We start from the raw sequence: 140,908 nt of genomic DNA on the forward strand, positions 1-140,908 counted from the left end.
ACTATCACTAAATTAAAGGGAATGGGCTGCCTTTTCAATCAATCTTTGGGCGTTCAGTGTTGCTATTGGTGCTAGTTGTAAGGAGTCTTGGTCTCGAGCCGAGCTGGATCGTGATTTAATTCTCGTAACGGGAGTGAGAGCGTCGCAAGACCAGACAAGTGTGCAACCATTGCCTATGGGGATTGGGGCATCTTATTAAAGTCTATGGCACCAAGCTAGGCATTAGTGAAGCTTTTTTCTACGAATTGGTTTAGCGCGAATAGATAAGATGCTTGCTTCAAGTGGACCACTCCTCGCTATTAGCCCTTCTCAGCTAAGAATGATTGATTCATGCAACAAAATACTTGGAATCCTCGCGGATATAGCGTGTGTGCCAAGAGTTCTTTGTCTTCGAAAAGGCAGAATGCTGTTATAGAATCTATTGTTTCAGAATATGCTCATAGAATACGATTGATTATAGTTTGCCCATTTCATTTAAGACGCTAAATTTTTATCCTTTTCTTCTCTGCAATTATTGATAAGAAATAAAAAATAAGGTTTAATTCAAAGGGTCCGGACAAGGCTAGAGCCAAGCAGAGGGATGAAGTAGGGGACGATTGGTGAAAGTAGGCACGAGTGAAAAGGCAGGTAAGGAAGTGCAATGTAAAAGTCGAGTCTAGTATTTTTGTTTTTTTTCGTAGGCAAGTGAGAAGCAAGAGTGCATGCTTACCCTGAAAGCGAGCCGGGTTTGAAGGACCAATGAAGCGATAAGAAGACTAGCTTTCCGTTTTGCTAGTCCATTCTTTATGCTGAGAAAAGTTTGTTCACGAATCGGATGTTGTAGATGTGCCATTGAGAATACCAAATCCTCTCTTTGACACTTGACACTAGTAGTACTTTCTTTGTTGTCTTTCAAATTAAGCTTACAATTGAGGTCAATGAGAAGCTTGTAAGTTCCACCTTAAGCTATAGGGATGAGGTGGTTGTACCGCTTATGTGACCCCTACTCTAATCAAAAGACTAAAGGCCCCATAGGTCACCAAACTACTACGAGAGTTTCGCCTTTTGAAGCGCCAGTCGCATAAGGCGATCTGGCCATACCGAGTCATAAAAGCTTTGATGACTCAAGGTTCATATTAAGGAAAAGAGAGTGAGGGGAAGAAGGGGCAGCCCTCGACCCGATCGTCCAATTCGCTCCAACAAATAGGCATGGCTTTGTAGTCAAAGCAACTTCGTCACTCTCGTGTACCCATCAGACGGCAACCCTTTCGTGGGGTCCTTAGGGACCGATTCACTATGCGTAGATTGATTGAACACATATGCTCGAATGGTTACCATGAGTATTTCTTCTTTTTTTTTTTGGAAAAAAAAATAATGCCTGCAGTAGAATGACTAATCTGTTATTTCTTTCACCGTTCCAAACATACCAATATTAGTACTTATGGTACGTAAATGTAACTCGTTGTTCAAACAACTAGTCAGAGTTCCTAGAGCTCATTGTAAGGCTTGCTGAAAAACCCGTTGTCTAACTTGATTAATCGCCTTTTGTTGTTCAAAATGAATGGTTTCGTTTTTGTAATTTTCTAATTGTTCCAAAGTCTTATAAGTGGAATTAATCATATTCAATTTTTCTTGTTCTATTTTAGAATATCCAATAATTCGAAACTGATCCACTTTCGTTTCTACTTTCCGTAAGCGGGCCCAGGCTTTTTCCAGCTAGTCTATAGCCTCCTCGCGCAGCTCTTCTGAATTTCGAATAGTCTTCAAGATCCTTTGTTTTCGATTATCTAATAAATCACTTAATGAAAGTAGATTATCTTTCCATTCATTTCAAAACTTCCACGACCCCTTCCAGAACCAAACATGAACCTTTCGCTTCATTTGGCTCTCATGCTCAATTTATTGAATTCCTTTTGAGAATTCACATATTCCTTTTTTAATGTAAAATGTAATGAGCCTATCCTCTCTTCTATATTCATAGGCCAGGAGGGTCTCTTAACACCTTTTTTTTTTTTTCTCATTGGAGTTATTTTACAAAGACTAGCCATGGTAAGGAAGAAGGGATGAACAAGCACACTTGGAGAGTGCAGTACAATAGAGAGTTGGATGCTGCACATCTTTCCATTTCCACATTAGATTGATTCAATGGAGAAAGCTATTCCCTTCGGAGCGCATTTCCAGCTGTGAAGATATACGACTCACATATATTATAGTATTTCATAAAGGAATGTGATGATTCATCTGTACAAGTAATTTTGTGTAGGCTTTTTCTCGGAAGTGTCCTGGTGGAAGACTTGAAGGTGTTCACTGTCAACATGGATCGTCTTCATCTTTCGGCCCTTAGTGTGCCGACTTTAACAACTGCAATGATCGATTTCTCTTAACTTGCAAAAGTGTCAAAGATCAGTCGCACCTCTGCAACCTAATTAAACAGATTAATTAGCAGGAGACTTGGTCTTGTAAATTAAATTAATTGATGGCGTCGTTTATACTCTATACATTTAATAATGTTTTTTTGTACTTGTACTAAAAAAAAAAAATAATGATGTTTTTTGTATTAAGAAGTTTTCTAGTACTCGTTTCTTTTTTTTTTTTTTTTTTTTTGAAAGAAGTACTCGTTTCTTAGGAACAAGGATTGTCTGCCCTTTAATTTTCCATGCTCTTCCATGTTCTGCTGTTTGTGTGATCACGGTTAAAGTACGTCAACATTTTATATTACCATTCATTTTTATCTTATTATCTTTATAAAAAAAAATATAAAATGTTAACGTGGTTTAACCGTGACCACACAAAACAGGAGGGCATGGAAGGACATGAAAAATTAGAGGGCAGACAATCCTTGTTCGTTTCTTAGAGGGTAAGTCAAGAAAGTTAAGTTTGACCGTAAAATCAATGGATAATAGAGTAGTCCAACTCAGTACAAAGCCATTCGAAGGTTTGATTACAGTATCAACAAGGTTCTATAAAAGTGTTTTTAGTTATTTTAAAAATACTTCCAAACGAACAATTATTTGACATTGGCAAAAAAATGTGATAAACTATTACCAACACAATGTCAACTAAAAGTTACCTTGACTGAAGCTTTTTATTTGTGAATAAAGGTAGCATTTTTACCATATCTCGCCTTGAGAGGCATCTAGATTTTGCTGCTACCACCTCCAAATCACGCCACGAGTGAAATATTCCCCTACCATTAATTCTTAATTTTAATCGAATTGAAACAATGATCAACTCATCAAAACAGGTAGTTGTAGTCATTTTTATAAACTCTGTCAAAATTAGTTATATTGGAATGATCATTACTATAATTGAATTAAAGTTGAGAGATCATTGCTCTAATTAGGTTAAAGTTGAGAGACTATTTCTCTAGTTGGATTAAAGTTGAGGGACCATTGATACAATTTTTCTTATTTGATTTTCTATTTTTGCCCTTTAGTTCTGCCTTACATTAGCACATGACTCATTTTGACAAAAGTTTTAACGGAATTAACGAAGATGATCATAGTTGCACATTTTGATGAATTGAGAGATCATGATAACGAATTTTTAATTGAAACACCATTGTGTTAAGGTTGAGTCACCATTTACCTCTTCATATTTCATAAGGATGTGCTATCTACACATCATTTTTTTACTTCATACATATTCTCTTAATTTGTGGCTAGGGGTGGTTCGGTATGGGATCCCATACCGAAACCCTAATCCCGATTCCCAAACCAAAATTTTCGGGAATCCCAATTTCAATACCGATCCCAAACCAAATTTTCGGGAATCCCAATTTTCGGGAATCCCGAAATAGTTTCGGGATTTCGGGATAAATCGGGAATCCCGAAATGGTTTTGGGCTTTTGGACTAAATTTGACATATTATGCTTTTGGGCTAAAATTCAACATTTTATATTGAAATTTTGGGCTTTTGGATAGAATGCCAATATGCGGCCCAATCTATTGTTAGACTAAAATATGCAATCTGTGCAATTTGTGCAATTTGAAATCTGAATCTGTGCACAATAGTCAATAGCTGTGCACAGATAATGTTATGCAAATGCTTAAGGATCTAATCAGTTAGTCATTAGAAGTTTCAGAGAGAAAGAAAAGAGCAAAAACAAGTTCTCAATGCTTGCTAAATCGAAAAATAAGTTTAAGAGAATCTCCAATATGAAACCATTTTTCAAATATGTAATAGTTAACAATCTGTATATGGACAACAAAAGAAAATTGATATATCATGGTAACATTTTAGACTAACTTTTTAATCCACTTCCCTGCAATCAATATGTTTTTAATCCATATTCCGAGTCCAATACTAATCAACACCATTTACAACCCAGGGCCCTCATTCATCCCCTCACCCAAAACGAATATAAAACAAACAAAGAAAGAAGCAAAATGCCTCGGTCTATTCGAATGCATATGAACCAAATTTCATATATTTAATTTAACACAAACAAGGGAATAACAACAGCAGCTTGTAAGTTGTACCACACTCCATGAACTTCTCATATTCCCTCTGCAACCTCTCCGTCGATGCAAAATCCCTAATTCCAAAAGCCCTATTTCAGAAACCCTAATTTCAGAAATTCCTAATTCAGAAACCCAAATTCAAATTTTCTAATCGAATTTGGAATCAAACAATTTGTATGAACTTTGGTTGAGTTTATTGCAGGAATTTCTTACCTTTTGCAGTGAGGAGGAGGAGTGCGGAATGAGACCGAAAGCTCGATTTAGGAGCCGAATTCGGATGGTAAGGCCAGTGGGTAAAGGTGCGATTAAGGTGAGGAGTGATGACTGAGAGGAATGACGACTGGTGTGGGTAGATTCAGGATTCATGCGACGGATGTGGGAGGAGAGACAAATCGGCGAGGAGATACTGAGGTGAGGTGAGGTGAGGTTTTAGGTCTGAAGTTGAGAGACCGAGAGAGAGAGAGCGAGAGAGCGTCAGACACGGGTTGGGGGGTTGATAACTTTGATTTACATGCAACGGCTGAGATTAAATGTTAACATAATTCAACGGCTATTAAAATTCTAATTATATATTTAAAAATTAAATAATATATATGTATATTTTTCAGTTCGGTTTGGGAATACCGAAATCCCAAAAACGTGAGACCGATTCCCGTACCGAAATTTTGGGAATTTTTCGGTTTGGGAAATTTCGGTTCGGGAATTTTTCGGTTTGGGAATATTTCGGTTCGGTTTCGGGAAAATTTCGGTTCGGTTTGGTATTTTTGGGATTTTTTTCCAGCCCTATTTGTGGCTGTCGGATCGACTGAATTAAAGAAGATAAAATGATAAAAATTAACAAATGATGTGTGAGAAGTAAAAAGAGACCTGTGAATACCACATCCGATTTCATAATTCAGGAATCAGACTCCTACGCTTTCCCAAAAATCGCATCTTTCATCTTCCTCTCGCGGATACAGCAATGGCGGACAAACCCAGCCGAGCTCTGGTTCTGTACGGAGATGGGTCGGCCCGGTTCGTCGACCCGTCACATACCCATCTCCACTCTCTAGCTTCCAAAGCTTCCTGTGGATTCTTGAGCCTCCCCATTGCCCCTCCCTCAGGTTTTCACTCTCCATCTCTTTCTGTGCAAATTCTTATCTTTGAATAATAGATACAGTAATTGTCATTATTAAGAAATAATCCCAATTGATTTCTTATTAAACACTAATTAAAAACGTAGTTAATCATGGATTTTAGCTTTGCTTTTGTGGGTTTAATCAAGTTTGTTAATTTTTCAAGTGCTGAAGTTTTCTAGGCAGTTAGAACTTAGAACCCTATATGTATTTACCCAATTGGTAAAATTTGATTGGCCATGCGTTGCCGTGGAAGTTTGTTTTTACTGATTTTTTTGTTCAAGTTATTTTGGCATCCTTTTTTTACTGCTTTTTCAGCACTGTGATTTACTTGAGTTTAGATTGCAGAAAGCGAGGGTGAGAGAATAGTTAGAGAGTTTGCAGTGCTGGATGCGTATGAAGAAGAAAGAGGGAAGAAATCCGTGATTCCCATATCAGAAAGGTACTACAATTTTCGGTTTTTGCAATGTTTCGAAAACCTTGGCGCAACGGAAAGGTTGCTCCCTTGTGACCGAAATATCATGAGATCAAGTCGTGGAAATAGCCTCTTTGCAAATCAAGAATAAGGCCACGTACGACAGATATTTCCCCTGATCCTCGCAAAGCAGGGAGCCTTGTTGGCTTGGGGTCGCCCTTTTGGGTTGTTGCGAAAAGTTATTAACTTTCGATAACCCAATGTCAAATAGTTAATAAGTTGTGTCTTTTATAATGCTTCAGGTTCATGGGGATGAAAGCTGCTATATTTACAAACAATTCAAGTTTGAAATCTTTTGGTACCAAACTTGGTCTCAGTGTGTTCCAAATTGACGGTTTTCTTAAAAACAGTCCAACCGGTGCTGAACGGCCAGTTGATTTCGGGGCATCTGAATTACTTCAGCTGCTTGGATTTCAAGAAGGGAAGGCAGCAGAGTCGAGTCAGTATGAATTGGTTTTTGTTCATGTTGGGGCTGGTGAGGTGGAATATCTCAATGCTTTGGTTGGTGGTATATCACAAATAGACCAGACTGGATCTGAGGTCAGTTCCCGCTTGCACTTGTCTGTTGTGTTGAGCTATGGGAAGGTCTCAGAAAACGAAGATACCAACTTGTCAGTCTCGATTAGAAGAGATGATGAAAACTCTAATCTTTCGAAGCTCGTTCCTCGTCAAAGTTACACCGTGAAAGGAGAGAATCCTCGGGAGGATGTTAGGTGAGTGAAGACTTAGTGGTTTCTTGCTCCATTCGATATACCTTATAACTCCAGCATTCTTTGTGTGAACAGGGACCATTGCCCGATGTTAATTGCTCAGCGGCAATATGCCGTGACCCGCAAGGACATGGCCGAGACATTCTCGTTTAAAGACTTCAAGGAGGTACAGTTTAGCTTATCAGATGTTGAGTCTACTACATGACAATGCTGGATTTCGTAAGGGATTTTTACTGATAACTAGCTTTCGATTGTCCGGTTATATTCCCACGTCGAGTTCAAAGATTTCGGATTTCACTTAACTAGAATGGCTTAGTGCATTTTTACAAATGAATTCTGAAACTTGTTCTTTTCCGGCAGCGTGGTGGAAATCTTGTAATACCGGCAGATAGGTTTCTGCACGAAGTGGCCTTTAAGCTCTGGAAGGCCCCCAAGTACGGAGCATGAGATGAAGAGCAGAGAAGGCATACCAGACGGTGCATGAGTTCCTTCACATAAGCACGGAAGATAAACCGGAGGGTCAGAGCTTGCCGTTGCTCGTCTCAAATGCTGCCCCGGTGTTTTTCAAAGCAACTCTTAACTGCGCCTTGCCTTACCGGACTCTACGTGTAATAAGACCAGTCTGTATGTGACCTAAAACTGGATGATGTTTCGATCGCCCCACAGCCAAAAGGGGCACGATGATGTATGTGACGTAAAATTAGAGAATTTTATTGCTTTGAAGCAGGGGTTACACAATTTGATGAAAGCCGAGTTTATAGTTGTTCATCTGGCAAATAGACCAGTTATGAACGTCCACTCAAGTTCAACTTCCATCACCTAAAGAACTGCAACAAATACATTGTTTTCCATAACCTGAAGTCCATAAAAAGAACCTAACACTCCCCAAACACGGGTTTCCTGACTCGTTCGGAAATCACAACTCGAGCATGTCACACACTGCACAAAGTCGATAAGCTGTCTAAATCATTCATCTACAATTGTATAAATCGACCCAGTCGACGTCAGAAGCGTTATTCACAAAAAAACATTTAGCAAAATTGCATCAGGAACTAGAGACATGCAGAGGAAAATTACCCCAAAACATCCTGCTTACTCTCTTAAACTTTTCGACATTGTGACGGTAGGAACTAGCACTCCAGCAAGGTCTTGAAACAATAACTGCCCAGTATAAACCATACCAGAAGGAGGAGCGAGAAGGAGAAAAGCGCAACAACGAATAGCCATCCGACCATGGCAACACCCAGAGCGAGCACCAATACAAAAGGGAGGAATGACCTCAAGACGGATGTGGCACCAACCCAATGCCCCTTGAGCAGTACTAAGCCTGCCACGTTGATCATGTTCCAACTCATTGATCCGCCATAGCACAGCCGATTGAGACAGTTCGCTACAAATGAATGGCTGTTGCAAGTGAAGAGGTTGTAGGTTTTGTGTTCAAAGTACCGCGAACTTGACTGCAAGGCATCATCCCACGTTAATGCAGTCCCAAACTCTGAATGATTGTACCCATGCTTGCAAGTGTGGCTACCCAGATTTGCGGCAAAACAACACTGTAAGCAACAACCAAAAAGACGGTAAGAAAACAAGATTTGCCAACATCTCGTAACTGTTGGTTCATCTAGCTCGGAAAGGGCAAAAAAAATTGAAGTTTAGAGTGAAACAGATCATATAAAGCGTTCCTATAAATGCGTCTTGCGACCTCATAAGCATTGTTCTTCACGCATCGATTGACAGACAATGGGACAAAAGATGCACTAAAATACTTACTGCAAACAAGTTAAGACCAAACTAACGAATATACTTAAGAGTGCGACCGTGAGTTCACAGGAATTAAGGGAGCCAGGAGAACAACACGACACATTACCTGTTTTCGATCAATTTGGAGATATCTGGCAACGGCACCAAATGCAAAGTCATCAACATTCACAAAATTGGAACCAGAAAAATCTAAAATAGCTCCATCCTCCCTGCAAATGCCAACATGTCCGATGAATGGTGCCAACCAGGAGACTACCGGGAGAGGAGTCCAAACTATACAGCAGGGAAACTTTGCCTTCTTCGGATCAATTTCAGTGAGAGGCCACAGCTCATGCTCAATATTCTGCGTAGAGGTCAAATGCTCAATGTCATACGCTTCTTTCAGCTCCATCATAGGAAATCTAACGTGCCGCATAAACTTTGTTCAATCTTTTCTTTCAAAGCATCCCAAATGTCAAACTACACCTTCAGAATACTGATTCCATCTCCGAATACAATTAGCATATCAGTTCAATCTGCCAGTAAACGAAAACAAAGGCACCTTCAGGACAACATAAAGATTATCCAATCTAGGATGCACAAACTAAAAATTGGAAAGCACTAGGCACAAAAGATTAAAGATTATTTGGGATTATTAAGAACATTGTTAACTTCAATGGTTTGATCTTTTTTTTCTTTCATTTTTGACAATACGATATTCTATTCTAAACTACTCTAATTTACGACGAGAGGGGAATTCTAATTTGGATGCAAGGGGCGGGCGCCAACCGGCCTAACTCACACCTGCCAATAGTTTTGATCTTCTACTTCCTACAACATATATATTGCAGCCCAAAAAGCACCTAACTGCTTAAGTTTAGCTCAAAAAAATTGAAATATCAGCTTCCAAGAATGCAACTTTAAGCTGGGAATTTGCTAAACAGACAAATACCCAATTGGGGTTTCCATAAAATCTACTGAAACATTGAAAGAAAACAAGATCCAAACCACACAAAATGCATTTGGGTCGACAAAGGTTGGAGCTTTAAGCAAATATTTGTATGCCAACTGACCTGCAGAGGATTTCGATAGCTGGGCAGAAACTGAAGTCGGTGAGGGAACAAAGTAGAAGTTTTGAGAGGCAAGAACAACCTGAATAAATGGCTGAAATTTTTGATTTTTTAAATTAATTAATATTTGTTTTATGGACTTTTGATTTTCTTGTTTTGGGAAGGAAGGAAGGAGGATGATGAGGCAGAGGCAGGTGCATGAACCTCTCTGAGATTCATGCCCCCTGGGTGGGCTCCATCACCATCTCATTCATTTAATACTCTTCTTGCCTCTTTCCCATGTCTTTCTTTTTTTTAATATTTTACTACGATTTGATAGTATTATTTTTCACTTGAAAGTAAGAAGTTTTATATTTAAATTTCATGGATGACGAATTCGATATCAAATTAGGCTGCTTATTGTGTGGCTTTGCCGAACATCCCCTCCTCTTAGTGTAAAAATATCGATGTACTATGAAAAAATCTTTTTCTGTCATTGTCGCCGCATCGCTTGATAGAAACGGTGCCGTTGTTTTTGATGTTCAAGTCTGTTAACTGTAACCTACTTCTTCATACTAAACCCTGCCAAAGCTAGTTATAAAGGATTTTATTTCATAGTAATATTACTTGTTGTGTTCAGTGTTTAAAATATAGATATAGATAAAAATATCAATATGTAAATTTATGAAAAACGTGATATATTGATATCGGATGTCTTCAGCGGGAAATTATGAAAATTTACAATGGGTAGTTATATCAACTCATTGGTATTTAGTTGAAATTTCTCCAGATTTTTTTTTTAAAGTTTGGAATCTTCAATGAGTTCAGACAAATTATGTAGCGAATCAGGTAAATATCATTGATATTTATTTATTTTCCTGTATCTTACCAATATAAAGTGGAGTTTGCATTTCGCACCCTATTTTTTTATCGATTCTTAATTTTTCAGATATTTCAACAAAAATATCAGTAAGTTTGTGGATATTTTGAACACTGGTTACACTACACCCCTTTTATGTATGGGCCCTAGGGTTATGTTAATTATTCGTTTTTCAGTAAATAAGAAATTGTCGCGTCAATTTGGATCCAAAAGTTGATATCTTTAGTATTATTTTTTATTTTGTAAGTGGACAAATTGGCGATCACAAGAGGCAATTAAGGGTTAACATGTATGAGTTAGATTATCTAAACAACATGTTAATGAAAACCTTTTTTACGAATCAAAAGAAGATGAAAAGACATTTTTGTCTTTTATAACAACAACAAAGTTAAAGACAATAACGTAATTTTACAAAACAAAATTTTGCTATTATTTGTTTAAACCTCACCTATATGTGATTTTATCATCTTTAATTTTGAAAAAAAAAAAACAAAAACAAACCTCTCTCCCTATGGTCTAAAATATCCATAATATCCCGATATTTCCATCGAAATTTCCGTATTTTTGGTCTACCGATATTTCCGATATCATCGATATTTTAGACCTTGCTAAGTCACTCATGTATCTTACCATGCAATGTATAAAGTGTAAAATATTGTACTAATTCATTATATATAAATGATTATGGTGTGTTTAAACTTCTTTCATTAATTACTACATATTTTCTACACTCACAATATTTGCCAGCTTGCTATATAATCAACTTAAATCAGTTATATCTATCATGCAATGCATTTCCTTCCAATTTTTGTGATAAACTAATAGATAATTGACTAAATAAATATCCTGCAAAGTTTCAATAAAAATTTCCAAGTTTTTCTTATAATTTCTGTGGTTTTTATTCAATTTTTATTGATATCGATAATATCCCGATATTTCCATCGAAATTTTCGTGTTTTTGAACTATCGATATTTCCGATATCATCGATATTTTATACCCCTCCCTCCCCACTCTCTACCACTCTTATTCAATTTAAAAAAACAAAAATAAAAAATTTCACACATACTTTGTATGTAGGCAGATACTAATAAATAATAATCGAAACCCTTCATTTTGTTGTACTTTATCTTGAGGTCTCCCTCATCCATCTCTCCTCAGGACCAGCCCTGTTATCGACTCCATCCGAACCCTAACTTTATTTGAAGAATGTGATGGTCATATAGTCGATGTTGTATAACTTTTGGAAGACAATGTATGGCACTTCATGATTGCATGATGCAACAACTCGAGCACCACCACCATCATCGGCCGTACAATTTTGACTATTGTGTTTTGAGAGCATTGAAGCAGGCTGGCTGGGAGGGCAATGCTCTGGGATTGGTGATTTGTAACCATCGACATTGAGGTTGGCACCGACACTAGAAACTAGAAACTAGAGGAAGAGAAGAGAGAGACTCAGTTTCGTACCCAAACTTTGATTTGTCTGATACTTTGATTCTTTCATTAGACTTTTGGTCAAGTTTTTCGTTAAGTTATAACATGACATAGTTTTGGCTGATCATATTTGTCAAGAATTAGCACTAGACACGGTGTCTTGGATTTACAAGAGAATCTCTAATCCACATCTTTTAGAAATTCTTGAGTGCGAACGACTAGACAACGTAACAGTTTGACCACGCAAATACCATATTATGGGCCATATACAGGTATCCAGAGTCCAGAGTGATAAAGTCCTCCATGTAGACACCTTTGAGTGCCCATGGGGTTCAGCGAGATGGTCATGGACTCATCGAACTGCTCTCGTTGAAAATATTTTGTTACTTACAAGTAAGAAGTCTTTCGTTTTAGCAGACAAATCAGAATTTGAAATGTACATAAAAACTTCTCTTTGTGATTTTAACGAGACATTTTGATATGTGTCAAAGATTTACAATTTATATCATTACTATGTACAGCACGGGGATTAATTCTACATCATTGCGTAGACAGTATATATATATATACACATAGACATGTTGCGTATTTCGCAATGCAGTTTTTCAGTGAGAATTAGGGAAGACCAGGTTCACCGCAAAAGGCGTCAGGCTCGAACGATCTCGCAGAATCATCGTTGTAAACTCCGGGTATAACCCTATTCCCGGCTTCTTCAATTTGGCCTCCGTCAAGGGAAACGAGGAGAAGAACACATGAAAGTATCGACGCTGCAAGAAATACGAGTGTAGTCTTTAATCTGCTCAGCACTGGCTTGACCTGTCGAACAAAATCAAGGCAACTGAGTAAGTCACAATAATCGATCGCCCTGCAATCCAAAACAACTGCCCCAGTCATTTTACTTGCTGAAAAGAACCAGCCAGTCCATTTCTTTTCGAAAGGATGCGAAAAAAAATGATGACTCGACAAGCCATTTCGCGAGTTGAATGAGAACTACGGGCACATTTGGTACCATGTTCCACCCTCTCGAGAGACTTGTAAGTTCACCAAACAGCGATGACATTAGTCCAATTTTGATTGAAACAGTCCAGTCCAAGTCGAACGGCCAACGAGCCCTACAAGTTATGATCTTTATTTTCTTTTGAATATGATCACTTCAGAGTTCATGAGCCTTTCACTTGGACAGACACAGAAACATAAAAAAATCTCCCCTAATTTCATATAATTGACAAGGATCTTAGCATCCAACTGCAAAACAATGAAATTACACTATCTGTTCGATATCAATCACTCACAGAGAACGAACCGAGTAGCCGATCCCGGGCCAAAACTTCAGCAGTCTTCACCCACATCTGCTTAGAAAAAAAGTCTCTGTGAGGCCATAACTTTGCAATACCAAACTTCAAACTCCCAAAACAAATTCCTTGTCCAAGTCCAAGATGATACATAACATGGGCGACCCAAGTAAAAAGGCTCCCCGCGACAGTAGGGGAACGTGTATCGCAGGCCTTACCCTTGCTTTGCAAAGAGGCTGTTTCCACGACTCTTAACCTTTCGCTCACAAAGGAGCAACCTTTCCGTTGCTTTTAAACCGTTCAACTCGCTCATCTCCTCTGCTATCACAAATTAATTCTTACAATTAAATTAAACCTTAAATTAAAGTCATGTACCTGACCATCATACCATCCAGTCTCTTCATCTGCAACAATAATTAATTAAATTAAAATTTGAATTTCCGCAGCAATAAAATAATAAAAATTTAAAACCCAATTGAAACAGAGGAATTACATTCAACGGTGGCGCTGAGTAGTCTATTGCCGACGTAAGCCCAACCCAGGTACATCCTCACGACGGCGAGAGTGACCACCAAAAACCCACTTGAAACCGCGTACAGGGACTGCCTCAGTGGGTCCGATTGGGGCCCACCCAGGGCGCCGAAGGAGGCGACCGGGAGGCCGACGAGGAGAGCGAAAGAGGACCCGGTTGCGATCAGTCGAGAGCAGTACTCAACTAGGTCGCCGGCTGCCCAGGAGAAGGGGAAGGAGGCGGAGAGATTCTGGTACTCGTTTATCGGCTGCTGCTCCGGCGGAACAGGGCAGCCCGCCTCTGCTGGGCTGTTGCTTCCGCTTCTGAATGATGAAGATAGGGGTTTCTTGGGAATTCTATCGCGACGGCGGCTGCGGTGGAGTTCGGGTTTTTGGGCGGGAATTATTGGCCGGAGGAAGTTGGGGGTGGAGGGAAAGAAATGAGCCGTTGGGGGTGGAGGGAAAGAAATGTGAAGAACTGCAGAGGCCATGGTGGCGGCAACTGTGGCGATCTCTCTCTCTCTCTCTGTTGACTCTGTTCTGTTCCACTAGGACTCGTGCCCTCTATCTCAATCCAATTTACTCATATTTTCATAATATTTTATTTCTTGAAGTTTCCAAAATTAGAACTGTTATAGTGAAATATTCTTAAAAAAAAATTATCCAACACAACGGCAAAAATTGACGTTGATATTTGTAGCGTGAGCTTGTAAGCAAGTAAAGACAACCAAACGGAAGAAAAAAATAGATGAACGATTCATTATCACAAGACATTAGATCAAATTATGCGCATTCTAAATCTCAAGTTAATACGCGCTCCCAACATATGAATAGGATAGTACTTTGAAAAATAATAGCGAATCGATAATATCTACAACATATTTGTGTATCGAGGTGATACCAATATAATGAGAGTATCACTTTATATTTCAAGAACTATTTTAGAACCCTGCTATGATAATAAAACTCTTTTTCGAACAACAATAAAAGCGTTATTTTGAGAGCATTAACCCTCTCAATGAATTTTTTTTTATGTCTCTAATTGTATAATGACATGTGACATGCTGTTTTATGTTCCAATCATATTGAAAAATCTTTTCTGATTATTATCTCAAAAAATTTCCTTCTAAGAGTGAAAATGATCAACAACACTAGTGCCCAAGAAATTCTTTCTTCTTTCTTCTTCTTCCAAATGTATGTACTTTTTTCTTTCTTTTTTTGCACAATATCATATGCAGAGATCATATGTTTACAATTTTCCCAAATGAGATCTCCACACTAACACAATTAACAATTATTAGTTTCTTTCTTTCCCTTTTTTTTTGGTTCTTTTTTCTTTCCTACAACTGTTTACTAGAGACTGATCGAACATCTTCGACGGGGAACCTCCCCAACTGCCCCTTTTGCAGTATAAATTCACGGAGGATTTTCCCACTCTGTTCAGTATACTGGTTGTGCTGAGCTCCCACTTTGACTGAGCCAACACCTCCGAATCCGGCATCGAGAAAAAAATTACGCTGCTGCTGCCCTGGCTCTTCGAGACAAGGAGCAACTTCCGATTATTAACACGGTGGTCAGCTTTTTTTCTTTTGCTTTTGTGTTTTGGGTTATTCAGTCATTTGATTTGTAGAGTTTGTTCTTCCAACAAAACGTTGAAGGCGTCGCAGGCGGACCATGAGTTGCGAGAATGACGGCCGTAGATTTGGCTCTCTGCAAAACCAAGCAGTAATTAAAAGGAATTGAAGTTAGAGGAGTTGCCAAACCCAGTTACGGTACAAGTCAATGGAGTCCTAGAACTTACATTTGCCAACAGTCACGTATTATCTCGGCAACCACTGGATCAATGTCCTCTGGAATTTCAAGACGTCTGTTTTGGAATCCAACTGCTCCAACAACCTGCATCGGGTTCAAACCTTTCCATGGGATACAGCAAGTAGCCAGTTCCCATAAGATAACGCCAAAGCTGTACACATCACACCTGCAAGCAACACGCAAAGCTTATGAAAACCTCCAGAGAGAAAAAAAAATTCAAATTGCATCCACCTTCCGGCAAACTTACTTCTCATTAGCTGGTTCATTCCTCAAAACCTCCGGTGCCATCCATTCCGGCTGCAACCCAATAGTGTGATGAGTACATAAAACAAAAGGGTTCCATTTAAAAGATAACAGACTATAACTGGGTAGGATTGTATGAGAGGGCACGGATATTGTTTGAACATTCGCATTTAACAAATATTACCGTTCCAGCGGTAGACTTAGATGACAGATAAGTATGGTGCTTCGTACGCGACAACCCAAAGTCACAAACCTGCACCATAATATAACCAATATATTTGAGAAAAAGCAAATCAATTTTTCTCCCAACAATAGAGATATCAATCTAAGTTGGAAAAAATAATAATAAAACAAAAACGCATTATCATGGAATAACTTAAGAATGTAAGTTTTGGATTGAGTCGACCTTCACATTCCAATTCTTATCAACAAGGAGATTTGGAGACTTTAGGTCTCGATGCACAACAGTAGGATGGCTAGTATGCAGGTAATTCATTCCCTTGGCCTGCATAATTTTATGGAGCTCTGATTAAAAATCGAAAGGAAACCAGAAATAATGAAGAACTGCAAAATAAGAAATAAAAAAGTTTTTACCACATCAAGAGCCATTCGCATTCGCCTCCTTTCATCAAGTTGAGAATTGGGACGATGCAGCAATCTATATAAACTCCCCCTGTACACCAAGTGAATTGTGTGACAAGACGAGAATGAGATGAAAGAGATAATGGAACAGGGTTGTAATGTAGATGTCTAGTTTGTAAACGAATATGTTGCTCGAAAGGCCTATTAGTTGCTTAGTTATAGATTTACATCACGCATGCACATCCATGTATTTATTTTTTTGTATGATGCACATTACATCATGTTCATTCAACTTTCAGAATTATATAAAATCTGATAAATAAAAAAAAGGAAAGAAAACGAGTGATAAAGAAATTAACCTGGGAAGAAACTCTGTCAGGATAGAAAAATGTGGAGGGCGAGTAACTGCCCCCATAAAAAGGACAACATTGGGATGTCTAAGTCTCAACATAATTTCTACCTGCATGAACAAACGCCAAGAATCAATTAATACAAAACCAATGTATTTGAATTTTAGGCTCATAATACATTAATAAAATCATATATAAAAGTTAAGTATTGGCGCTTACTTCACATTTAAACTGAACTAATGCATCACCAGAAAAATCTTGATCTAAAAATTTTTTCACAGCTACTTCCTGTCATACAAAAAGTCAACACAGACCAATAAGCAATTTGTAATAATAGGACCCAATAGCAGACCATATTCCCGAATTATAATAACAAGTCTCATGCCGTGAACAACCAACATATGAAGCATTGATGTTCAGAAAAGTATCACACTTCAAAGTACAGACATCTCAACGAATTATTGACAAAATGTCGCTGTTTGAGAGAAATCATACAAGAAATTTGAGTGCTAGATATACAAAGAAAATCTGGGAAGATATAAGATAAATAATTGCTAGTGCTGGAAATAATACTTACAGTGCCATTCCAATCTGCATGGTATACCTCGCCATAGGAACCTACAATACCACAAATTATATTGAACCCGTTTTTACACAATATACCAAATTTAACCAACAGATGCGTGCTTACCAATGCCAATGCGTTCACCAATCTGAAGATCCTCCCATAGAATTTCCCACTCTGCCACTTCTCCCAGTGCTGGGTACCTCTCGTAGTGACTATCACAACTAGTACACAGGCCACTATTGCATGTGTCCATTGGTTTACTCACTGATTCTTTATCCTCGTTAAAAGCTTCTGAATTCATTTTTGGGGGATTAACAAGAACAGGATCCAAATTTTTAGCACTAATCTGGGTTGTTTCACTAGTTCCACCAGTATCTGAGGGAAGCAAAAACTTGTTTGTCGCTGATTCATTTCGTTGCTCAGCTAAATCCACAGAAGATTGTTTCAGCAGGTTATTAAAATTGGTGTTGCCCACTGCAGCAGAAGTTTGAGTCGATTGCTCGTTGCCTGATATTAATTGTACCAAATAATTATGAATCCCATCATCTACAAGTTTCCCATCTGCATTCATTTGACCAAGCAACTTGTCTTCATGCAGATATTGAGGATTCATATCTGAAAATAAATCTGCAGGAGGTGATGCACCACTTTCCAACAAGACAGCATGTAGTTTTTGTGCAAACTCTGGGTTCTTTGCTGCACTGATGACATACTTTGATACATTTTTCACCTTCCTTTTTTGCGCAGATGTGGCTTTTTCAGTTGTACCCGATGAACTTTCACATGATTTAGGAAGTGATATGAGGGGAATTCCCTTACCACTGCCAGAACTCTCCATTTGGTTTTCGTCAACAATGATTCTTCTATCATCATTTGTTTGAACTCCTGTATATGATGCTTCTTCTGACCGTGAGCTGCCAGCTCTAGAAACTCTGTCAAGATTGGGAGGAACTACTAACATTCCACTGCCCTCAGCTTGAGCCAAACACGCATCTTTGGGCATTTCGGTGGCATCTTGAAAGCTCCTTATTGCAAAGAAAGAATTTGGGAGCTGACTAGTGGGTACCTCGGCAGGAATCAGTGTCCCAGGTGCACCCATCAGATCAATAATATACTCACTGCACAGTGTAACAAACCCATTAATCATCATAAAATTCAGGACATCTTACGGACTGCACTAATTCACCTTAGCAAGATGAAAAATGTGCATGGAATTATAGGAGCAAAGCAACAAACAAGAGCATGCACCTTTAATTCTAACATCCATTACTTAAACATGATAGTAAATTCAAATCCAACAGCTTAAAATGAGAGGTGCATGCGAAATGAAAAGAACTGCAGAGAACATATCGCAAAGACATATCAATTTACCTTTTCCATGGGGACAAAAACAACATAATTCCTTTAAATCCAAGACTCCAAGAAACTTCATTAAGCAACATGTCTTGCAGAAATAACATCAGCAGTTTCAAGAAGAGAAAAATAGGTGTATGTTGAATTTTATTGTCCTACTTTAAATTGGTTCCTGTGTCTTATAGGAACAGCCAAGCACCCACAGTTTGTGGACAAAGACATTGGGTGTTCGGCAGCCCCAGAGTGGCCATTGAATGTTCAGACGCAAGGACACAGCTCTAACGTGTATGGATAGATTGTCATACTTCATTCTCATACCAAAGCAAGTCACATAAAAAACAACCTAGATAATAGTAAATATGTCTGGGTCTCTTGGTGTTAACAGATTTTGAACGATAATAGAGTGCCTCCTACGATATCGGAATCGGACACAGGTAATCTGTCTATTAAGCCTCTAGATTTTCCATTATAAGAAAAAGAGCTGTTCTAAAAAAAAGATAGTTGCTATAGATTGAGCTTGCAGGTCTCACCTATGGTGCTCTCCTTACCCATGGCACCCCCCACCACACCTGATAAACTGAAACCCTCATAAACACCGCCAGGGACTTCACCACTGTTATTTGAAATCCCAATTGACCAAGCATGACATTATGTAAAACTAACAATTCAGTGGCAAGCATAAGGCACAAAAATTGTCATCTAAAAGGGACTACATCACAAAATTTACATGCACCAAAGTTATCAGAAAACTATGCATAAAAAGAGAAATTTCGAGCTGGAGGCCACTACCTTGCACTATCAATTTTAATCAAATTTACAGCGCCATCATCAGTGCCAGTGTAGTAGCTACCTTTGACCAGCATACATGGAAGGTTTATCTTATCAGCCAGTACCTAGAACCAGAAATATGAAACATTAGCTACAGAAAAATTACCCACAAGGACAAGAAAACTTCACAAATCTTTTCCATAACATCAACTTTTTCCAATAGAAAAACAATAGGACGAGAGTCAGATTTTGAGAAAAATCAATTAATATGCTAGTAAGTTACATGGTGCACAATGTAGAAAGTAAGTTACGAAAACCACCACAACCTTAAAGAGCAGGGCCCTGTGGCGTGAAAGTCCAACATCAATAAGTCCGAGGGGAAGAATGATAGTTTTCATCGAACTCCGTAACTCATACCTTCTCACTTTCCACCTTCTCAAAATTTCATCAGCATCGGCAACTGGACCACCCATTCTATCAACAACAATGTCAGCAATTTTCTGAATTAAACCGCTTAAAAGGACACCATGTTGAGAAATCTGTGACTCTACAGATACAGCATATGCCCTTTTCTCAAGTTGTTGCAGATCAGGATCAACCAAACGGTTCACTAATATGACGTCATAATCAACATTGTCTGAAACAGATACAGCTCGAAGATCCACCAACAATGGCATCTTCCCTTGTCTAAGCAAATTTGAGGTCATTCCATACATGTCATAAAATCCATCGACAACCTTTTCATTATAATCTACAATATTGTGGCTCTGCAAGTTATAGATATGCAATTAGTTAAAAACCTAGAAGTAATTACAATTGACAATACTAAACAACAATATGCAACATAAAGTAATTTCAATATGAACCCAGCCGTTATCCTTGAACCGAATTTACCAATCTTACGACATTATTAGGTAACGAAACTAAGAAGCACCCACCTTACATAACTAACAGAATGATTCAACATGAAATTGTTACGAAAATGTCACTATAAGCAATACAAAACATTCCACAATTCAAGCTATCAATCACTAGTACCATCTCCCCCTAGCTAGAAAATGATCCCGAAAGAAAATGACAAACCATAGAAGCATAGAAATTGAGATCCTAAGTTCACAGAAAACCTAATTCATTCCAATTCGCACAGGCTAAGTCGTTAAATGCGAGAAAATTAAGAACCCTAGAAATATTTCTGTGAGAAAAACGTACCCAGTAGCGAAGCGAGAGCATGTCGCAGGGAGCTTGAGTGTCAGTGACAGTAGAAGCCGAGCAGCCGAGGCTAATCCGCTTAGCGGCGTCGATCTGAGCCGTCTCGGGGTCATCGCGCGAATCGGGATCCGAAGCGCTGATCGCCAGGGCCAACTGAACCTGAAACTCCTCCTCCAAGAAATTGAAATCCACGCCCCCGCCACTACCGCTGCCGCTACCGCTACGGCTAACACCACTCTCCCCCCCAGCCATCCGATCACTCACCGATTCGACGGCGGCGATTCTCCCCATTGTGGCGGAGCCCGTGGACGAGGCCGGAGAAGAAGCAAGCGGGTTGAGATCCGTGTTCGGACTCGTCACGGGTCGGGTCTCGGCGAGTCTCTGATGCTCATTGAGTCCGCCACCGATGTGAAGCTTTCGCAGTAGGTGCTTCATCTTCGACATCGATCATCAATGGAAATTCCGAAATCCTCCACTCTCTCTCTCTCTCTCTCTCTCCTTCCTGTCGACTCGACTGGATTAAACTACGCCCACTAGGAAACAAAGCAGATTCGCTTAACCTGCGCACCCTTCTTCGTCAAGCTACCACCACTTAGAGAGAGAGAGAGAGAAAGAGGAGAGAAAGAGGAGAGAGAGAGAGAGAGTTAAAAATTAACCGCCCACCCCTTCAAGCCATAAACAATTTTGCGACAATTTTTGTACTAATTTTTTTTTTATTCCCTAAGCCCCAAGTCAAGCGCAAGAACTCTCCCCTCTAGTGTGAGTCACACAATTTCTTACCATGGACTTCACTCGATCCTGACCGTTGATTGTGTGTGATGAGATTTGAATGTGGAGATGCTGGACATCCAACGGTTGGGATTGTGATGATTATGGCGGTGTTTTTATGGCTCTTGTGACCAAAAATGGCAATTGCTTTATGCAAGTGGACTTTATTCCATCTTATACGTTCATTCTTCAATTAGTGATAGAGACAGTAAGAAGATAAACATCTTTCCTTTTGTGTTGATCTTCTATTTATGAATAAGATATTATGCATTTAAGAAGTTGACAGACATAACACATACGTACTGAGAATGAGAATACGACAACTGTAAAGTATTTATTTTAATGGAGAGGTGAAACAAAACATAGAAAGAAGAAAAGTGGGACTCACCGCTATTTTTTTTATGTTGTGCGGTCTCGGTATTTTTATGATCAACATATCATATAATTCAAAACTTGACTGATGTAACACATGCATAATTGCATATTGAAAATACGACGAGTGTTTTTGTTTGGAAGGGAGGTGTAAGATAAAACATGTGTTGCGTTTATCGTGTATTTATTGAGTCAGTTATTATGCATTTAAGAAGCTGACATACGTAACACATGTGTACTAAAAATGAGAATACGACGACTGTAAAGTATTTGTTCAACTATTCTAAGATATTAGATGAGCTTTAGTGTTTACTTAAGTTTAATAATCTCTCTCACATTGTAGAGAAGATATTTAATATGGTAGCTCCCACTTTGCTTATGTGATTAGTGACCTCATTAAGAGACTCATTCTATAAATGGACTACTAAAAAAGCAAGGAGATGAAAAAGTTTTTGTTTGAAAGGGAGGTGTAAGATAAAACATGCGTTTATTGTGTATTTATTGAGTCAGATATTGTGCGTTTAAGAAGCTGACAGACGTAACACATGCCTACTAAAAATGAGAATACGATGACTGTAAAGTTTTTATCCAACTATTATAAGATTTTAGATGAGCTTTCATGTTTACTTAAGTTTAATAATCTCTCTCACATTGTAGAGAAGATATTTAATATGGTAGCTCCCACTCTACTTATGTGATTAGTATTGTCAAGGCTAAACCAAGTGTAAGACAACACGTAATTCAATCATATCTCATGATATCTAATATCAACAACATAAATTATATTTCAGGAATACAGCTCAACTTCATTATAGTGACAATTTATCTCAAATGCAGAAAAACTGCTCTTTTGCTTGGTAATCTCTCACAAATGAATAATATTGACAATACCTTCTTTAATGTTGCTCAAATTTCTTGTGGTGAACGGAAGCGATATCAAGTTCCTTCAATGTATATTCTCTTGGATCCAACTTTCCAACAACTCGTCAAGAAATCGCAACCGGATGCGTTCGATGCAAAGATTGACGGGCCAATTGAGCTTGCATGTACGACCAACACTTTTGACATCAGTTTCTCAAGATCTTCAAGGAGTGGCAGACTGCATGCACGCATACGTAGCACAGCCTTGCGTTTGTTGATTACCATTGATTGTTTGTTTATTCTTTACTACTTTCAGTTAATTATTGTCTTCGAGATTTGTTATATAAACATGTATTCGAGTTCTACGACACTCGTAACATTGTTGTAAATGTCGGCTTTTCCTTTCTCAGTCCGAGCTGAAGACTTAAGAGGTGGCTGCTGCCTGTTCCTCCACCGCCTAAGGGCGCAGATGAGGTTGCCGTCACCACACATTATCAACACTCACGTCTGTAACAATCCGTTCCGGGATTTACAAAACAAAAAACATATTTTTGTAATTTCACTAATTTTGGGGTATTTTTATTTTAAAGTTATTTTTGAGTCTTAATGGGCGTGCCAAGGGGCCACCCTTGAATTTTGTCCGCCGGGACCAATTGCTCTCTCTCCCTCACCTCTCCTGGTTTTTCCTTACCTTTCTCCCTATTTCCTCTCTCCTCTCCCCCAAATCACTCTCTCTCGTCTCTACTCTCTTCTGCTCTCTTTGACGAACTCACACGCACACATATACACACCCACACACACACTAACTCTCCCTCGGACCTCCCTTGTTCTTCTTCTCCCTCTATGAGTACAAGGACCGAGACCACCCACATCGTTTTTCCGGCGAGTTCCTCGTCCCTTCGGCCAAGGTATGCCTCGAGAATGCCCTAAATCTTGTACGTACGTCTTCGTGGTTCGATTTTGAGCTTGTGTGTGTGTTTTGGACTGGTTTAGTACAGAAGATAACTCGGGGGAATGCTTACCCAAATTTCCGACGATGACCGAAGGTTTGCAGGCATTTTTCGACCACCTTCCGGCCACAGTTGGCCCCGAGGAAAGTATAATTTGATTCCTTAGGTTATGGGCTTTAATTTGGTATATTTTGGTGACTTTTAATTAAGATTTGAGCTCCATCGGAGCTTAGGAGCTGTTCTGGCCAAAAACCGGCTTTCCCTTCGGTTGGACTTCGGCGACTTACAAAGGAGATTGGGTCGAGCCCAACCCAGTTGCTAGCCCTTTGGGCCGGGCCACCAAGCCCAAAACCCAAATGAGCCTAGCCCAGTCCTAAACCCAAACCCAATTGTACTCGGCCCAAAAATTGAGTTTGGAACCCAGCCCAAGTTCTCAACCTATTGCCCAGCCCAGAACCCCCAACTGGCCCAACCCAACTACCAAACCTAACCCTGCCTTTGGCCCAACCCATGCGACCTAGATGGAATATTCCGTTAAGGAATATTCTTTGTGTTGACTTTTTGTTGACCTTTATGAAATTTACCCGGGATCCCTTTTAGGGTAATTCAACATCCTGAATTCATTTTTTACGTCCGTTTTCCTAAATTCAATTGTCTTAATAGATGTTTATTAATTGGATCTTTTATGTGCTTATGGGCAATTATTTGTGCCTTTTCCGTCTTCGCTAGTTTCCGTGGCTCTTCGGTAGCCAAGTATCTATGAGTGGACTCATTTTAAAATACATGTTTTAATAATAGAAATGCATACATGAAAAACATGATTTAATGGTTACGTTTTGTGAAACGTTTTATGAGTAAATTACATTTACACTTTATGATTGTCATGCTTTATTGAGAATATTTTGGAATACCATACTTTATCGAAATTTATGTTCTTTATAGTATATATAATAGATGACTATATATTATTTATGAACTATGATGAATGACTATGTGCTATGAAGATGTTTTTGAGATATATGTATTTATGTTTGGAAATATTATATTCAATGTTTTTGTGCGTATCCAGTGATCACTGTTTTGCCTACGAGTAATGATACTTATATTGACCTTCGGGTTGAGTGCTGTAGAAGCCTGTGGGCAATGATACTTATATTGACCTTCGGGTTGGGTGCTGTAGGAGCTTGTGGGCGATGATACTTATATTAACCTTCGGGTTGGGTGCTGTAGCAGCCTGCGGGCGATGATACTTATATTGACCTATGGGTTGGGTATTGTAGGAGCCTACGGGCTATTGATACTTGTGAAGGAAATGTTCTGAAGGAAGAGTTTTATATGCCTTCGGGCAATATTGATATCACTAGTTAGCACACTATATACGATATATGTTTTATGAAAGTTTTACGGCATGCTAGGGTTTTCAGAAAACCTATTACATTTTATGTTATTAGTTTTCATAAAACTTTGGGGTTAGTATGTTGATTAACTGTTTCAGTATTATGTATATATCAACTTGGTCCACTTATGTTTGTTTTGCTTGGTCCACTTATGTTTGTTTTGCGCCCCCTCATAACTTAGAATCGAGGCGTACAATCCCAGCGTCAAGGCACTCCCAAAGCGGCATCTTTGAGTCCTCTCAATGTAAGACCCATTCTCTTTGTCTATTCAATTTTATATTATTTTCCTTTTTAGTGTTCTAGATTAGTTGTATGCTTTGAATACGCTCCTCAACTGCATATTGTTTACATTTAAATTTATAAATCTTATTTCTTTCTTGTTCTCATGCGTTCTAATATGGCTTCGTCACATTCGGGTGTTGGCCAACACATGCCTACCCTGGTGTTTGGGAGAATATCAAGGTCGGGTGTGTCAACGTCTATATACAGTAAAGGAAACGAATTTCAATCGTCACTAGAAGTAATCAAACGAATACCAAACTGTACCTGAAACTCCTCCAAGAAATTGAAATCCACGCCTACTAGAAAACCTAAGATATGAACTCAATCTCCTACTACTAAGAGTTCCACATTTTTTCACCTAGTGACTAAGGAATGAATGGTCATCCACTCTTGAATTTGGATGTGTTTTTAGTGTTTTAATCTCAACCCTTAGTATCATATTCAAAGGTGAATAACTATGAATCTTGGTCCCCAATTAGTAACCAAGAGATCAAGACTCATACAATCAATATTGTTTTTTATTTATCATTTTGTTCCGAATATTATGATTTTTTGGGCCAACTTGGAAACCCTTGCAGACAGTATTGGAAACCCTTGCCGCTTTCACTGATTATATATATATAGACACTGCTAGACTTTCTTAGCTTCTGAATTCTTACCTGCCAATTTCTTCTCTTCCAAACTCTCAATTTCTTCACGTCCAACTAGCTTTAGCTTTCAGAAAACCCTAGTTTTTCCCCTCTCGTCTCTCTAATCCTTACTTCCAGTTTCTTCTCTTTCCAGTTCTCACTAAACCCGAGCTTTCAGAAAACCCTAGTTTGTTTTTCCTTTAGTTTAGTCAAGGAGAAGTACAAACAATGAAACTTGCAAGCACTCTTCAAGAAAAGACAAGTCGGTTCATCAAGAAGTTGAGCAAGTCCCAATACTCCAGGAAAAGTTACACAGCTTTAAGCAAGTCCCAGCCCCCCAAGAAAGGTTATATCAATGTGTACGTTGGACAAGAATGAAAGCTATATCAAATTGCTTTGAAGTATCTCTTGGATCCAACTCTCCAACAACTCATCGAGAAGTCGCAGCCGGAAGTGTTCCACGCAAAGATTGACGGGCCAATTGAGCTTGCATGTAAGACCAACACCTTCGATGAGTTGCTCAAGATCTTCAGAAAGTAGTAGATTGCATGCACGCACTGCCTTGTTTGATTAATATTGATTATTTGTTCATTCTTTTGTACTTTGAATTAAATTTCGTATTCGAGGTTTATTAGTTATTGATTCATATGTACCATATTTAACCTAGTTTATCGTTCAAAAAGCATACATCTCCAATTTGAAGTTCTTTATTTTTCTGAGGAAGAAATTGAGATTCTTTTAAAGTTACTCACAGTACAGTTAATCCTAAAACTAATACCTTCTACATCGCATGTGTTTTTCTTACTATTTTATATAGAAACGATACAATTTGCATTCGTTTGAATTAAGCATAAGACATCCAACCCAGCGGAGACCGAATGCCATTAGATCAACGCATCATACGCTCTTGCAATGTGCTCTTTAAAATTCAAGCGAGGGAACAATGATTTTGTTGTTCTTCCTAAAATCTAGCTATCACGTATTGACATTGACCATCACATTAAGGGTCAGCTTTTCAAACTCATTCTTATGACAGTGAGGCAAAATAATATACAGGGTTTTTTTTTTTTTTTCAAATATGTTTTTAGCAAAAGGATGCCTAAACTAATCTAACATAAGAAAGAGATTTAAACTTAAGTGCAATAGGGCCGACGAATTGCGGTGCTCAATGGGGAAATAACCTAATGAAGAAGGGCAATAATATTTACAACATCTGAGTTGCAATTAGCAACACTTGTACTTACCAGAAAAGATAATCGTCATCATCATAAATAGGAAATGAAAATGTCAACAGATATAAAGGGCTGTATTGAAGAAATTATATGCAATGTGGGAGTGAGAAGAAGAAATTGATGATGATTTCATAACATATCCATGACCAGACTGTGTTGAGCTCAATGCACCGAGCCAAAGATACTAAGCAGTGGCTGCTGCTTGTTCCTCCACTGCCCTCCCGGTGCAGATGAGGTTACGGTCACCATACACATTGTCAACGCGTCCTGATACAGTAGTTAACGAAATTCAATCGTTAATAAAAGCAATCAGGCAGTACCAAAATGAAAGTATTGCAAACACTTAGCAACTTCCATGCCATTGTAGTTTCTTTATGTTTGGTGTCAGTTGCATACCTGCAGTAGGCCAGAACTTGGAAGAACGGAGCCAGGAAGCGGGGAAGGAAGGCTGCATATTCCCGGGGATATGGTTTTGTCCATGCATCTCCCATGAGCAGTGATGGCAGTTGAGGAGCTCCCTGCAGGAGGAGTTCAAAAACCATTTTATAATTATGTAAAATGAGTAACTTATAGTCTTGGAGGAGAGAGATGAGCAGAGCTTTTACTTTAAGGACATTGTAGTTTTTCATTGTGGGCACGAAGCCATTGTTAAATGAAATTGTTGACAGTAAATCACACGAAGGGTAATTCCGCAAGAAATTGCTATAACCAGCATAAGGGTGTGTCACAACTTTATAGAAGGTTGTTCTTTGTGAAGCTCCTGTTAGAGGCAGAGGAAGGGTGTCATGATTTCGGTACACTGATAGAGTTCTGGAAACTATGCAAAATCTGATTGATGTTGGCACTAATGATACTTTTCATATGCTCCATATTTAGATGGGAATGATTATCATATGGAATTCAGTCATCCAGAGGGATTGCGAGATTGCAGATGGTTCAACTATGTTCTGTTTTCTGGCCTTCATAACGGTAATTGCGGATGTTCATCCAATCTCAAACTGGGTTTCCTCAGTTGAGATTGAGGGGGGGATGTTTAATATATCACTGTCAGATTATCAAAACATTTGTAAAGGATTGGATGATGTAATAGTTAGTCGAAATAGTTAGTTAGAGTTTGTTACTCAAAGCTTATGAGCTAAGTCCTATAGTCAGCTATATATAGCTATTTGTAAACAGATCGTAAAGTCAGTGCATTGAGATCAATACAAAAGCTTCGTTCATTCTTCTCTCACATTTCTCCTCTCTGTAAAACTTCATTTCTTGATTTGATGATTGTTCATGATCTCGGCTACTTCTTCAATGTAGTTAATAAAGTCAACAATGAATTCATGGGCAACAGTTCCATTGACACCACGGAAAAGAATGGGGTAGTAATTCTATAAGAAATGACAGACAAATTTATCATAAAGAGGAAATTTAACATAGAGTATAACCGTAAGCTCAATTTGTAAAGCAAAACAAGAGTGTAGGAGCAAAGTGGAACCTCCAAGCGTTTGGCCATGCAAGGTTTCATTCAGAATTGCTATCTTTGATGCATCGTTGAGTCCCTTGGACCCCATCATGGCTATGTAAGTATAAGAGATTGGCAAAATAAGTGCAGAGCCCCAAGGTGCGGCAGAGATGGTTCCGAGTGGCTGAGACTTGTCGAGGGCAGGAAGGCCACCGGCCGGTAGATACCTTGAGTACAATGGCACAATTTTTTTTGTTTGTTTATATTTTCCTCATCCCCAAGTCAAGTGCAAGAACTCTCCTTCTAGTGTGAGTCCCACAATTTCTTACCATGGACTTCACTCGATCCTGACCGTTGATTTGGTGTGATGAGATTGAATGTGGAGGTGTTGGACATTCAACTGTTGGGATTGTGATGATGATGGTGTTTTATGGCTCTTTGAGACCAAAAATGGCATTTGCCTTATGCAAGTGGATTTCCCTCCATCTTATATGTTCATTCTTCAAATAGTGATAAGATAGTAAGAAGATAAACATCTTTCCTTTTGTGCTGATTGTGTATTTATAAATTATATATTGTGTGTTTAAAAAATTGACATACGTAACACATGTGTACTGAGAATGAGACTACGACGACCGTAAAGTATTTGTTTAAATGGAGGGGTGAAACAAAACATAGAAAGAAGAAAAGTGGGACTCACTGCTATTTTTTTCTTGTTGTGCAAATTCGGTATTTATGATTTGCATATCATATAATTCAAAACTTGACAGCCGTAACGTATGCAGATTTGCATCCTGCAAATACGACGAGTGTAAAGTGTTTGTTGGAATTGGAGGTGTAAAATAAAACATGCATTTATTGTGTATTTATGAATCAGATATTATGCATTTAAGAAGCTGACAGACGTAACATATGCGTACTGAGAACGAGAATACGATGACTGTAAAATATTTGTTCAAATGGAGAGGTGAACTAAAACATTCCTTTTTATTTTGTGTAGACTTTGTATTTATGATTAGTAGACAACTATTCTAAGCCATTAGATCAGCATTAGTGTTTACTTAAGTTTAATATGTGACCTCTCTCACATTGTAGACAAGAAATTTGATATGGTAGCTCCCACTCTGCTTATATATAGATATAGAGATACATATATATATATATATATATATATATGTGTGTGTGTGTGTGTGTGTGTATCATCAAGTAAAATACTTACATTGGCATCTACAGTTTGAGGTTCTTTATATTTCTGAGGAAAAAATAGAGACTCTCTTTAAAGTTACTCATAGTAGAGTTAATTCTGAAGCTAATACTTTCTTCCATCACGTGTGTGGCTTTTTTTTTTGGTATAGAAATGATAGGATTTTACGAAGTATTTTAATAACCAAACATTAAACAACCACAACAAGTCACAATGAGCCACGTCTTAGTATTAACCTCAATACAAATATATATTGTATTTGCATTCGTCAGAGACATCCAACTAAGTGGAGATCAAATGTCATTAGATCAACTCATCGTAAGGTGTTGCAATGTGGTTTTTAAAGTTCAAGTGAGGGAACAATGATTTTGTAATTCTTCCTAAAATCTAGATGTCACATATTGACATTGACTGTGACATTAAAGGTCACATATTGACATTGACTGTGACATTAAAAGTCACCTTCTCAAACTCATTCGTTTGACAATGAAGCTATATTACATTAGATTTTTTTTTTTTCAAATACGCTTCCGACAAGAAGACGACTAAACTAATACAATGTAAGAAAGAGATTTAAACTTAGGTACAATAGGATCGGTGCACTGCGGTGATCAACTGGGGAAAAAACCTACTGAAGAAGGGCAATAATAATAGAACATCTGAGTTGCAATTAGCAACACATGTTATTAGAAAAGATAATCGTCATCCTCATAAATAGGAAATGAAAATGTCAGTGTCACCAGATATAAAGGGCTGTATTGAAGAAATCATATACAATGAGGGGAGTAAGAAGAAATTATGATGATTTCATAACACATATCCATGACCAGACTTTGTGTTGAACTCAATGCACTGAGGTGAGGAGACTAAGGTCCCGTTTGGTATTGTTTTTTTTTTTTACTAAAAACTGCTTAATTTTAAATTTAAGCAGTAAAAAAGTGTTTTGGTAAAAGTAAAATATCCTGTTTATTTTAAAAATAATGTTTTCCAGACAACAACTTTTAAAAGCAGCATGTAGGTTGCTTTTAAAAGCTGCTTTAATAAAAAGCAGAGTTGGTTCTTTAATAATTATTTTCAATTGTTGTAATACCTTCATTAATTTTTTTAAATGACATTGTTTAGCCTTCCACACACATTCTATCCCTTAGAGCAAGTCCATCCCTAAAGACTTTGTGCCAACACCCAGCGCATTTATCCACTTAAATGAACAGTAATAAACCCTAGTGAATAGTAATAGGTCAAAGCATCTCCACCCCTAAAAATACGCTGGCACCCAACCCATTTAATATTATATTATTTTATTTATAACAATTAATATTTTATCACTTAATTTATTTTTTCTTCTTTCTTCCTTTCACTCTCCGGTCCTTTCTTTCTCTCTCTCTCTCTATCTATTTTTTCTCCCTCTCTTTTCCAGCTCACTCCCGTGAGAATTTCCATAGCATATTCCTCTTCACGCCGGGGAATCTGTGCGGAGTATTTGAACCGGAAACCTCCGTCACGGAGCTCTCGGATTTCAGATTCTCGTATCCGATCTTTGTGGTCCCCATTTCTGTGATGGATATGCAGGTGGAACAATCCGAGGATGACGACATGGTGTCGCCGTCGCAGTCTCCGGAAAAAATTTCAGGCGAGCAAGAGAAGCAGAGAGAGTGATGATCAGGGGTTTCGGCAACGGATTTGCAATTAGAGCAGAGAGGGTGGCGGATGTGGCAGGCGACAAGGAAGTTGGCTTGGTGGACGCGGGCGTCGCAACGGGAGCAGAGAATCGGTCAGCAGCTTGAATCGAAGAGGTGATGAGAGAGAGAAAGAAATGAGGAGAGAGAGAGGGAAAAAAATGGAGGGAGATGGAAGTTGGAAGCGGATCGGTGCCAAGAGTGAGCCGTCTCCTTCCTCTGTCGATTTTAGGCCGGCCTGTGGATTGGCTTGGGCTGGGTGCCAGTCTATTCCACGGGCTGGAGTGAATTGGCTGAGTCCCAGCTTGTTTTTTCCACTGGGTGCCGGGCTATTCCACCTCCGGTGGAACTGCTCTTAGAGAACAAAGTAAACATCACCACCTACCACTACAAATACTAACCTCACACCTTTGTCACCACCACCGCCATAACCACAATCTCCACCACTGTCATCACTACCATCATTGTCACCACCATTACCGCAACCGCCACCATTGCCACCACAACCACAATTGCCATTACCACTATCATTGCCGCCACCGCCGACACCACCATATCCGCAACCACCACCACCATTACCATCACTGTTGTCGTCGCCCCCACTCCTACTACTACTATGTCCATTTGTGATTGTATACAATTATATCACTTTAACATTAATTTTTACCAAATGCTTTTGCGTTGCTTTTCATACTCAAAGCTCTTTTAAAATTCAATTAACCAAACGCTCATCAACTTTATTTTATAGCTGATTATTCTTAAAGTATAGTAGAAGCAGTTTTTTTAAAAGCACAACAATCCCAAACTGGCCCTAAGTAGTGGCTGCTGCTTGTTCCTCCGCTGCCTCCGGTTGAAGGGTGCATATGAGGTTACGGTCACCATACACATTGTCAACGCGTCCTGATACAACAGTTAACGAAATTCAATCGTCAATATAAGCAATCAGATAGCACCAAAATGAAAGTATAGCAAACACTTAGCAACTTCCATGCCATTGTAGTTTATTTTTGGCGTAAATTGCGTACCTGTAGTAGGCCAGAACTTGGAAGAACGGAGCCAGGAAGCGGGGAAGGCTGCATATTCCCGGGAATATGGCTTTGTCCATGCATATCCGATGAGCAGTGATGGCGGGTGAGGAGCTCCCTGCAGAAGGAGTTCAAAAACCATTTATATTTAAAATGAGTAACTGATAGTTCTTGGAGGAGAGAGATGAACAGAACTTTTACTTTAAGGACGTTGTTAAGAATATCAGCTTTTCCTTTCTGAATCTGAGCAATCTCTTCTCTGATGGAAATTAGAGCATCACAAAACCTGTCTAACTCGGCCTGCAAGCAAGAAAAACTAATATACTTTAGCTCGAAGAAAAACATCAGAGAAAAAAATTAAATGAAATCTTTCTGTTGGGTTGTACCTTGCTTTCACTTTCTGTTGGATCAATCATGCGAGTGCCAGGAACTGGCCATGACATTGTTGGTCCATGGAACCCGTAGTCCATAAGACGCTTGGGGACGTCCTCAGGCTCTATCCCAGCAGTATTCTACAAGGAAAAAAGAAGCAGCAGAGTTCAATTAGAAAGAGATTGAAAAAGCGGACAAATCAAGGCAAATGCTAAGAATATACCTTAAATCCTTTCAAGTCAACAATGAATTCATGGGCAACAGTTCCATTGACACCACGGAAAAGAATGGGGTAGTAATTCTGTAAGAAATGACAGACAAATTTAGCATACAGAGGAAATTTAACATGGAGTATAACCGTAAGCTCAAATTGTAAAGCAAAACAAGAGTGAAGGAGCAAACTGGAACCTCCAAGCGTTTGGCCATGCAGTTTGCATTCAGAATAGCTATGATGATATCTTTGATGCATCGGTGAGTCCCTTGGACCCCATCATGGCTATGTAAGTATAAGAGATTGGCAAAATAAGTGCAGAGCCCAAGGTGCGGCAGAGATGGTTTCGAGTGGCTGAGACTTGTCGAGGGCAGGAGGGCCACTGGTAGATACCATGTGTACAATGGCACAATTTTTTTGTTTGTTTATATTTTCCTCATCCCGGTCGCACTTGGTGCGACGGCAAGTGCCTTCGTCCATGAGCGGTAGGTTTCGGGTTCGAGACTTGAGAGCAGCCTCTCCATAAATGGGGGTAAGGCTAGCCGACATTCACCTCTCCCAAACCCTGCGTAAAGCGGGAGCCTTGTGCACTGGGTACGACCTTTATATTTTCCTCATCCCCCAAGTCAAGTGCGAGAACTCTCCCTCTAGTGTGAGTCCCACAATTTCTTACCATAGACTTCACTCGATCCTAACCGTTGATTTTGTGTGATGAGATTGAATGTGGAGATGTTGAACATCCAAGATGGTGGTGTTTTATGGCTCTTTGGGACCAACAATGGCATTTGCCTTATGCAAGTGGACTTCACTTCATCTTATATGTTCATTCTTCAAATAGTGATAAGATAGTAAGATGATAAACATCTTTCCTTTTGTGTTGATTGTGTATTTATGAATAAGATATTGTGTGTTTAAGAAGTTGACAGACGTAACACATGTATACTGAGAATGAGGATACGATGACCGTAAAATATTTGTTTAGATGAAGGGGTGAAACAAAACATAGAAAGAAGAAAAGTGGGCCTCACCGCTATTTTCTTTTTTTTTTGTTGTTGTGCATATTTGGTATTTATGATCTACATATCATATAATTCAAAACTTGACAGCTGTAACACATGTAGATCTGCATACTGAAAATACGACGAGTGTAAAGTGTTTGTTTGAAACAGAGGTGTAAAATAAAACATGCATTTATTGTGTATTTATAAATAAGATATTGTGTGTTTAAAAAGCTGACAGACGTAACTCATGCGTACTAAGAATGAGAATACGACGATTGTAAAATATTTGTTCAAATGGAGAGGTGAAATAAAACATTCCTTTTTATGTTGTGTAGATTTTGTATTTATGATTTGCGTATTGTAGAATTTAAAACTTGATAGCTGTAACGCATGTATAGTGAGAAGGCAACTATCCTAAGCTATTAGATCAGCATTACTAAGTTTAATATATAATCTCTCTCGCATTGTAGACAAGATATTTGATATGGTAGCTCCGACTCTAAAGTATTTCATTAAGATACTCATTCTATAAATGGACTATTAAAAAAACTATAAAAAAAAAAGCAAGGAGATGAAAAAGCTTGTTACGTCTCGAATTGAGGACAGTGAAAAAAAATAACCTCATGGTCAGTGTGAAAAAATGAAAATAAAATGAAAATAAACTTCTATTGTACAATAAATTTTGAAACTTTACAAGTGTACAAGAATAATAAAAATATTATGCCGCTTTTCTAACACAATTTCTGCTCTTCTACCATTTATTAATTTTGTATCGAATATGTAAGGTCTAAAATATATTAGGGGAAGGACATAAGTTTTATCAAGGATAATTGTCAAGACTAAACCAACACATAATTCAATCATATTTCATGATATCAAATATCACCAACATAAATTATATTTCATAAATACAGCTTAACTTCATTACAGTGACAATTTATCTCAAATGCCAAAAACCTGCCTTTTGCTTGATAGTTTGAGTAAAGGTTACAATACTTTCTTTACTGTTGCTCACATTTCTTGTAGTGAACGGAAGCGAAATCAAGGTCCTTCCAAGTATATCTCTTGGACTCTCCAACAACTCATCAAGAAGTCGCAATCGGATGTGTTCGATGCAAAGATTGACAGGCCTATTGAGCCTGCATGTACGACCAACACCTTCGATCAGTTGCTCAAGATCTTCAAGTAGTAGATTGCATGCTCGCATACGTTGCACAGCCTTGCCTTCGTTGATTACCATTAATTATTTGTTTCTTATTTTGTATTTTCAATTAATTTTTGTGTTCGAGATTTGTTATATAGACATGTTTTCAAGTTCTACAACATTCAAAACATTGTTGTAAATGTCGGCTTTTCCTTTCTCAATCCGAGCTGAAGACTTAAGAGGTGGCTGCCGCTTGTTCCTCCACCGCCTAAGGGTGTAGATGAGGTTGCCTTCACCACACATATTGTCAACACGCACATCCAGATACTGTATAGCTATCAACGAAAATTGTCACTAAAAGTAATCAGAACAATACCACACTGTACATACCTGAAACTCCTCCAAGAAATTGATATCTACGCTCACTAAAAAACCTAAGACATAAACTTGGTCTCCACTATTGAGAGTTCATAGTGGAGACCAAGGAATGAATGATCATCCTTGAATGATCATCCTTGAATGATCATCCATCCACGTTTTTTAATTAGTGACCAAGGAGTGAATGATCATCCATCCTTGAATTTGGATATGTTTTTATTATTTTAATCTCAACCCTTAATATCAGATCCAAGGGCAAATGACTGTGAATTCTTGGTCCCCAAGTAATACAAGGTCAATACTCCTATGATATTGTTTTCTTATTTATCAATTTGTTCCGAATATTATGGTTTTTTGGACCAACTTGGAAACCCTTGCTGACTAGTATTTGGAAACCCTTGCCGCTTTTACTCATTATATTTACATTGCTAGACTTTCTTAGTTTCTCAATTCTTACCTTCCAGTTTGTTCTCTTCCCTATTCTCAATATCTTAACGTCCAACTAGCTCTAGCTTTCAGAAAACCCTAGTTTTTTTCCTCTCGTTTATAACAGTTTCTTCTGTTTCCAACTAAACCCTAGCTTTCATAAACCCCTAGTTTTGTTTCTTTCGTTTAGTCAAGGAGAAGTACAAACAATGAATCTTTCAAACATTCTTCAAGAAAAGACGAGTATGTTCATCAAGAAGTTGAGCAAGTCCCAGTACTCCAAGAAAAGTTACACAGCTTTAAGCAAGCCCCAGCCCCCTAAGAAAGGTTATATCAATGTGTACGTTGGACAAGAACGAAAGCTATATCAGATTCCTTTGAAGTATCTCTTGGATCCAACTCTCCAACAACTCATCGAGAAGTCGCAGCCGGATGTGTTCGACTCAAAGATTGACGGGCCAATTGAGCTTGCATGTACGACCCACACCTTCGACGAGTTTCTCAAGATCTTCAAAAAGTAGCAGATTGCATGCGTGTGCAGCCTTGTTTGATTAATATTGATTATTTGTTCATTTTTTTGTACTTTGATTTAATTTTTGTATTCGAGGTTTATTAGTTATTGATTCAGATGCACAAAAATTAACGTTTTTGTACAGCCTCTCAACCTCATCCGTTTGACGGTGAGGATAAATAATATACATTGATTTTTTTTTTCAAATATGTTTTCGGCAATCGGGCGCCTAAACTAATCTAACGTAAGATGGAGATCCAAACTTAGGTGCAAGAGGGCCGACGCACTGCAGTGCCCAACTGGGAACAAAACCTAATGAAGAAGGGCAAAAATAATTACAACATCTGAGTTGCAATTAGCAACATGTTATTAGAAAGGATAATTGTCATCATCATAAATAGGAAACGAATGTCACCAGATATAAAGGGTATATTGAAGAAATTATATACAATGTGGGAGTAAGAAGAAGAAATTGATGATGATTTCATAACATATCCATGACCAGACTTTGTGTTGAGCTCAATGCACCGAGCCGAGGAGATTAAGCAGTGGCTGCTGCTTGTTCCTCCACTGCTTCCGGTTGAAGGGTGCAGACGAGGTTACGGTCACCATACACATTGTCAACGCGTCCTGACACAATAGTTAACGAAATTCAATCGTCAATAAAAGCAATCAGAGAGTACCAAAATGGAAGTATAGCAAACACCTGGCAACTTCCATGCCATTCTAGTTTCTTTATTTTTGGTGTAAATTGCATACCTGTGGTAGGCCAGAACTTGGAAGAACGGAGCCAGGAAGCGGGGAAGGCTGCATATTCCCGGGAATATGGCTTTGTCCATGCATCTCCCATGAGCAGTGATGGCGGGTGAGGAGCTCCCTGCAGGAGGAGTTCAAAAACCATTTTTAATTATGTAAAATGAGTAACTTATAGTCTTGGAGGAGAGAGATGAGCAGAGCCTTTACTTTAAGGACATTGTTGAGAATATCGGCTTTTCCTTTCTCAATCTGAGCAATCTCTTCTCTGATGGAAATTAGAGCATCACAAAACCTGTCTAACTCGGCCTGCAAGCAAGAAAAATAATTACTTGAACTCGAAGAAAAACATCAGAGAAAAAATCAAAGGAAATTTTCTGTTGGGGTGTACCTTGCTTTCACTTTCTGTTGGCTCAATCATGAGAGTGCCAGGAACTGGCCATGACATTGTTGGTCCATGGAAACCGTAGTCCATAAGACGCTTGGCAACGTCCTCAGGCTCTATCCCAGCAGTATTCTACAGGAAAAAAAAGCAGCAGAGTTCAATTAGACAGAGATAAAAAATGCGGACAAATCAAGGCAAATGTCAAGAATATACCTTAAATCCTCTCAAGTCAACAATGAATTCGTGGGCAACAGTTCCATTGACACCACGGAAAAGAATGGGGTAGTAATTCTGAAAGAAATGACAGACAAAATGAGCAAACAGAGGAAATTTAACATAGAGTATAACCATAAGCGCAAATTGTAAAGCAATACAAAAGTGAAGAAGAAAAGTGGAACCTCCAAGCGTTTGGCCATGTAGTTTGCATTCAGAATTGCTATCTTTGATGCATCAGTGAGTCCCTTGGACCCCATCATGGCTATGTAAGTATAAGAGATTGGCAAAATAAGTGCAGAGCCCCAAGGTGCAGCAGAGATGGTTCCGAGTGGCTGAGACTTGTCAGGGACAGGAAGGCCACCGGTAGATACCTTCAGTACAATAGCACAAAACTTAGACATCCAGCATGTAAGGAATTACATTGTTTCTCATGTAAACCAAATTGATTATTTCTGAGTTTACAGAATCGGTTGAAAAGCTTCAACGTTAAGAGTAGTTACCACAGGATGGGATGGTAAGAAGGGTGCCAAGTGCTTCTTCACACCAATAGGACCCATGCCAGGGCCACCACCTCCGTGTGGAATGCAAAATGTTTTGTGGAGATTGAGATGGCAAACGTCAGCTCCAATCCAACCTGGGCTTGTCAGACCAACCTGCAAGAACAAAAAGCTTGTTAGATTGGACATGCGCCAGCAAAAGAAAACAGCCTGCAGGGCAGAAACTGTTTGAATTTATGTTTCAAGGACATAACTATCAAGCATGGATAGGATAAGATACAGACCTGTGCATTCATGTTAGCCCCGTCCATGTATACTTGACCCCCGTTGTCATGAATGATCTTACATATCTCATCAATACCTTCTTCATACACTCCGTGAGTTGAAGGATATGTCACCTACAATTTGAAATATGGTCAAATCTCTCCGATCTTTTTGAAATGATATAAATCTTTTTTGACATAGGATTCTTACCATAAAAGCTGATAGGTTATCCTTGTTTGCTTCAGCAGCCTTCTTCAGCTCTTCAATGTTGATGTTTCCCTTGGCATCAGTTCCAATAGTTACAATCTTCATTCCACACATTGCAGCACTAGCAGGATTCGTACCATGTGCCGAGACAGGAATGATACACACATTCCGGTGGCGATCCCCTCTTGCCTACAGTGGGTAACCAGTGAAGGGTTCAGCATGATTAGTTACAAGGATAAACCTTTAGGTCAAATACTTTAATTTAAAGTGCTCATATTGAGCTCGACAGCAAAGGCTTGCTAACAAATATTAAAAAAGGGAAAACAAAAGAAGTAAAACTCAGGATTTCTTACAAAATGATATGCCCGAATAACCATCAGCCCAGCATACTCTCCAGCAGCTCCGGCATTGGGTTGCAAAGAGAAAGAGTCAAAGCCAGTGATGGTGCACAATAGGTCACCCAAATCTCTGAACATTTCCTGAAATTTATTATTTCACAGCATATGGTATAAGATTTCTATTTACATGAAGGAAAGCAACGTAACAAAAAGAAATTCAGGGGAAAAAGTTTGAAACTGTTTAAGTTCATTCGTAAGTAAACATTTTTAACTACCTGATAACCCTCAGCCTGTTCTGTAGGAGCAAAAGGGTGAATATCGGTGAAACTAGGCCATGTCACTGGCATCATTTCAGTTGTTGCGTTCAATTTCATGGTACAAGATCCCAAGGGAATCATACTGTGGCATAGAGACAGATCCTTCGATTGCAACTTATGAATGTATCGTAGCAACTCATGCTCGGTATGATACCTAATAGAGAGAATGAATTTAAGTCGATTTAGTTTTCAAATAGTAGGCTGTGAGAGTTCAATCATCTGGAAAGGGACATACGAGTTGAAGATCGGATGGGTAAGGAATGTGCTCTCCCTCGTTAACCCAGAAGGAATTGCAGGCTGAACTTCTGGCGCAAGAGATGCAGCAGTGAAAGGGACCTGGAAATTAAACAAATTTCTTACTAAATGGATGCACTTCATAATAAATTGCAAATATCATCTTTATGGTAAAGATATATACTTACAGGTTTTCCCAATGCAAAAGCTTTGAAAAGCTTGTCAACATCCTCCAAGGTAGTTGTTTCGTCAAACGAAACAGTGATCTGAAAAGGAGTTAACTTTCAGTACCCTCGTGATGTAAAAACACTCCATCCTCTGTCCTCAGAGAATATTTAGTTAAATAACTGATGCAAGAGACAAAAAAAATACTCACAGTGCTCGAGTCTACTACTCTCAAATTTAATCCAAGCTTGTTAGCAGCATCAGAAATTGCATGTGCGTCAGCAACCTTAACCTTCACAGTGTCGAAGAAGGGAAGGCTCTGAACTTCCACTGTTCCAAGTTTCTTCAATCCAACTGCAAACGCCCCAGCAAGACCATGAACCCTTTGAGAAATGGTTTTAAGGCCTTCGGGTCCATGATATACAGCGTACATGGCAGCCATGTTTGCAAGTAATGCCTATAAAACAAAACAAAAAATATCCAATCAAATTGAAATATATGATTCCATCATTTGATCGAAAATTTCAAACTTTCAACAGTTCATCCCCAATAAAAATCATAAAACAGATCAAACAAAGAATAGTATAGTACCTGAGCAGTGCAAATGTTGCTGGTAGCTTTGTCCCTCCTGATATGCTGCTCCCTTGTCTGCATAGCCATACGCAGCGCAGGCTTCCCCGAGGAATCAACACTAACACCAATAATTCTCCCCGGCATCATCCTCTTGTACTCTTGTGAGGTGGCCAGGAAAGCCGCATGAGGACCTCCATACCCCATCGGAACACCAAACCTCTGCGCAGAACCAACAACAATATCCGCCCCAAACTCACCAGGCGGCTTCAACACTGTCAACGCCAACAGATCAGTTGCCATCACAACCTTAACCCCATTGGCATGAGCATTCTTAATAAACTCCCCGTAGTCCAAAACCTCGCCCTCAGTCCCCGGATACTGAACAAGAACACCACAAACATCACCGGAACTGTAATCAACATCCTTAAGATCTGCGGTAACAACCTTAAGATCGAAACCATCAGCTCTAGTCTTGCAAATATCAATGGTCTGGGGGTGGCAGTTGTTGGCAATGACAAAAGTCTTCTTCTTTCCCTTTTGGATGTTGTTACACATCGCCATTGCCTCCGCGGCTGCGGTTCCCTCATCGAGCAGTGATGCATTCGACATGGGAAGGCCGGTGAGGTCAGTGATCAAAGTTTGGAAATTGAGCAGAGACTCCAACCTCCCCTGGGAAATCTCAGCCTGGTAAGGTGTGTACTGAGTGTACCAAGCTGGATTTTCCATAATATTCCTCAAAATTACAGGTGGGACATGTGTGTTGTAATATCCCATCCCAATAAAACTCTTGAAAATCTGGTTTTTTGAGGCCAAATTCTTCATGTGTTCAAGCATTTGACTCTCTGTCAACCCCTCATCGAATTTCGGAAACTTCATCGATTCGAGTCGAATCGATTTGGGCACGGTGGCGTCGATCAGCGAGTCGAGGCCATCGAACCCGCATAACTCCGCCATTTTAATCTGCTCCTCCGGGGTGGCGGAGTTATGGCGGCGGGGAAAAGTGTCGCTGCTTTTCAATGCGTCCACGGAAATCGACCGGGTTTGGAACCCGGCATTGTGGGACGCGTTTCTCGAGGGGAGCGAGTCTGATCTGGGATTCGAGCGCGTGAAGGAGCATGGGGAGAGTGAGGAGACGTACCTCGACGGTGCGTAGAGAACAGGGGAGGTGGAGGAGCTCAGAACAGAGCTCTCGTTCTGGCGGAACTGCTTGGCCTCCGAGACCAACCGCTTCACGAAAGCCCGGTTCGCCAGCCGCCTCGCGCGCTCCATGGAAGCTGAAAACGACTGCGTTTTGCAAAACCCAGAAAGCAGAAACTGGAAATGCAGATTGGGTTGGTGAGAAACTTGGAAAAAATATGATTTCAAAGTCTGTTGCTTTTTTTCTTTGTTGCTCTGTTATTCCATTGGAGTGAATGAGACCACAGGTTGGGGGAGGATGTGGGTTTGTTTTTGATAAGCAAAATCAGTGGAGGTTTTTGTCAATATATAAATATATGAATATTTAAATATGAGCCGGATTCGTGACATCATTTTTTATACATTTTTTACAGACATTTTGTAAGATCTGGTTCGTATTGTATCTCAACGATCCGAACCATTTATTTTTTAAAACATCATTCGTAGATCATCCTTGTCTAAAAAATTAGACAAATACAAAGTTATTAAGAAATTCATTTGTTGGGAAGGAAATTGACAGATAAGATCCTACAAAGAAACACTAAATTTACTCCTACAGTCATATGGTTCGAATTTTGGTGATTTTTCATGCACATGATCTTTGACAAAATGTTTAAAAGATATACCATTTGGATCATTGAAATATATTATGAATTGAACTCTATACAAGTATTATGCAAAAAATTGTGTAAAAACGTAAAGTTACAAATTTGCCTTTTTAAATATAATAATGTATATTAAATTTGGAGAAAATGTGATGGGAGTTTCAAGATCTGGTGGTGGTGGTGGGTGGTGGACGACTTGGACGACTGGGCACCTATTGAGAAAAGGACAGAATTTTTTTGGAGGGTATGAAAAATCCACAAAAATATAGAAAATTATGGTTCATAAAATCATGAATGTATGGAAGGGATTGGAGGAAAGGAGATTGAGTTTCAATGGATCTGAATGAATGGCCTTGTCCAGATAGTGTTGAGGGAGGAAGGGAGGGAGAAAAAACATGAACCAATGGAGTGTTTGATGCATATCTGCTGGATTTGGAGTGAGAATATGAGAATCTTTTCTGTAATTTGTTGGCAGATTCTCTAACACAATAGGCTTATCTTCATGTATCACCTCACACACAAGGAGAACAAAGTATGAAAATTAATCCAGGGTTAGATTATGAGTCTTATGACTCGTGTAATATTACAAATCTTTGAACTTAAGTGTAACAAGATGTATATCGTTCTCTTTATGTTATGTATGCAAATATACACACAGTTGCACTCAAGATTTTTCCAAACGCTTTAGATCTAAGCTAATGAATAGTGATGAAAGACAAAAAGAATTATCACATTTGTGGTAATGGAGATTTGGTTGAATATTCCGACTCCAATCTTGTGATTTATTTGCCAGATTGACTATTTGGTGGGGCTAACTGTATTTGGTGAAGTGTGGGTTGGCGGGACAGAAATTCACTCGAAATTTTATTGTTTGGAGTTTAAGAATCAAACAATTTGAATCACTCAATTGAATATAACGTTCATTAGTAACTCATTTCATAAGCTTACCTTACACAAATCAAAAGCTCTAATCCCTCTTTTACATGGACCAAAAGTTTAGATTTTCTGATCCTTAGACTTGAGGTCCGGAGAAGATCTAAATCCGGGGTTGGTGTGTAATTTTGGTAAAGAATGACAGGGGATCATCCTTGAGAGGAAAAAGATGTCTGTGGCTGACAATGTACGTTTCAACCGAACTGAGTCAGATGCTGTTATTGTGGTTTAGTACTTGACGGTTTTTTTAGTCTGGTGTATTAATGACCGTCAAACTGTCAGAATCAACGGACCAGATTGTTTTTTGCTAATGTTAGGAATCCTGATGGAGTAGGTGAATCTAGGACTTGGTCTCAGCCTTTTAGTTTTTAATCCCTGGGAAGTGGGAATCCACTACAAAGGGCACTATGTACATTTGAGAGTACAAATTAGGTTGCAGTGGCATCATGGTATTTGTGGAAAATGATTGGTATCTACAGTTTTATCACAATATAGAATAGTTTCAATTATCATTAAGTGGCATTGTTGGATTGATTCTTAGCAAAAAAGGACATTGTTTCAATGTCCTCATTATATGGTAGGAAGCTGTAAAAGGGAAAACAAAACGAGTTCAAATTTTCTGTATTCAAAATTTTATGTGATCTTTTTGTGATCTATTTCATTTATTGATATCTGATCATTCATTTAAATCTCACTTAACAATGTTAATTCTTCAACTTATTCCTCAACAAAAAGAATAAGAAATTAGTATCTGGTCCCTAGTTACTAATGTTCATTGACTAAGACCTTATTAGTTTTTGGATTTTGATCAAAGTCCCTAACATTAATATAATAATGAATTTACATGTCATTTGCATAATTTTTTTTAAATAAAAATTAGTAATTGATTTAGGGTTTTAATACTCACATTTTTTTAAAATATGCAATGTACCCATTTTTCTTTATATAAAATCCATTCAATTTTTTTAATCCATTTTTAAACTTATATGGGTACTTTCCTTTTTAGTTGATTAGAGAATGTATCCATGTTAAGTTTAATTGAAGAAATTTACTAATGTTATTAAGCCTAATATATATATATTTTTTTTGTGGTTTTGAAGAATGTACCCATGTTTTGATCCAATAATATTTTTTTGTTAATTTTAACGAATGTACCCATGTTTATATATATGTATAGGGAATTGCTATTAGCACTCCAAAAATTTCATTTTGTACTCCAAACTTGCTATAATTAGAAATAAAAATACACTTGTGAGGAGTGTATAATGAGATTTTTGGAGGGCTAATAACAATTACACACACACACACACAATATATTAGAGTGTATAGTTTATATTTTATTATTTTTAATCCCACAAAATATGGGTTTTATTCTTAATATAAACAATTACAATTTTTAATTTTTAATTTAAAAATATATATATAGTAACCTACATAAAAAATACATTATTACATTTATATCAGGACTTTGATAAAAAACTAAAAACTAACAAGATTTCAGTTAAAGAATATTGATAGGTTAGAGACCGCATACAAAGTGTTCCTTAAAAAGTTAAGGGGACAGATTTGTGGCATTACTTTTTAAAACAATTTTGTACACATGTTTTTGTGGGGTTCACTTCGTAATGTATAAACTAAAGATAAATTTAAATCAAAAGAACACGTGTCACTGAAGTAGATATGTCAAAGAGAGGCCACAAAGAGTTTTGGGTGCATAAAGTTTGAACTCAAATAAAACATGAAGGAAAAAAATAACAAATAGTTTATAGCTCAGTTGATTAAGAGCATTCGCTCATACAATTGAGGTCATGTGTACGAATTCACTGCCTAATAGTTTAGATGACAAAGTATCTATTGACTAAATGTGAAATTACATATGTAGGACATCCAAAATCTAGTTTTCGAGTCGGTAAAGATTGATGAATTTTCACCAAGTTTTAGGTGATCATGATATATGGTAGGTGCAAGTAATAAACTTCCATTTTAGTTCTTAAAGTTGGTAAAGGAGAAGGAGGTCACTGTCATGAGGTAGGTTCAGTTTGATCATCTTTGACTACATGAGCCGCCCATGAAGTTTCCTTTCATTTCACAACATTCACTTCTGGGCTAAATTTCATAACCTTCCTTTTGGACCTATTATTTTTCAAATTTTCTTATCCAATAAGCGCAGCCCGTTACATATGAAAATATTTTACTTATTTAGAATGAGAGGAAGTAAGGAATCGAGAATTTAAGAATAAGAGAAGTATGGAGTTCTTAATTGATTTTGTTTATACCATATTTAGGGTCTCGTATTTAGATCTCGTACAAATACTCGGGGGACTTAAATGTAATTATGTGATAAAGGAATGGACAAATATGTAATAAGTGAGGAGTCCTTATTCTATAAAAGGACCCATCACCCTCACAATTGAGGGAGGCCAATTCCCAGGCCCTCTCACCCCCTCTCAAAGCTCTCACTCTTAGAGCTCTCTCTCCCTCAAATAAATACATAATCAGTGTGGACGTATCACAAACCTTGGCGTGAACCACGATACATCTTGTGTTATTTACATTACTTGCGGATTCACGATCGGATTTACGTTGTTCCAAGACCTCCAGTTTTGTGCATCAACATTTGGCGCAATCTGTGGGAATCGACATGAAAAGCTGTGTCAGTTCTCTTTCATTTCTTTTTCATCTCACCATTGTGAAAACTTCACGACCTCCACCGTGAATCTACAGAGAAATCAGATGTTGACCGACTTTGATCTCTCATTAACAACCACAGATCTAACATCAATGGCTCAAGTTGTTTTTGATCGGGACCCACCAGTCACCAACCATTCTGATAATCCCAACAAGCCAAACTTTGGCATATCATCATGCATCCTACCAAGTCGTATAGTCCGGGCCGCACCATACACACACCCAAAACGCAAACGCAAGAAGAATTCAGGCTACCGTCTGATGCTTGAGATCGTGGCAGAGCCTATCAACGTCCGGTCAATGGTACACTATGAGGGAGCTGGAAAGTTGAATGAGGTAAAAACACCTTCTGTTACTGATTCTGCTTCGGCAACAACAAATGTGAAACCGCCTAAAGCCACATCTAGTTACTTCAAAGTCTTCTCCGACCCATCATCTTCATGGCCGCCAGCTCCAGGCCTGGCGTTTCTTTTGCCCCACAACACTCATCCTCCCTCACCCCGGTCCTGTCTCCCCAGGACAAGCCCCCTCTCTCCAAGTCCTAAACCGTCAGCACTGTTGCCGCCACTCAGGTCAACTTCATGCGTGTCATCGTGGAGCATTCGCGGGAACTTTATGGTGGCAGCGAAAGCCTGCGATGTGTGGCATGGGGTTTAGAGAGAGTGGCATGGTCGTTGCACTTGCTCTACGTGTTGTATCAGTCTCTCTCTCTTTGCGAGAATGGAGGTCAGAAGAGGAACTCTCTGGAAACAAAAGTTTCAAAAGCTAGCTACCAGCCATACATGGCTGAAACTTCTTCCCGAACAAGAAACGCCGCCCTGTTTCTGTTGAAGACGTTCGATCTGCTAGAAGAACAAGATGTCGGAGGAGATGATGGTGGGAAGAGGAATACTGTGTCATGGAATGTAGAGGGCACTGGATTTATAGTATGGTCTCCTGCTGATTTCTCAGAGCTCCTGTTGCCTAAATATTTCAAGCACAACAATTTCTCCAGCTTCATTCGCCAACTTAATACCTATGTCAGAAGAGAAGCTTGATAAGCTTTAAGGAACTCAACCTCTGAGCATAACAATGAGTGTAAAGGAGTACGTGCGGACTGAGTTTCTAAAACTGGAACAAGAAACCATCATCCCTAACAAGCAACTTTTTCCTTCTCTCGTCGCACTGGAAGAAGAAGTGCTCATTCCACTACGGGTTCTGGGATTTTCTTCATGACACGTGCCCCTTCATTTTTCACCTTAATAAAGGGTGGGAGAATATTATGGAGCTTTGGCGGTGGACTCGTGGACCATGTAGCAGAAAAAAGAGAAAGCAAAAGCGGAGATAAGATTCTTTGCTTAGTATTAAAATCTATTATCATTCCTTGTCTGCCATACTCATCAGGATCAAGAAAAGCAGAAAAGCAGTGGGGAACAAAGCAGAAAAAAAAAAAAGGCAAAAGCAAGGAATAAACACCCCACCAGAGTGATGTGGTTTACTTTCCTTATTTTTGAATGATGTAATTTATTTTTCGTATCTTTCGAAGATATCTGTATAAACCCCATCAAAGGGTAATAGTAAAATAAAAAAAAATAAAAGGCAAAGCCCAAAATAAATGGGCTGGAATGTTATATGGAGGGCGAAGGCCCATAAGCCCAAAATAGCACCAACCAGGTGACCAAAAGTACGCCCAGTACTCCAAAATTATTTGGCAACCTGCCGCTATTACCACCAACCAGGTGATCAAAAGTACGCCCAGTACTCCAAAATTATTCTGCAACCCGCCATTATTACCACCAACCAGGTGATGAAATGTACAACCCGTACTCTAAATATCATTTGGCAACTAGCCATTCATGCCACCAACCAGGTGATGAAATGTACAACTCGTACTCTAATATCATTTGGCAACTAGCTATTCATGCCACCAACCAGGTAATGAAATGTACAACCCGTACTCTCCTTCATGCCACCAACCAGGTGATCAAAAGTATGCCCAATACTTCAAATTATACATGAGCATTACTCATGTCAATCATACATAAACATTCATGAGCATCACTTATGTCAACATTCATGAGCATCACTCATGTCAACATCCATGAGCATCACTCATGTCAATCAACATAAACATTCATGAGCATTACTCATGTCAATCATCTTCAAAAGCTTCATTTACAAAAGCTCTAGCTTCAAAAGCTTCATTTACAGAGCTCCAACTTCAAAGCTTCACTTACAAAGCTTCACCTACAAAGCTTCAATGCAGGGTATACAAATACCGCCTCCGAACAACCGCCACTTCGGCCCATACATGGATTCAATTTGAAGTCTCCAGCCAACAGACTCTATTGACCGAAGACTTGGGGGACTACACTATACACTATATATTGGGCCTCAACTGGGCCTCATGAAAAATACTTGGGGGACTTAGCCCATTATCTATGTACTGAGGAGCGAGCCCTTATTCTATAAAAGGGACTCCCTCACTTTCATTAGAGAGCACTCATAAAAAATACTTGGGGGACTTAGCCCATCACTTATGTATTGAGGAACGAGCCCTTATTTTATAAAAGGGACTCCCTCACCTTTGTTAGAGAGCATCGCCACCAGCTGAGCAACCGCCTCGCCGCGAGCATCAACTCTAGCACATTATTCATGTATTGAGGAGCGAGCCCTTATTTTATAAAAGGGACTCCCTCACCTTCGTTAGAAAGCATCGCCGTCAGCTGAGCAACCGCCTCGCCGCAAGCATCAACTCTAGCACATTATCCATGTATTGAGGAGCGAGCCCTTATTTTATAAAAGGGACTCCCTCACCATCATTAAAAGAGCATCGCCGCTAGTTGAGCAACCGCATCGCTGCGAGCATCAACTCTTAGCCCATCACTTATGTATTGAGGAGCGAGCCCTTATTCTATAAAAGGGACTCCCTCACCTTCAACGCCACAAGCCGAGCCAACCAAGGCAACATAAGCCACGAGCCTAGCAGCCTCGCAACATGTGCTACTTCTAGTTGAGCATCATTTCATATTGAGCACCGCCTCATATCGAGCATCAGTTCAAGACAACATCTAGTTACTTCGGCCCACACATGGACTGAATTTCAAGTCTCCAGCCAAAAGATTCTATTGACTGAAGACTTGGGGGACTACTTTTTATACCATATTTAGGGCCTCGTAATTAGATCTCGCACAAATACTCGGGGGACTTAAATGTAATTATGTGATAAAGGAATGGGCAAATATTTAATAAGTGAGGAGTCCTTATTTTATAAAAGGACCTCTCACCCTCACAATTGAGGGAGGCCAATTCCTAGGCCCTCTCACCCCCTCTCAAAGCTCTCACTCTCAGAGCTCTCTCTCCCTCAAATAAATACATAATCAGTGTGGATGTAGCCCAAACCTTGGGGTGAACCACATACATCTTGTGTTATTTACATTACTTGCGGAATCACGGTCGGATTTACGTTGTTCCAAGACCTCCGGTTTTGTGCATCAACCGATTTGATTTTTAATTTTTCGATATTAGATTATGAAATTTAAGGAAAAAGAATGAGAATTATTCTCATTCATCTCATTCCCTATAAATAAACATAATACTAATTTATGTATTCAAATATGCTAATTTTTATCATTAACTCACAGTTTAACAATGCGTAAAATAAATCACAGTTACAATTTCAGCAAACTCATGTTCTTCAAGTAGCTCTTTCGATTTTTTATTACTCCTACACTTTAGCAAAACCACATAAAAGAGAGAAAAAATCCTCCTAAATAAAAGATTACGGAGAGCAAAAATGTAAATGGAAATCAAGAGTGATTAATTAGGCCACAAGACAGCTCCATAAGGAGGATTGCAGCTTCAGCAACATCCTGTGGAAACACTCGTTGAAAGCCCAAACCTTTGAAACAAATCTTATTATTATTACTATTAATTTTGTTGTTGGGAGGTACTGATGGAGTGTCGGTGACGATGAGCTTGCTCTTGTTCTTGCTATGGCTTCCCCGCAGTTTCTTCTCCTTGTTGGCCACCTTACCCTTGGCAGATGAAGTGTCAGTGGCGCCGACTACAAACCCATTTGCAGCAGCCGCCGCAGCCTCTGCCATGGCTTTTCTCGCTTTCCTCTGTCGGATTCCACATGCATTGCACAGCGACTGCAACAAACACATATACACACAGATGAATAGACTTAATTCAAGAGCATATTATATCTAGCCAAACACGTATTTTCTTATTTATCTATTGTCAAACAGTAAATTAATTTGAACCATTAGTCATGTTTATTTTTGTGTCAGTATGTTCGGTTCAGATTCAGTCTCACAATATAAAAATCTTACAGACAGTAACTACCTTGGGGCCGCGAGGACCGCTCCTCCAAAGTGGCGTTGTGTTTGTGTTACAGTCAGAACAAACCCTAACAGCTGGAGTAGTTTTGTTGTTATTTCTGGAAAAGCTGGTTTCGTCACTGTTTTCTTGATACTGAACAACTCGGAATTTATGCTCAGCTATCTCCGCAGCTGCAGGTATATGATTTCCAGTGGTACCGGCCGGCGCGAGATCCGGGTTGGTCATCTCTTGCATCAACCCCATCTTGGAGGACATCCATTTTACTGCCCTTGGCCTAATATTATTATTACTTTTACCCTCCTCTTCTCCTCCTCTACCATTGATCTCCCTTTCATGATCAGCATATGCCGACATTAATCTATGGTCCTTGTTGCCTATAACGTCCACCACATGAGGCTGAACTAAAGAAGATGACTTGGATGCTTGATCATAAGTTCTTGTTCCACAATCCCGTATGTGCTTATCAGCCTGAGATAAAAATAAATAAATAAATAAATAAATAAAAAAAAAAAAAAAAGAAGAACAAACGTGGCTTTTGGCGTCTCGTACAAAAGTCTTTATTAACTTACTAATTAACTGATTAACAATTTATCTAATGTAATTATGAGTGTGTGTCGTACATGCATGTGACAATCATACAAATGATACAAAACACTAAAAATTAGAGAACGAATATCGCTTTTGGAGTCTCGGACAAAAAATCAATCTTATATATGTATATAGATGGTAGCTAATTCTGGAGAACGAATAATTCATTTGCCTATTAGTTTTAACTTTTATCTAAGAAAAACCCATCAAAATTAATCAATTATGAGATCATCAGATCACAGAAGTACCAAGTTTGATCATGGACTCGTGAAGAATCAATTAAAGGAAGATCGAGCTATATGAAAATTTAATTAAGATAATTAAGTTTAATATATATGTTCGTAGCTATATGGCTAGGTTTTCTTACCTTGTGATGGTATAATAGTGATTGATCATGACCAAGAGTAGTGGTAGTAGTAGTAGTGCTAGAACTCCCAGCTCTTTGATCTTCAAAGGAGTCGAAGAAAGTAGGAAATGATGAGATCAGAGAAGAACATGATGAAGCTGCAGCTTGATTAGTATATGATGATGATATAAAAAGTTTCAGGCGTTGTTCCTGATCATTTGCTTGCTCGACATGGGAGAAAGGAGAGGGTGGTGGGTTCAGATAGACTGGAGTCATCATGTGAGGGAGAGAGAAAGAGAGAGATCTAGAGAGAGGAGAGAGGGAGAGAGATCTAGAGAGAGAAAGAGAGGGAGAGAGATCTAGGGCGAGAAAGAGAGGGAGAGAGATCTAGGGCGAGAAAGAGAGGGGTTAAAAGGGTGTTGTGTGTCGAGTGTCCAGCAAGGGAGGACAATATGAGATAGGGTAAAGGCTGATCAAAAGGTCCTGAGATATTCTGAAGTCTTATAAGAGAGAAAGAGCAAGAACCCGAATAGAGAGAGAGAGAGAGAGAGAGAGCTGAAAGGCATTCACGTGACATCGTGTCAAGAGGACTCAGATAGATAGATAAACAAGCTGCTGCTGCTGCAAGAAAATGACAAATACAAAGGAGGTGTTGACTGCTACTACTCGCGATGGCACTCCAGTACAGTATGTATGACAAACCCTATTAATTTTCTGCGGTTTTCACCCCCCACTATTTTATACAACTTGATAATAAAAACTTCATCAAATACATACATACAACACACAACATGTAAAACTTTACCGCATGTAAAAATCTATTTATCATGTGCGTGTGGTGTGAGTGTGTGGGTCTTAGCTAGGGTTTTAGAGGTTCAAGTATCTATAATCATCACTGTTATTCCTCTGTGCACTGTTAACATCTTCTAAGTAAACTCTTACAAGTAGTGACCGCCAATACACTTTTTTCTTGTTTAGAGTATACGTAATAAGATCTTAATCTTTTCGTAATAATAATACAATCTTATTCCACTTCTCAAACTAGCAATAGCTAGAAGATCTTATATATGTATTGTTTTTCCAATTTCGAGTTTAAACTCTGAGCGTTCACAATTCAGTCTAACTAATATGTGAGGATGTAGAAATGTGTCACATGGATGGTTGGGAAGGTTTCAGCCAATTAGATCTTGTAACAGCCTAATATATGCTCGGCAACAAAGTGAAATTTCAAAGAAATTGAACCTAGAAAACTGTTCAGATATATATGAAGAGATGGGTATGGAATGGAATGTATATGGATAGCCTATTTGCATATGGGAGCGTCTCTCATGATCTCATCCTTAACTTAACCTTGCCAAAACTCATCAAATGCTGGCACAGGCTACAGGCAGTGACAACCTCTCTCTCTCTCTCTCTCTCAGACACCCCCCCCCCCACCACCCTGCCATCACCCTCGATTTTACTTTCAATTTCTGGTATTTTTCTGATATTTTCATTGCTCATCTTTATATTTCGATCTCCCTTTGTTCTTTTTTTTTTAGGAAAACTAACGAAAAGTTCAAAAAAACTTCTCTTTTCACGAAAAATCATTTTTAAAGGTATAGTAAATAGTGTCAATTAAAGGTAAAAATGTGATTTTTCGTTAAAAGTGAACAGTACAGGAAGTATTTTGTTAAAACTCCATTTTTTTTTTTTTCTCACTGATGACCAGGTCACATGGAGCAAGCAATGATTACTTCATCTGAAGGATATATGAAGGCAATTTCATTAAATTCATTTATTTAGTCGTCTCACAAGATTTTTCCGTTAATTCTTGTCCGTTTCTATTTCATTTTCCCCAATACATACATCGTCAGAGAAAAATCGTTGCCGCATTTTATAAGATCACATTTGGTTTATACAGTGGTGCAGGACCAGGGGACCCCTTTTAAATCTAAAGCTGGCTCCGAGCACAATACCACTTGATGAGGTTTGTTCCACGGACAAAGGATTGTCTGCACTCCTTGTTCCCGTGCCCTCACTACTACAATATAGGCTATCACCGGCGGACCAAAAACCGACAAGAAACCCGATTTCTGTCGGAAATTTGGCAAAAATCCGACATAAAACACTGCAATGTCGGATTGGAATAGCGACGCCATTGCTACCGTCACTAAAGGGCTTCAGTGTCGCTTTGTTCGCTTAATCCGCCACTAAGCAGCGTCGGTTTAAAGCGACGCTGATGTTAACGTCGGTTTAAAGCGACGTTACATAACAATTAAATAAATAAAATATGCAAACTAGTGACGGTTTAAGGCGACGTTAGAGAACAATTAAATAAATAAAAGCGACGTTAGAGAACAATTAAATAAATAAAATATGCAAACTAGTGACGGTTTAAAGCGACGTTAGAGAACAATTAAATAAATAAAATATGCAAACTAGTGACGGTTTAAAGCGACACCACCTTTGGTAATAATAATAAAAAAAAAGCCAAAATTTGTTTCTGTATTTGTTCTCAAATATTATAACTCAAAAAAATTATATAATCGAAATAATAAATTTCAATTTTAGGCCAAAACAAACAATAATAAAAATAATTCAAAAGAAAAATAGTGCCATAATATACAAATGTTTTACATCTAACATTCCATATAATTTACAAAAATTCATCCTCCACATTTATTTAAAATTAGATACAATTCTTCAAAATGGACAATACATTCAAATTCTTGCCACTGCGGAAGCAGAGATTGTAGACAACCCAACTGCGGAATCGGCCTGAAATTCAAAAATATCGGAAAAAAATGTCAAGAGCTTTGCTTATTTGAGGAAAAACCCAATTGAGAAAACGACCTGAAATCCAAAAATTCGACAATGACCAATTGAAAATTTCCCAAAGACTGAGAATTTTACAGGTTTGAAGGGCTTTGCGTACCTTGAGAGATTGATTGACAGGCGGGTGGAGGGGAGAGAAGACATGGGAGTGGCCTTGAACGCTGGTTTGTTGACGGCAGATTTGAGAAGAGAGAAAGCCGGCTTCGAGAAAGATTTGCAGCGAGAGGCCATTGGAGCACTGGGCGGAGAAATAGCGGAGTTAGGATTTTGGGGTTAACAGTCACAGCAGTTGGAAGTTGGAGAGGCAGGGGTATGGCTGAAATGGAACACTTGGAACAGTTGGTCATCGTTTACTGCCCCTGGCTGGAAATTGATGAAGCGGGGAGCGTTACTAGAACTGGTTGACTTTCGATTTCCTGTTTTGTTGAAGCTTAAAGGACCTACCATCGATTCTTCAGTCTTTGTTCTCTTCCAAAAATTACTTAAGCTGCTGTTAAGTTGGTGATCTTTGCTCGTACCAAACCCAGGCACAATACTCAAAACCCAAAAGAGAGCTCTGCATGAAAAGACCTTTCTGCGCACCAATATCACTCTATGAACGGCCGTGTCTGCTTGCCCCGGAGCTCACATTTCGAATTCGAATTCCCGGGTTTTCTCAGAACTGAGATTTACAGGTAGTGAAGCAGAAATCTCGTGAGGATCAGGCTGTTGTTATCGCCGGTCAGCTCCCGGATGGCGAGGAAAATTGCGAAACCTGTTGTCGCGGTTGAGGATCCCAGAAGGTAGCGTGTAATAGACGGGTTCCATTTGTGATTATACAAGTTGAGGGAAAGAGTAAGGCTGAAATGGGAGAAAGAGAAGGAGAAGGAGTAAACCAGAGGAGAAATATAAGAGAGAAATGGAAGCGCAGAAGTACTGGGAAAGACGAGGTTTAAATATGGATAAAAACTTAGTGTCGGTTAATACCGACAGTAGCTACAACTTGTGTTGAACAATGAACACCCTACGTCGGTCAAAACCGACGTAATATCTGACAAATGATAAAAATTGCTTGCGTCGAAATATGATGACTTTGCGTCGGTTCAAACCGACACTAGCTCTAACACACTTTTAAATGAAAGGTCTGACATTTTTTTACTGACAGGGTTGTGTCGGATAAAACTGACGTTAGCTTGATAGATTTGTGTAGCGTCGAAATAATGAGAGTTTGCGTCGGTTTAACCGACGCCAACTCTGACACAGTCTGCAAGAGCTCGTCCAACCCATTTCCCCGTGCAAAAAAAACCGGGAAAATTCTTTAAATTTGAATTTTTAAAATTTGAATCTTCAAATACCTTTATCTACCCGTTTTCTAATTAAAAACACATTATTACTAATCTTACCAATTTATCAAAAAATCAAAAGAAACATTGCCAGAGGTAGATAAAAAATTTGTGATGTAGGTAGAATTTATGATAGAGGTAGATTGTGAACAAAAACCTATTGTATAGATAGATAATACAAAATAATTTGTGATACATATAGACTATGAACAAAAACATATTGTATAGGTAGATAACACAATTAATTTGTGATAAATAGGTAGATAACACAATTAATCTTAGATAGATTATCAACAAAATATGTTATATATATAGGTAGATAAATACAATTATTCATGATACATGCACACAGTATAATATAAAAAGATTTAAAAAATGACCAGTGATATAGGTAGATACAAACAAAACAAAAAATCGTGAAGAAAAATGATATTGAGGGAGGAAACACTAGAGAAAATGCTAATTCGATAGAACTTCAAAGTTCAAAAAAATATAAAAAGGAGAATGAAGCCAAAAAAAAAATGAGACGAAGAACCCAAAACACAAGATTGACTAATGCAATTTCTTTAAAAAAAAATAATAATAATAAAAAACCAATCAAATGTATATTGATCATCCTTATGGAAGGAGGAGGAGAAGAAAAATATTATGGAAGAACATTACTGGGCAAAATAACGCAAGAAGAGAAAGATATTGTGAGGGAGAAACAAGAAAGAGAATTGAAACAAGAAAAGAGAATGAACGGTTTGGGGAAGAAGAAGAAAAAAAAAGGAGATTTAAATCCCTAATCCTATAATTAAGGATAAGATTAACATTAATCACAAACTTAACAAACAGTAATTACTTAATTGGTCAATTTAAGGGTAAATTTGGCAAGAGAATACAAATAAGCTTATGTGGACAATGAATCACTAGACCTAACCCATAAATTAAACAAAATTGGATTATAACTAATAATGGCTCATAAAATTGGACTAATATTAAGTTTCTCCTAAAATATAATCAGTTATTCATTGTAGATCGAATTCATTCATTGTATTCATATAGGGTCAAGGAGTGTAGCTGTAAAAAATCATCAAAATCGGAGTTAAAATAACCGTTAAATCGTGATTTTTTGTTTATAACCGTCGAAAAGCTTTGTCCTGTTACTTGATCTCTGAATGTTTGTTTTTTTTTTCATTTTTTGCTGATGTGATCTCGAAGCATATGTAAACAAGTTTGACGGTTGGGATCGTTGAAATTAGTTTCGGAGAATTCGTATCCCATCAAAACAATAGATTGACCAACAATTAGAGTTTATTTATACTTTCATTAAGTATAACATAAGAATTTGTGGTATCCACTTGTGTAAATATTTTAATTTGAAGATCGAATTCATTCATTGTATTCATATAGGGTCAAGGAGTGTAGCTGTAAAAAATCATCAAAATCGGAGTTAAAATAACCGTTAAATCGTGATTTTTCGTTTATAACCGTCGAAAAGCTTTGTCCCGTTACTTGATCTCTGAATGTTTTTTTTTTGTGATTTTTTGCTGATGTAATCTCGAAGCATATGCAAACAAGTTTGACGGTTGGGATCGTTGAAATTAGTTTCGAAGAATTCGTATCCCATCAAAACAATAGACTGACTAACACTTAAGAGTTTATTTATACTTTTATTAAGTATAACATAAGATTTTGTGGTATCCACTTGTGTAAATATTTTAATTTGAAGATCGAATTCATGCATTGTATTCATATAGGATCAAGGAGTGTAGCTGTAAAAAATCATCAAAATCGGAGTTAAAATAACCGTTAAATCGTGATTTTTCGTTTATAACCGTCGAAAAGCTTTGTCCTGTTACTTCATCTCTGAATGTTTGTTTTTTGTGATTTTTTGCTGATGTGATCTCGAAGCATATGCAAACAAGTTTGACGGTTGGGATCGTTGAAATTTGTTTCGGAGAATTCGTATCCCATCAAAACAATAGATTGACTAACACTTAGAGTTTATTTATACTTTTATTAAGTATAACATAAGATTTTGTGGTATCCCCTTGTGTAAATATTTTAATTTGAAGATTGAATTCATTCATTGTATTCATATAGGGCCAAGGAGTGTAGCTGTAAAAAATCATCAAAATCGGAGTTAAAATAACTGTTAAATCGTGATTTTTCGTTTATAACCGTCGAAAAGCTTTGTCCCGTTACTTGATCTCTGAATGTTTGTTTTTTGTGATTTTTTGCTGATGTAATCTCGAAGCATATGCAAACAAGTTTGACGGTTGAGATCGTTGAAATTAGTTTCGGAGAATTCGTATCCCATCAAAACAATAGATTGACTAACACTTAGAGTTTATTTATACTTTCATTAAGTATAACATAAGATTTTGTGGTATCCACTTGTGTAAATATTTTAATTTGAAGATCGAATCCATTCATTGTATTCATATAGGGTCAAGGAGTGTAGCTGTAAAAAATCATCAAAATCAGAGTTAAAATAACCGTTAAATCATGATTTTTCGTTTATAACTGTCGAAATTAATTTCATAGAATTCGTATTCAATCAAGTTCAATGGTGTGTGTATATATATATATATATATATATATTAAGTAGATTTAAATTTATTTATTTTGTATGTATAACACTTAAGAAATTGAATCGTATGTATATTTAAGCCAATCCAATGATCACCAATTTTTTAAAATCAAATTTAATATATATATATATATTTATATAATTATTATCGTTTTTAGGGATATAAAATTTAATTTAATATATATATATATATAATTTATGTTGCTTAAAAGTGACACTAGTATTTAAAAAATACTTTATGTCGCTTAAAAGCGACACTATTATTTAAAAATTATTAAAATAATGTTTACGTCGGTTTAAAAGCGACACTATTATTTAAAAATTATTAAAATAATGTTTACGTCGGTTTAAAAGCGACATAAACATTTTATGACGCTTATAAGCGACAGTAAATCCGACGTCATGTTCAATTAGTGTCGCAACTGCCTAATCCGCCACTATATTAGATTAAAGCGACACCACCCTACGACACTATAACCCCCTTTTGTAGTAGTGCCTCCATGCTTTCCTATTTGTGTGGTCACTGTTAAGTCACGTCAACATTTTATATTACTATTCATTTTTGTCTTATTATCTCTATAAAAAAACAATATAAAATGTTGACGTGGTTTAACAGTAACCACACAAAGCAAGAGGGCACGGGAACAAGGAGCGCAGACAATCCTTGTCCTTGTTCCACAGTTTAACAATATATTGTTTTAGCTACTTCCGAATTAATAAATTTTGTTCAAAAAAGCAGTATAAACTCCACATCTACAGTACACACATACAGAAAAAAATTACCCCAAGTTACATGCATGTTAAAAAAATTAATCGGCAAAGAGTGGTAATATTCTCAAAATCGTGTGTCTGGATGAGGGACTTTAAAGTTCCATGAAACTAGTATATATAAATTTGTTAGGAATGAAGTTCAAAAATTTGATTGAGGGATTTAAAAATGCCAAGATGCAATACATTTGAGAAAACTTTCAATTAAATGATTCTCATAAACATGTTGTTCAAAAAGTTATTTGTTTACCTTGTTTGTAGTGCATATGTAATCTTTAGTAGAAGAATTCTAGTACTTAAGCACAATTGAGTCTAAATTTTTTTTGGTAGGTAAAAGTTCGTCATCCAAACATAAGGTCGAGAACTTATGCTAGACTTTCATCCTTGGAATCACTTGAATCTTGATCACACCCCATGAAATTATCTTGTTCGTACAATTAGTTATCGATTCCTATATCTAGTATGGCTTACTTCTTTTCCTCAACCATAACCATCATATCGATCGGATCCCATCTTATATATTTAACACTATCTCGATCACTAAGAGAAGAAGAAGAAGAATACAAATAGTGCTATCTAGATTCCTAATCACGACCATGAAATACCTAATCATGATCACAAAAGCTTAAAAAATCAACATCTTCGTTGTAATTCATGAATTTATGAGATCAAGAAACATGCTACGTAATATGAGTTGTGTGAGTAAGTAGTGTGCACGAATGTTTGAAGTTGATTGCTTGATTAATATTGTCATCATACGGCTACAGATCTATACATTATATATTTGTATATAGATCTCAGTTGATCATAATATATATCATTTAGCATGGAACAAAAATATGGGGGATGATTTTATATAGGAATGTAGTTATCATCAAAATCTTGGTTTTGTAATTGAGAAGAAATTTTTAGTTGTAACGGGAATACAAGTAGTACACCCCTTGTTTTAATAGGAATGGTGGGAAATTTATTTTTTAAGTTATTAATTTTTTAGCACATATATCTCACTATTTGTTTAGTGACACGTGATTTACCACTCCGTATACCGATCACACTAAAAAATCTTTCGTAATTGGGTGGACAATTTGAGCTACGTGACACGACGACTCCTTGTGTCGTTGCTTGGTGGGCATGCATGCATCGCTGTGTTTTGGCTTAAACCGTGTGGTAGCTTACCAAACCACAAACTAAATATTCATCTCCAGCCTCACAATTCGTTATCTTTACAAATTAGTGGAAAATTCGATTAAGTTATATTATGGGTAAATTACAGTTTATCCCTTCAAATTTGAGATCGATTGCAACTTTATATAATATTTTTATAACATTTCAATTTCATACATTTATTTTCATTTTATTTCAATTTCATAAATTTCGTTAAAAATTATGTTAAGTACACTGTTAATTGATGACGTGTCAATCAAATTTGTTCACATAAATAAAAAATAATAAACAAATAAAGTTTTTATTATTTAAATAAAAACAAAAATGAGTGAGCCCCACCCCCTTCAATTCTTCGTCATCCCTCACACCCGCCATTGCCGACCTCCACCTTTCCGACCTCCCACCCCCTCTTCGACCTCCCCATGCTCACCACTACAATCAGAAGGGCCTCATCTTCCCCCTCCCTCTGTTCCCGATGCTCTCTAGCAACCTCTCTCTATCTCACGGCTGCTCGCTCGGCGAACTAAAATTCGACGATCTGGCCCACCTCCAAGCTTCTGCAACTTGTACATTTCTCTTCCATGGCGCAAGTCGAATCCCAAGCTTTCCTCACGAAGGCAGGCCTTTCCTTCTCTCACTAACCCATCGTCAGAAAGCTCGTCGCTGTCTCCAATGGGCTGATTCGCAGACGCCCAGGCCCTGTTTGAAAAGACCACCATGGACGACCTTTTCATCTGCAACATCGTCTTCCCCCGTCAGTGCTATACATGTTTACAACTAGGAGATGAGTGTTGCCCCCAAATTAATTGAAAATTGAAACCCTAAAATCATCAAATCAATTGAAAATTGAAAATTGAAACCCTAAAATCCCGATTAGTCCCAAATTCCTGTTGAGATTCTCAGACGAGTTCTGTTGCAGAATATCATCCGGATTCAAACATGGGGCGCCCTTCGATTTCCCTTTTCTTGCTATCCGTCGATTTTCTGGGAAATGGTGAGCAGTGCCACTGGTGGTGCTGCATTTTGCTGCTATTGCAGTGTGAAAGGAGGCAAGGGAGAGGGAATACGGGAGAAAGGAGAGAGAAGAGGAAGAGTGGGATGGTGGTGGTGAAGCTTCGTGCGGAAGTGATGGGGGAAGGGGGTGGTGATGGGGGATGGGGGATGGGGTTGGTGACGGGAAAAAGGGTGGCTCAGGTGGGTAAGGGGGTGGTGGTGGGAGAAGGGGTGGGGAAGATGAAGAATTTGTATTTTTTTAAAATTTTAATTAAATATTTTAATATGTTAATATTTAAATTAGATTTTATTTTTTTATTAATTGTTTATGTCAAGTGACACAAATTTGACAGTCACGTCAGTACAAATGTGGATCTCATATTTGCCACGTCATCACTTAACGGTTTACTTAACAGATTTTTTAATGAATGTATGAAATTGAAATAAGATGAAAGTAAATGTATGAAATTGAAATGTTTTAAAGATATTATATGAGATTGCAATCGATCCCAAACCTGAGAGGGTAAAATGTAATTTACCCTTATATTATTTTTGAATTTATTCCCTCCTGATTATTAGTTTTTGTTGAACTCTAATTATTATTTGTTAATTTTTAGGGTTTTCTTTTCAAGGTTAATATATAAACAGTAAAACTCATCCGTATCAAAGTCACACAAATGGTAGAGTTAGGAATTTAAATAGGAGTGAGATAATTTATTTTCCTTGCATATGTAGCGAAATTTAAGCGCTGAGGGTACGCTACATTTTTGTTTCAAGGCAATATTAGATCATAACATGCTTATTTTCACAACAAATTTTTCATCGATAAAACTTGGGGTGTGCTACAACTAGGGGTGGGCATAAAAACCGTCAAACCGCAAAACCGCATCGAACCGTATGAAAAAAAACCGAAAAAAACCGTGTTGACCGGAAAAGTCAACTTTGAGCCAAAAACCGAACCGGACCGTTCAAACCGGTTCCGGTTCCGGTTTCGAATGACCAAGAACCGGCCGGAACCGAACCGAACCGTTTTATTAATAATAAATAATTTAATTATATATATACACACATGCCAATACCAGGAGACCAATTTTAGGAGACTAGTGCTACTTGAGTTCTTCATTTTTTGTTTGTTGACTAACTGACCAATGCATGTTTCTATTAGTTGTCTCTTTTTATTGACTTGGTCCACTACCAAAGACATTTGCATTAAAAAAGATGTGTTGTATGCAACTTTATATAATCAGTTTTTGAAGATGTATTTGAATGCATGATGATGTGTTGTATGCAACTTTTATAATTACTTGGAAGTGTTTCTTGAATAAGTACCTATTTTTTATAAAGTACTTCTATGAGTCAAATGTATTTTAAAGTTTTCTGCCAAATTTAATCAGAAACGCTTCTAAGTGTCATAAAATGTTATTAGTCTTCCAAAAACAGTTCTCACATTCAAGATGTTTGTTAATTTGGACTCATACTTATTTTCTATACCTGCAGGGCCTATCACTCAATTCATACAATAGCATGGCACACTTTTCTTCATTTGCCAATTGCTGGATAGTGATTTTTTACTTAGACATCCACAATTGTCTGTCAACTTTAGAAAAACAATTAAAAAAATGCCCTTCTTAGTTCAAACAATACATTGGCAGCCAATGTATTGTCTCTTTTTATTGACTTGGTCCACTACCAAAGACATTTGCATTAAAAAAGATGTGTTGTATGCAACTTTATATAATCAATTTTCAAAGATGTATTTGAATGCATGATGATGTGGTGTTCAAATAATTTAGTATTTGGAACCGTAAACCGGCAAGAACCGAATCGGAACCGGTGTAAACCGAACCGTACGGTTCTAGTAATAAATTTAAACGGAACCGCACCGAACCGAACCGTTGATATTTTTCGGTTCCGGTTCCATTTTAGGGGTGGAACCGCACCGAACCGCACCGTGCCCACCCCTAGCTACAACCCAGGGCAGCATCTAGCTGCCTCCGCCATCGATAAAACTTGGGGTGTACTAGAGCCCAGGGCAACAACTAGTTGCCTTCGCCCTTGAACTCACACTACTTCCATATTGTTATTAAACTAATACTGCCTTATTCGTATCACACTCACTTAAGAGCGCTTCCAGTGTAGAAAGGCCTTCTTGGGCAATAGGCAACTCAATCCCCTTAAATGAATAGTAACGACCCGCAATAAACAGTAACTGACAAAGTGTATCTCCACTCCTATATTGAATAGCCTAGGCAATTTGTATTAAATTATTAGCATTTTTTATTTTATAAAATAATAAATGATAACTTCATTTTTAATTTCGGATAAAAATAAAAGATTATTTGAAAGTATTCTAAGATATTGAAATGTAGTATAAAGTAGAAGAACATGGTTACGTATTTATAGAAAAAAATTATAATTTTTATATTTTTAATTAGTTTTTTTATAATTTTTGTGGCTGACTTCATGATGATGTCATCCTTATGTCACACAGGCAGGGCGCTGGGTTAGACGATTATTGTCTGACTTTGCCATCGGGCTCGCCTTGGGTCCATTTACCCGAGTGGGCTGGAGTGTTTTTGAGAGGGAGAAAGTGGATTGGGTTGTCTATCCCTAAATCAATAAGCAACGGTGGAGTTGCTCTAAATCACTGTGAAAGGCTGAAGGCCTTGGCGGGGTGTTAACTGTTTTGGTGTATTGAATCTCAAAGAATGGGTTCAAATTTGAAGTTTACAATATGCAATTTTATTTCCTGGCCCATACTTGGCCTTCATTCACACAAATTCCAAACGAGCCTAACCAAGATTGGGCCCGGTACCATGTTTTTATAGTACGGCTTCCGAAAACTGATATCATTACCAACTTCAGAAACCATGAACATGGTTTTACTGTGGAGATGTAAACATAGAGAGATTTTTCGGTGTGATCGGAACACGAAATGGTATATCATGTGTTACTATACAATTTGTGTGATATATGTATTAATTTTAATTAATAACAGCTGTGCAGATTGCAGATGGAAGTTGTAATAGTCATAGTAGTAGAAGCTGCTGTGCGTACTTGCTGTGTTGGAAACTCCTAAAGCTTTCCGCATAATTATTTCCAGATTTTCCATCAAAAGACTCACAGAATATATAATTTGCAATGGGGTTTGCTCTGTCACGTCCCTTTCAAATTATATGATCTCATTACATGGAGAGATAACATGTATGACACGTGTTTATCGCTACTACGGTGTTTCGGTCTAATAATGCAATGACATGTTAGAAAAAAAAATGTATACACGACATTGTATTATTGAACGCTGACGCCACATGACAGTGCAACGTATTTCATTTCATACAAGTTCTTCTCCAATACTTGGCGAGAAAATGGAGGACATGTTATAAAATTGAAGAAAATAAAACTAGGTAATTGATGGTTTTGCCCATAAAACATTTTGTGCTTTTAAATATAGAGAGAGAAATTCGAACTTGGAGGAAAGTAGAAAAACTTCGTGATCGGAGTTTAGCACAATCTTTGTTGTTACAATGGGATCCCGAAGCAAATGAGGTTTTTCACCTTGGTGTCAATTAGGCGGTTTGTAGACATGTTGTTGTTCTCGACAAGTCTTTTAGACTAACAGGTTTTATGTTACTTCAATTTGAAACTTGTTGATCTGCTCAATTGCGTTTTACTATAATCGATTACACCTGTTTTTTCCTCCTTAATTTGAAGATGGATTACTAATATCTCATCCACATGTGAAGACACGACACACTTGAGGTGCCATCATACGTTTTAACTTTGTCACATTATACTTGAATTGACTTGAGATAGCGTTAGAGCAAAAGTCATTCTCGAGAGCGGTCCAACACTTAAAAGAGAGACTGATCAGGATAAGTGACACATATAGCAAAGATTCTATCGTTTAAAGACTGCAAGGCCAAAAGCCGAAGAAAAGCAAAAGCCACAATTACTACTACTTTTCATTGCGTTGGGATTCAATTTTGATGGTGCAGAAAACAGGTGCTGTATTTGTAAAGCATGCAACTTTCCATTTATGTTGTGGCCACATCTCTTGCAGCAATTTAGGTGAATGCGTCCAGGCCTGTTTGGCACGCTATATAGGACAGTGGGTCAACCTCTACATATATGTACCGAAGCAATGTCACATGTACTTAGTACTGTGAGTCTGTGAAGCATGAATTCAAGATGCTAATCATGCTACCATACGCGCTGCAACGGGGCAATCCGAACCACTCATATTGAATCTAATAGTCCCCATTAACTCATTTTGCTTGTTTACTTCACACAAACTAAGAACTCAAATTTATCTTTCACATACACTAAGGGCTCAAATTTCCTGGCCTTTAAGCTCTGGACACTAAGGTACCGTTTGGTACGCAGATGGGACGGAACGGGATGGAACGGGACGGGACGGAATGGAACAAAGATTTCGTGTCATGTTTGGTACTAGCAAGATGGAACAGAACGGAACGGGATTAAATGACTAACTTGCCCTTTTTATTTGACTCTCCCTCTCTCTCCCGTTTCTCTGCTTTCTCTTCTTCCATACGTTTCGTGTTCTTCGCATGCCTAGATTGATCCCAGTAAAAATCAATCTCAGTAAATCAAACCCATACAAATCAATCTACAGAAGATCTGAATCTCGAAAGTTCGTATTCAAACAACCATTTTTACTGTAAAACTTACAAAATTAAACTAAAAAAAGTGAAATTGAACAAAATGCCCAATGACATAAAAGAGCAAATGGGGGCAATCTTGCTCTGCAATCTGCACAAGAAGAAGTTAGGGTTATGAAATCGTAGAAATTGGGAATTGAAATCGATGAGGGAGGGTAGAGTTGCACGAGTTTCTTGAGGTTTTGGGCGATGTCTTGGTGGACAATTGCCTGGTCTAGGGTTTTGGGTCGGTACTTGTCTACCCACAACACCATCTTCTTCAGTCTTCACTGCCGTCACCGGATCATGATTGGTACCGCCTCGGCGAGGAGGTCGGAGCGTCGAAGAAGAAGGTGGAGCGCGGAGGTGACGGCGCCAGAGAAGAAGGTTGAGCGCGGAGGTGACGGCGCCGGAGAAGAAGGTTGAGCGCGGAGGTGACGGCGCCGGAGAAGAAGATAGAGTGCGAAGGGACTGAACCGGAAGCCATGGTTTGGGTTCAGATGGGTTTGCTGGGATCGAATTCGAAGAGAGGGAGGCTACGGGAGACAGGAACGAATTCGAAGAGAGGGAGGCTACGGGAGAGAGAGGAAGGGTAGACAATGGAATTAATGAAAAAGATGAGGGGTATTGTTGTCCAAAAAATTATAAATTTGTGTTCCACGGGATGGAACAACCCGTTCCAGGGGGGGTATGTGGAACCAAAATTTAACACATTTTCGTTCCGTGGGACAGGCGTTCCACACAATTTAAGCGCACCAAACGTGGGACGGAACGCATCCGTCCCACTCTGTTCCGTCCCGTCCCACGTACCAAACGCACCCTAAAGTCCAGAGAATATCCAAATTCACTAGAGAGTAACAAGAGCTTAAATTAATAATTCTACTACTTATTAGGGACTGCTTGAAAATGTTTTTGTAGAAAACACTTTGGTTATAGACGAGCTCATTTGAGTCAACTTCTGTGTGAAGTATTTTTGGTCATAAATGCTTTTGCTAGAAGTTATTCTATAAACATGTTGAAATTTTTTATTAAAATTCAATGCTTCTTCAAAAAGTTGGACTTTTATACCAAATGCTGATGCACTCAAATGTGTTTTTCATAGCCAGAATTCACTTTTGGCGACTTCAACAGCAGTCACAAGCTCTTGATAAAAGCACAACCACCATCATTTTTATTAGGAAAGTGAAGTGCCTTAGAGCTCAATCAGTATTTCAGATTTTTTTGAGAAAAATGCTTTCCAGAAAAATGCTTTCCATGGAAAGCACCTTGATCAGATGATAAAAGTGCTTCTGTCGCATTCACAACCGATTACATTTGAGATTTTCTTAGCTTCTTCCAACTCAACAAAAAAGCTCACATGTAGGCATGTACAACATTTTGCACAAGAGACAAGTAGATGGGTTTGTTCGGAAACTGGCCTTATCAGAGGAAGTTGTTTTCAAGTTTGCTTTTACATACATGCATGTTTGGCAATTGGCCTAGCTAAGCTAGCTCATCAGACTTAATTTTCCCATTGCTGCAAAACAGGCAAATGTAACCCATCTATTTATTTTGTCAGTCAAATAATAGAGACGGTGGACTCGTACATCTTAGGCTTAGCATCTCGATAGGAGTTAGCAATTTTTTTTTATTTAAAAGCGTTATTTGCTAATTTATTTGGCAATTTTATGCTATTTTAAAATTTTGTCATTTCAATTCGGGTAATGCTAGGGAGACCCTTTATTAAACAGTATTTTGCAAACCATATGACGTGATGGTTGATGATTGAATTATTACTTAAGTGCGGATTAAAATGTTCATCTCTTATTGGTAAGACTTCACATAATTTGTAAATGTGGTCTAAAAAGTTGATCTATATGTCATTACTCCTCCAACTCACTTTTCAACAAACTCTTCGGATTTTACTTTTCACCTTAGAATATTAATATCTTAGGTTTATCTTATCTTGTGGGGGCCTAAATTTCATTTTCAAACTCTTTATTAAACAATATTTTCCAATAAAATATATTGCGGAACTCAATTTGCTAACTTAAAAAAGTAGCAACTAATCTTGTATATTACAAAGTCAGTTGCAACTTTTTTAGTTTGCTAATTGGGTTGTTACCTTCGTTAAAATGATATTTTTCCTTCGTGGCATAACAAATCTAATTTTGGTACTCAATTGCTATCTCCCTTAGAATAAGAAATGATTCTCGCAGTTTCCTTTGCACATCCATACTCATATTTTGTTTTAAAAGTAAATAAGTTAAAAAGAAAAAGGATGGAAATAGGTATCATTGTTGAAATTTCTTAAGGAAGGAGAACAATTTATATGGAACAAGTTCATCGATGTGGCATCTCAATCTGATAATACAATGCTATGTGGAGAAAAAGTTACACGTGAAAATACATTCTTAGATCAAAATGTTAAGCGATCATGAATTCGTTCCATGTAAGTCTTTTTCCTAAAAAAATTGCACTCAATGCTATGTCAAGGGATAAAGATGGATTCTTCTTTCAAATGACAATAAAATTTTCAATTTCCTAAGGCCATAAAAGCAAAATGCCACACAAACCATAATAATGTTTAAGTGTTTGCTTAATTGGTGCCGTAATAAAGCATAAATTAAAAAAAAAATTCAAACAAAAAAGAAAATGATGAACTCTCCATTTCAAGAAAACTAGAAGAGACTATTACCAAAAGAAAAACAAAAGAAAAAAGAAAAGAAGCAAAGAAAAGAAAAAAGAAAAAGAAGCAAAGAAAAGAAAAGAAAGAAAATGAAAGAAGAGAAGAGAAATTAATATCTAATAAGATTTACTTTTTTTGTTTATCAACTCTAATTTACGATTAATAATTCGAAATTTCGAACACAAATAAAAACACAAATACTTTGATCGATTGACCTAACTTACACACGTAAATATTAGTAGCTTATGACCATTTTTGAGTCTTGAAGCTTCCTTTCTACTCTTAATAAAACCTCACTATTTAAACTATTGATTTGATGTGTACGGACATTTTCCACAACAACAAAACATCCGGTTGAGCATCAGAACCATGGATCAAGGTCTACCGGGCCCCACGTGCTCATCAGCACTCTCTCCAGCCATTCATCATCAACCTCCCCTGCATGATCACAGCCGTCCATTCCTCCCTTCACAACCACCAACCCATGATTGCTCCTCCCGCATTCACTCCTCCACGCCCCATTCTCCGGCGATCCACCCTTTTTTCCGGCGGGCCCCACAAACTCCACTCCAACCATCACCGTTGATGCGGAGTCAGAAACTGACGCCCCGCAGCTCTCGCTCTTCCCATTCCCGACCACCAGCGACGGCGTAGAAAATGTCGCCGGTGAAGACGGTTTTTTGCAATCAGAAGTAGCTGTAGTGGTGGGGGCAGCGGCGGGGGAGTTGGTGGTCGTTATCTCCTTGTAGAGCTCTTGCATGACCTCCTCAATCAACTCTTCTTTGATGGGAATCTCCGGCAAGAGCTCGTCACTGAGCTCCGGAAACTTTCCGGCGATGTCGACGGAGACAGCAGGCTCCGGCGGAGGAAACTCAGGGGCAGCTGCTTCCATGCGGTCGGACTCCGATAAGCGTAAAACAGAGGAGAGAGCGGAGCGAGTGTGTGTTGTGTGTGAAAAAGCGAGGACAAATGGATTATAAATGGGGGAGAAAAGCACGTGACACGCTGGCAGGGACTGTGCCACGTGAGAGACGTGGACCTACGGTGATGACATGGACGTATTTTATGTCGTGGTGAAGTCGAAACTGAGGAATCGGAGCTGACGTACGTACAGACAAAAGTACCGTCCTTAGTTGTCAGATTTGGGAGAAAGTGAAGGGCTCGTGATTCTGTGCGGCTTATCTGTATCGCTGGTCTTGTGTACGACCGTTGACATTTCCTTTGACCTTTTTATGTAAGCAGATCCGACGGTCCGTGTTTGGGGTACTTGAACGACTTTAAACTGTGGTGGTGAAACTCGGAGGATTTGGATTCTTTCCGAGGTAATTGGTCGGGATCCTCCTAACAGGTGTCTGTAAGCCATTAGATTTTTATCTAACGGCTATAATTATTATAACTTTTAAAGGGTTCCATGTTTGTAGTTGTTGGATGAAAATCCAGCGGCTCACAGACACCAGTCAGAGGATCCCGACCAATTGTCTTAGAGAGGATCCAAATCCAAACTCGGATAACAAAAATTCTTTGGTGCTCCGAGTACTGTAGTTGTTTTAACCGTTAGATTTTGATTTTCGCATTTTAAAATAAAGATCTAACGGTTAAAACACTCTGAGTACCGGTTATCCCAGAATTTCATCCAAGAAAAACTTAAACAGGACAACTAGTTAGTCAAGTCATTCTCACAAAGAGTGGGACGATGTGCATTTGAGATTGTATTTACGTAGGATGGGATGGTAACCAAATGTAGAGATACGTTACCTTTGGAAGTGACCATCCAATTCATCAAGTTGTACTGAAATTAAATTTCTCTTTTATTAAGGTCATGGTTGAAAAATTCAATGTCTTTCTTAATTAAGCCCGGCAGTAGATTTCTAATTTAAAGGCTAATGGACACGTATATGTTGTATTATTGTACCAGTTATTGTCCAAATTGCTTGTGAAACAAAAATGTGTCGGTAAGGGTGGAGTGATCCAGCCATTCATAGCCATTCATAGTTATGAGACTCACAAAGCAAAAACAACCAAGATCAGTCATGCGAGCGACTGTTTCTAGCACTTCTCATGTCATAAAGTTATAGCTAGAGTATTTTGTCTTTTGGAGAAAATTGTATCATTTCGAGTTTCCGTGACAAAATCAATAGCGACAATTTCTGTATGTTGCAAAACAGAACCTGGACTGACCTGGACTGTCACAAGACAATTACAACACCAACATATAGTCTTCAAATCCATGTCTCCTACACAAACACACTGGTATATTTATGTATTTTTTGTATGACTCGTATTGCACATATGCAGTGAAATCGAAGATTACACTTCGATTTCCCTCAGACGGAGTGGTTCGTTGAAAAATGCTCTGTTTACAATACATCACTTGTACAACAAGGACCGATAAATGGATAAAATACTTTGAGAGCAAGTTCCCCGTAGCTGGCTGCAGGAGACTTCGTTTTATCCTTTAGGAAACAAGATACTGTCAATGAAGCCAACTGACCTTCCTCTATTACCGTCGTTGGAGGGCATTGTATGCCGTAGTTCATTATCTGTCATCAGGAGGCAGCGTCGGGCTTTTGGAGCACATTCTCATCGCATGAAGCTCTCTCAGCCTAATGACTGGGTTGCACAAACCTACAAGTTTTCAAGATTTTTCTCACATCACTGCATCTTACAGATAAACACACGTTTCAAAACATTTCTATTTCTGACTCAGGTCAACACAGTACACGTAGAAGAAGCCACGCGGTCTGTTCAAAACTATCAGAAACGTTATTTCTTTAACAATCAAATTCTTTGGTAAACAAGACATTTAGTGCTTTTCATTTGCTATGTTCAAGACTCGAGTTCTGGTATTACTTATCACAAACGCCAGAAAGGTCATCCTCACTCAACTTGAAAACGTTTTATTCTTTGAACGTAAGAATATGGTCTTATCAAATTTAGCATAAGAAGAATTATCGCACCAGTTTTCTTATTAAAGGTAACAAAAGCCTCCGTCTATGTACATGATCATACCAGAAATCAACCATTGGTCTCTCAGTATAACTAGGAACTATCTTTAAATATTTGTGACGAACAATATGATCTGTTGGATAAAGTACCTGAACATTTTGGGATGTCCCACACTGCAATGGATGTGAGTGTGCAACGAGGGTCGCATAATGCCCGATTATCCTCATGATTGACATTCATAGCAAGCATCCATGATCCAATCGTGACGTCCTCATTGCTAAACATTCTCAAACTGAAAGCCAGGAAATACATCTATCAAACAAAGGGACGTCCATAGGAAATGAGAAGCTAAAACTAAAGCCTAAGCGATATTTCACTTGGAGGTTCTAAAATTCAATATATAACTTATTGAAACGAGGCAAAAGCTGACAATTGAAAGAAACAATGGCTAACATAAAGAAAAACGAATAAAAAACAGGTGGCTGACCTGTTATTTCTAGCGACTGCTAATGAAGCTACCACCTCTGCAGACAGAACATAAATAGGACCAAAAGCATGCTGAAAGTATTCATTACCAATTAGATGTCCTGATTTCTCATACCTGAACAATAAACAGACAGTTGATGAATTACGACAGATTATTACAAAAAATGTTAACCGAGCACAAAGGTAAACAATCTGGGACAACAAGTTGAAAAACAACAAACCATTTCATTTTAGGGTCAGTGACTACTGGTCCTTTCTTCATGCATCCAATGTAGGTTTGTGGATGTGTTCGTTCCTTGGCTAGAAGCATGGCTAGTCGATCTGAAAAATTACGGAAACATCAGTAAATTCCAATGTATTCATATTCACGGCTTCATGACAGCGTATAGCCTGGCACTATAATATATACCTGGACGCAAATAAATGTCATCATTGGCTTTGACATAGTAATCTGCTTCGAAAAGTTGAAATGCTGCTTTGAAAAATGCCAACCTGCGAAACAGCGAGATTAAGCAATATGACATGAACTGCCAAGAACACGAATCCGTCATCGACATGACAAAAACTTCAATAAAAACCGATGACTCTTACGTTTTCCACGGAAGGTTTAAATATTCTTCATTGCTATCAATAACCAAAAAGTCTCTGTTCTTATCGATCTCTTTCTGAAGCTCCGCCATCTTCTTTGCATCTTTCGATCGCCCGATAACGAACCTAAATGCTAAACCAGTGGCCTGTTCCAACCTACAAGATAATGTTACAAATTTACTCTCCCAATATAAGAAGCTAAATGACATTCTAATCAGAGCCAGATTGTTGATCTTAATCTTAGTTAATCTAATCAAAATCATTGCTAAGTTATTGATCATACAAAACCCAGAAGTGCTATCACACAAGTGCACATAAACTATAAATTTAGTAACTTAACAAAATTTGATAAAAACCAACATCAGATCAACTGCAAAATTTAGTAACTTTACTGCAAAAAGCTGAAATTTACCTCAAAAGGCCATCTGGGTCGGAAGGAAACCAAGTGTTCCGCAACGCTGCACGGCGATCGGCCGAGCCAAACCCGGTCTGAATTCCGACGAACCCAAGAAGCTTGGGCCGATCAACCAAGCCACCATTTTTATCACCGATCTGCCGAGACTTCGACAGAGAGTAGAACCCCCGGAATGTGTCGTCCGATTTTCCGCATCGGAAAATGGGAATGGGGGTCGGGCGGCGGAAGGCGGCGACGGCGAAGATGGTTCCTGCGAGGCCGATGAAGAGGGAGACGAGTGAAAAGACGATAATGGGCAGGGGAGTGCGGGTGGGGACAGGGGCAGGATGGGGCTTTAGGGGCTTGAGGAGCTTGGAGGAGTAGGAGGGCGAGGTGGCGGTGGCGGTGGCGGTGGGCAGAGAAGATTGGCGGTGGAAAAAGAGTGGCATTTTTGTCACTTCTCACAGTGTTTGCGTGTGAAGTGTCCTGATCTCATGGTGGGTGAAGAGTGAGACTCAAGTCAAATCTATTCAGCCGCAAAGTCTGACAATTTGTGTGAGACGTCCCTTTTTTTGTTGATAATGTATCAATGCCACACATTATTGACATGAATTCTCTATGCAAGCCGTCTTTTAACAAAATACAGAGTTTATAATAATATTATGGATGATGTAACAATGACAATCAACATCGACATGTTAATTGTTTGACATATCAAATGAAACATTAATTGAAATCTGCTAGAAATACAAAAACAACAATAATAAAGTTTTTTCCTACTAAGTGAGGCCGGTTATATGAATCTTAGAACTTCATTGCGCTCGGTTCTGTGTCATGTCCTCCGTTAGATTCAAATACTCTAAGTCTTTTCTTAGAGTCTATTCCAAAGTTTTCCTAGGTCTTCATCTACCCATTCGACTCTAGACCTCTGTCATGTAGTCGCATCTTCTAACTGGAGCGTCAGTAGGCCTTCTTTGCACATGTCCAAACCACTGTAACCGATTTTCTCTCACATTTCCTTCAATTTCAGCTACTCCTACTTTACCTCGGATATCCTCATTCCTAATCTTATCATTTCTCGGAATGAGGATATCCAAGTTAAAGTAGGAGTAACCAAAATAAATACTGAAATGCTGAAATGATTACATTTTAGTATTTGATCAATATGTTATGAATACTTGGTTTCATCAGTTCTACCAATTGAGATTTGTAAATTCATCTTAGCCAATTCTCTAATGTTCATTAATTAAAAACAAGATAAGTTAAACTGTTTTAAGAATCACTAGATTAGTGATCGTGACACATAGTTTGGACTGAAAGTTGATTAAAAAAATCAATTTTTAATTGCATTAGAGACACTTTCTTTTGTTTCATTGTTATAAGTGTGACAAAGATGAGAATATTGACACTTTGTTTAACCAACATCGGCAAAATAAGTGTAAAGCTGCTTCGTTGGATGTGTACACAAAAAATTATATGATTAAAAACAAAGATATATAAAGTAAGGTAAGAGTAACCGTAATTGAAGATAAGATGATAGAAAATCAGTCAAGGTGACTTGACACAAAATCCAACGCAGTAGCGTTCTAAAAAATTCATACAACCGATTGCACCTAGTAGGATAAGGTTTGATTGTTGACAAAAATAATGGGAGATTTTATATTTTATTTGAGCCATCACAATCCGAATGAGTACAACTAACTCTTCCCTATCACAGAAACAAGCGGAAAGAATTTCAATTTCACTTGGAATGCTAAAACATTAACCCTCCCCAAAAAAATAAGAAACTAATTAAGCCCAAATTGCAAGTAATGACATCAATCCAGCTCCAACAAAGAGACAGCAATAAGATACAAGTTGAAGCCTGAAATTGCAGCTCATCCTCTTACTCAAAAAATCAGCAGCAATTAGGTCAACCAACGCCATGTACACTAGAATTCCGGCGGACATGGAATCCAAGATGCCCTCGGTGACCAAAGCTCCCGCACTGTCCGGGTTGTAGAACGAAGAAATGGCGATCCCAACGCCTATCCCAAGCGGGGTTGTGACGGCGAAAAAACAGGCCATTAGGGTTGTTGCTAGGGTCTTGAATTGGGCTTGAGATATGCAGCCTCCAAGTGCAAAACCTTCAAAGAACTGATGGAATGACAATGCTGCAACCAAGGGTCTTATGGTGCATGGGCTCTGTGAAACTCCCAGTGATAGGCCTATGATCACTGAATGTGATACAATCCCAAGTTCCAAAATCTGCACAAGAAACAATATATTAAACGCCGCAATAACAATAACCCATCCGCAAGCATGAATGTCCAGATCAGCCAACGAGCGCTATTGATCCTAAAGTTTACTAAACAAGGTGAAATTTCAATAACTTGTACTCCAAAATAGTACGACGACCCAACATTTCAGATAAATATATGTTATATTATTTCCCAGTCTAGCTCAGCTCATGAACATTCCAATCTCAAGTTCTCGACTGCCCACACCCTTCGAAATGGATGGCATCGGCACGAAAAAGTTTAACATGTTTAATCAACTTAATAGTATTAACTTTTAAATTCAAAATTCCCTTCTTCATTTTTATTTCTCTTACTTTTTTCGATTGTTCCTACTTTTGATAAAAGAAAATGTCAACAGTTTGCCAAAAAAAAAGAAAAAATAAAAAAATGTCGAGATCAATGCCATATGCGCTTCGACATTCATATCTAATAATGAAGTGTCACGTTCAATTGCTCATATCCCGTGTAGGCGCATAAGCGATTGATCGTGTCACTTCACTTAGAGAGACAACTTATCCAAATCAATCCCAATAGTGAAAGTTGTCACCATAACCACAAAGGTTCATGTCGACCCTTCAATTCAAGTATTGAGTCTTTTGACCCTCCAAGAACATCATTATCATAAGTAGGCCCCACTCGACCAAGTTAGTGGGTAATTTAACACAACACGTGGCAGCAGAATGACGCATAATTTTTATCCACTGTGCGAAGTAGACTAGCATAACTCCGACTAGCATAACCAAAACCACAAAGTTATAAAAGCTACATTCTTTTCAGGACCTTAAATTAAAGAGCAATAATTTACGCGCAAACAACAAAAAGTAAGGCGGTAAAATAAATATAAAATAAATAAAAATAAAACCGAAATAAAGCGAATACGTATCAATGAAATTTGATTCAACATCTGAAGTTATTATAATTTTTAAGTAATTATCTGTTTGTAACTGTTTGATCAAATTTTAATGACACGAATTTCCCGATTAGGAGAAAAGAATGCGGAGAGGATGCCTTTCCAATAAAAAGTACCTGAGAAACGACCACGTGGCGGACACCACCGTCCTCGTCATCATCCCCGAACCCGTGAGAATGCCCATGCCCGTGCCCGTGCGAATCGTGCCCGTGTTCCGGTTCGGATTCCCTCGTCACGTGCCCATCACATCCGGCCTGGCCGTGCGCGTGGCTGTGTCCGTGGTGCGCCGCGTGCGCATGCATCCCAACAATGTGCATCCCACCGCCTTCCTCTTCCCCAAACACCTTCCCATTCAACTCCCTCGCCGGATGTTCGGGACCCGTACCCGCCTCAATCTCCGGGTCATCCGACGCGACCCGCACCTGGTCCTCGGCGGGGCGAGTCTTCCCCTGTTTCCTCTCGTAATACTGGGTCCCAACAAAGTCGACGAGCAACGTGGCAAGCGAGGCCATCATGGCGAAAAATCCCGAGAAGGGGAACTTGGTCCAGGGGTATTCCGGCAGGCACGGGTCGTTCAGGGCGGCCGACCCGTCCGGGAGCATGTGGACAAACCCGGTGGCAAGAATTACCCCGGCGGCGAAGGCCTTGGCGGCAACGAAGAGGCTACCGTCGGTGCGGAGAAAGCTGCGGTTCTTACCGACGAGGGGAATTGCGACTCCGACGACTCCGGCCAGGAGAATCGAAGCGACAGCGATTAGCTTGAGGACGAAAGCCGACGACTCGTTGCGGCAGGCCTCGATCTCCGCGCTCCCGCAGCTCGTGTTGGCCATGGACTGCAAAAGGGACTCTGTTTTGAGCGCCCAAATGAAAAACAGAACCGCAAAAACAAAGCAGATTTCAGAAAAATCGAGACCTGTTCTTGTTCTTCAATTAGCTGATTTGGTTTTAATCTTAGCTTTAATTCGATTGCAGAAATCCCAATTGGGATTTTCAGAGTGGGGGATGAAATTAATGAGTAATTACCTTTGAAAAGCCGAGATTTTTCTAGGAAACCTGGAGGGCTGAGCCAGGGCCAAAGATCCTGCACAGAAAACGCAGCGTTTCAGTCAGAGAATTGCAGAGAAATCGGGAAATCGAGAGAGAGAGAGAGAGAGAGATAGAGAGAGCGAACCTCAACGAATGACATGGGATTATAAAAGATGGAATCTTGTGAAAATTGATGATCTGATCGACGAACACGAATCCCGATTGAGTTGATTTATTTTGATCCGGCGGAGGATACGAGTGCGGTCATGGCGTGTTGGGAAGAGTGTAGAGAAAGAGAGAAGAAGAAGAGAGATTTGATGGAGAAAGAGTGTCGACATTTTTTGACGAAGGGGAGGAGCGTGGGACGGTGAAGGGGCTGGGATTGCGACTTTTTGCTAAACTATGAGCGCGAGAGTGTCGACATTTTCCCCGCATTTTAGTTCATCATGTAATGTGATGTATAGTTATTATTTTATTTATTATTGTTAAATAAATTTGAATTTTAAGATTCGTGTATTGAATAAGTATAAATCTAAAAATTCAAACTCGTTTAATGATAATAAATAAAACGATAAGCATATACCACATTAAACGAGGGTGAACAAAAAGATTGAGATTTCTACTTTTTTAAGTTTTAAGCGAAAAGGCAGGAGTAACTAGTAACGTAATGGAAAAGGTAATGACTTGCCGTATATAGAATATTAGAAAATGATTTGTCAGTTTGGGTTCTTTTACAAATCATTTTGGGTTCCGTCGAATGTCGCCATTGGAGTCACATTTTTTTTTCACATTTTTTAAAGGGGTTTTTTGATCGACTCACTTTACAGGGGTTATAACTGCTCACTTGTTATATAGCTCAAGTTTATATGTCTCGTTTTAGAACGTAGAATATTGTGGTATGTAAAAAATGGCTATGTTTTGCTTGAATTTCTATTTTGAGCTCTATGAAAATTTACAAAAATTCAGATGAATTTAATTCAAATTTAAAGGGTTTTAAAGTTCAGGTGTACTCTACGCAAATTTGATTTGAAAAGATATTTATGTGTTATGAATTTTGGTAAATTTTTGAAGCGTACATTTTTGTTCACCGCTTTTACATGATGCCGTTGGATTAGTTTATATTTTGAGATATGTGTTTATCTACGACATAGATCTTAAAATTTAAATTTATCTAACGATAATAAATAGGATGGTGAGCAATATCATCACTTAGTGTTTGGGCCCAAAATAACAGTTTGGGCCGAGTGTAGGGTCATTCTCGGCCCGGAAGGTCTTGGGACAAGAATACCATGGATCGTTCAGTACGTGGGCCTCCAAACCTAGGTCGGCTAGGTCATAACGCAAGAGGTCGAATCCTAGTGCAATAGGGAGTCTCGGCAGGACCCGGAAGTGAATCCAGCTCAGTTAGGGACTAGGTTCATAGTCCTAGTGAAGGTAGGACTGGTCGAGTTGATGCTGATCAGGGGAAGAAAACCTAGTCCGAGTAGGTTTTTGACTCGACCTTGGGGGGAGCCATTGCTATAAATAGAAGAGGTTGCACATCCTTCAAACCCCCTGCAAATCAATACAAAATTGCCCTGCGCAAATTCTCACAACTTTGTGATTTTTCTTTTTCCTTTTTCGCTGACACATCTTCCGTTGGCATCAACAACACTGTGGAAGCAACCGGTGATATCTTAAGTCGGCATAGATAGCTCTGTCACCGTAGAGTTAATCGGTCTCGCAGTATCTTCCGTTGGCATCAACAGCACTGCGGCGAGAACGGTTGATTACCTACCCAAGTCCCGGTCGAGAAGGGTTTCTAAATCCTTATTGGTCGAGGTCATCTCATCAGCCTTCTCGGCGAAGTGAGGTGTTACAGTTATTACATTCGGTACATTGAAAGCCGAATTTGATATTGAACTTCGTAAGAATAGTAACCTTGTCTTCAGGTTTGAGAGCCCAAGAGGCCGAGACGTGTTCCTTTCTCGGCTGCAATCGCAAGACGCAGAAGTCAGTAGCGCGACCCAACGCAACATCAACAAATTTACTCCTCGGCCGAGCTTGGCCGACGAGTTGGCACGCCCCGCATTCACCGAAGGACGTAGTTAGCTCATTAATTACTCGGCCTGCGCGTCACGTAGGCTTTGTAGTTTCTAGGGTCAACATTTTGGCACGCCTGGTGGGACCCAGTGCTAAACTACGAAGTTCATGCCAATTGAAACACGATCGGTAAAAAAGAAAACAGCTATGGGAAAGTCGACAGCCGATTTGTCGAGTCAGAGCATAGGACAGAGTGTGCCACAGGCGCAGAATCCCCTTAGCGCTGGTACGCCTGAGTCCACAAGCGCGACTCGCCGAGAGAGAGAAGTTAATCTCGGCGGTCAACTCCGTGGTTCAGAGATCCCTAACAGAAACACATGCGTTCTCAATGAAGGGAAAGTAGAGGAGTGTGACGAGGATGGTGGTGAAGGATCTGACCCACCAACGAGGTCGTTTCTTCGAAAGCGACTAGACGAGCAATCTCGGTCAGTCGAGCAGACGTTCAGTCGAGGCATTGACAAGCTGCATGACGCGATACTCAGTTCCAATGATCGACAAACCAGGTTGCTCGAAATGCTGGTTAGTAAAGTTGGTGGCAGTAGGCCTTTCGAGCTTCTCCAAAATTGTCCACCAGGAAACAACCCGGTACCGATTGTACCGGCCGAGCCTATTCCTGCTCCGCTCAAACCAATTAACTTGGAAAAATGAGGAGGGTCGAATAGTAGGTCAGACGGAACCGACCAGAGGATCGAAGCAACACCTGTTGATATGACCGAAGTTCAGCGGATGATCGACTCGGCCATGAAGAAAGGGCCGAAGTTTCCCAAGTTTATTCATCCGTACCCAGCTTACGTGGAAACGTTTGGATACCCGAAGGGTTTCAAGATCCCAGATTTTAGTCTTTTTGCCGGTGAATCGTCCCTGTCTTCGTTGGAGCACGTGGCTCGTTTCACCGCGCAATGCGGAGATGTTAATAGTGATTTCCACAAGTTACGGCTGTTCAATTTTTCATTGACCGGCTCGGCATTTGCCTGGTACATCAATCTCCCTCCTAATTCCGTCCAAAACTGGGAGGAGTTGGTCGAGAAGTTCCACGAGCAGTTTTATCGGCCGGGGATGGAGATGTCAGTCTCTTCATTGGCACGGATGGCTCATGCATCTGATGAGTCACCAATGGATTATCTTACTAGGTTTAAATCAGCTAGGAATTGGTGCCGAGTGCCTTTACCCGAAGTCGAATTTGTCAGGCTTGCTTTGAACGGCCTCGACGTCGAATACAAAAAGAAATTCTTGGGGGCAAAATTTTCGGGATATGTACGAATTAGCCCAACATGTCGAGCAGTATGATTATTTGCTCCGCGAGGAAAAGACTTCGAAGACTCCAACTCGGGGAACGATTTACAAGAACCCTACTGTCAATTATGCATCAACCGAGGATGAATGTGTTAGTGTGGATGCGGCTGAGATAGTGATAGATAAGCCATACGTTTGCAAGGCATTGACTCAGGTTGATTCTAGAGAAGCCAAAAGTCGCTCGGCCACTGAAGGAACATTGAAACCGTCAAAGGTTTATACTTTTGATCAAGGAAGAAAATATCGGTAATATCGGAAATATCGGTAGTCCGAAAACACGGAAATATCGATGGAAATATCGGGATAATATCGATATCGATAAAAATTACATGGAAACCACGGAAATTGTAAGAAAAACTTGGAAATTTTTATTGAAACTTTGCAGGATGTTTATTTAGTCAATTATCTATTAGTTTATCACAAAAAATTGGAAGGAAATGCATTGCATGATGGATTTAACTGATTTAAGTTGATTATATAGCGAGCTGGCAAACATTGTGAGTGTAGAAAATATGTAGTAATTAATGAAAGAAGTTTAAACACACCAATTGGGGCTTATTGCGGCAAGTTTTTTAGATATGACATCGCATCAAGTCGTCTTTTGTGTTAATTTATAATCTTAACTGGTTAAATTAAGCGGTACATCCAATTGGGGCTTATAAACATTTTAATTCTCTTTAAAAATCCAAGGGCATTTAATAAGGATTTTAAGTGATTCTTTATAGTTTAAGGGGTATTCGATCATGATTTTTAAGAAATTCATACATTCCAAATGTATTCATTTAGAAATTGATTCGAAGAGATTTTTAAAAAGTTGGGAAACTCGAAAAAATTAGAAATATTTCACATAATATTTTAAACATTCTCAAATCGCTTCCTGAAAATTTGAGGGAATTCACTTAAAATTTTACATAAAAGTTTTAAAAATTATTAAACTTCATCAAAATTCATAAATTTTTAAATCTATTATAATCCTTTAAAATCTGAATGGAGTAAAAAATTCAAATATAAACCTAGTATGAAACAATCACTAAATTACATAAAATTTCTAAACCAAATCTAATAATGATCAATTACAATTCTAATATTGTAATTACTTGGAGTTTTTTAGGGCAATTTAAGTAGATGATTTGGGGGCCGAAACTTGGTTAAATCCCTAAATTGCTAATTGAAACGAGAAAGAAGAGAAGACAGAGAGAACGAGAGGCTCCCCGTCTTCCTTTGTGCTAGTAATCCATGGCGTCAACGAGTCAACATCCCTCATCCTCATCGCCCTCCTCTCCCTCTTCACAATCTCCACCACCGCATCAAGGCCCTGCAAAACCCTCTTCGTTTCCTCCTACTCATTCTCCCTCCGCCGCCTCCCCTCCTCCTCTTCCTCATTCGGCTTCGTCACCATCGTCACCGAGATCAGCCAGATCCGCCCCGTCCACCTCCACCCCACCCGCTTCGACGACGGCTTCGTCCCACACCCTCACCACCACGACGCCAGCGAGAAGCGAACATCGGCACCCATTCTCCTCCTCCCCCCGGAGCCTGCCCCGCCGGCGCCGCGCTCGCCTCCGTCTCCGTTCCGCGTCTGCTTCAACCCAAGATCAGCCAGATCCCTCTTCGTTTCCTCCTACTCATTCTCCCTCCGCCGCCTCCCCTCCTCCTCTTCCTCCTTCGGCTTCGTCACCATCGTCACCGAGATCAGCCAGATCGGTGTCGTTGAGGCGCAGATCTTGGGTTTGAGCATGGATTGCAGAGAGATCTGGGCAGCTGGGGGGACGACGCAGCCTCGGCTGCCTTTCCGACGACGGATCAACGACGATTTTTTCGATAATATCGAAAATATCGCGATATTATCGATAATATCGCGATATTTTGACGATAATGAGACGGATACCTCAGAAAATATCGGAACCTCAGATAAACGATAATAACGGCGAAATATCGCCGATATTATCGATATTTAATTCCATGCTTTTGATATTACCAAGGCTGACGCAATTTTTGACCAACTGTTATCAGCAAGAATCATTCGGCCTGGTCATAACATTCCTAAGGCCGAAGAACTTAAAGGAAAGGTGTATTGCAAATACCACAATTCGAGCAAACATACGACAAACAATTGTGTTGTATTTCGCGATAACGTCCAAAGCTGGATTGATAATGGCAAACTGAAGTTTCCCGAGAAGAGGATGAGTGTTGATACTGATCCGTTCCCCACGGCAACAGTAAATATGGTCGACGCGTACCTACCCAAGGACAAAGGGAAAGGCAAGGCCGAAGTGGTTGAGACGCAACGCCCGCGGAGTCAGAATTGTCGGCCACGGTTCATGGCTGATTTTCGTTCAAACAAGCCACATACGGCTTTAACGGGGCCTGCTATTGTCAAACCTATGATGGATTATAACACCGATGAAGATAGTGGGGCGGTGGTTTTGTGCGGGAAATGTAGAGCGAAGGTCGACAGTGAACCAGAGGAGAAGCCCTCTTCGCAACTTGTGGCCACAACTCGGCCAAAGGTAGCCAATGAAGGCCAACATCACGGGGTTTTTGAGAGGCTCGGTCCTAAAGTACGGATGGAAGAGACACCCCCGGTCAGGCGGCGCCTCGATTTTGATGCTTCATTCTATGACGATGATTACTATAAGCGTAATTCTAGCAGTTCAGAATCATCGCGGAGCCAAAAGACCTTCAAGCCTCCCGAGCCTAGAGATCAACGTTGGTATACATACCATTCTTCGAAGGGCGTCTACACCGCGTTGTCCAAATCTCAGAAACGCCGGCATCAACGGATAGATTGCATGGCTCGCCGACGAGCAGCCTAGGAAACTTTGGCCCCTAAGTGGCGGCCGAAGGACACAGCTGCCACTAATGATGAACGACCACCTCCAGCAATTATGACAGAGTTGGCTCAGGGGAAACGGCTGGTCGATCAAGATGTCGAGACCATGTTTGAAGAAGCTGATAAACGAATCAAACTTCTCATTCGACCAGGGGAGATGAAGGCACGCCTTGAACATTTCAGGCAAGAGGCCGAAAGCAAATTATACCCGCCGGCTATACAAGAACCTTTGGTCAAGATTCGACGGAATTTGCATCCCCCGTTCCTTAGGGAGTCTTTGGAGTATATGCGAGAATTTCATAAGAAACATTCGGCCAACGATCTGTATGGTTTGCCGAAGGCATGCCAGGACACCATTGATCTGGTCCTGACTTGTCCGGATGCTGAACGGATCATCTAGAAGACCTTAGATCCAGGATTGAAAGCAAGGTTCCAGCACATCCGAGAAGCTCGTGTCCTTGGATTTGAAGTCGACCCGTACACCGATATCAATGCAGCCGACCTTCCTTTCTCGCTGGAGGACCTTCAATATTTGCGATATCACTTTGAAGTATTTTCAGCGGTTTCTCTCTTCGGCCTTACGACCGATGAAATCGCACGTATTGCCCGTCTGGATGCTTATCTCGACACTAGGGATGCTCGGCTACACTACCAGGAGCAGGTTCAGGTCCTGATCCTGATCCCAAGTACACTGTCAATCTCAACCTTACCTGAGGCGGTCACGCAGAACCAACCTGTCGCCGAAGCAGCTCCGCCGGTTGACGTCATTGAAGAAGGGACAGAAGAGTCTCGTTGTCCGACTTTGACGACAACTGAATCCGTAGTCGCCGACCAACCGAATGAGGAGGGTCTTGACCAGATGGGCCCGTCAGTCCTGGATAATATGGAAATCAGTATGGTCTATGTGTTACCTGCCAATTTTCAATCAAGCACGGCTCAACCAAATTTCCTCGATGGAGATGTAGTTGCCGAGGAACCCGGCCATGTTGATTTTGTATCGATTGCTGAAGGCGAATCAACAGCAAAAGATGATAGTCTAAAGGCCGCTTTGGCCGAATTGTTCCCTCGTTCGTCGGCCAAGCTTCACCATTTGAAGCCATTGTATGTGACGGCCCACATCGAGGGGTATCCAGTTTCTAAAGTTTTTGTTAATTGTGGAGCTACCGTCAATATCATGCCTCTGAACATCATGAAGGCCTTACGCCGTTCAAATGACGAGCTTATTCCGTCAGGAATCACTATGAGTAGTTTTGTCGGCGACAAATCCCACACCAAAGGTGTACTTCCGTTAACTGTGAATATTGCCGGTCGCACCCACATGACCGCCTTTTTCGTGGTTGATTCCAAAACCGAGTATAATGCGCTGCTCGGTCGAGATTGGATTCATCAAACCAGCTGTATTCCTTCCTCATTGTACCAAGTGCTTGTCTTTTGGGATGGCAAATCGGTCACTGTTCATCCGGCCGATAGCCAGCCCTTCGAAGCTAACATGATCCAAGCACGGTATTATGACGATCACGTCGGCTACATTACTTTGCAAGGTTTCAATGAAGAGGGACGACCGACTCGGATTTCCGTTCAGAAAGCTATCGAGGTTGGCGCCGAGACTGTCCAGCAGGATTCGGCGAGACTCGGATTAGCCAACTTCCTCCCCGAAGCTGATGTTTGACACCGATCGGGAAACACGCAGGGCCGCGGTTTCATCTACTATGGAACGACTGCTGGCCCATTGGTATACGATATCTAAACAACCAAATTCGGGCGTCAACCTCGTCGAGTTCCTTGCTGAAGGAGATAATAGGCCTGTATTATCTTTTGATAAAATTCGAGCTGCCCCGGCCGAGCTCGAGGATCATCGACCCCTAGTTAAGGACCCTTTAGAAGAGATTAATGTTGGGACGGCCGATGACCCACGGTTTTTGTTTATTAGTGCTTTACTTCCCCAACGAATGAAAGATGAGTTTCGTACCTTGCTTACGAAATTCAAAGATTGTTTTGCTTGGAGTTATCATGAAATGCCCGGCTTAGATCGTACTCTGGTCGAGCATGAATTACGTATTAAGCCCGGATTTAAACCTTTCCGTCAGCCATCTCGTCGATTCTCAACCGAAGTACAACTTAGTATCAAGGACGAACTGGTTCGGCTTTTGAAAGCCGGATTCATTCGGACAGCTCGATATGTCGAATGGTTGGCGAATATCGTCCCTGTATTAAAGAAAAATGGTGCACTGCGCATTTGTACCGATTTTCGAAATCTGAATATGGCAACTCCCAAAGATGAGTATACAATGCCGATTTTAGATCTGTTAATCGATGCCGCGGCGAATCATGCGATTTTATCCTTTATGGATGGACATGCCGGGTACAACCAAATATTTATTGCCGAAGCCGATGTGCACAAAACTGCTTTCCGTTGCCCGGGGGCACTCGGCACTTACGAATGGGTTGTCATGCCATTCGGCCTCAAGAATGCCGGCGCCACGTACCAACGGGCGATGAACACCATCTTCCATGATTTAATTGGCACCATCGTTGAAGTTTACATCGACGATGTTGTCGTCAAATCTAAACGCCGACAGACACATCTGGATGATCTCCGACATGCTTTCCTCCGCATGCGTCAGCACAACCTCAAGATGAATCCTGCCAAGTGTGCCTTCGGTGTATCGGCCGAGAATTTTCTTGGTTTCCTTGTACATCATCGTGGGATTGAAGTCGATGAGAATAAGGCACGCGCAATCATCGCTGCCCCACCCCCAACGACGAAGAAACAGCTCCAGTCTTTACTTGGACAAATCAATTTCCTCCGCCGATTTATTGCCAACTCGGCAGGAAAAATGAAAGCGTTTTCTACACTCTTAAAACTCAAGGATTCTGATAAATTTGTGTGGAACGACGAGCATCAATCGGCGTTTACGCAAATCAAAGTCTCCCTCACGAACCCACCTGTCTTGGTTCCTCCCCGGCACGGTAAGTCTCTTAAGCTATATATTTCGGCGGCTGAAGAGTCCATCGGCTGCCTCCTTGCCCAAGACAATGATGTCGGGCGAGAGCAGGCTATTTTTTACCTTAGTCGAAATCTTAATCCACCGGAGATCAATTATTCCGCCGTGGAGAAGCTCTGTCTTGCCGTGTTCTTCGCCGCCTCTAAACTCCGGCATTACATGCTTCCGTCGGTCACACAAGTCATTGCCCAGACCGATGTCATCAGGTACATGCTTACCCGACCGATCGTAAAAGGGAGAATTGGGAAGTGGACGATGGCGTTGTCCGAGTTTAGCCTACAATACGTGCCTCAGAAAGCTGTCAAAGGCCAAGCATTGGCCGATTTCCTGGCTCAACATCCTTCCCCCTATGGTTTTGGGGACACTGATGTCGAAATCGGCATGGTTGAAACACGCGACAACTATTGGACGATGTATTTTGACGGGTCCAGCACTTCATCCTCGGCCGGTGTTGGAGTTGTCATTCAATCTCCTAAGCACGATCGTTGGTATTTTTCGCTTAAGTTGGATTTTGACTGCACCAATAATCAGGCTGAATATGAAGCCTTAATCATCGGCCTTGGCCTCCTTCATGACTTGAGGGCCACCCGTGCCCTCGTCCTCGGCGACTCTGAGCTTGTGATCAACCAACTTAATGGATCTTTTCGCTGCATGAGTTGTACCCTAGCACCCTACCACATGGTTGCCAGCTATTTGGCCGAGTCCTTCGACGGTATTACGTTCGAACATGTTTCCCGGATCCATAATACCGACGCAGATGCGTTGGCTCAAATTGCCTCTGGTGCACAACTCCTGGGGGGCAAGCTAGGCCTAGAAATACCGGTGTTACGACAATTATACCCGGCCTTGGTCAACCAGCAAATCTTCCGGCGCGACGATGTAATACGCACTCGAGTCATATCTTTACCTTCATTGTTAGACCGACAAGATACTATAGAGGTTTGTACCGTCGAGGCAACACCAGATGATTGGAGAAAGCCCATTATGCAGTACCTTGACAATCCCAATAGAAAACATAGTTGCAAGACACGAGTTCACGCCACGAACTATGTCACGTACCAAAACGAGTTATATCGAAAAGGGGATGATGGATTACTACTGCTATGCCTCGGCCCTCAAGAGAGTGCTCGGGCGATCGCAGAGGTTCATGAAGGGGTATGCGGAGCTCATCAATCCGGACAAAAAATGCGATGGCTACTCCGACGACACGGTTATTTTTGGCCGAGAATACTGAAAGATTGTATCGAGTTTGCACGAGGATGCGTACAGTGCCAAATCCATGGGCCTATACAAAGGGTCCCGGCCGAGTCACTACATTCGGTCATTAAGCCATGGCCGTTTAGAGGATGGGCCATGGACGTAATCGGCAAAATCATGCCGACTTCTGGAGCTGCTAAGCATGCATGGATAATAGTCGCAACTGATTACTTTACTAAATGGGTCGAAGCAAAATCATATGCCGAGTTAACATCTAAAGAGGTTTGCGACTTCGTGGAGGAACACATTGTGACCCGGTTCGGTGTACCAGAAACGATCATAACCGACAATGGAACAATCTTCACAGCCGAAAGGTTTAAAGAATACACGGTAAATTTGAAAATTCGGCTGGAACAGTCCACACCGTATTATCCACAGGCGAATGGGCAGGCTGAGGCAAGTAATAAAGTGTTGATCGGTATCCTCGAAAAAATAATAAAAGAAAGGCCTGGCATGTGGCATTTGAAGTTGAACGAGGCATTATGGGCATACCGAACGACGCCCCGGTCGGCGACCGCGACAACCCCATACGCATTAACCTACGGACACGATGCAATGTTACCAGTCGAGTTGAGCATAAATTCATTGTGATTAATTGAACAAAGTAGTTTGTCTAGCGCCGAATATAATCAGTCCATGAGACAGGAACTAGAAGATTTGGAAGAAGCGCGACTTGACGCTTATAACTTATTGGTGGCACAAAAACAGATTGCCGAGCGGGCCTATAATCAAAAGGTGCGACAGAAAACATTCGGCGAGGGTGAACTAGTGTGGCAAACGGTGTTGCCCGTAGGACTAAAAGATCCTAGGTTCGGCAAGTGGTCGCCGAATTGGGAAGGGCCGTTCATTGTGCATAAAGTATACGGAAAAGGGGCGTATCATCTTAAAGACTGAACCGGTGTAGTTCACAGATTACCGATCAATGGGAAGTTTTGAAGAAGTACTACCCGGTAACGTGGGAAATGCGAGAATAAACAAAATCATCTCATTAAGATTGATGAGCATGTACAAGCTAAGTCAGTCATGGTAAAACTAAGTACATTCAAGGGGAAGAAGGTAAAAGGGTGCTGAGCAGGGCCTTTAACTCCAACCACTGCACGTCGGCCATGACCATTTCGGCTTGCCGATTCTTCTTATCCAGCTTCAACCGCTCGACCCGCTTTGTTGTAGCCGCATACTCAGTGAGGCAATCCTTTCCACCCGACTCAAAGTCTTTAGCAAGCTCGGAAGCAATGGCCGACCGACGTTTTGCCAGTTCGGCCATCTGACGATCGAGCTCGGCTAGTACTTCTCCTTTTGCCCTCAGATCATCGATTTTCGGGCGGAGAGTGTCTTGAACGGCTTTGGCAGCCTGTAGATCCTGTTCGGCCTTTAGAGCGGTCTGGAAGACACTAAATGTCTCCCGAACCTGCTCCAAGGCAGACGACGCCCGAACGATGACCTCTCCACTTAGGCGACCGTCGGCCCCAAGATCGTTTAGACATACGCCAAGCCGATCAAGACCATTGCGCTCTAGCACTTGCGACGCGGAGAGCGACAGAACTTCTCGCAGCTGGGTTAAAGCGTTTGGATCGGCAGCTTCAGTCGGAGTGGCCGAAGGACCGGACTCTGCAGTTGTACTGGAGAGGAGGGCTTTGAATTCGACCTCCCACGAAGCCTGCACGTAAAAACAAGGTTAGGCTTAAAGGAAATCATGACAAGAATAGCAAAAAGGTTTCGTTTTTTAACCTGCCGAGATGAGACCTCGGCCATGTCCCCAGGATCGTTGCTCGAACCTAAAGAACTCAATGGCCGAGCCTAGTGTCTCAGATTGCTTCTCAATTCACGCGGCCGATGGAGGTTATCTACGTTTGATGGCCACTGAGGCGGCCAAGAAATATAGATAACGCCCTTCGGCGCGTAGAATTGGCGGTGAAAAGAATGTAAGGGCACCTGACATTTAGTATTGTCCTCGTTTAGAATTCTAAAGTAGAAAAGCAATCAAGGAAAGACGTAAGAAGATACTTACGAAGGCCGAAGTAGCCTCTTGCGGAGGAATGTGGAAGCCCTGGTCTTGAGGATGTACGGGTGATTCCGCCGTTGGCTCGGGTTCCTCGACCAGTCGTTTGCCATGGTCGGCTGTGGAAGGGCCGACCGGGACAACCACTTCGGAGGCAGGAACACCCTGTTCCTGAGAGGGAGCACGGGGTTCAGCCACCACCATTGGTTCCTCGACTGGACGCTTGCCGCGATCAGCCGTGGAAGGGCCGGCTTGAACCGCCGTCTTAGACACTAGAGGAGGTTGTCGGCGAAGATGAGGACGGTGTGCCAGCGGGACTTCGTCGCTCCCCTCACTCTCTTCTAGAACGAAGACCGAGGGCTTTGGATTTTTTGGGGAGGTTCCCTCGGTCGTACAGACCGCCTGTTGTGGGATAGGTGCCTTCTCGACGGAGGGAGGTGCGACTGGTGCGCCGGCCACAGAGACAGGCCGCACCTGCGCTGTCTTTGTGACCGAAGCCGGCTGTTTCTCGACCAAGGGTTGGCCAGTGGCTGGAGAAGGGGAAGCACTGGGAGTCGTCGTCCTTGTAGTGTGACTAGAGATGACGTGGATCTCCCGTGTACCTTTCTTCGCCAGTTTTTTGACCCGCTTGGCAGGCGGGGAAGGCTCGACAGCCGGCTCGGCCCCTTGGCGAGGCCGTTTGATCAGCACGGCCCGACCAGCGGGGTTGTCCTTTTTGGCCACGACCGATTTTTTCTTGGCTAGGGCAGCGACAACTGCCTCCGTTTTTCTCAAGGGCCGAATACCTAAGAAGATAAAAGACAATTCAGTAAGGCAAATCAATATGCAAGGTCGAAGGAAAAGAGGAAAATTGAACAGGTACCTTGAGTATGGGGGGCCGAGGCCTTTTTAGGTCGGTCACCGAAGAGTCTGCTCATCACATCTTCGACCGGCGCACCAAAGAACTCCTGGGTGTAATTTTCCCACCACTCACCGAAGGTGTCGGTGCAATGGGTTTCTGGGGTGGCCGGTCGAAGGCGGAATTTTTGGCAGTATTCTTGGAACTCCCTCGCGGCAGTTTTACATTCCTTCTCCGAGGAACGAGGTTCACGTCCACGGCTTAGGACTGTTCGGGAGGTGAGAAGGGGGACGGGGCAGCCCTGAAGATAGCCGAGTTGTCGGGCAAGGAAGTTCGGATGATATACTTCCCAACCCGACCGTTTCCCATCGCAGCCGAGAGGGAGGTCGCGAGTAAGCACAAACGACCCCCAGGTCTGGCGAAGATCGGCGTCCTCCTCCGCGCCCCACGTAGAGGTAGGCAGCCTGATGGAGGAAGGATAGTCTCGATGACGACATATCAGGAACTCGTCGTTGGAGAAGTCGTCGAGAGCGAAGAGGTACCGAAATACCTCTTCGGCTTGATGAGGAGGTGTTGGTCGGGAAGCCAGCTGAGGTCCAAGAGCCTCCGTTGGTGAGAAGTCAGCTATGGCCGACCGAAGGGAGGCGAAGTATACTTGCAACCAGAGTTGGAAGACCCAGAGGGGACCATTCTGGTGTGGGTCGACCTTGTGGAGGGTCGCCTCGGCCAGGCAACGGAAAAGTTGGGCGAGAATGTTGGGACTCAGTGCCAGGACGTGACCACTAGCCAGGGCTTCGGCTACCGGCATGTTCTCGACCAAACACTTGTTTGACTTGGTACAACAAATGTATTTGTTGTACCAATAGAAGAGGAAGGCTTCATGCTCTCCCTCTCGCAGGTCCTCTTCTCCTCGGCCGGCGAAGTGAAGATAGAGTGTGTTGTAATTACAGAAGTTCTTGTGGAGCTTTTGAATGTCTTCCTTCGACGGGATGTGACCGTCACGGTTCAGGGTCTCGAAGGCTCGACGGTTGAAAAGCGTCTTCAGATCGATATTCGACGGGTGCCCAGAGAGGGTCGCGTCGACAGGGATCCCGGTTGCCGAAGTCCCCAGAATGGCGGTGATATCCAGGATGGTGGGACCAATGGGACCAAGAGGAAGAACCACTGTGTTGGTGGCCGAGCACCAGAAGCACAGAGTGGCTAGGAGAAGCTCCTTGTCGAAGACGATTTCCATGGGCGAGAGGAGGATGGCGTCGTAGATGCCGAGGGCCTTCCATTGCTCACCGAAGAGTCGTTCCATTCGAACAACCCAGGCTGCCCAGGTTGTAGTCGTCGAGGGCCAGGAGCCTTGGGGTTTCGCCGCATCCCATCGCGACCATTCAAACCCTTGGAGCAAGGGTGTTAGGCAGTGCTCCTGGAGAAGGCCGGTGATGGTCGGTGGGATTGCAGCCTTGAAGAGAGGACCCAGGATTTGGTGCTGAGTGCTCATGTCATTTTCAAAACGTATAGTCTTGATCGAGCTCCGATCAAGAATCTTCTGATGTTGGTCACACTCCCTGGAAAGCTTGGAGATGAAGAACGCCATTGTAAGAAGGAGGCACGGCGTAAAAGGATTGTCTGGGTTAGGGATTTGAAAACGAAGACTTGGAAAAAAAGGTGCTGGAGAATAAGAACAAGAGTTTTTCAGAAAGTTTTGGGAGCGTAAAGTGCGAATGAGAGATTTTCAGTATTTATAGGCTTTTGGCAGGAAGGGTAATCGTTTGAAATTCAAAACAAAGGGGCAAAATCGACCGAAAGAATCGTTGATCATGATGAACATTTGGGAAATGCAGTTGAGAAGACCGAAGGTTTCAGATGTTGGGGGCGCACGATTGTGTGTGACGGCGAAATTAATGGCGGAAGACGTTTCGACGCCTGCACTATGACAAGTAGGTTCACGAACTGAGGAAGTGGCTCGCGGTTTGAGGTAGTAGTCATAATGTCGACGGTTCAGGCAGCCGCACGCCTTGGACGTCATCATTGGAGTTGGCCGTATTAAAGGACGCCACGTGGCGAGTTTGGTTAGCAGGATCAAGATCGTGCAATCATGTTCAATAAATGCGCCTTGGAACTCGGACATTAGGGTTCTGGGTGGTAGATTCGCTTCTTCAAGGCCGAAACTCGGCCAAAGAACTCAGGCCGAGGACCTCAGAAGCGAGGGGGCAATGTTTGGGCCCAAAATAACAGTTTGGGCCGAGTGTAGGGTCATTCTCGGCCCGGATGGCCTTGCGACAAGAATACCATGGATCGTTCAGTACGTGGGCCTCCAAACCTAGGTCGGCTAGGTCATAACGCAAGAGGTCGAATCCTAGTGCAATAGGGAGTCTCGGCAGGACCCGAAAGTGAATCCAGCTCAGTTAGGGACTAGGTTCACAGTCCTAGTGAAGGTAGGACTGGTCGAGTTGATGCTGATCAGGGGAAGAAAACCTAGTCCGAGTAGGTTTTTGACTCGACCTTGGGGGGAGCCATTGCTATAAATAGAAGAGGTTGCACATCCTTCAAACCCCCTGCAAATCAATACAAAATTGCCCTGCGCAAATTCTCACAACTTTGTGATTTTTCTTTTTCCTTTTTCGCTGACACATCTTCCGTTGGCATCAACAGCACTGTGGAAGCAACCGGTGATATCTTAAGTCGGCATAGATAGCTCTGTCACCGTAGAGTTAATCGGTCTCGCAGTATCTTCCGTTGGCATCAACAGCACTGCGGCGAGAACGGTTGATTACCTACCCAAGTCCCGGTCGAGAAGGGTTTCTAAATCCTTATTGGTCGAGGTCATCTCATCAGCCTTCTCGGCGAAGTGAGGTGTTACAATTATTACATTCGGTACATTGAAAGCCGAATTTGATATTGAACTTCGTAAGAATAGTAACCTTGTCTTCAGGTTTGAGAGCCCAAGAGGCCGAGACGTGTTCCTTTCTCGGCTGCAATCGCAAGACGCAGAAGTCAGTAGCGCGACCCAACGCAACATCAACAAATTTACTCCTCGGCCGAGCTCGGCTGACGAGTTGGCACGCCCCGCATTCACCGAAGGACGTAGTTAGCTCATTAATTACTCGGCATGCGCGCCACGTAGGCTTTGTAGTTTCTAGGGTCAACACTTAGTGATGGTGAACAAAAATATTTCCATTTTTAAAAGGTATCTCGTTCACCTTCTTCCGGTGAGATTTGGTGAAAATTAACTCAAATTTGTAACTTCCATTAAATCTTTCAAAATCTCAATTCAATACAGCTTATGTAATAACCTTCCTAGTGTATGTTGTATTTAGCATGTTAGTCCCACTTCCACTTGCACATTCATGATTTTTTGGGTCAACTATATCGGAGTAGGGCCATGATCACGACAGTCATGATCAAGAACATGAAGATCTCAAAATCGGAGGACGAAATATATATGAACCATAAGATTATATTAGTTTAGAATCAAACACTTATTATATTTGACAACTTAATAAAACAAAACCAACTTAAAATCTATAAACCTTTAGAAAATTTATTTTCCTATTTTACTTTATTAAGTTGTCAAATATTTTAAACATTTTGATATAAACTAATATAATATTATGGCTAGTTTACATTTGGTCCTCACATCTCTTTGAAATGAATACCTTAAGAGAGCAGGACTCATGATCACGAACCTTCATAGTTCATACCAGGACATGCAAAACAATAAGGGATGTGATATCTACACACCCCATTTTACTTCTCACACACCCTTTTAATTTTCGGCCGTCAGATTGGAAGAATTGAAGAAGATCAACGGTAAAACACAAACAAGGGTAATTACATATGTAAGGCCCAGTTGTTTGCTCATAGCTTGCTTTTTATAAAGTTCGTCTAACATTTTGTTTGACACAATGATATTCTGTTTAAGGTGTAATAATTTACGGTAGGCCAAACAATAATTGAATTATAATAATTATGCATCGAGTTTATTATTCATGTAAGTCGAACTTAAGACTTTTTAATACTACAAAGGAAAATACTAGACCGTCAACTGAGATGCCACTTCGGCGAATCCGGGGTGTATACATTAGTCGCGCATTGAAATCATTGTTTATGCGAGACTTACATTACATGTCTCTTCAGTAGCATCCCATTACATAAAAGTCTTTTTGGCTGCTTACCCACCTTCATTTGTTCTCGTGACCACCACTTCTACAAAGCATGATGACATAATCCGATCGCATGCACAACCTCCTCATTTGGTGTCGAAGAATCTTGAGATGGACCACTACAAGGTGGCCTGAAAGCTGACGCAGGACTTGGTACTGAAAATATTATATGATACCTGCTGTCTGTCAATTGCAAAAAGATGAATCTTTGGTGTTGGAGAAATTTGTTACGGATTTTCCTTTGGCATAAGTTGCAGAGGGATTGAGCATATAGAATATTGAATGAGTGAGCAGTCAATAAGTAACTCGATCAATGAATCTCAACTGGGATTTGTAAGCTTTCCGATTGCAGAAGGAATTTGAGATTTAAAATCTTCGTTGTCAGCAAATTTGAGGCTTTAAAGATGTTAAAGATCGAAGCTGACTGCTGGAGTTGCGAATCCCACGAATGATGGATCCACGGCTGAGGTCAAGACCAACTGCATAGCCACTGGTGCTGCAAGTTACTCCGGATCAAGAACAGCAGTCGATACTTGCATTCCAAGTAATAAGCTTGGTGGAAGCAGAAGAATTGAAGGTAAGGGTTTGCTTCAAGGGAAACAAGGATAACTGGTAGCCTTCATTGCAATTGCTTTCGACTGAAGTAACTGTCATGATCAAGAACATAAAGATCTCAAAATCGGTGTCGGCCAACAAGCTGAGGATTTCGGGATCTCTTGGTCTTTCTAATGTGTGTGTTGTCCGAGTGCCAACTCCTGGTCGCGGTCGTAGGTTCTTCGTGCCTGACTGCCTGACTGTGAAACGCGATACAGGTCTTGTGAGGTGATAGGTGAATTCAAATGCTCTTGTGATGGGCGAGAAATCGATAGCGTCGAGATACTCGCACGTGACGTGATGGATATGGTGAGTAGATTAGGTTATCGATGGAGTGGCAAGTGATATCGGTGTGTATGATGAATCGTATCAATTCGAACGTACTGGTCGTGGGGATTGATTTGATAAAGAACTCAAATTATGAACCAAAATAATCTAAATAAAAATTAACGTGCAGAGCAGAAACTAAATCTAAATTACGAAACTAAAATACTGAAATGAACTTTTGAAATTGCTGAATTCAAGTACTGGATAAACATGACATCAAAGCGAAGAACAAAACACAATTAAAAGATAAAGTCTAAAAGAACATTTCTTTTGTCCGATTACCATCGTCATTTCATTGTCTTCCACGAATCCGATTACCATTTCTTTTGTCCAGATGAGGGAGCATCTTAAAGAACATGTTCTCCACAGCCTCGTAATACCAGTTCCTCCATCCCTCGCAAAACACGAGTGACCCGATGACGACTCCAAGGCCGACAAAATATCCAATTTCAACACTTAGAATGTCCCAATTAATCTCACTGCCAGAATTCGGATCACTTCCATTTGACATTGGTGGCAACGACATCGGTGGTCTGTCATATGCTGTCAAAGGAGGCCCCCATAAATCCGTGTTACCTTCGAAGGAAGATTTTGGAAATGTTGAAAACTGAGTGCTGCTTGGGATCTTGCCAACCAAGTGATTGGTTGAGAGGTTCATGAATGCAAGGAAATGGAGTTTTGAAAATTCTGGTGGAATCTGCCCACTCAGGTTGTTCACTGAGAGATCTAAAGACTCGAGGTCTCCCAAGTTACTCAATGATGATGGGATTTCACCTGTGAAAGCATTGTTGGAGAAGTTGAGAATATACAATGATTTGAGTTCTCCAATTTCTTCAGGTATTTGTCCATGGAATTTGTTGCCAGAAAAGTCAACTGCGGTGAAGATAGTTAGAATATTTGCCAGGTCCATCGTCAAATCTTTGCTCACAATTGTTACCGAGTTCTGATAGTAAATACCAGGATAGAATCTGTACAAATACTGAAGGTGATTTGCATCAGCTTTGTTGTCCATCATAGCTTTCCATGTTGTCAACAATCCTCCAGGTAATTCGCCATTGAAATTGTTGTGAGCTACATCTATGATTTGAAGCACTGGCCAGGTGCCATTGGTACTCGGACATCCAATGCCTCCGTAGAATTTATTGGATCGGAGAACAAGGACTCGCAAGGTGGAAACACTCTTCAAATAGCAGGGAAAAGTATCCATTATCTGATTGTATCCAAGGTTTAATACCACTAATTTTGTGCAGCTGACTAAAGATTCTGGAAGCCGGCCTTTGATTTGATTTCCACTGAGGTCTAGAGTTTCTAAACTGCTCATCAAATTTGTAAGAAATGTTGTCTGTAAGGTTGTTTCTCCGTAAATTAAGCACTGCAAGCGTCTTCATTGTAGTCAAGCACTCAGGAATTATACCACTAAGTGAATTATTGGACAGATCAAGAATCTCAAGAGTTGACAGATTGCACAACGATCTCGGAATGATGCCGTGGAGGTTATTGCTTGAAAGTGAGAAGAGTTTGGTGGTCGTCAAGAACTCACCAATGTTAGTCGGTATGCCAGAGCTCAAATTATTTCTGGAGTAATCCAAAAATTGCATTGTAGGTGCTGAGAAAACTGGGATTTGCCCTTGAAGCTGGTTAGAGTGAAGGTCGAGCAGCCGTAGAGCAGAAGTGAGATTGGGTAAAGGACCAAAACTTGCCAAGGAGTTGCATGAAATATTTAGATAACTAACCAATTTGAGCCCCCAAATCCAGTTTGGTATCTCTCCATGAATTTGATTTTGTGCAAGATCCAAGGTGTGTAAATTGGGTAGATATCTCAAGAAATCAGGATATGTTCTCAACTTGGTAGAACTTAAAATCACTGTATCCAATTGAGGCAAGGATGAATATGAGGAATTGGTACCGGTATGATCAATGAACAAGCTGGTGTTTGAAAGATTAAGAAAAGTCAGATTTCTCAGCTTCTGAAGACCACTTAGAGGAAACGAGCCTTCCAAGTTGTTTGAAGAAAGTGAAAGATACTCAAGACCTCTCAAACTAAAAATAGACATCGGTACTGGCCCTTCGAGATTGTTGAAATCCAAAAACAAGGAGCTTAATTGGTTAGAAGAAGAGACGTTAGAGAACTCATGGAACTGATGCGAGAACTTATTGTTGGAAAGGTATAATGTTTGCAGCAGGGGAAGAGAAAACATAGATAATGGAATGCCTCCAACAAGCAGGTTGTAACTCAAGTCAACATCCTTCAACTCGACAAGGTTTTCCCAATGAGTGGAATTAATGGAACCGCTGAACTTGTTGTCTGACATGTCTAAATAATACAAGTGTCTGAGATTTTCCATTGACTTTGGGATTGATCCATAGAAATTGCAGGTTGAGAGATCTATCACGGACAACATTTTGAGGTTGCCAATAGAGTCCAGCAATAACCCCGAAAAACTTGTGTAGCTCAATTCCAGAGTTTGAAGAGATCCAGTGTTCGGAAATTCTGGCAAGGAACCTTGAAGCAGCCGATTGGAGGACAAGTCAATATGCTGTAGTGTAGATATCTGGAAGATTTCTTGGGGAAATGTTCCATACAACTGACATTTATGGAGAATCAAGGAAGTCAAGTTCGAAAAATTGGCGAAGAATGATGGAACCGGAGAAGATATGTTGTTATAATCCAATCGAATCACGGATAGAGATGAAAGCTTGGCAAGGGAGTCATCAATAGGTCCCAGAAGACCAGTGCTGGACAAGCTCAGCACCCTCAGCTTTGGAAGTGAAGAAGATATTACTTGACACCAGTCACTCCTTTTTCTTGATATGTTTACCGAATCAAGATATAATACTTCAAGCTCTGTGAGATTCCGAATCAGCATGCTTAAATTGGGGTTCTCAAGTTTTAAGTTAGTTTCAGAAAGATCAAGAACAATCAACCTTGTCAAGTGCGAAATCTCAATTGGGATTTGCCCCAAAAAACCATTATGGGATAGATTCAGATACCTCAAATTTGCAAGCTTTCCGATAGAAGATGGTATTTGAGAGTGGTGATAACCGTTATCAGCAAAGTTGAGGCTTTGAAGATGTTGAAGATCAAAAAGACTGCTGGAGTCGTCAATCCCACTTAGGATCCGTTCCTTGCTGAGGTCCAGACCAACTGCATAGCCATTAGCACTGCAATTTACTCCGACCCAAGAACAGCAGTCGATACTTGCATTCCAAGTAACAAGCTTGGTGGAAGCAAAATTATTGAAGTTAAGGCTTTGCTTTAAGCGGAGCAACGATGACTGGTCATCTTCATTGCACTTGCTTTCGGCTGGAGTAACAGTCCCGATCAAGAACATAAAGGAAATGAGCAAAAGTTTCATTCTGTGGTAAAATTTGGAGCAGAAGATAGATGAAGGAAATATGCAGGAGGTTTGAATGTTGATGTGGTGGGTTTTAATCTCATGGCATTTGCGCGTTGGCTTCAATTTAAAACCTTTTCCTTTTTATACCTAACCAAACAGACAAAGCAATACAAACAAATGTGAAAAGGCAAAAGAAGAATGATTAACTAAAGTTAATTAGTTTACTAATTTTCCTGGTAAGATGATGCTCATCAACTTAAGTTTATAAAGTATCAAAGTATCAATCAGGTATTCGATCTCTTTCTGACTGTCCTTTTCCGGGTGTCTGGGTTGGATTTTGATTGAGGGACTGCAATGTTGATCCAAGCTTTCCAATACCTTTTAATTTGTGTGGGGGACTTATACAAGGCCGGCCATGAGAATTTGATAGAAGATGCAAGTAACAGAGCCTTCACCAACAAAATTTGAAAAGGCAGTACTCTTTTTTTTTTCCCATTTATCATACTCCAACATATAAATTCTTTGAGGCGCCTATCTTGACTACCCTCAGGCCGGCCATGGACTTATAACAAGATCTAGTACACCATAAAAAACTAAATGTTTATCAGTTGAGAGAAGATAATGGTATAAATACAACCTTAACTTAGCACTAGAGAGAAAAAAAATCAATTTTTTTTGTGTGGAGAAAGTGTGAATTGAAAGTATACTGTCCTAAAAAAATTACCCCTTCAGGCACCTGGAAGCTACAATCTCCATGGATCACGACGAAGAAGCTGCATTGGTGGTATGCAGATGTTACTTACATATCATCCATTTGTAAGACGCTGTGTGTTTTAAATTTTAACTACCAACAGATTTAAAGTTTGAGGGTTTTTGGTTGTAAATTTAGCAGCTTTCATCCCCATCAACCTGAAGGATTTCAGAAAGGTAACTTTTATCCTGGTTGTAAATTTGCGGTTGTCTGACTTCTCTCAAAACAGTTGTGACTGAGGAGGAAACTCGTCACGGTCGTAGGTTCTTCGTGCCTGACGGTGAAATGTGTTACAGGTCACTGTGAGGTGATAGGTGAATTCAAATGTTCTTGTGATGGGCAAGAAATCGATAGCGTCGAGATACTCGCACGTGACGTGATGGATATGGTGAGAAGATTAGGTTATCCATGGAGTGGTACGTGATATGGGTGTGTATGATGAATCGTATCAATTCGAACGTACTGGTCGTGGGGATTGATTTGATAAAGAACTCAAATTATGAACTAAAATAATCTAAATAAAAATTAAAGTGCAAAGCAGAAACTAAATCTAAATTACGAAACTAAAATGCTGAAATGAACTTTTGAAATTACTGAATTGAAGTTCTGGATAAACATGAAATCAAAGCGAAGAACAAAAAACATTTAAAAGATAACATCTAAAAGAACATCTCTTTTGTCCGATTACCATCGTCATTTCAATGTCTTCCCCATGGATCGATTTCTGTAGACACGTCTTCCGCGAATCCGATTACCATTTCTTTTGTCCAGATGAGGGAGCATCTTAAAGAACATGTTCTCCACAGCCTCGTAATACCAGTTCCTCCATCCCTCGCAAAACACGAGTGACCCGATGACGACTCCAAGGCCGACAAAATATCCAATTTCAACACTTAGAATGTCCCAATTAATCTCACTGCCAGAATTCGGATCACTTCCATTTGACATTGGTGGCAACGACATCGGTGGTCTGTCATATGCTGTCAAAGGAGGCCCCCATAAATCCGTGTTACCTTCGAAGGAAGATTTTGGAAATGTTGAAAACTGAGTGCTGCTTGGGATCTTGCCAACCAAGTGATTGGTTGAGAGGTTCATGAATGCAAGGAAATGGAGTTTTGAAAATTCTGGTGGAATCTGCCCACTCAGGTTGTTCACTGAGAGATCTAAAGACTAGAGGTTTCCCAAGTTACTCAACGATGATGGGATTTCACCTGTGAAAGCATTGTTGGAGAAGTTGAGAATATACAATGATTTGAGTTCTCCAATTTCTTCAGGTATTTGTCCATGGAATTTGTTGCCAGAAAAGTCAACTGCGGTGAAGATAGTTAGAATCTTTGCCAGGTCCATCGTCAAATCTTTGCTCACAATTGTTACCGAGTTCTGATAGTAAATAACAGCAAAGCCTGTGTCCGCATACTGAAGGTGATTTGCATCAGCTTGGTTATCCATCATAGCTTTCCATGTTGTCAACAATCCACCAGGTAATTCGCCATTGAAATTATTGTGAGCTACATCTATGATTTGAAGCACTGGCCAGGTGCCATTGGTACTCGGACATCCAATGCCTCCGTAGAATTTATTGGATCGGAGAACAAGGACTCGCAAGGTGGAAACACTCTTCAAATAGCAGGGAAAAGTATCCATTATCTGATTGTACCCAAGGTTTAATACCACTAATTTTGTGCAGCTGACTAAAGATTCTGGAAGCCGGCCTTTGATTTGATTTCCACTGAGGTCTAGAGTTTCTAAACTGCAATGCTCATCAAATTTGTAAGAAATGTTGTCCGTAAGGTTGTTTCTCCGTAAATTAAGCACTGCAAGCGTCTTCATTGTAGTCAAGCACTCAGGAATCATACCACTGAGTGAATTATTGGACAGATCAAGAATCTCAAGCGTTGACAGATTGCACAACGATCTCGGAATGATGCCGTGGAGGCTATTGCTTGAAAGTGAGAAGAGTTTGGTGGTCGTCAAGAACTCACCAATGTTAGTCGGTATGCCAGAGCTCAAATTATTTCTGGAGTAATCCAAAAATTGCATTGTAGGTGCTGAGAAAACTGGGATTTGCCCTTGAAGCTGGTTAGAGTGAAGGTCGAGCATTCGTAGAGCAGAAGTGAGATTGGGTAAAGGACCAAAACTTGCCAAGGAGTTGCATGAAATATTTAGATAACTAACCAATTTGAGCCCCCAAATCCAGTTTGGTATCTCTCCATGAATTTGATTTTGTGCAAGATCCAAGGTGTGTAAATTGGGTAGATATCTCAAGAAATCAGGATATGTTCTCAACTTGGTAGAACTTAAAATCACTGTATCCAATTGAGGCAAGGATGAAGCAGAAGATAGATGAAGGAAATATTCAGGAGGTTTGAATGTTGATGTGGTGGGTTTTAATCTCATGGCATTTGCGCTTTGGCTTCAATTTAAAACCTTTTCCTTTTTATACCTAACCAAACAGACAAAGCAATACAAACAAAATGTGAAAAGGCAAAAGAAGAATGATTAATTAAAGTTAATTAGTTTACTAATTTTCCTGGTAAGATGATGCTCATCAACTTAATTTTATTAAGTATCAAAGTATCAATCAGGTTTTCGATCTCTCTCTGACTGTCCTTTTCCTGCTGTCTGGTTTGGATTTTGATTGAGGGACTGCAATGTTGATCCACGCTTTCCAATACCTTTTAATTTGTGTGGGGGACTTTGTAAACACGGGAATTCCTGCGATAAACGAGACAAGAACACGTGCAAAATAATATTTGTATTAATGATTTAGGGGTTACAATCTCTTCTACAAATTTATCCTCTGATTCTATCTTTGAAACGTGTAGATGTAGTGTTGTTGATCCAAGGGCCGTCGAGGCTTGATCTTGAACGAACAGTTGATGAATGATGAACACCTTCTTCAAGGGCCGTCGGGGCTTGATCTTGAATTGGTGGAAGTTCTTCAAGAGGGGCGTTAGGGCTTGATCTTGAAGGAGGATTTCACGAAGAACGAAGAGGGCTTTCTTGATCCTTCGGGATTTGCTTGAGAGCTTCAGAGTTTCGAGGCTTCAAGGCTTTGGTGTGGTGTGAATTCTCTTCCAATTTGGGAGTAGAGAAAATGTATGCCAAAATCCTCCCTTGATTCTTTGATGGAGGAGCCTATTTATAGGCTTTGGGAATGAACCACCACCATCCATTTGTTTTGGTGGATGTTGTAGGTGAATTTTGGTGGATGTTGTAGGTGAAGTGAATGAAGGTTGTAATTTTAACACAATGGTCAACATTTATTTCACTAAAATTTCAATGTTTACAAATGTAATCTTAATGCAATGGCTAACATATATGCCACCGAAATTTCAATGTCTACAGACTTATACGAGGCCGGTCATGAGAATTTGAAGGCTCGAGGCGAGCTATAACAGATAAAAGATGCAAGTAACAGAGCCTTTATCAATACACCAACCACAAGCTATTGACAATAGGCAGTGTTGGTTTTTTTGTTTTTTTTGTTTTTTTTTTCCATTTATCATACTCCAACATATAAATTCTTTGAGGCACCTATCTTAACCACCCTCAGGGCCGGCCATGGACTTATAACAAGATCCAGTACACCATAAAAAACTAAATGTTTATCAGTTGAGAGAAGATAATGGAGAAATAGAACCTTAACTTAGCACTAGAGAGAGAAAAAATCAAATTTTTTTTGTGTGGAGAAAGTGTGAATTGAAAGTATAGACCGTCCTAAAAAATTACCCTTTCAGGCACCTGGAAGCTACAATCTCCATGGATCACGACGAAGAAGCTGCATTGGTGGTATGCAGATGTTACTTACATAGCATCCATTTGTATTACGCTGTGTGTTTTAAATTTTTACTACCAACAGATTGAAAGCTCGAGGGTTTTTGGTTGTAAATTTTGCAGCTTTCATCCCCATCAACCTGAAGGATTTCAAAAAGGTAATTTTTAGCCGACATCGTGTTGATAACAGTAAATCAATTGTTTTTTTACCATTGCCATTTATGCAATTACACAACTCTTTGAGCAAAACCCAGAAGTTGCATTTATCTTTCTGATACTGTAACTCAAGGGTTTTCTTCCTTCTTTCTTCCCGTCCGAGAAACAAGTAAAAAAAAAAAAAAACTACTAATATAAAAATATCACTATGGAGTATAATCCACTATTGATTAATTTAACTCAGAAGACCAAGTCTCCTGCTAATTTGGGGTTTATTTCAAATGCACTGATGCATGACAGCAATGGATATTGAATTGGGATGCTGAGGTGCTACCGATCTTTGACACTTCTGCAGGCCAAGAGGAAGCGGTCGATGTAGCTATGGCGAAACTCTGTCGTTTACTCACTGTCTGTATCCACCTTTACTTATTTTTCTTGTGTTTATATCATTACTATAATAATCCATTTAGTCAATTCTCTTACAAGCTTGTTTCTTATGAATGACGATGATGTTAGAGTTCTATGGAACAGCAGAGCACAAAACCAAGAAGAAATCAATAAGATTTTGATTTCAACCAAGAACGAAAACGAAAATGGAGATGCGAAGAAGATGAAGAGCTCTGTGCATTTTTTTATTTCATTCAGCTATGACTGAAAATGATTAAAAAACTACAAACGTAGAGTGGGGTAAGATATAGCCGTTTGAAGGCGCACTACCTCCCCCATTACACAAACTCACGTGTATCTCACATGCTCACATATGAGTGAGATGTTATACCATGAGACACACATACATTTAGCCTATTAGCTTTGATTTAATCTCAGCCTTACATTTCAAAACTAAGAGAAAAGAGACTTTGAATTACAATGAAACAGAACACAACAAACACAAGGCAGCTGCAAGGCTTAAACATCAACACTCTCCTCTAAGCTGGCAGCTGACTTTACTCCTAGCATTTCTCTGAAATAGTTGAACTTCTCCTTTGGTAGTGCCTTTGTCAGGATATCTGCCATTTGTTCTTCAGATTTGCAATAAACAAGTTCAATCTCATTCTCTTGTATTGCATCTCTGATGAAATGAAATTTCCTGCTAATGTGTCTTGTTTTCTGATGAAACACAAGATTCTTGGCAATAGCTATTGCTGAAGTGTTATCACACATTAGCACAGTAGGTTCAACTTGTTCTTCTCCGAAGTCTTCCAACACAAATCTTAACCATTTGGCCTGAGATGTTGCTTTAGCAGCACTTACATATTCTGCTTCTGCAGTGGATAATGCCACTGTGTTTTGTTTAACTGATGCCCAAGAGAACACACCTGAGCCAAGATTGAAAGCATACCCTGATGTACTTTTCATGTCATCAATACTCCCAGCCCAGTCACTGTCACAATATCCAATAAGAACTACTGACTTTCCTTTTACATATTCAATGCCAAAATCCATAGTACCTTGAACGTATCTCAGTACTCTTCTTGCTGTTCCCATATGTTTCTTAGTTGGACCATGCATGAATCTTGCCAAGAGACTAGTACCAAACATTATATCTGGTCTAGTGGCAGTAAGATACAGAAGACTTCCCACCAATTTCCTGTATTCAGACTCATCTGCAGCTTCACTCCCATCATTCTTGCATAACCTTTCATTTGCTGCCAGTGGTGTTACCACAGACTTACAACCTTGTAGTCCAAATTTCTCCAGCAGTTTCATTGCATATTTCTTCTGATGTATGAAGATGCTTTTCTTGGTTTGAACAATTCCCATACCAAGAAAATGATGTAGCAATCCCAAATCAGTCATCTCATAATGCTGCATCATGCCGTTTTTAAATCTGTCAAGCATTGTGTCACTACTTCCAGTGTACACAATATCATCAACATAGACAGAAACTATGAGAATCCCTGACTTTTCAACCTTAGTATATAAGGTGGCTTCATTAGGACTTCTTTTAAAACCTGCCTTGGTGAAGTAAGAATCAATTTCATCATACCAAGCTCTTGGAGCTTGTTTAAGACCATATAATGCCTTACTTAACTTATACACTTTATCCTCATTGCCTTGTATGACAAATCCTTGAGGCTGATCAACATAAACTTCCTCTTTGAGTACACCATTAAGGAATGCAGATTTTACATCTAACTGGAATAGTTGCCATTCTTTCTGAGCTGCAAGTGCAATCAAAGTCCTTATGGTGTCAAGCCTAGCAACTGGTGCAAAGGTCTCATTAAAGTCAATGCCTGGCTTCTGTGAATAACCTTTTGCAACCAGTCTAGCTGTGTTTTTCTGAATGCTTCCATCAAGGTTCAGTTTTGTTTTGTATACCCACTTCACACCTATCACAGGTTTGCTAGATGGTCTATCTACCAGCATCCATGTATTATTCCTCTCAATCATGTCTAGCTCAGCTTGCATAGCTTTCATCCAAGACAAATCTAGGGCAGCCTCTTCATAATTCTCGGGTTCCATAATGCATACATTACACTGTGCAATGACTTCATTTAAGGATCTCCATTTCTTTGGAGTAGAATCATAGCTCTGTGATAGATCAATGTTTGAGCTTGGATCATCAGCATTAGTATTCAAATCATCTAGTGAAGTATCAGAAATAACCTCAGGAAATACACTGCCATCTTGAACATTTGACCCTTGAGTTAGATCAGATTCTGCCATATCAGTAGTGATCGATACACTAGACTGTTTTCCAGAGCTGTCATCCCAATCCCATCTAGCACTCTCATCAAATACTACATCTCTAGACAATATAATCTTACTAGTGATAGGATCAAATAATCTGTATCCTTTCTCACTGGTTCCATAACCCACAAACACGCATTTGTGACTGTTGCACTCAAGTTTGTGTCTTAAATTCATGGGAACATGAACATAGCATACTGACCCAAAAATCTTCAAGTGTGCAATTCCAGGTTTTCTTCCACTATAGGATTCAAAATGAGTCTTTTTATCCAAAGCCTTAGTGGGACATCTGTTGAGGAGATACACTGCAGTGTGCACAGCTTCTGCCCAAAACTGGTATGGCATGCCCTTTTCATGTAACATAGTTTTTGCCATCTCCACCACAGTTCTATTCTTTCTTTCTGACACACCATTCTGTTGTGGTGTGTATGACATGGTTAGTTGCCTTTGAATCCCAGAAACATTGCAATAGTCACTGAATTCAGAAGACAAGAACTCACCACCTCTATCACTTCTTAGATACTTGATTTTGTACCCACACTGCAATTCTGTCATTGCTTTGAACCTTTTGAAATACTCCAATGCCTCAGATTTGTACCTCAGAAAGTAGACCCATGTCATTCTCGTACAATCATCATTGAACAGAATGAAGTACTTGTTTCCAACATTTGAGGCAATTTGCATTGGACCACAGATATCAGTATGTATCAATTCAAGTGGGAATTTAGCTCTCCAAGCAGATTCTCTTGGAAACTCATCTCTATGTTACTTGCCAAGCATACATCCTTCACAGACATTCTTGGAATTTTCCAAGTGAGGTAGCCCATGAACCATTTATTGCTCCCTGAGTTGCAGCAAACTCCTTGTGTTTAAGTGCCCTAACCTCTTGTGCCAAATCTGAATGCAATGAGATACACTAGCTTTTAATGCTAGTGATGTGGCAGGCATCATTGTTAAAGGAAAGCATCTGTTGCTAGTCATTTGAACCTTAGCAACCAGTCCATTCAAGTTCCAGCTATCAAAGATACAAACTGCATTATCACCAAATAGCAGATAGTAACCATGTTCCAACATTTGCCCCACACTTAGAAGATTTTCGTCCAAACCAGGCATTAGCATTACTTCTTGTATGTGCTTTCTTCCCATCTTGGTTTCAATGACTAGTGTGCCTATTCCTGCTACACTCACAACTTCACCAGTTCCCATTTTTACTTTTGCATTCAGATTTCTACTCACATTCACCAGCAAGCTTTCATTTCCTATCATGTGGTTGCTACAACCACTGTCAATATACCAAGTGTTATTGACCTTCACCTGAGACACAGAGTTGCAAGCAAAAAATAATGTTCCCATATCATCAACCTGATTTGCATAGTTAGCCTTCTGCACCACTTTGTTCCCATTACAGTTTCTGACTTCATGACCAAATTTATTGCAATTTGTGCATTTAGGTTTTCCTTCAAACCAGCACTTTCCATAGTGCAGTTTATCACAATGTTTGCAAGCTGTTTTGTTCGAATCATGAGAATTATTCTGCTTAGAGATAAAATTAGGCTTAGTATCCCACTTTTTCCCTTTGTTCTTCCAACTTTTCCCTGATTTCTATGTACTAGAGAACCCACTGGGTTTTTGAAACTTAGACCCAACATTTAGATTAGCAAATGCCTTTTCAGTAGAGTGATCAGTATGCATATCAAGCCTTTGTTCATAACCCTTCAGAGAAGCAACCACTTCTTGGATTTCAAGTGTTTCAATATCCTTTGAGTGTTCAATCACAGCACAGATAGAGTCATAACTTTTAGGCAAGCTTATAAGTAATTTTTGAACAACCCTCTCCCTAGATAGTTCTTCACCATAACTCCTCATTTGATTCATGATGTCAAACAGTTTAGTAAGATATGCAGACAAAGATTCATCACCTCTCATCCTAGTATACTCAAACTCTCTGCGTAAACCTTGTAATTTCACATTTCTAACCTGTTTATCACCTCTGAATTCTTGCTGTAAGATATCCCAAGCTCATTTGGAGGTTTCTTCATTAGAAATCCTGGGAAAAATCTGATCAGACACAGCTCCTTGAATCAACCCAAGGGCCTTAGCATCCTTCATTATAATCTCCGCAACGTTTGTTGACATTTGAGTAGCTGCATCATTCTCCTTCTTTTCATCAGCTATCTCAACCACAGTAGATGACTCTGGGATAGTAAACCCAGTCTCTACAAGATCCCAAAGTCCATGAGACCTGAGAATGGTTCGCATTCTGATATTCCAGAATTCATAGTTCTCGCCATTGAAAATGGGAGTACGAAGTTCAGAACTCATTGATCCAGCCATGTTAGACACAGATCTTCGATTTGAAGATTTAAGAAACTCGATTCTTCAGCGATTCACTGAAGAACCCAGAAAACACAGATTCACGCCCAGATTAAAGCGATGAACCTGGCTCTGAGGCCATGTTAGAGTTCTATGGAACAGCAGAGCACAAAACCAAGAAGAAATCAATAAGATTTTGATTTCAACCAAGAACGAAAACGAAAATGGAGATGCGAAGAAGATGAAGAGCTTTGTGCATTTTTTGATTTCATTCAGCTATGACTGAAAATGATTAAAAAACTACAAACGTAGAGTGGGGTAAGATATAGCCGTTTGAAGGCGCACTACCTCTCCCATTACACAAACTCACGTGTATCTCACATGCTCACATATGAGTGAGATGTTATACCATGAGACACACATACATTTAGCCTATTAGCTTTGATTTAATCTCAGCCTTACATTTCAAAACTAAGAGAAAAGAGACTTTGAATTACAATGAAACAGAACACAACAAACACAAGGCAGCTGCAAGGCTTAAACATCAACAGATGAAACTTCTTCGAATTCCTTCCTCATCAGCGGTACCAAGAAACGTCCTTCTGGTTTAATTACTTCATTTTTTATATTCAAACTGATTGTTGTTATATTCAAAATCCTACCGTCCATCATCTTATCGGTAAGTTTCTTTGTCTCTCTCAACACCTCGAATTCCAAACATTCCAATAGAGTATTCAAACATGACCAAGAACCGTATAATCAACCATGTCTTTCTTCACTTCTTCCTAATATCTAGGACGTCCTTGGCCGTTGCACAAAACACAACATTAATTCCAATAAATGCGGAAGTAGTTCTTGATTTGGATACCTGGTTTGAAACTCTGCAGGGGATGATGTGGATGTAGATGATTAGATTATTAATTAAATATCGATTAATATGCTTGCTTCTTATTGGTGACACATCATTTGGTTTAAAAAATTTGGTTTTTCTAGCATTATTTTTGTCTATAGGTGAGGGTGAGGTGATATTTTATTGAAGTGCAAGCCATCATAGGTAGACCTGTAAACGGGTCGGGTTTATCGGGTTTGGATCGGGTTCAATCCAACTCGTTAAGTTAACGGGTCATCCGAACCCAACCTGTTAAGCTAAAGGGTCATCTGAACACGATCCGTTAAGTTAACGGGTCACCCGTTTCATCTGTTAACACCAGTTAACAATTTTTTTTTTTTTTTGCATAGAGTTTACTTTTGTTGTTAAAACTTTACTGAAATTACTAAAGTATCCTCAACCAACGGGTTGACCCAAAATGATTCGTTATTGAACGGATTGTTAACGGGTTCATCTGTTAGCGACCCGACCCGTTAAGCATCCATCAAAATACTAATATTAACGGATCGGGTCCAAAATGTCAGGTCTAATCATATGGCTACAAAATGCTTATAAACAAAAGGTGTCATATATTCTGTTCAGCTAACTTATTTCTAGCTGAAGTTGCATCAACGTTTAATTAATTTCCAATTTTCAACTTCAAAACAGCTCTAGACTTAATAAACAATGTGGAAGCGCAAGCCCTAACTTTGCAAGATACAGTAGTGTATAGCTGCGGGGGAATCCTTACCAAACATCAGATGTTCCTAATTCTTCCGTGCATGGTTGAAGAAAAGTTGAGGTTCTCTATAAAACCAAGTGACAAATATGAAGAGTAATCATATTTACTTATAAGCTCATACAAGGTCTCTCATTCCATAATCTGTCTTACTTATATGCTTATGCAAGATCTCTCATTCCATAGCCCTACTTACTAAGGTCCCCCTCCTATCAATGTGGGATTCATTGTCAACAATCTGAGTCCCAAGGATCAAGCAAACCCAAGATAGTACTCATGTATATGAATATGGTATATCATTAGAGTATTGCACAAGAAAGCTATTAATTTCTCATTTCCCTACTCTTAATGTTTAATGTAAAACATGAAAAAAAAACCTTAATCAGCTTCCTACCAGTTAGAATATTGTGATAATAGTAATCTATTTTGGATTTGTTTCTTATATTATTTTCATCTATTTATTGGTACTCAAACTACTGGTTGAGGACGAGCGCCGCTGACTCGTCGCGGCAGGCCTCGGGCTCCGCGCTCCCGCAGCTCGTGTTGGCCATGGACTGCGAAAGGGACTCTGTTTTGAGCGCCCAAATGAAAAACGGAACCGCAAAAACAAAGCAGATTTCAGAAAATCGAGACTTGTTCTTGTTCTTCAATTAGCTAATTTGGTTTTAATCTTAACTTTAATTCGATTGCAGAAATCCCAATTGGGATTTTCAGAGTGGGAGATGAAATTAATGAGTAATTACCGTGGAAAAGCCGAGATTTTTCTAGCAAGCCTGGAGGGCAGAGCAAAGGCCAAAGATCCTGCACAAAAAACGCAGCGTTTAAGTCAGAGAGTTGCAGAGAAATCGAGAGAGAGAGAGAGAGAGAGAGAGCGAACCTCAACGAATGACATGGGTTTATAAAAGATGGAATCTTGTGAAAATTGAGTTGATTTCTTTTGATCAGGCGGAGGATACGAGTTCAGTCATAGCGTGTTGGGAAGAGTGTACAGAAAGAGAGAAGAGAGAAGAGAGAGAAGAAGAAGAAGAAGAGAGAGTTGATGGAGAAAAAGTGTCGACCTTTTTTTACGAAAGTGTCCACATATTCCCCACATTTTAATAAATTGAGATTTGTAAAAAAGATCGAGATTCTCTTTCTTCCTCTTTTCATACCTTTCCATCTTTTTTCTTTTAATTTATTTTGTCTTTTTTTATTTTATAAAAAATTAATATAAAATGTTGACGTGACTTAATTTCCTCATTTGGTGTCGAAGAATCTTGAGATGGACCACTACAAGATGGCCTGAAAGCTGACGCAGGACTATGGTGTTGGAGAAATTTGTTATGGATTTTCCTTTGGCATAAGTTGCAGAGGGATTGAGCATATAGAATATTTAATGAGTGAACAGTCAATGAGTAACTCGATCAATAAAATCTCAACTGGGATTTGTAAGCTTTCCGATTGCAGAAGGAATTTGAGATTTAAAATCTTCGTTGTCAGCAAATTTGAGGCTTTGAAGATGTTAAAGATCGAAGCGACTGCTGGAGTTGCGAATCCCACGAATGATGGATTCATGGCTGAGGTCAAGACCAACTGCATAGCCACTAGTGCTGCAAGTTACTCGGATCAAGAACAGCGGTCGATACTTGCATTCCAAGTAATAAGCTTGGTGGAAGCAGAAAAGTAAGGGTTTGCTTCAAGTGAAACAAGGATAACTGGTAGCCTTCATTGCAATTGCTTTCGACGGAAGTAACAGTCATGATCAAGAACATAAAGATCTCAAAATTGGTGTCCGCCAACAAGCTGAGGATTTCGGGATCTCTTGGTCTTTCTAATGTGTGTGTTGTCTGCGTGCCAACTCGCGGTCTGGGGGACGAGCGAGTAAAATGTGATTTGCAGTTGTCTGACTTCTCTCAAAACAGTTGTGACTGAGGAAGATACTCGTCACGGTCGTAGGTTCTTCGTGCATGACGGTGAAACGCGTTACAGGTCCTGTCTCCTGTGAGGTGATAGGTGAATTCAAATGTTCTTATGATGGGCGAGAAATCGATAGCGTCGAGATACTATGGTTAGTAGATTAGGTTATCGGTGGAGTGGTAGGTGATATGGGTGTGTCTGACTTCTCTCAAAACAGTTGTGACTGAGGAAGAAACTCGTCACGGTCGTAGGTTCTTCGTGCCTGACGGTGAAACGCGTTACAGGTCCTGTGAGGCGATAGGTGAATTCAAATGTTCTTGTGATGGGCAAGAAATCGATAGCGTCGAGATACTCGCACGTGACGTGATGGATATGGTGAGAAGATTAGGTTATCCATGGAGTGGTACGTGATATGGGTGTGTATGATGAATCGTATCAATTCGAACGTACTGGTCGTGGGGATTGATTTGATAAAGAACTCAAATTATGAACTAAAATAATCTAAATAAAAATTAAAGTGCAAAGCAGAAACTAAATCTAAATTACGAAACTAAAATGCTGAAATGAACTTTTGAAATTACTGAATTGAAGTTCTGGATAAACATGAAATCAAAGCGAAGAACAAAAAACATTTAAAAGATAACATCTAAAAGAACATCTCTTTTGTCCGATTACCATCGTCATTTCAATGTCTTCCCCATGGATCGATTTCTGTAGACACGTCTTCCGCGAATCCGATTACCATTTCTTTTGTCCAGATGAGGGAGCATCTTAAAGAACATGTTCTCCACAGCCTCGTAATACCAGTTCCTCCATCCCTCGCAAAACACGAGTGACCCGATGACGACTCCAAGGCCGACAAAATATCCAATTTCAACACTTAGAATGTCCCAATTAATCTCACTGCCAGAATTCGGATCACTTCCATTTGACATTGGTGGCAACGACATCGGTGGTCTGTCATATGCTGTCAAAGGAGGCCCCCATAAATCCGTGTTACCTTCGAAGGAAGATTTTGGAAATGTTGAAAACTGAGTGCTGCTTGGGATCTTGCCAACCAAGTGATTGGTTGAGAGGTTCATGAATGCAAGGAAATGGAGTTTTGAAAATTCTGGTGGAATCTGCCCACTCAGGTTGTTCACTGAGAGATCTAAAGACTCGAGGTCTCCCAAGTTACTCAATGATGATGGGATTTCACCTGTGAAAGCATTGTTGGAGAAGTTGAGAATATACAATGATTTGAGTTCTCCAATTTCTTCAGGTATTTGTCCATGGAATTTGTTGCCAGAAAAGTCAACTGCGGTGAAGATAGTTAGAATCTTTGCCAGGTCCATCGTCAAATCTTTGCTCACAATTGTTACCGAGTTCTGATAGTAAATAACAGCAAAGCCTGTGTCCGCATACTGAAGGTGATTTGCATCAGCTTGGTTATCCATCATAGCTTTCCATGTTGTCAACAATCCACCAGGTAATTCGCCATTGAAATTATTGTGAGCTACATCTATGATTTGAAGCACTGGCCAGGTGCCATTGGTACTCGGACATCCAATGCCTCCGTAGAATTTATTGGATCGGAGAACAAGGACTCGCAAGGTGGAAACACTCTTCAAATAGCAGGGAAAAGTATCCATTATCTGATTGTACCCAAGGTTTAATACCACTAATTTTGTGCAGCTGACTAAAGATTCTGGAAGCCGGCCTTTGATTTGATTTCCACTGAGGTCTAGAGTTTCTAAACTGCAATGCTCATCAAATTTGTAAGAAATGTTGTCCGTAAGGTTGTTTCTCCGTAAATTAAGCACTGCAAGCGTCTTCATTGTAGTCAAGCACTCAGGAATCATACCACTGAGTGAATTATTGGACAGATCAAGAATCTCAAGAGTTGACAGATTGCACAACGATCTCGGAATGATGCCGTGGAGGTTATTGCTTGAAAGTGAGAAGAGTTTGGTGGTCGTCAAGAACTCACCAATGTTAGTCGGTATGCCAGAGCTCAAATTATTTCTGGAGTAATCCAAAAATTGCATTGTAGGTGCTGAGAAAACTGGGATTTGTCCTTGAAGCTGGTTAGAGTGAAGGTCGAGCACGCTTAGAGCAGAAGTGAGATTGGGTAAAGGACCAAAATTTGCCACGGAGTTGCATGAAATATTTAGATAATAAAGTAATTTGAGCCCCCAAATCCAGTTTGGTATCTCTCCATGAATTTGATTTTCTGCAAGATCCAAGGTGTCTAAATTGGGTAGATATCTCAAGAAATCAGGAAATGTTCTCAACTTGGTAGAACTTAAAATCACTACAACCAATTGAGGCAAGGATGAATACGAGGAATTGGAACCGGTACGATCAATGAACAGGCTAGTGTATGAAAGATTAAGAAAAGTCAGATTTCTCAGCTTCTGAAGACCACTTAGAGGAAACGAGCCTGCCAAGTTGTTTGAAGAAAGTGAAAGAAACTGAAGACCTCTCAAATTAAAAAAAAACATCGGTACTGGCCCTTCGAGATTGTTGAAATCCAAAAACAAGGAGCTTAATTGGTTAGAAGAAGAGACGTTAGAGAACTCATGGAACTGGTGCGAGAACTTATTGTTGGAAAGCAGCAATGTTTGCAGCAGTGGAAGAGAAAACATAGACAATGGAATTCCTCCATCAAGCTGGTTGTACATCAAACTGACAAACATCAACTCGACAAGGTTTTCCCAATGAGTGGAATTAATGGAACCGCTGAACTTGTTGTCTGACATGTCTAAATAATACAAGTGTCTGAGATTTTCCATTGACTCTGGGATTGATCCATAGAAATTGCATGTTGAGAGATCTATCATGGACAACATTTTGAGGTTGCCAATAGAGTCTGGCAATGACCCCGAAAAATTTGTGGAGCTCAAGTCCAGAGTTTGAAGAGATCCGGTGTTCGGAAATTCTGGTAAGGAACCTTGAAGCAGCGGATTGTAGGACAAGTAAATATGCTGTAGTGTAGATATCTGGAAGATTTCTTGGGGAAATGTTCCATACAACTCGCATCCACAGAGACTCAAGGAAATCAAGTTTGAAAAATTGGCGAAGAATGATGGAACCGGAGAATATATGTTGTTATAATCCAATCTAATCACAGATAGAGATGAAAGCTTGGCAAGGGAGTCATCAATAGGGCCTGAAAGTTCAGTGTAGGACAAGCTCAGCACCCTCAGCTTTGGAAGTGAAGAAGATATTACTTGGCACCAGTCACTCCTTTTTCTTGATATGTTTACCGAATCAAGATATAATACTTCAAGCTCAGTGAGATTCCGAATCAGCATGCTTAAATTGGGGTTCTCAAGTTTTAAGTTAGTTTCAGAAAGATCAAGAACAATTAACCTTGTCAAGTGAGAAATCTCAATTGGGATTTGCCCCAAAAAACCATTATGGGATAGATCCAGATACCTCAAATTTGCAAGCTTTCCGATAGAAGATGGTATTTGAGAGTGGTGATAACCGTTATCAGCAAAGTTGAGGCTTTGAAGATGTTGAAGATCGAAGAGACTGCTGGAGTCGTCAATCCCACTTAGGATCCGTTCCTCGCTGAGGTCCAGACCAACTGCATAGCCATTAGCACTGCAATTTACTCCGACCCAAGAACAGCAGTTGATACTTGCATTCCAAGTAACAAGCTTGGTGGAATCAGAATTATTGAAGTTAAGGCTTTGCTTTAAGCGGAGCAACGATGACTGGTCATCTTCATTGCACTTGCTTTCGGCTGGAGTAACAGTCCCGATCAAGAACACAAAGGAAATGAGCAAAAGTTTCATTTTGTGGTAAAATTTGAAGCAGAAGATAGATGAAGGAAATATGCAGGAGGTTTGAATGTTGATGTGGTGGGTTTTAATCTCATGGCATTTGCGCGTTGGCTTCAATTTAAAACCTTTTCCTTTTTATACCTAACCAAACAGACAAAGCAATACAAACAAAATATGAAAGGGCAAAAGAAGAATGATTAATTAAAGTTAATTAGTTTACTAATTTTCCTGGTAAGATGATGCCCATCAACTTAATTTTATTAAGTATCAAAGTATCAATCAGGTTTTCGATCTCTCTCTGACTGTCCTTTTCCTGCTGTCTGGGTTGGATTTTGATTGAGGGACTGCAATGTTGATGCAAGCTTTTCAATGCCTTTTTAATTTTTGTGGAAGACTTATACGAGGCCGGCCATAGAATATGAGGGCTCGAGACGAGCTATATCAAATAGAAGATGCATGTAACAGAGCCTTTACCAACACACCAACCTCAAGCTACTGACAATAGGCAGTTTCTTTCTTTCTTTTCTTTTTTTTTCCATAATGGGCATATAATTTCTTTTTGGCGCTTATCTGGACTACCCTCAAGGTCGGCCATGGACTTATAACAAGATCTAGTACACCATAAAAAACTAAATGTTTATCGGTTGTAACAAGATAATAGTAGAAATAGAACCTTAACTTAGCACTACAACATTAATGCCAAATAAATGTGGAAGTAGTTCTTGATTTGGATACCTGGTTTGGGACTCTGCAGGGGATGTTGTTGTTGCAGCTGCTCTCTACCTCCTCTTTTTCCTCGACTCAAATATGTTCTACTATCTTTTAGAATATCAATGGAATTGATGCCCCCAAATGGTTCAAATGGTCGCATTTGTGGTCTTCCACATTATTTGGTGTGGTTAAAAAAAAACCTTATATACGAAAGAAACTTGCAAGGGATAAAAAATTTGTCACCTAACGAAGAGCACCCATATTATATGTCGTTCCGTACTCTCACTTGCAGATGCTTTCTTTCTGTGATAGTACGTGAGCTTCGTGTAATCTACTGAGCACGACCAAAGGGTGACCGGAATGGCTCATCCAAGCGACCCTACTCAGTTTGGCTTAGTTGGGAAGGGCCAAGTTTGTTTGGATCTGTTTGGGTTAGATTTTGTCTGTGCTCAAATGATGTGGTTGTAGATTATTAGATTATTAATTAAGTGTCAATTAATGTGCTTTTTTTTTATTGACGACACATCATTTGATTTGCAATTTGATTTAAAAAATTTGGTTTCCCTAGCATTATCCTTGTCTATAGGTGAGAAGAAATTTTTCCTTATGACTGAAATACGGGTGGTACACCACGTGCTTTTACACAGTGGTGGAAAATGGTATTTTTAAGGTATTAACTTTTTAACACACATATTTCACCATTTGTAGTGATATGTGATGTACCAGCCCGTGTTTCGATCACACTGAAAAATCTCTTATAAGTGAGGGTGAGGTGATATTTTATTGAAGTGCAAGCCATCATAGGGCTACAAATGCTTATAAATAAAAGGGGTCATATATTCTGTTCAACTAACTTATTTCTAGCTGAAGTTGCATCAGCGTTTAATTAATTTCCAATTTTCAACTTTGAAACATCTCTAGACTTAATAAACAATGTGGAAGTGCAAGCCCTAACTTTGCACTTATACGCTGCAAGATATAGTAGTGTTCGTGGTATAGCTGCGGTGGAATCCTCACCAAACACCAGCTGCTCAAGGCCATCGTCAAGCTCTTCCGACCACGCTGAACCACACATTGTTCATCAAGAGCTGGTGGGAATTCCTAATTCTTCTGTGCATAGTTGAAGGAAGTTGAAGTTCCATTATAAAACCAATTGACAAATATGAAGAGTGACCCAACTTACTTAAGGTCTTTCCTCCCATCAATGTGGGATTCATTCTCAACAATCTGAGTCCCAATGATCAAGCAAACCCAAGATAGTACTCATGAATATGAATATAGTATATTGAGTTAACATTCTCCCCAAATGATGAGAGACATACAATTCATTAGAGTATTGCACAAGAAAGCTATTAATTTCTCATTTCTCTACTCTTAATGTAAATATATCATCAAACAAAAATGAAAAAAAAAAATCTTTATCATGTTGTAGCCTATTTTATCTGACAAGGGAAAGGGGCCGGCGGCAGAGGGAGAGAGATTGAGAGAGATATGTTTATAGAATTGTAGGGGAATGTGTGTGTTGTTATCCCTCCTACATAGTGCATTTATTTATAGTAATAAGGGAGAGAAGAAATCATTCATCCCCAAGGAATACAAGTTGTAATAGGAAAGGATAACTAGAATCAAATCTAATCTAGGATTTACACAATCACACTTGAACTAGGAAAGTTTACAACACTCCCCCTTGAGTGTGTAAATACTCAAGGTAGATTCGGTATCATGTAGAAGTTGAGGAAGTCAACTCGTCGGCACTGATTCTAAGGAACGTGCTTATTCTCAATAAGGTAGAAACTTGCATAAAGAAGTAAAGTCTCACTAAAAAACCCTAAGGCTATGGCAAAAATCCGATGAGGGACAAAATCCATAGTCTAAGGAAAAATGCATGAGCAATGCAAAGTCAAAAGAAATGCCTACATGACATCATCAGGGATATGATCAGCCCAAGATGGATGCCTCGTTAAAACCTAGTTAGGTAGTAAAAACCTAGTGGGAAAAATGCTCTTAATCGTAGGGAAAAAAGAGTACACTAAGATCAAGCAAGTATACTTCAGGATACTCCCCCTGAGTTTGATATAATTCCAAAGAGAACTAATAATGTTACAACTTAGAAAGTTTACGCATACCAATTCCATGAACAAGCTTCTGAAACGTTATCTTCGGCAGTGATTTGGTGAAGAGGTTGACCATATTATATTGTGAACGGATTTGCGTGACTTCAATCTTCTGATGCTCTTGTTGTTGATGTGAGAAGAAGAACTTCGGCGCAATATGCTTGGTGTTGTCTCCTTTGATGTAACCCGTCTTGAGCTAATCGATGCATGCTATGTTGTCTTCATAAATCGTCGTCGGGACATCAACGGCGAGGTAAAGATCGCAGGAGCTTCGAATATGGCCCACAACTGCTCTCAACCAAAAGCATTCCCGAGTTGCTTCATGTAAGGCGAGAATTTCAGCATGGTTAGACGAAGTGGCAACTAAGGTATGTTTAATTGACCTCCAAGAGATTGCGGTGCTTCCAACGACAAATATACAACCCGTTTGAGAACACGCCTTGTGCGAATCTGAGGGCGTCAAAGGCTGAAAACAAAAGCCCAAAAAACAAAAATCTAGGGTTTCGTGAAATTGAAACAAAATAAAATTAAACACTTACATGTAGAATCGGAGGCTACAAACAAAATCCCCAAAATCACAAAAAGGAAATTTGAACATAAAATCCATTTGTAAATCAAAAATCACAAAAAAAAAAAAAAATTCAAACAAAACAAAACCCCCAGATGATATCGATATTGTTCAGATAACAACAAAAAACTCAAGACCAAGAAAGCCGTAAATCTTATCAGGAAACGGGAGCTTTTCTGGGTAAAATTTTCTTCGAATCAAACTCAAAACCCGAAGAAAAATGTATCGTTGGTTGGTTTTTCACCAAGAAACTTCTATTGGTTCGTTGGTAGCTTGTGAGAAAAAGAACACAAGGTTTGAGAGTGAAAGAAGCCGAGCTTCAGAGCAACAAAAGGCAAGTTTGAGAGAGAGATGGAAACGAAAAGAAAATTGGAGATGTAGTGGAAGCGGAGCAGTCAACGATGATGGACGTGTGGGCAGCACGGACAAATAAGTAATTCTAATGTGCCAAGGAGGGAAAACAACGGAGAACAGATAAGCAAATAAGGGCATTACCGCCATTTTACTGTTAAAACAGTGTTAGGGGAACCCAGTTTTAATATATGTATAATTTTAATGTCAATTTTACCCTCTTGTAAAATGACATGTAAGGACAAACAAAAATGTGTTGTAGATTGCCAATTTCCTTATGCCCACTACACATTGCCGGATTGCCCATTTCCTCATGTCTGTTCACCATCTCTCTGAAAGACAAAAAAAAATCTTCTCTCTTACAATTAGTGGCAGATTCAGGAAATAATATTAGGGGGATCAGTAAGAATAGCGAGCGCAAAATTTTTTTTATATCAAAAATAGCATGCATATCGCCATTTCATCAAGTCTTGGTAGACCTGAAGTCATTTGGAAAGGCATATTGCACACCTGTTAATGTATGCAAGGGCAACACCCAAGGTATCCATGGACATTCACCGAGTCTTGGTAGGCCTGAAGTTAGTTGAAGGGCATGTATGAAGCCAACTCTAATCTTCAAAAGGGAAGCACCCAAGGTGTCCGTGAACATTCACCGAAGTTCAGAAGATCAGCACCTAAGATATCTATAGATGTTCATCGAAGTTCAGGGGATCAGCTGACCCTCTGCCCCTCAATGCATCCGCCCCTACTTACAATTCAATTATTGTGCCTTTATTGGACGAAATTCCATCTCTTGTAAACAAGTATTTCTGCTTCTATTTTTTATTTCTCTAAAACCCTAATTTCGAGAATCAAATCAAATATGAACCAACTGATCATATATCATCCATCATTGCTTCATAAGATCCTTAAAACTGTATGTTCTCCCAGCCTCTCCTTTGGTTCTAACCTCGACCCAAACCTCACCTCCCTTTTTTTTTAAAATTGAATTGTTTTATTTTAGAATTCTAATTAGGGAGGGGTAATTTGAAGATATTGAAGGCTTCACCATTATGGGATTTTTTTTTTTTTTTATTTTAACAAAAGATATTGTCTATACTAAAGGGAGGGGGTGAGTTTAGCCTCACAATGGGTTAGCAATAATGTAGTTCAAATTCGCATTTGGTGATAATCTAACATAAGATCTCTCACTTATAAGTGAAGAAGAATACCACTATACCGTAATACTAATTGACAAATTTATTTTAGAATTGAATTATTTTATTTTAGAATTCTAATTAGGCAGAGGTATTTGCAAATATTGAAAGATTCATCATTAATTTAGAAGTTTTTGTTATTTTAATTTTAGAATTGACTTGTTTTATTTTAGAATTCTTAACAGGGAGGGGTATATTAGGTATATTAAAAATTTCACAATTTTGGTGTACTCCCGTTATATATAGAGAAGCAAATCTCGCCTAGAAAACATTACAAAACCAATCAAGAAAGCCCTAAAATTAAACACACACACTCATGTTTTGACTTTTTGCAATATATAATTATAATTACTATAATTGAGAAGTTAACCGTAGCCAGGTTCGTTGAACCTGTTAGTAAAGTGTTATCTAGTCTGCACATTAATGAAGAAATTATCTATATACTAAAACCCGGTGGAAAACACTGTTCACGAGCAGTGTAATGGCTTAAATACCCCTTGGTGTCTTCTTTGTTTCCGGTGGTCTTACCTGCTTGGTACAGTGAGATGACGCTTTTGCACATTCCTATCAGTTTCTGCACAGTTAAATGACAGTTATGCCTTTTTCGTTCCACCTGTCCCTCATCGTGTGTGTTTTGGGTCTACGTATTCTGGATATTTCTTTACTTTTTGGCTTTCTTCTCTGGGATACATCCACTTCATTGGTTTTTAAAACCCAAATCCTCTGCTGCATGTTCAGATGCTTTCATGTTGTGTTTTTTAATTATTTTTTGTGTGGTGGATACGCCATACACGCCTCTCTTTATCCAATCTCAGCATTTGTTTTTCTCTCTTCCCTTTTCTATCCTTTGTTTTTCCTCCATCTTCCAGATGCTTTCTTGGTTGTATTTTTTAATTAATTTTTTGTGAAAATGTGTGTATCATAGGTGCCAAGTGTCGATGATCGATGTGTTCATATCTCAGCATTTGTTTCTCTCTCTTCCCTTTTCTATCCTTTGTTTTCTCTCCATCTTCCAGATGCTTTCTTGGTTGTATTTTTTAATTAATTTTTTTGTGAAAAGGTGTGTATTATAGTTGCCAAGTGTCGATGATCGATGTGTTCGTTGTTGGGTTTGTTTGCTTTTTCTTTCCCAGATTTTCATTTCTCTTCTTGCTCTCACTTTCTTCTTTGTCGTTCTGTGTAGTTCTCAGAGGTTATTTCGTTTTGCTCTTCATTTTTTCTTCTGCTGCTCCCAAATTTTTGTTCAATCGTCGTCGTATTTTTGTGTGTTGCTGTCAGGTTTTTCGTCGGTGAAAAAAAGAGCAACACTTTAGGTTTCTTTCATTGGGATATCAGTTATTTAGAGTAATTTGTTTTTAAACTATTTTTAAAAGGGCATCACTTTAGGTTTCTTATAGTGACACGTTTATATGTATTTTTGCCCATTTTTATCCTGTTTATGACATTTTTGTGCTAGGGTTTTTGAGCTTTGTTACTTACCCTTTCGTTTTTTTTTTTTTTTTTTTTGATTTGTTTTGCAGGTTGCATTTGCAAAGGGAGAACAAGATCTTGGATAGTCTATGTGCTTATGAAACATTTGAGGGTAAGATTCACATGGTTATTTAAATCTGTGGGTTTTGTTTCTTCGATTTTAAAATGGAAAAAGCCTAACTTTTTTTTTCCTTAGATTTTAATTAGAATGTGTTGTAAAGCTTTTTATGTATTGATGTGGTTTATTGTAATAACTTGGCAAGTATGTATAATGAGCTATTAGTTTTGGATTTACAGAAATTAAGTGTTCAATTAGTTGAGGCTATTTGGTTGGCTTTCATTATTCTTTGTTCTTTTACTTTCTCTTATTGTCATGTATTTTTGTGGCTTATTCTTATTCTGCAGTTGCAGTATTATGTTAGTTTTGCATAACATTATTAGTTAGTCAATGATGGTGATGTTAAAGCCCACAAAATGGTTGGCTAAAGTGTATTGAGAAAGGGTCTTTTTTATCCATGTGTTGTAAATCTTTTTACATGTTGTTGTGGTTTATTATGATAACTTAGCAAGTATGTATAGGGGGAAAAGCTTTTGCCTTCCCCTGTTTCCTTTTTTTTCTCAGAAAAAAAAAATAATTCATGCAATATTTTTCTGTTTTTGTTAAAATAATGTGTTGCTGTGATTGAGTACCTAAAGCTTACACATTTGGTCTATGTTTTATACTCTAATATATTAAATATACATGAAATATCTAATTTATCTGATTTGTTGGCTATATATATGCTGCTTAGCAATTTGATTACCTGAAAATTTAGCCACCAAGGCAAATTTTTTTATACCAAAACTGTTGCACAGATGTTTGTTAACAAAAAGTGGGTCACTGTTTTCATCTTCTCAATTAAGTTTTACAGAAAACATTTATAATTTTTAGAGGCATTATTTGGTCCTTTTTTCATTTAAGTTTTAATTGGCATTTCATCTTTATTTGAAAAAAAATAATTTCATTTCAAATTAACATTGATGCTTCCCACTTGAATACAGGCTTTCTTTACAGATTTTCATTTTGTGGCAAAAACATTTCTCCGTGTAAATTGTTGAATAGGTTGTTGAAACTAAACCAAGTCATGAACTTTTACAAAAAAAACTTAGAATTTTTTTAAACATTATTTGATCGCTTTTCCATTTAAGTTTCAATTGACCTTTCATCTTTATTTCTAAATTGATCATAAACTGTAACGAGATGCTCAAGGATTTGCACCAATTTGTTTAAAGTTTTTTTGGTTCAACTTCCTTTCCGATAATGCTCTCTGAGTTTGTGAACTATTTACGTGTGTGGTTAAACTCAATGCAAAAAAATGTTTGCTGCCAGTATATAGTAGACAACAACCTACAAATTCTTGACCCTTGGCTAATAATAGGGGACGTATTTTGGTCAATGTTTTTTATGCATTTTTTTTTTCATTTTCATAAACAAATTTTATTCTCTTTCATGATTTCAATGTTTCTTTTAAGTTTTCTATCATAATTATTTTTAGACTTATAAAATTTACATTTGATTTTAGCAGCCTAAATGGAAAACACAGCTGCTACTCCTATCCATTTACTGCGCCCTTATACAAAAGTGCTCAAAATAAAAGTTCGAGTGTGCAGAATATGGAGACCAAGATTTCCTGGAAGCGTTGAAAAATATTCGGGCCTTCGTTGTATATTAGTTGATGAAATGGTGAGAAGTCATTATTTTATTATTTTAATTAAAATTTATGATAAGAATAATTAACAATGGACATGACATTTTTCTTTTTTATCATTTTTTTACATATTAACCAATAAATTTTATGTTTTTCAAATTAATAAAGGATTTTTGCAAGTATTCTGTACTTAGTTTCAAGTGGTTGTTTGGTTTGGTAAAGTTAAGATTACAATTTTTTTTCGACGGAGTGGTACGCTGTCTTCAGTTTCAGCCTGATTAGGAAAATCGTATACATTCTGTGTTTCTATAATTACTATTCAATGTATACATGCTAATGTTGTTAAAAACATTATCTTCGTTTTATTTCGTTTGTTAATTATGCTTCTGACTTTTTTTCCTTTTTCTGCTTTAATGAATTGTAAAGCAACATGCAGTTGAGGCCTGTACATCTGACATAGACTACGAGATCATAGCTTCCGAAATTGAAGCTGGTGGTTGTTATGAAATCATGGATTTTCGTGTGAATAAAATGAGAGGTCAATATAGAGTTGTCCCGCATGACACTCAAGTTGTGTTCACTGGAAAAAACAACTTTCAAAAAACTAACAAGTGTATTCCCGTCCATCCCTCGATGTCGATTTTACTTGCAAGACTATAACAGTCTTTATCCTCGGCTAAATAGGGTTGATATTCTAACAGGTAAAAATAATAGATATATACATGTATTAAAACATTTTGTCTTTATTTTTTAAATGAATTTTGGCAATCTAACAATATTTATTTGTTAAATTACGAGATATCATGGGTCGTATAACTGCTGTACAACATCTGGAACAGAAACAAATTAATCAGAGAATCAAACCCAAGTGTGATATAATCATTCAAAATATCAGGTTACTTCTTCTTTTTCAATGTTGTATAAATGATTTTGCATATGTATTATATTCACAATACACCAAGTTTTAAATATTCTCTTACAATTCTAAATTATTAAACAATTATATCATCTTCATAATATTGACTTGATAGCTATTAATAGAAAAGCACACATTTTTCACTACCTCTAATTCAATTTTTTTTTTTCAAATTTACTTCTCCTACAGGAGAGAAGAGTTGAGAGTTACGTTATGGGCAGATGTTGCAGAAAGTTTTTATTCTTTATCAGCTGAAGCGTTCAACCCACCAATCATGATTGTTTTAACAAGTTTGAAAGTAAAGTTGTACCTAGGTATTTAATTTGATTAAAATCCAATCTATTAAGTCTCTTTTTTTTTATTACGTTGAAATATTTTTTAATTTAGACTCTCTCAATGTTTTATTATGGAGCAGTTTAAACATATTTACTGTCTATGAAACCGGTGTTCATATTTTTGGTTTACAAATCGATAGTTGTCATCACAATTCTGACTAAAATTGTTATTTTTTTTCTTGCTACTTTCTGACATTTTACTTTCGATTTAGTGATTTCTTTGTCTGAGTAATTGGCATAGAAGTATTACAGTGTATAGGTGCTTATTAACTATAGTTAATCATTTTCTTGGTTCCGTTAACTTTCTGTGCAGCTGTAAATACAAATTGAAATGCTGCTGATCTAATCAGTTGTTGCTCAGCATGTTATAATTATTTAGACAGGCGTTAACTTTCATGAGACAATTTTTATTTCGTTTTTAAAGTTATATAAACGTGTTTAAAGTGTCTGTTAATATTTTCTTCTTGCTTTTTACATTATTTTTTCGATGTGTAGATAACATTGTCTTGAACAGTACTGGTTCTCCACTCTTCTTCATTGATCTAGACATTGTAGAACTAAATGCTTACAAATCAGTGTGAGTGTATTTACCATTTTTAAAATAAAGTAAAAATGTATTCATTATTTTTGTAATCAAAGACATGTTATTTTCATCAAAGAACTCAAATAATATTAAATTTTAAATTTTGCAGGTTTGCCAATTGCACAGAGGCTGTGAAAAAACTGCCACCCTCTTCAAAACATGCCAATGAAGCTGAAGTCTTACAGGCTGCCAAGAAAGCGACCATCGAGGAATTAGCTTTTCTAGATCCAGATTTACACAAGGTATAAAAGCTTTTACATCTCTATCTTTTTTTTTTTTTAATCTATAACTACTTTTTTTTATATATTTGGTTAAAACTATGTATATTTTCAATTATCTTTATACAAATATTTTGTTAAAATATTTTACAGGACGATACATTTTTGTGCAAAGCGTGTGTAAAGCGTTTTGACACACGCTATGATTGGTGGTATAGCGCTTACCCAAATTGTGCCAAACAAATGCAGAAGGATCCCACAACTGGGCAATTGGTTTGTCAAAAACATGAAAGCCAAATTCCGACTGCTTGGTAATATTTCAAATGCTATAGCTTAGTTTTGTTATTTATCATTTAAAAAATTTGCAATGTCTATTTTTTTTTTCTTTTCAAACTTCTAACAATATGGTGAATCACTTATTTGTTTGCTGATTTCATGTAGATAACATTGCACAATTAACACATTGGTATAAAACATTCAAAGTTTTTAAAATATTGTCCAAAACTGTAAGCCCTTAAACAAAATTAAAAACTTAATCATCTACTCCGTTTGAAAATGCATGAACTCAACCTGTGTTCCAATTTTTTACCATGTTTGTCTACACATAATATTTGTATGGTTATGTAAAGTAATTTTAGGTGTTTAAAACACTTGGACAAAAATCATTTTCACCTATATGTTATTCAACTTAAAATTACTATGTGTATGCACATTTTATCCCATCATGCTTAATCATTTGTCACAGCTCTAGGTTTTACTAATTCTGCTTTCATGTACAAGCCGACTTGCAAAGGCTAATCATAGTTTTTATACACAGGTACAAAGTCAACTTAGTTCTTGAAGATGAAACTAATGAAACAAATGCTTTGATAATTGGTAAATCTGGTGAAAAGCTATTTGGCTCAAGCTGCAAAGATTTAGTGATGAATCAAAGATTGGTGGATCAACAGCAACTCCCAAATGAATTCTCGAGGTTGATAGGACAAAAGAAAAATTTTCATCTACGGTTTGGAACTAGGAAAAATAATTTGAATACGAATGATCTTTTGATTTCCAATGTTTCTGAAGACACAACTGTGCAACCAACAACTCCACAGGCCTTGCTAATGGAAATTACAGTGTCTTCAACAACGGTTTCATCTTCTACTTCCACACCTGAAACAATTGCCCAATCGCATAAACGAAAAAGAGAATCAGTCAGAAGGTCTCTTTTTACCAGCAGTGAACAAAGGTTATAATCAAACAGTGTTTTTTACAATGTTCAGGTTTTTAACTATCATGCATTCATGTTTGTTAATTTTGCTTTTGCATTTAAATTAGTGACGTGGAAGAAAATTCAGAAGAAAATCCAAAAGACTTTGATGAAGTTCCAATCAAATTGTTAAGAAAAAAATCATCACTGATTTGTACAAGGACAGATCCTCTTGCTTTAAAAAAAGACTAGGTAAATATCATTTATCCTTATTTTTTTTCTTTCGGTGTAAATTTATTCAAAAATAAATTTGCCACATTGATCTAAATGTTTAGTTTTCATTTTCCTTTGCCCAGGTTGCTTTCCCAGTGGTGAAAAGTGCTTGACCAAAACTTCAGTTGTTTCAGACATCAAATTTACAGTCCTTTGTCAATATATGTATCAAACAATCTCTCTAATATTTTTGACCATGTAAATAGCTCCCTCTAATCTAGACAGCACAATATTTTTTGGTATGTAAATAATTATGTCTAACCTAGGGAGCATAATATTTTTTGCATGTAAATAGTCTAGCACTTTACAATCTTTAGTATCTAAGTGCTTTCATGCAGCACAATGGATGACTATTTTTTGTATGTAGATTACCAAACATTCTACAATCTTTTACCCTATAGATTACTTAAGCTAAACATTTTGTCTTTTAAAATTTTCCATCCTTTTGATTGTAAATAATTTTAATGTTGTTACACTGTTTTTACATGTTTCAAGCCATGTCTGGTGCAATTGTTAATCCCGCAGCAACGCGCGGGTAGCTTTTTCTAGTATTCTTCTAAGATTCATGGAGCATGCTTCAGAGAGTCTTGTCATGCTAAGAGATTGATACACAAGAACATTACATATCTTAGTAATTTGGGTAGATAGCGTGGCGATCGACTTGGACCATTCGCGATGAATTGGGCTCGAGGACTTGTTGGCTGTGGGCTTCTAGAGAATGTGGTCCGTTAGCCCCCTTTAAGTTTGACTAACGGTCTGCATATTTTATCCAAAACAAAGTATTCATACACATAGTGTGTTTTCATTGGTCGAAATGTTTTATGTTCCCACATCTACCACAATGGTATGCTTATTGAAGCACAAGTTGTTTATTTTACCGTAGAAAACATTCTATACATACCATATAAATTTTCATTTAGTCGTCACGTGATAAAAATGGTCCGTCACCCTTATATTTCCAATTCAGAAGTAGGTTTCCATAGTTGCTGACCACCTAGTGACCGAAGAGTTGGACTTGTCACCACCATTGTCATCCTCGTCCAGCCTTTATATCTAAATAAACCTTTTACTTATGAAATTAATATGAGATCTTCACTCCTCCTATATGAAAACAAAAAGTACAGGAGGAAAGAAACCACTTCAGATGGGCTCAACTTGTTCTCGTGGCCTCTAAAAATCCGAAATTTCCAATTTGATCACTCAATAGGATAATACAAATCTCCATCTTCTCTCCCATAGTTTGAAGAACCTATGATGGAGGTATGCAACTTTGCATTTCTTAACCCTAAATCCATCTAAATTTTCCACGCTAGTAGTTGCTGTATCTACAATGGACAACTACACGAATTTAGGGGTTCGATTCTTCCTTCACAGCAGAACCAACTTTTTTTTAATGTCTGTTTTGAATGCCGAACAATTGCAACCTAGTTAGTTAATTTCCTAGTACAAATTTTTGTTTAGTTAACGTGATTGTGGTAATTATTTTGCTTGCACGACCAGGCTAATGGGGACCGCATCAGTAGACTACCTGATTGTGTTCTATCCTACATTAATTGTGTCGAAATTAAGTATGAAAGATTTGGTTAGAACCCGAATACTGTCGAAAAATGGCTAAATCTCTGGGAATCAAGGAGAAATCTTGAATTCGATTTTCCCAAAATGTTCGATCAATCATGAAGAACAAAATTCCTTATATAGTTGAAAAAGTAAAAACAGAAAGATTTCTTGTGAGAATTAAGGTTTTGTTCGTCAGTCTGATTTTCGACACAACAATCTTTTTTTTAAGCGAATGAGGACTTTCGTGAACTCTTTCGACAGCAAGTATTCTTTTTGGTTACTCTTTCGTTCATAGGTTGGTTGTCAAAGACGAACTCAACACAAATGATATTCTGAGTAACAAAAGAATATACTTGGTTATTAACAAGTCAACGAATGTCCCCATTTGCTCAAAAAAGATAATCATATGGAAAAAGGACACAGCAAACAAACCTTAACCCTTACAAGAAATCTAAAACGGCGATCCCAAGCTAACAAGGTTTACTGCTTCGCGAGGGTCGGAAGGAACAACCTCCTTTACTTTGCAAAGAAGCTGTTTCTACGACTTTAACCTATGATCTTTTGGTCACAAAGAAACAATCTTTCTATTTGCGCCAAGACTCGCTCTCCCTTACAAGAAATTTACACATTAATCAAAACTTTATATGCCAATTAAATAATCATGTCCCTAGTTCGAATCTCCGCTCTCAGTTGATGGAGTCCACCGAATGTTGCCATCATCTTCGGATATGTAGAAATGAACAGATTTTCACTGCACCCAAAACCAAAACAGTTTGAGTAAACATTTCGTCTATTCGGAAACGAAGTGTGGAGGTTTGTAATACGATTACCTTAACAAACCCGAGAATCCACGAATCCGAGATCGTCGTGGCAAAGCAACTGGCATAAGTTGCAGAAAGGAATGAGACAGAAAGTCGATCCATTATGTTTCTATCAGGACGAGTAATCTTCCATATAGACGCAGAGATATATATATATATATATATATATATATGTGTGTGTGTGTGTGTGTGTGTGTGTGTATGTATGTATGTATATTATACAAAACCTTGGCGAGGACGATATATAGAGAGCAGTTGAACAAAGCAGTGAGAGATGAAGTAATCGTGAACGAGAATGTGTCGACATTATTTGACACGGTGACGACACTTTTGTTCATCGACTGTTTACTTGCTTAATTAATCAACTGCACTCATGTTTACTTATATAAGAAGTAGGAGAAGTTATGACTCAAAAAATGAAAACAAGAAAGGAGAATGGTTAAGATTTAATTAAATAAGATTTTAGTTAAACTTAGTTAAATCTCAACCGTTCATCCCTGAAAAATGATGTGCACGAAGTTTTGTAGTTGAGTTGTGTTGAAATATTCTGCATCGACCGTATCTATGTTAAAAGAATAGTTTAAATATCTTAATCCAACTCCAACTAATACCGAGGTCTTTTGTGATAAAACCTCACACCTGCCGAAATGTGTAGGTGGTAAAAAACAAGTTTGGGACAATATAAGTGTTGTTGGAAGTTGGCCTCTGGTTCGTCTCTCTGATAATTCGACATGGTATCAGAGTCATGGAGTGGGTCTCTTGGCCCCTCGTATAGGGTGAGTCCCCTTGGCAGTATGGATTCGTGTTGAAATATTACATATCGACCGTATCTTTGAGAACACATATCGAATTGTGCAAGTGATAATTAACAAATTGAGAATAATATTGGTGTTTGGAAGTAAATCTTTGGCCCGTCTCTCTGATAATTAGACAGGCTCAACACGAACCAAGTCCAATGGATTTCTAGCAAGTTGGGTCAGTCCAATGAGAAACGTGTGTATGTAATAATTACCAAGTTGAAAATAATATTGGTGTTTGGAAGTAAACATTTGACCCGTCTTTCTGATAATTAGACAGGCTCAACACGAACCGAGTCCAGCAGATTTCTAGCAGTTGGGCCAATCCAACGAGAAACGAGCCCATTTGTATTGTATTTGCCTGCTAGACTGCTACCGACTGTTTGGAGTAAACAAAAGAAAAGGTGGAGGGGGAGGGCCATGTTAGCATGTTACCATGCTGTGTGTTGACATTCAAAATTTAATAGACAACGCCGGCCCATTGCCCATGTTGCCCCTATTTCAGGCAAAAATGATTAAAAAGGTAACTTTACACTTCAAACGCTTCCACTATCTTTAATGTGACCCATTGAAACTACCCTAATCACTTATAAGAGTTGTGAACGATCAACATGTTTACTTACTTGAAAGTGAAAGGTGGTAACGAGTCGTGAAAGTTAGAATGTGAAAAGAAATGAAATTGTACAAAATACATTACACTCATACAATCTAGCTAATTCTCAAATTTTCGAGCATTAAATTACAAATTGTAAAGTGGAACCTATATGTTGATTTATCTCGACCTTCGTGTGTATCGGTAATCGCAAAAGAAATAAAGAATCCAACGTTCATTTGATTCACTTTATGTTACATCAAGTTTACTAATTTAGTACCTTTTAGACATGCAAAATAGTACATAGAAGAAGAATATTCTATAGCCCAACTGTTGTTTCTTCCTACATAGATTTGGTATAAGGAAAACTCCACTTCAATTGTCCGCCACTATCTGTAAAGATTGGAGAGAGCCCTTGACTGATAAGGTAATAAGACCCTCCATAAACGCAGTTGTTTTCAAGTGCACAAGCAAATGCCATAGATGTTTGTCGAAACCGGATCAAACTCAAAACATCAGGTGCAAAGACTGAACACTCTTGCAAACTCCACTACAAAGCCCGTTGATCCCGCATATTCCTTATTTTCTACACAAACATAATTTTTTTTGTTGAAAATATGTAAACGACATTAAAAAGAGATAAATCGAACTCAGAATCTTGAACGCTAAGGTAAAATAACAAACGCTATAAGTCCTAAGTCGATTAGCCGTTATCTAATCCAACCACAACCTCACATTTTGTCACAACCACTTCTTTTCTGTCCGTTTCTCACACACACACCCATCACTCACCCTCACGTTCCCTCGAGATCATAACAATAAAAATAATAATAATAAATAAATAAATCAACGTGTAAAATTTCCACACAAAACACCAAGAACCCTACACAAGATGATGAAAATCTCCACCCAAATAAAGGAGGCAGAGAAGCACACACCACACGGAAGCTTTCTAATCTGCCCTTCTTCTTCATCTCCTCATTTTTTTCACCTTCCTCTCTCTCTCTAACACAGTCAGCCATGTTTGAAGAATCCGTGACATCCCTGCCTTCAATTTGGGCTTCCATGAACAGCTGGTTCACTCCCACTGTTCTCTTCCTCCTCCTCAATGTCATGATTGGCACCATCGCCATTGCTTCAAACTTGGGTTCCACCCAGAAACACCAGGACCCAGAGCAGCAGCACCACCAGAACCACCACCAAGGCGGAGGCCTCGCCAGATCTCCGTCTATGCTGCAGAGGCTCAAATCCATCAACCTCTACCAGTACAGATCCCCGGAGCCACACGCCGCCACTTTCGAAAAACCCCCGGAAACTACTGAGGATACCCATTACGCCTTTGAGCACGCCCACGAGCTTGAACAGCCCCAGTTCACCAGATCCCCTTCTCTGCTGCAGCGGCTCAAGTCCATCAATTTCCACATTCCACAAGATTTCTCCAACAACCCATCTCAGCACATCGCGGCCGCAGCCCCGCCGCACAAGACCCATGAGCCGGAATCCCATTTCGAGCAAGCTCCCGAGCACGAGGAGTTCCCAGATGACGACCGTTTGGAAGAACACGAGCACCCAGAACCAGAAACTCCAGATTTTTCAGAAGCAGGGGATAAACAGAGCGACCTGGAGGAGATTTTCAGCCAGCTGAAACCGTTACGGGACCGCCACGTGAACCGGACCAAGTCAGACACCAAGCCGGCGTCCGGCGAGGTGCCCGTCAAGCTCCCGCAGAAGATGAAGAAATCTGCGAGCTCCAAGTCTGCTTTTGCTCATTTCCAGGAGGATGATATCGTTGAGAGTCGCCGGCCGGCGACCGTGAGGGAGAGAAAGGTGGCGAAGATGGCGGAGGACGACGAGGAGGTGGACGCCAAGGCGGATGATTTCATCAACAAGTTCAAGAACCAGCTGAAGATGCAGCGGCTGGATTCGATCATAAGGTACAAGGACATGATCACTAGAGGGAGTGATAAGTGAGGGAGAATTTTAATTATTTTCCAGGATTTGGGTGGATTTTTAATTTCTCTTAATTTTGGGGTGGGCTGAGTGTAATGTAGATCTGCTCACTACTGCTCTGCAGCTTTCTGTCCGTTGAACTATTTGTTCAAACTTGTATTCCTCAGATTAATTCGCAGTTAGTACGTCACGGAACTGTGATTTACATGTAAGAAGAAACGACGGAGTAAGTATATTCATGCAAATTTGGTGATGAAAATATTTATCTTCGGCATTCCAGCCTACCAAGGATTTTAAACAATCTTTATCGTTTGATTATTTAAAATCGATGCTTAATCTTAACCGATCGGCTTCTAGTAATTCTATCTATCGAAGAAAAATTGATTGAAAATGTCATATCATCATTTGATTTTCTAGATTCAATCTTCACCGTTTATTTTTCGGACTTCTCAATAATTCTGTGAAAAATTGATTGAAAATGTCACGTTTGTTTTTCTAACTTTCCACTTTGTTGTACCCCATGTGGGTTTTGGGGTGTTGTGTAAGGAGTGGTAGCTGGCATTGGTTGGTTGCAGTCTTTGTTTTCCGTAATGAAATGAGAGGCTATCAGACATATAACAAGCCTCCTCAGTTCATATTTTGGCCTTTACAAATTATTCGTCAAGAAGGATTGCCGACAACGAAATTCAAATTTACACTTTAATTTAACGAAGAGAATAATTCTTACTAACTCAAACTCTCATTGGCGTTGGTTGCAGTCTTGTCTTGCAGAGTTGGGTTTGATATAGTGGTGGTGATATATGACTATATACACATTGCTGCCCACGGGATATTGCGATTTCATTTACGAATCTATACCAAAACGAAGAAGACTCCTTCCCTAATATCGCTTGTAACGAAAATTGAGTTCCTTTTATTTTGTGACCTTTTTTCATATTTACAAAGACTGTCGGAATAAGGCAACACAGTTGCAACGTCACTATTCATAATTATGTATCAAACTCATCACAAATATACATCATTTTTGCCAACGTGAGGCATCTTTTAACTATGTAGGAACGAACATTATTAAACTAAAGACTAGTTAGTTTTATTTTATTATAGTTTAGAAACGATCTGAACGGTTTATCTTAAAGAACACTATTTATAAATCATTCTTGCACAAAATTAGACAAACAAAAAATAATTAAGACATTTATTTGTAGTGAAGAAATACAGTTATACATGGAAACTCTAAACCCTTAATCCAACAATTACATGGTTTCAGATTTGGTTGATTTTTGGTAATCATGACCTTTAAGAGAAAACCTAAACAATAGATGATTCGTATTGTTGAAATACATTACGAAATGAAGCCTACACAAACGTATGTAAAACATTTGTAAAAAAAGTAGTGTTATATATCCATCCCTTTATACATTTGTATGGGGCAGTTTGGGCAAATCAGATTGGTATTCTTTCTCCAAAAAAGAAAAAAAAAATCAGATTGGTTTTCTTCCTTTGTGCTTATCCGCATATTTAGGTTGTGTAACACGTGGGGGATTTTGTTCAGTTATGTGCATTTTGGTTCTTCCAAATTTAAGATAATATGTGGATATATAATTTGCTAGGATTTACTTCTAATAGGATGATGATCCTTTTAGGATCCCTTTTGTGAGGATCTTAGGAATCCTCACATCATGACCATTTATCGTACATTATGCGGTCAGTTTTCGTTAGGTACTATTTGTGTTTAATATTAAATACAAAAATTCAAAATGATTTCTGACCGCACGATATATAATAAACGGTTAGGATGTGAGAATCCCTATAATCCCCATAATTTGAATCCGGATAGGATCCAAATCCCTACTAATATACCTCATACTAAATGTCTTCTTATTCCTTTGGTTGTGGTCCTCATATTATCAAAGTCTTATACTCACCTCTGAATGCGGATCATCAAAGGGACCAACATTAGAGGGTAAAAACCCACTTTTAATCTTTAACTTAAGCACTTCTAGATACAACGGGTCTAAATTATCCTTTTTAATCTCCATCATTACTATTAATTTCTACCCTTGATCATTAGGTAATTATTTGAAATGTATCGGTATAATAACGCGCTCACAATAGAGTTGCGGTGTGGTTAACAACTAGGTATCAAATTTATAACAAACGTATATCGTTCTCAAAGGTCGAACTCGAGATCACCTCCCCCGAGAAAAGTTTCAACAACTAGATTATGAAACCTTTTTAGTTAAGACACTGGGGTTTGTGATGAGATTGTGAAGTTTGATGCTTAGGAATTAAACAAATTAAAAGGATGAGATGCTCTAATTTTTGTGGAAGCAAAGCATTGTCGTTTATAGGTCTTATAGCTCGATACAATAATTGATTAATTGTAATTTTGGAACACACACAGAGATACCTTTGAGTCTCACAAACTTTAACAACTTTAGCCAGTGGTTTTATGGATAGGTCTACTAAGATGCTCAACTTGATGATTATTATTTAATTAAATAACCAAGTTGTTAAAATAAAAATACTTAATGAAAACCATAAAAATAAGGGAACTTTAACGAAAAGCACCGGTACTGTTCACTTTAACGAAAAACAACATTTTTACACTAAAAAGTCAATCCTGGTACTATTCACTTTACCCTTTATTTTGTCCTTATCATTAAAACTCAAAGTTTTCAAGCGCTTTTCATTAGTTTTCCTTAAAAATAAATAATAAAAAATGTAAATATAAATAAAAAGCAAAAAAAAAAAATTATATGTACTTGGGAAGTTGTATAGGATCGAAGTTTAAGGGCTCGTTTGGAAGTGCTTTTAAAATGATTAAAAACTTTTTTGGTGAAAATGTTTTAAAAATAATTCTGTAGTAAAAATGAAAGTGAATCTTGAAAAGTTAGCACAAGTTGGTTCTGTTGGTAAGGTCCATGTATTGTATCTTGCCCCACCAAGGTTCGAGTTTCACTGCCAGCAATCATGTGTTGGTGGGCAATCTGTAAAAACTAACAAAGGGGGCACATACCTCTTTGTAAGTTCTCAATGAGGCTTGTGGTATGCCCTAGCTTTGGGATAGGATAGCTTTCCCTTCCCTCAAACTTCCTTTTACACAAAAAACAATGATTCATGAAAAAGTACTTGAAGTATTTCATAAAAGCTTTATAAAAAATCTTCAAATGTTTTTGAAATCTAATTTTTTTTTTAAAATTCAATAATTTAAAAAAAAAGAATTGTTATTAACACTCTAAAAATCTCATTCTACATTCCTCACAAGTGTTTTTTTTTTTTAATTATAGAAAATTTAAAATATCAAATAAGATTTTTTGAATGTTGATAACAATTCCATTTTAAAAACACTTTTAAACTAGTGGAGAAATAAGGGCAGATTAAGCAAAAATTGTGAGAATATTTTATGCATATTCTGCCTGATTGAATGCCTCTTGAGAGCAACTCCACCAATGGTGGTTGCTCGGGGGACAGGCTCCAGGAAAGGGCCCGAGGGCCGGTGGGTAGGCCTCCAGCCTTGGAGAGCCTGAGTGAGGGTGGGAGCCCGAGGGCCAGGCCTGTTGCCCAAGGCCTGTGACGTCAAGCTGATGCAAGGCCTGCGTCCGGCCTTTTTTTTTAAATTTTTTTTGTGTCAGGCGTGTGCCCCTCACTCGTGAGTGGGGGCGCATCGCCCGACCGGAATTCAGGGCACGAGCCCGTGCGCCTCAGAAAACCCAGTGACCGTTGGGAAGCCACGTGGCTTCCCACGGTCCATTCGATCCCAACGGCTCTTTAATACGAGCCGTCCGATTTGCAACGGTAATAAAAATAAAAATAAAGCTGATTTTATATCAACCGTTCGATCTGAGATCAACGGTTGATATTAATATGCTTTATAAATTAAAAAAGAAAAAGAAAAAATAGTTTTAAAATTAAGAAAAGTTACCATTGTGACACGTGGCACAATATGGAGTGTTGGAATTCAAATTTTTTAAACTCCAATGGCAGAGATTAATTATTTGAATAAAAATTTTAAAAAAATTGTAAAAAATTGTAAAAAATCTGAAAAAAAATTTGTAAAAAATTGTTTTTACTTTTCTATAAATACCACTTTTTCTCCATCTACCTTACACCACAATTTTATATTTTCTCAACTACTTTCAATCAAATTCCTATCTTTCTCTCAAAGTTTCAATCCAATTTTTTTCCACAAAATGACTACTGATGCAGGTACGAATTGGTCGCTTCATGAAGATGTTGCGTTGTGCACTAGCTGGGTTGAAGTTACTCATAATTCCCTTACGGGTAATGAGATGCAGTTGCGAGAAATGTGGACTTTAATTCATACCAAATTTCTTGAGCAAATGGGTGGGAAAAGAACCAAAGAGGAAAGGGAGTGCTTCCAAGAATGATTATGGAAAGTACATGCAAAAACTTGCTCGTCAAGGTGAATTGACGTTGGCGCGGGAATTGGCGAAATATGAGGCTGAAAAGGCTAGAAATGAGGCAAAAGTTGCAGTTATTCAACAAGCATTTCAAGCTGAACAGAGGGAAAAAGAGCTACTTATGCAAGAAAGGGAGTTGCTTAGAGAAGAAAGAATTGCACAACGAGATCGTAACATTATGAACACGCATTTAGAAGGGATGGCTTCAAATTCTAAATATTTTTTGCAGTCGGAGAAAGCGGATGTGGTGCAAAGGAGGCGTGCAAGAGAAGCGAGATCAAGACAAGATGGTCCTAGCACAACAAGACAAGATGATCCTAGTACCACAGATTGGTTAAGTGATGATGAATAGGGAACTTTTTGTAATCGGAGCCCATAGTTTTCCAATCACTTTGGGTTGTAATTTATTATATATGTTGTTTCCAATTTATTAAAGTTAGTACTTTATTTAAAGTGAGAGTACATTTATTTAATTTCGTAATATATTTATCCTAATAATAGAATCTTTATTCATCAAATTGTTCACGTATAATGAAATTATAAAACACACCAAATAAAACTAAAAAACTCACCAAATGAAATTACATAAACACACCAAATAAAATTACATAAACATACCAAATAATAAAAAACTCACTACAAAAAACACACCAAATAAAATTATATAAACACACCAAATACATAAATGTGTTGGATTATGGATGGAAAATGACATACACTTCTACAAATATGTGGCTTCTCACACCACGAGCATCTTCAGTGGAGTCTCTATATAAGGACAACTATAGTATAAAATGAGTATTAAATTAATATAGGAACAATGAATCTTCAATGTATCAAAAAGTGAGTCCTTAAAATATAGAGACTCGTCGGATATTCGGTGTATGTACCCACATATAGGAACTTTATAGGGACTAAAATAGTGAACACAATAGGACAATTTAAGTAGAAAAGCAGGCGTGGGTCCCAGTCACTTAAAAACCTCAAATTTAGGGATTATATTATAAGGACTCTCCCGTTTGAGGCAATATTCATTTAGGGACGCACAAATTCCCTTTAAGTCCTTAAATGAGTACTCAAAGGTAGTGATGGGAGTCCCTAAATAGGGGTTCACATTGGAGATGCTCTACTCCTAGTGTACATGCACACAAATACTATTATCAAACATATATTTTGAGCTGGTTCAATTGGTAAGGTTGTTGTCTTGTATGTCACTCTATGAAGATTTGAGTTTCGCTACCAACAATTTTGTGTTAGTGGGCGATCTTATAAAACCGAAAAAAAAGGACATGGACTTCTCTATAAATCCTCAAAAAGGTTTGTGGTATACTCTGATCCTGTGATGCAGTAGCCTCTCTTCCATCTAAACTTTCATTCACGGAAAGATCATATATTCTAAACTAATAATTCTGTCTATTGAAGAAAAATTGATTGAAAATATCATGTTGTCATTTGATTTTCTAGAATCGACGTTCAATCATCACCGATTATTTTTCGGACTTCTCAATAATTCTGTGAAAAATTGATTGAAAATGTCACGTTTGTTTTTCTAACTTTCCACTTTGTTGTACCCCATGTGGGTTTTGGGGTGTTGTGTAAGGAGTGGTAGCTGGCATTGGTTGGTGGCAGTCTTTGTTTTCCGTAAAGTTTATGAAATGAGAGGCTATCAGATACATAACAAGCCTCTTCAGTTCATATTTTGGTTTTTACAAATTGTTCATCAAGAAGGATTGCCAACAACGAGATTCAAATTTACACCTTAATTTAATGATGAGAACAATTCTTACAAATTCAAACTCTCATTGGCGTTGGTTGCAGTCTTGTCTTGCAGAGTTGGGTTTGATATAGTGGTGGTGATATATGACTGACTATATACATATAGCTGCCCACAGGATATTGAGATTTCTTTTACGAATCTATACCAAAACGAAGAAGAATCCTCCCCTAAAATCGCTTGTAACAAAAATTGAGTTCCTATTATTTTATGACCTTTTTTCATATTTACAAGGATTGCCGGATTAAGGCAACACGGTTGCAACATGACTATTCATAATTATGTATCAAATTCATCATAAATATACATTATTTTTGCCAACGTGAGACATCCTTTAACTATGTAGGAACGAACATCATTAAACTAAAGACTAGTTAGTTTTATTTTATTACAATTTAGAAACGATCCGAACATCTATCTTAAAGAACACTATTCATAAATTATTCTTGTACAAAATTAGACAAACCAAAAATCATTAAGACATTTTTTTGTAGTAAAGAAAATGAAGGATTACAGTTATACATAGAAACTCTAAACCCTTAATCCAACGATTATATTGTTTCAGATTTGGTTGATTTTTGATAAACGTGACCTTTGAGAAAAGACCTAAACGATAGACGGTTCAAATTGTTGAAACACATTACGAAGAAAGGCCTACAAAAACATATATAAAAAATTTGTAAAAAAAGTAGTGTTGTAGATCCGTCTCTTTATACATATGTATGGGGCAGTTTGGGCAAATCAGATTGGTTTTCTTCCTTTGTGCTTATCCGCATAGGGGATTCTGTTCCGTTATGTGCATTTTGGTCTTCCAAATTTAAGATAATATGTGGATATAATTGGCTAGGGTTTACTACTAATATACCTCATACTAAATGTCTTCGTATTCCTTTGGTTGTGGTCCTCATATTATCAATGTCTTATGTTCACCTCTGAATGCGGATCATCAAAGGGACCACATTAGAGGGTAAAACACCACTTTTAATCTTTAACTTAAGCACTTTTAGCCTTTTTAATCTCCATCATTACTATTAATTTCTACCGTTATCACTAGATAATTGTTTGAGATATATCGGTACAATAAGGCGCTCACAATAAAGTTTGCAGTGAAATTAACAACTAGGTATCAAATTCATAACACACGTATATCGTTTTCGAACCTGTATGGTCGAACTCGAGACCTCCTCGAGAAAAGTTCCAACAACTAGATTATGAAAGTTTTATAGTTTGACATTGGGGTTTGTCATGAGATTGTGAAGTTTGAGGCTTCGGAATTAAACAAGTTAAAAGGATGAGATGCTCTAATTGTTGTGGAAGCAAAGCATTGAATCCGGATTCTCGTTGGATACTCTTTGTGAGGATCTCGGGGATCCGTGAATCATATCTGTTCATTGTATATCGTGTGATCAGAAATTATTTTAAATATTTTTATTTAAAATTAAATACAAACAATACCTGATAAAAACTAACTGCACAATGTACGATAAACTAACACAATTTACGGATTCCCAAAATCCTCTCTAGATCATCACCAAAAGGAGAGGATCCTATTGGCAAAGCATTGTCGTTTGTAGGTCTTATAGCTTAATACAATAATTGATTAATTGTAATTTTGGAACACTCACGGAGATACCTTTGAGTCTCACAAACTTAACTACTTTAACCAGTGGTTTTATGGATAGGCATAGGTCTACTAAGATGCTCAACTTGATTATTATTATTATTTAATTAAATAACCAAGTTGTTAAAAACTTAATCAAAACCATAAAAATAAATAATAAAAATGTAAATAAAAAAAAAAAATATATATATATATATATATGTACTAGGGAAGTTGTATAGGATCTAAGCTTAAGGGCTTGTTTGGAAGTGTTTTTTAAATAACTAAAAACTTTTTTGGTGAAAATGTTTTAAAAATAATTCTATAGTAAAAATGAAAGTGAATCTTGAAAAGTCAGCACAAGTTGGTTTTGTTGGTAAGGTCCATGTATTGTATCTTGCCCCACCAAGGTTCGAGTCACATTGTCAGCAATCCTGTGTTGGTGGGCAATATGTAAAAAC

The 140,908-nt window shown here is 39.0% G+C and overlaps 14 protein-coding genes, 2 long non-coding RNA genes and 1 pseudogene across 25 annotated transcripts; 4 read left to right on the plus strand and 13 right to left on the minus strand.

Annotated features, from left to right (window-relative positions):
• The first annotated feature begins 5,305 nt into the window (after window positions 1–5,305).
• LOC114826468 (uncharacterized) lies at window positions 5,306–7,490 on the plus strand. Its single transcript, XM_029106754.2, has 5 exons — window positions 5,306–5,545; window positions 5,906–5,999; window positions 6,275–6,745; window positions 6,818–6,908; window positions 7,103–7,490. Exons 1-5 carry the CDS (start codon window positions 5,404–5,406, stop codon window positions 7,187–7,189), a joined length of 885 nt encoding a protein of 294 aa, XP_028962587.2. The 5' UTR covers window positions 5,306–5,403; the 3' UTR covers window positions 7,190–7,490.
• LOC114826469 (protein REVERSION-TO-ETHYLENE SENSITIVITY1-like) lies at window positions 7,433–9,778 on the minus strand. 3 transcript variants are annotated; one of them, XR_003775247.2, is made up of 4 exons: window positions 9,556–9,778; window positions 8,610–9,018; window positions 7,820–8,295; window positions 7,433–7,716 (listed from the first exon to the last, which is right to left on the minus strand). XR_003775247.2 is itself a non-coding variant. In XM_029106756.2 (3 exons), the coding sequence occupies exons 2-3, from the start codon at window positions 8,916–8,918 to the stop codon at window positions 7,873–7,875; spliced, it is 732 nt and encodes a 243-aa protein (XP_028962589.1). In that variant the 5' UTR covers window positions 8,919–9,018; window positions 9,556–9,776; the 3' UTR covers window positions 7,433–7,872. The 3 variants fall into 3 exon arrangements, 1 of the variants encoding a protein (XP_028962589.1); XR_003775248.2 differs by having other exon boundaries at window positions 7,433–7,681; window positions 9,556–9,776; XM_029106756.2 differs by having other exon boundaries at window positions 7,433–8,295; window positions 9,556–9,776.
• A 2,496-nt stretch (window positions 9,779–12,274) lies between these two features.
• LOC114826470 (uncharacterized protein ycf36) lies at window positions 12,275–14,488 on the minus strand. 2 transcript variants are annotated; one of them, XM_029106760.2, is made up of 4 exons: window positions 13,632–14,488; window positions 13,514–13,542; window positions 13,150–13,195; window positions 12,275–12,662 (listed from the first exon to the last, which is right to left on the minus strand). In XM_029106760.2, exons 1-4 carry the CDS (start codon window positions 14,137–14,139, stop codon window positions 12,574–12,576), a joined length of 672 nt encoding a protein of 223 aa, XP_028962593.2. In that variant the 5' UTR covers window positions 14,140–14,488; the 3' UTR covers window positions 12,275–12,573. The 2 variants fall into 2 exon arrangements, with proteins under 2 accessions (XP_028962593.2, XP_028962591.2); XM_029106758.2 differs by having other exon boundaries at window positions 13,139–13,195; window positions 13,632–14,316.
• Window positions 14,489–14,803: 315 nt separating this feature from the next.
• Window positions 14,804–21,236, minus strand: LOC103440855 (probable serine/threonine-protein kinase SIS8). Its single transcript, XM_029106757.2, has 13 exons — window positions 20,534–21,236; window positions 19,651–20,091; window positions 19,346–19,449; window positions 17,327–18,321; window positions 17,213–17,253; window positions 16,855–16,923; window positions 16,645–16,745; window positions 16,298–16,376; window positions 16,110–16,208; window positions 15,888–15,956; window positions 15,708–15,757; window positions 15,450–15,626; window positions 14,804–15,358 (listed from the first exon to the last, which is right to left on the minus strand). Exons 1-13 carry the CDS (start codon window positions 20,975–20,977, stop codon window positions 15,256–15,258), a joined length of 2,772 nt encoding a protein of 923 aa, XP_028962590.2. The 5' UTR covers window positions 20,978–21,236; the 3' UTR covers window positions 14,804–15,255.
• A 10,836-nt stretch (window positions 21,237–32,072) lies between these two features.
• Window positions 32,073–33,358, minus strand: LOC103440856 (glycine dehydrogenase (decarboxylating), mitochondrial-like; annotated as a pseudogene).
• Window positions 33,359–36,754: 3,396 nt separating this feature from the next.
• LOC103440758 (glycine dehydrogenase (decarboxylating), mitochondrial-like) lies at window positions 36,755–41,949 on the minus strand. Its single transcript, XM_029106761.2, has 15 exons — window positions 40,390–41,949; window positions 40,010–40,255; window positions 39,822–39,899; window positions 39,635–39,735; window positions 39,358–39,553; window positions 39,098–39,223; window positions 38,748–38,933; window positions 38,558–38,671; window positions 38,277–38,429; window positions 37,959–38,147; window positions 37,774–37,851; window positions 37,567–37,692; window positions 37,386–37,484; window positions 37,182–37,299; window positions 36,755–37,052 (listed from the first exon to the last, which is right to left on the minus strand). Exons 1-15 carry the CDS (start codon window positions 41,638–41,640, stop codon window positions 36,964–36,966), a joined length of 3,150 nt encoding a protein of 1,049 aa, XP_028962594.2. The 5' UTR covers window positions 41,641–41,949; the 3' UTR covers window positions 36,755–36,963.
• A 7,496-nt stretch (window positions 41,950–49,445) lies between these two features.
• On the minus strand, window positions 49,446–51,683 carry LOC103440759 (GATA transcription factor 21-like). The gene is made up of 3 exons (XM_008379458.4): window positions 51,055–51,683; window positions 50,103–50,567; window positions 49,446–49,906 (listed from the first exon to the last, which is right to left on the minus strand). Exons 1-3 carry the CDS (start codon window positions 51,310–51,312, stop codon window positions 49,562–49,564), a joined length of 1,068 nt encoding a protein of 355 aa, XP_008377680.3. The 5' UTR covers window positions 51,313–51,683; the 3' UTR covers window positions 49,446–49,561.
• A 1,920-nt stretch (window positions 51,684–53,603) lies between these two features.
• Window positions 53,604–55,877, minus strand: LOC114826334 (uncharacterized). The gene is made up of 2 exons (XR_011583981.1): window positions 53,951–55,877; window positions 53,604–53,793 (listed from the first exon to the last, which is right to left on the minus strand). It is a non-coding gene; the product is annotated as an uncharacterized lncRNA (long non-coding RNA).
• A 14,340-nt stretch (window positions 55,878–70,217) lies between these two features.
• Window positions 70,218–73,045, minus strand: LOC103440760 (probable beta-1,3-galactosyltransferase 12). The gene is made up of 7 exons (XM_008379459.4): window positions 72,437–73,045; window positions 72,028–72,180; window positions 71,846–71,928; window positions 71,658–71,757; window positions 71,438–71,551; window positions 71,100–71,242; window positions 70,218–70,629 (listed from the first exon to the last, which is right to left on the minus strand). Exons 1-7 carry the CDS (start codon window positions 72,865–72,867, stop codon window positions 70,541–70,543), a joined length of 1,113 nt encoding a protein of 370 aa, XP_008377681.3. The 5' UTR covers window positions 72,868–73,045; the 3' UTR covers window positions 70,218–70,540.
• A 1,000-nt stretch (window positions 73,046–74,045) lies between these two features.
• On the minus strand, window positions 74,046–77,081 carry LOC103440761 (zinc transporter 4, chloroplastic-like). 2 transcript variants are annotated; one of them, XM_008379460.4, is made up of 4 exons: window positions 76,779–77,081; window positions 76,631–76,688; window positions 75,724–76,454; window positions 74,046–74,665 (listed from the first exon to the last, which is right to left on the minus strand). In XM_008379460.4, the coding sequence occupies exons 1-4, from the start codon at window positions 76,791–76,793 to the stop codon at window positions 74,210–74,212; spliced, it is 1,260 nt and encodes a 419-aa protein (XP_008377682.1). In that variant the 5' UTR covers window positions 76,794–77,081; the 3' UTR covers window positions 74,046–74,209. The 2 variants fall into 2 exon arrangements, with proteins under 2 accessions (XP_008377682.1, XP_008377683.1); XM_008379461.4 differs by having other exon boundaries at window positions 75,724–76,440; window positions 76,779–77,066.
• A 7,469-nt stretch (window positions 77,082–84,550) lies between these two features.
• LOC139198304 (uncharacterized) lies at window positions 84,551–88,077 on the plus strand. Its single transcript, XM_070826805.1, has 3 exons — window positions 84,551–85,079; window positions 85,557–87,001; window positions 88,015–88,077. Exons 1-3 carry the CDS (start codon window positions 84,551–84,553, stop codon window positions 88,075–88,077), a joined length of 2,037 nt encoding a protein of 678 aa, XP_070682906.1.
• A 7,230-nt stretch (window positions 88,078–95,307) lies between these two features.
• On the minus strand, window positions 95,308–98,371 carry LOC103428722 (receptor-like protein 7). The gene is made up of 2 exons (XM_070826806.1): window positions 96,389–98,371; window positions 95,308–96,195 (listed from the first exon to the last, which is right to left on the minus strand). Exons 1-2 carry the CDS (start codon window positions 98,369–98,371, stop codon window positions 95,308–95,310), a joined length of 2,871 nt encoding a protein of 956 aa, XP_070682907.1.
• Window positions 98,372–100,274: 1,903 nt separating this feature from the next.
• LOC139198305 (receptor-like protein 7) lies at window positions 100,275–101,204 on the minus strand. The gene has a single exon (XM_070826807.1). The coding sequence runs from the start codon at window positions 101,202–101,204 to the stop codon at window positions 100,275–100,277; it is 930 nt and encodes a 309-aa protein (XP_070682908.1).
• Window positions 101,205–112,100: 10,896 nt separating this feature from the next.
• On the minus strand, window positions 112,101–115,329 carry LOC103440858 (receptor-like protein 7). The gene has a single exon (XM_008379561.3). The coding sequence runs from the start codon at window positions 115,327–115,329 to the stop codon at window positions 112,225–112,227; it is 3,105 nt and encodes a 1,034-aa protein (XP_008377783.3). The 3' UTR covers window positions 112,101–112,224.
• A 5,741-nt stretch (window positions 115,330–121,070) lies between these two features.
• LOC103440762 (replication protein A 70 kDa DNA-binding subunit E-like) lies at window positions 121,071–127,348 on the plus strand. Of its 6 annotated transcripts, none has more exons than XM_070827238.1 (12): window positions 121,071–121,317; window positions 121,778–121,839; window positions 123,293–123,450; window positions 123,842–124,116; window positions 124,214–124,310; window positions 124,521–124,645; window positions 125,162–125,243; window positions 125,359–125,491; window positions 125,621–125,778; window positions 126,285–126,698; window positions 126,788–126,911; window positions 127,016–127,348. In XM_070827238.1, exons 4-11 carry the CDS (start codon window positions 123,975–123,977, stop codon window positions 126,909–126,911), a joined length of 1,275 nt encoding a protein of 424 aa, XP_070683339.1. In that variant the 5' UTR covers window positions 121,071–121,317; window positions 121,778–121,839; window positions 123,293–123,450; window positions 123,842–123,974; the 3' UTR covers window positions 127,016–127,348. The 6 variants fall into 6 exon arrangements, with proteins under 6 accessions (XP_070683339.1, XP_070683341.1, XP_070683343.1 ...); XM_070827240.1 differs by lacking the exons at window positions 121,071–121,317; window positions 127,016–127,348 and adding an exon at window positions 121,348–121,449 and having other exon boundaries at window positions 126,285–126,440; window positions 126,536–126,698; XM_070827237.1 differs by lacking the exon at window positions 121,071–121,317 and adding an exon at window positions 121,356–121,449.
• Window positions 127,349–128,558: 1,210 nt separating this feature from the next.
• LOC108171727 (uncharacterized) lies at window positions 128,559–129,552 on the minus strand. Its single transcript, XR_001788272.3, has 2 exons — window positions 129,320–129,552; window positions 128,559–129,240 (listed from the first exon to the last, which is right to left on the minus strand). It is a non-coding gene; the product is annotated as an uncharacterized lncRNA (long non-coding RNA).
• Window positions 129,553–131,719: 2,167 nt separating this feature from the next.
• Window positions 131,720–132,670, plus strand: LOC103421021 (pathogen-associated molecular patterns-induced protein A70-like). Its single transcript, XM_008359056.3, has one exon. The coding sequence runs from the start codon at window positions 131,720–131,722 to the stop codon at window positions 132,668–132,670; it is 951 nt and encodes a 316-aa protein (XP_008357278.3).
• Window positions 132,671–140,908: the final 8,238 nt, after the last annotated feature.

Source organism: Malus domestica, chromosome 08 (assembly GCF_042453785.1).
Source record: "Malus domestica chromosome 08, GDT2T_hap1".
NCBI classification, from domain to species: Eukaryota; Viridiplantae; Streptophyta; class Magnoliopsida; order Rosales; family Rosaceae; genus Malus; species Malus domestica.

Bases quoted from the DNA above. Each gene is read 5' to 3' on its own strand.
- LOC103440759 (XM_008379458.4), bottom strand. From the start codon at position 51,312: ATGATGACTCCAGTCTATCTGAACCCACCACCCTCTCCTTTCTCCCAT. The intron at 50,568-51,054 runs GTAAGAAAACCT...TTTTTATCTCAG, and splicing joins CACTATTATACCATCACAAG to GCTGATAAGCACATACGGGA. The intron at 49,907-50,102 runs GTAGTTACTGTC...TGTTTGTTGCAG, and splicing joins GCGGTCCTCGCGGCCCCAAG to TCGCTGTGCAATGCATGTGG.
- LOC103440761 (XM_008379460.4), bottom strand. The intron at 76,455-76,630 runs GTAATTACTCAT...CGCTCAAAACAG, and splicing joins AAAATCTCGGCTTTTCAAAG to AGTCCCTTTTGCAGTCCATG. The intron at 74,666-75,723 runs GTACTTTTTATT...TTTCTTGTGCAG, and splicing joins GCCACGTGGTCGTTTCTCAG to ATTTTGGAACTTGGGATTGT.
- LOC103440758 (XM_029106761.2), bottom strand. From the start codon at position 41,640: ATGGAGCGCGCGAGGCGGCTGGCGAACCGGGCTTTCGTGAAGCGGTTG. The intron at 38,934-39,097 runs GTAAGAAATCCT...TACCCACTGTAG, and splicing joins TTATTCGGGCATATCATTTT to GCAAGAGGGGATCGCCACCG. The intron at 38,148-38,276 runs GTAACTACTCTT...ATTGTACTGAAG, and splicing joins TCTTACCATCCCATCCTGTG to GTATCTACCGGTGGCCTTCC.
- LOC103428722 (XM_070826806.1), bottom strand. From the start codon at position 98,371: ATGAAACTTTTGCTCATTTCCTTTATGTTCTTGATCGGGACTGTTACT. The intron at 96,196-96,388 runs GTGCTTAATTTA...TGCTATTTGAAG, and splicing joins CTACAATGAAGACGCTTGCA to AGTGTTTCCACCTTGCGAGT.
- LOC103421021 (XM_008359056.3), top strand. From the start codon at position 131,720: ATGTTTGAAGAATCCGTGACATCCCTGCCTTCAATTTGGGCTTCCATG.
- LOC103440760 (XM_008379459.4), bottom strand. From the start codon at position 72,867: ATGCCACTCTTTTTCCACCGCCAATCTTCTCTGCCCACCGCCACCGCC. The intron at 71,552-71,657 runs GTTTGTTGTTTT...TTTATTGTTCAG, and splicing joins ACTGACCCTAAAATGAAATG to GTATGAGAAATCAGGACATC. The intron at 71,243-71,437 runs GTCAGCCACCTG...CCTGGCTTTCAG, and splicing joins GCAGTCGCTAGAAATAACAG to TTTGAGAATGTTTAGCAATG.
- LOC103440858 (XM_008379561.3), bottom strand. From the start codon at position 115,329: ATGAAACTTTTGCTCATTTCCTTTGTGTTCTTGATCGGGACTGTTACT.
- LOC139198305 (XM_070826807.1), bottom strand. From the start codon at position 101,204: ATGCTCGACCTTCACTCTAACCAGCTTCAAGGGCAAATCCCAGTTTTC.
- LOC103440855 (XM_029106757.2), bottom strand. From the start codon at position 20,977: ATGTCGAAGATGAAGCACCTACTGCGAAAGCTTCACATCGGTGGCGGA. The intron at 18,322-19,345 runs GTAGTGGCCTCC...TACACTGTGCAG, and splicing joins ATTAAAATTGATAGTGCAAG to TGAGTATATTATTGATCTGA. The intron at 16,746-16,854 runs GTAAGCGCCAAT...TTGTTCATGCAG, and splicing joins TAGTTCAGTTTAAATGTGAA to GTAGAAATTATGTTGAGACT.
- LOC103440762 (XM_070827238.1), top strand. From the start codon at position 123,975: ATGACACTCAAGTTGTGTTCACTGGAAAAAACAACTTTCAAAAAACTA. The intron at 125,244-125,358 runs GTGAGTGTATTT...TAAATTTTGCAG, and splicing joins CTAAATGCTTACAAATCAGT to GTTTGCCAATTGCACAGAGG. The intron at 126,699-126,787 runs GTTATAATCAAA...CATTTAAATTAG, and splicing joins TTTACCAGCAGTGAACAAAG to TGACGTGGAAGAAAATTCAG.
- LOC114826470 (XM_029106758.2), bottom strand. From the start codon at position 14,139: ATGGCCTCTGCAGTTCTTCACATTTCTTTCCCTCCACCCCCAACGGCT. The intron at 13,196-13,513 runs GTACATGACTTT...TTTTCTAAGCAG, and splicing joins CTGGATGGTATGATGGTCAG to ATGTGGGTGAAGACTGCTGA. The intron at 12,663-13,138 runs GTGAGTGATTGA...TTTGTTCGACAG, and splicing joins GGCTACTCGGTTCGTTCTCT to GTCAAGCCAGTGCTGAGCAG.
- LOC114826468 (XM_029106754.2), top strand. From the start codon at position 5,404: ATGGCGGACAAACCCAGCCGAGCTCTGGTTCTGTACGGAGATGGGTCG. The intron at 5,546-5,905 runs GTTTTCACTCTC...TTTAGATTGCAG, and splicing joins CCCCATTGCCCCTCCCTCAG to AAAGCGAGGGTGAGAGAATA. The intron at 6,909-7,102 runs GTACAGTTTAGC...CTTTTCCGGCAG, and splicing joins CGTTTAAAGACTTCAAGGAG to CGTGGTGGAAATCTTGTAAT.
- LOC114826469 (XM_029106756.2), bottom strand. From the start codon at position 8,918: ATGCGGCACGTTAGATTTCCTATGATGGAGCTGAAAGAAGCGTATGAC. The intron at 8,296-8,609 runs GTAATGTGTCGT...TGTTGCTTACAG, and splicing joins TCCAAATTGATCGAAAACAG to TGTTGTTTTGCCGCAAATCT.
- LOC139198304 (XM_070826805.1), top strand. From the start codon at position 84,551: ATGGAACGACTGCTGGCCCATTGGTATACGATATCTAAACAACCAAAT. The intron at 85,080-85,556 runs GTACCGATTTTC...GTGGGATTGAAG, and splicing joins AAATGGTGCACTGCGCATTT to TCGATGAGAATAAGGCACGC. The intron at 87,002-88,014 runs GTATGCGGAGCT...TGTAGTTCACAG, and splicing joins TCGCAGAGGTTCATGAAGGG to ATTACCGATCAATGGGAAGT.